Consider the following 144179-nt stretch of genomic DNA (forward strand, 5'->3'; position numbering starts at 1 on the left):
CAGGCACTCAGTCAAATCTGGTCACATATGTCGACCCCGCCCACTCACCTCCGCCCCACCCCCTCCTGGTGCTGCGGCCATCTTGGATCCTAAACACAATATAAACAACGTGACAGGGGTGGGGCCGAGAAAGGCCCTTATTTATTTATTTTAGTCTACGGGAATTCAGAATGGGGTGACAAAAAAAAAACCTCGCAAAACGGGTAGGATGTGAAATTACACCGGACTCCGGTGCTCTATAAGGAGGACCATGTATACAGTATGCACCCTAAAGGCTTTGCAATTGGTTCTGCAACACAGTGAGAGAGATCGTCACTATAGGCTCTTGTCGAGCGAAACGTTAGACTCTTGTGTTGTGTTGAGTGTATTAAAGAGCTGACAACAGCAGCGGTGCTGACTGTGTGCTCTTTCAGAGGACAGTGACCCCATTAACAGCCAGAACAGTGCTGTCCACACATCCATTATTCATAATATGGCTGCTTCCTGATACTCCTTATTGTCTCCATTGTTTATAACAGTGATTCCCAGACTTTTTCATATCCACTCCACATTGACACTAATTAGCCCCACGGACCCCCATTTGAGAAGATATGTCAGGGACCCCCCCATAAGAGGAGATTTTTTACGGCTCTAGCAGTGATTCTCAACCCGTTTAATTTCAAGGACCCCCAGTTTGACATGTATTAGTCTATACGGACCCCCATTTAAAGGCATTTCTATCTCTGGGACCCCCAATTTATATTGCAAAATCAATGTTATTTTAACTCTGAGAGTGTACAAATGGAAACAAATGGAACCGTTATAGGGTCCATTTGATTCCATTTGTACACTCTCAGAGTTACAGATCCATAAGGGTCCATATGGTTCCAAACTATCATTTAGCTGGGGACCCCCTGGAACTCCCTCAAGGGACCCTGGCGGTCCCCGGACCCCACTTTGGGAACCACTAAGACTAAGGGCCGATTCATACTCCTGTTTCGGCGCTGTAGTGCCGAAATGATTTCGGCTCGTCAGAAAATTTCAGTAGCACCGAAGAGCCGACTTTAGGACGGTACCCGCCCCCCCCGAACCTCAAATGACGTCAAATTGTAGGCTCTACAGCGCCGAACCGACTTTTATTCGGCTCTAAAATAGGAGTATGAATCGACCCTAAGACTATACTATAAGACTATTGCAATTATATGTTTAGATAACGTTTTGATGCACAGAGAAGTGCTTAATACGTCCATATATTTGTTGAATTGTTACAGAATCAGAATCATTACCCCTGATAGATTAAATTGTTACCTATCAGAATCATTACCCCTGATAGATTGAATTGTTACCCATCAGAATCATTACCCCCCCTCCCAGAATGAACTGAGGAGTAAGGATGCTATACTGTGTTCAGCATGTGTGATTCTTTCTTATAGATTTGCAGCATAATCTCCTATACTTGAAGTTATGCTTCCCAGTGATATATACTCTTTCGATGAGCTGCGCGAAGAGCCCATGGCAACCCCAAGTAGAAATAATAAAACAACACAACCATCGCGAATATAGAAAGATAATTATGCAGCATGTATGGGTGGTTTTTAAATGAGAGCTCAGCTTATACAGTACATAGTGTATTAAGGTGACAAATTCCCAGAACACCCTCTAGACACGGCGCACAGAGATGAAAGCTATACAGTGTGACAGAGAGGGTGGGAGGGAGAGAGAGAGAGAGAGAGAGAGAGAGAGAGAGATATTCAACAGTTTTTGGTGAGAGGCATGGATTAATATTCCATCTAAAATCACCCTAGTGACCACCGGGATACGGTGAGGTCAATGTAACCTTGTGTTGTTGTTTTTCTGCATAGTATAGTGCAGGATAGTTGCATTATAGGTCTATACTATGTTGTCTTGCCTTTGTACCGATATATTGTATATAGGACGGTGCTGTACAGAGTTGCAGGTAGGCCTACTACTGATCAATAAAGGTAATATGTGCTGTCTCTGTCTGTCTGTGCAGTATTAGCTGCAAAAGACTGCTGTCATATACTATAAGAGAAACAGGTTCTAAAGAGCATGTTGTCTAAGTGATTAAAATGTTCTTTAAAAAAAAAGGGGAAACAGGCTGTGCATGGATGGAGATGGTGCTTTTTCTTAAAAGTCTGCCTGCCTGCCTGCCTGTCTGCCTGCCTGGACTTGACATACAAACGTGGTATTAGGTCTTGTTTGTGCCTCGGCAGAGTGGGCCGTTAGAGTATCTGCTTTACAGTTGTGGTGGGCCGGTCTGGGTCAAATGTCAGGGCGAGCTTTTGAGCCAGTCCTGCCCCGCTGTCTGTTTGTCTGTCTGTCTGTCTAGGCCATCTTTAATCTATTGGGTGAAGTCTGCACAGTGAGGGCAGGATTACAGGGCCATGTCAAGAATGAATTTTTAATAATATATCACTATTGTCAGTGATGCTGACATCCTACCCCAAACCCTAACCCTATAACCTTACAGGGAAGCCACGGCTGTTTTTTAACCATGCAGAAGCGCATGTCGGAAGCATTACCGCGGCTGTTATGGGCTGTAAATTGCGGCGTCTCCTCCCGGCAGCGCCGCGTCTGATCGCCGGTGCCGGAGAATGCACTCGCTCCTTCTGGACCTGTTGCCCTCATGCCAAGGCTCTTCAAACACGCACGCACGCACGCACGCACGCACGCACGCACGCACGCACGCACGCACAGAGCTGTTTACAAATACGTGTTGTCTGAGGATTGTGGACTAAAGCTTGGCATTTCACACCGGATCAAGTATGCTGATAACACGGCGGTGACGGACCCGATAGCCAATTAACCATCGATGTAACCATAAGCTGATCAGAGACTGCAGGAAGACCTCAAGTTCCTCACAGCTGCCACACACGCACACGCACACACACACACACACACACACACACACACACACACACACACACAGTGAGCATCCTATACTGTACATCACAGAGCGCTATATTTGGTGCTGTTGTCAGAGGGCTTCCTTCCCTCCAGGACTTGAGATGTCAAGCTGTGTGTAGTGTGTACAGCCAAGGCTATAAGCGCATCTTCAAAGACACTTATCACCAGCCCAGCCACAATCTGTTCCCACGACATGCTGTCACCTTCAGGCAGGCCATATACCATATATATAGTATCAATTCACACACAAACAGACTCAAAAGAAAAGGTTCAAACACAGACTGCCATGCAGACCGCTGAACGGGGGCTGAACCCGTGGCTACACGTGTCTGTACATCTTCATCCATATAATGATCATAATCACCATAATCTGTTCTCTTTTTTTATCAGTGTGCTTTGACCTGTCTGCTGTAACAATGATATATATACCGGTACACATATTCTCTTACATTTCTATATATAGATTAGATAAGCACAGTACACTGAGGATCATAATACCAATATATATTTTATGCACATTATCTCCACCACAGGCAAGCAGAGATATTGTAATGACTTGTCTATTGTAATGGCTTGTCTGTCTGTGTGTGTGTGTGTGTGTGTGTGTGTGTGTGTGTGTGTGTGTGTGTGTGTGTGTGTGTGTGTGTACTGTGCATGTGTGCGGGCGTGCGTACGTACGTGCGTGCGTGCGTGTCTCCACAGCTAATCTAGCAGACCACTAGGCCATGTCATAATCCGTATGCCTGCTGCCAGCAGGCTAATGGACTCAATTCCCAAAAGATGATTCACATCAGCAAACAACTACTTTTCCTGACCAATCCAGAACAGTCGTTCCTATAGAGAGGCTATGGGACACATAGCTCCGGTCTGCTAATTGGAATAACTCATGTACTCTAGCCAATTACAACGCTCCTCCTGCGCCTCTGACTGCAGGCCAGAGGCATAGGAGCATCTATACCGGTGGTTCTTCAGGGGGTCCTTCAGGGGATCCAGGAGGTCCCCATGCAGATAATAGGAACCAAAGCCTCATGTAGCCGTAACTCTGATAGTGTACAGATGGAACCAAGGGGTCCATTTGGTTTCATTAGTACACTCTCAGAGTTATGGTGGTCTGTGGTCTAATGAAGAGGTTCTCAAAGTGGCCCAGGCCCATGGTCATATACATCAGCATATACCATACATTTTTAACACAAATCGTATGGGGTGCTCAGCAGAAGTTAATTGCCACAAACTCTTTTCAGACGGCACATTAATTATACACATTAATTCAGGGGTCCTTCACGCGAAAAGTTTGAGAATCACTGATCGTTCAGGTACAGGTGTCTTATTTACACCTGAACGCACACACACACACACACACACACACACACACGCGCACACACACACACACACACACACACACACACACACACACACACACACACACACACACACCCCCCATTGGGTCTTCAGGACAGACAGCAATCCAGATCTAGCCCAAGGATATGTTATCATTATGAAATATGGTTGATGCCACTAAATCACAAGGTATACATGAGAATTCTACTTGACCCCAAACATAATACGTACGCAGTGACAGACTGCTGGAAACTGAGAGAAATGTGTTGACAACAATGTACTGTACACACTGTACACACTGTACAATGTACACACTGTTTGCCCGGGTTTAGCGCATCTCAATGGGGACACAGGGGGCTTGGTGTGGTGACCGGGGGAGATTACGGAACTGCCACAACACAAGTTATCCTATAAACAATGTCAACTCGATCTCATTGTAACTAAGATATTCGATAGAAATCCATAATATTTTAATGCCAGCCAGTATGAGCATAAATGTCCCGTTTACTATACTACTGCTATGGCAGCATCCATCTTTATAGTGAAAAAAATAACGAATATCTTGCAATGTACGTCACAAAATAAAACAAACTTTGTTATCTTGAAACCTGGCCATGTCACGATACATTTTCATTTAAACATTTTAATCACCATCAATCCCACATCCTCACCATCTAATCCAACCCAGGGAACAGATCATCACATAAAGAATTCAGAGACGCCAGGCTTCGGTCAGCAGTGAATCTTACTTCTTTCCGTATACTGTGAGAAACACAGCATTGTCTTTGAAATGAAATATGTGATCTATCCCGAGTTTATCCTCCGCTCTGATGCTCAGACACTGTCCTATCTACTGTATAGTTATACCGGGGGAGAAACATCTATGTGTGGTATTAGCTGCGAAAGACTGCTGTCATATACTGTAAGAGAAACAGGCTCTAAAGAGCATTTTGTCTAAGTGATTAAAATGTTCTTTAAAAAAAAAAGACTGTCTGTCTGTCTGTCCGTCCCAACGAGGCCAGACAGACAGAGACAGACTTTTTGCGCTGTGTTGGATTGGGGTTCGTAGAGAACAGGCCAGCTTGTGTCAGGCATGCCCAAATGGACTACTTTTAATTACTTCTAAATGCCAGATCCCATCCAGCTACTGGTATTTGGTCAGTCTCTATCTCTACTTTAATATCATCAACAGATATTAACGATCAGTGATATTGATTATTTCTTTTAGAAGTTTCTGTCGAGTATCCTACTCAGACCACTGCCGCCAGTTTACCACTGGTTTGACAGCTAGCAGCCGACCGCTAACCTCGGCTAAACTCTGACAGCCTGTCACCTGTCACCGTTGCCACGATCACGTAAATTTTGATCGACTGCAACAACGTCATGTTTTTGCACACTCAATGTTTTCTGTCGACCTAAACCCACACGGATTGCTGCCACTAGTTCACTGACGCTAGTCGGATGCTAGCCTAAACAGCTGGTTACCGGTGCTAGCCCAGTGGCTAGTTTGACAGCTAGCATCTGCCAAGGGAGGATCACCGAAACATCGATCCTGGGTGCAAATACTACGAGTCTACTCTCCGCAACGGGCCACATTTGTGGCCCCCGCGTGTAAGTGCCCTTCCAAGCTGCTGTCCTTCTTGCTACACTATCCCCAAACAATTAGTCTGTTATCATCTTCTATGTTACTGGCCATAGCTTCTTTCTAACCCTCAGCCATCATCATCATCATCATCATCATCATCATCATGGTATCACCTACCTCATCGCCCGACTGCGAACGCTGCCTACGGCTGTCCCAAGAGGTCTCCAGACTTCACCAGATCAGAGCCGACGAAACCCTTATCGACAGCTTCTGTCTAGACGAGATCACTGCCGGTTCTGCTGCTGATGCCGCCGCCGCCAAGGAAAGGCTGGAGCCGCTGCATGGACGCAACCCTCCCGGCTGTCCCAGACCGCTGGACCTGCACCGGTGCCAGGCCCAAGGACACTCGTCCACCATTCAGGTCAGACCTTGACAAAACACTCCCCGCTCCCGGTTCCATTCCAATCCAGGCCAGCTCCACTCCAGTACGCTAGAAAACGGTATCCCGAGGCCTCAGGCCCCCCTCCCCGTCCGTTCACAGTCCAGGCCCCTCCAATCACCATAAGCAACTCATTTTCCGTACTTAATATGAGCGAATTTCCCCCACTCTCCAATGGCCCGAAAAGCAACCGCCGTCACCTCCTCAAGGCGGCTGTGAAACGTCGGGCGGGAGGTTACTCTCCCCGCGAGCAAATGGCCAAGCACCCCCCACACTCCCGAAACCTCCGCCACTGATGGAACTCATACTGGCACCACGTCCCCTACCACAGCTGCTCCCTCCCGGTATCAATGCTCCATCCACAGCGCCACCTCTCCAGACCCCCTCCCCTCCTGCTGCTGTCCGGCACTGTCCTCCTATAAACAAAGTGAATCAGCCCATTGATAACAATGCTCCATCCACCGCGCCACCCTCTACACTTCTGATTGTAGGTGACTCCATAGTGAAGGATATTTCTGCTTCCCTCTCTTTAATCCGCTGCTTTCCTGGCGCGACCGTCCCAATCCTCCTGGAGAAACTTCCACATTTAATTCACTTCCACCATCCATCACAAGAGTGATAGTCCACATTGGATCGAACGACACTGCTCGCTGTCACACTGAGCAGACAAAAACCGACTTTCTTCGCCTCTTTGATCTTTTAAATAGTAGTGGCCTTATATTTTTTGTCTCCGGTCCCATCCCAATCTTCACGGGCAGTGACGAGCGCTTCACGAGAATTGCCAGCCTCAACACCCTGTCGCGCCCACGACCTTAACTTTATAGATAATTTTAATCTGTTCTGGGGCCGTCCCGGCCGTGCACTTCTGTTCCGCAATGACTGTCTCCACCCGAACAGACTGGGAAGTAAAATGCTAGCGCATAGCATGGCCCGCGGTGTAAGCCACCACACAGCACTGACCACAGATAGGTCCGTCTACTATTGACGTCCCCCGACTCCCCCCGGTCTATCCCAGTATAGTTCCGCCCTGTTCCTCCGCCCCATCTCCACTGGGCTCGGACCAAAACACTTTAATTCATATCTACACCTCAATTCATATTTACATTTCAATTCATATTTACACGCTCACTCTATCCCTGTTAGAATTACTCCCAGGTCGAACAGTAATCATCTTAAACGTCCTGCACCTGCAGTACCATCACATCTATTAGCAAATCCTATTTTTTCCAATTTATTATCAATCACACCTTCCATCCAGCTTCCCCCGACAAAACACAAACCAGAGGTTCTACGAATGCCACTTTTAAATATAAGGTCCCTTAATAAAGATAAAACGTTTTTAGTTAGAGACCTAATTACAACACACAAGCTGGACTGCCTGTTTTTAACAGAAACATGGCTTATCACCGATGCCCCGGCTGTTCTTATTGAGACATCCCCCCCTAATTATGATTTATTCTACTGTAGCAGACAGGTACTAGCCTGGGTAAACCCCTCCCCCCTCCTGGCAAAATGAAATGTTGTCCAGCAGGGGGAGTGGGTTTACCCAAGCTAGACAGGTACAGAAGGGTGGAGGGACAGCCTCTATAATCACAAAGGGGTTAAACTCTACGAGCATCTCCTTTGATCAATTTATAGACCACCAAAGCTGCCCAACTTTTTAACAGATTTCTCAGAGTTTCTATCTATCATAACTACCAATTTTGATAAGATAATTATTACTGGTGACGTAAACCTGCATATTGACAATAAAACAGACAAAAAAGCCAGAGACTTTATTTCCCTATTAAATTATCTGGGCTTTGCTCAACACGTAAATGTGGTCACACACTAGACCTTGTCATTACACGTGGGCTCACTGCACATATTTCTTCAGCCACAGATGTTGTGTTCTCTGACCATTTCTTCATTGAGTTCACTGTATGTCTACCGGTACCACTGTACAATACTGACCGCCTTGTAAAAAAGCGCTACATTACCCCTGAAGTAGCTGAACAGTTTGCACACTGTCTAAATAGCATACCCACCCTCACCCTGCCCTCATCCGTTGATGAATTAGTTACGGCCTTTAATAATAAATTAAGGTCAACTCTTGACTCTGTAGCGCCTATAAAAATTAAAAAGCTCTCCTCCAAACAGAAGCCCCCATGGAAAAATGAGTCAGTAAACGAGCAAAAACGGCATTGTCGGAAAGCCGAACGTACATGGAGAAAAACTAAACTACAAGTTCATTTTGACATACTTAAGGAACAACAGAAAACATACAATACAATCCTCAGAGAGGCTAGGCAAGCACATTTTTCAGAACTCATCCTAAAAAATCAAAGCAACCCTAGAATACTTTTTTCCACCATTGATAGTTTAACAAACCCCCCCTTCCAATATCCCAGCGATTTCCTTACAACTAAAAAATGCAACGAATTTTCAGCCTACTTCAGAGACAAGGTCATTACAATCAGGTCAAACATAACTCCGAGACCAGCAAACACTGCTGACCTTAACCATGCACACAGTGATCACTCCCTAGTCCACTTTACCCCAGTGGATCTCGAAATGATCACCAAAGTGGTGACAGGATTAAAATCCTCCACCTGCTCCATTGACCCTATCCCCACCGCATTTTTTAAAACGGTTTTCAACTCACTATCCGAGGAGCTACTAGTTCTGGTCAACCAGTCCCTGCTCATAGGCACATTCCCCAAATCACTCAAAACTGCCATTGTAAAACCAATCCTCAAAAAGAATAACCTGGATAGCCTACTCCTCAGTAATTATCGGCCCATATCAAATCTTCCATTCTTAAGTAAGATTTTAGAAAAACTGGTATTTAATCAACTACATGAGTTTTTAAACAATAATAATATTCTTGAACTATTCCAGTCTGGATTCAGACCAAATCATAGCACAGAGACGGCCCTAGTCAAGGTCATAAATGACCTTAGAGTGAACGCTGACACTAAGCACCTGTCCGTCCTTGTCCTCCTGGACCTCAGTGCAGCGTTTGATACCATCGACCACAACACTCTCCTGAACAGACTTGAGCACCACGTTGGTCTCTCTGGCACTGTCCTCAAATGGTTCAGATCCTATCTGACAGGTCGAGAGTCCTTTGTAGCCCTGGGTGACCATACCTCTGAAAAGACGGAGATGACATGTGGGGTTCCCCAAGGCTCTATTCTAGGTCCTATGCTTTTTAATTTGTACATGCTGCCACTTGGCAATGTCATCAGGAGACACAAAATTGATTTCCATAGCTATGCGGACGACACACAGCTTTATATATCTGTATCCCCTAAGGACCTCAGCCCCATTGACACCCTAATAAACTGCATCTCGGACATCAATGTCTGGATGTCAGAAAACTTTCTCCAGCTAAATAAAGACAAAACGGAAATCTTAGTTATCGGAGATGGCCCCCACAAGGAACAAATATCTCACAAACTAAAATCCTGCTCATTAAGCACCAAGGATCAGGTAAAAAACCTTGGTGTCATACTTGACTCAAACCTAAATTTCAAGGCCCACATCAGCAACATCACCAAAGTATCCTTTTATCACGTGAGGAATATTGTCAGAGTCCGTGGGTTTCTCTCACAAGCTGACACAGAAAGACTGATGCACGCATTCATCACTATTAGGCTAGACTACTGCAATGCTCTCCTATCTGGTGTCCCCAAAAAAGAAGTTGCCCGGCTACAACTAGTCCAGAATGCAGCAGCACGCGTACTTACCAAGACCAGACGGAGAGCACACATCACACCCATTTTAAAATCCCTTCACTGGTTGCCTGTTTTATCTAGAATTGATTTTAAGGTCCTTCTGCTGGTTTTTAAATCTATCCATGGTAATGCACCTACATATTTGTCCGAAATGCTCCCTGGGTACGTGCCTGGAAGAGCTCTTAGATCCTCGGGAACTGCTCTCTTAGAGGTTCCTAAGACTAGACCCAAGACTAAAAGGCATGGAGAAGCAGCCTTTAGCCATTATGGTCCTGTAATGTGGAACAGCCTGCCAGTTAACCTGCGGCTCTCTGAATCCACGGACATTTTTAAAAGAAACCTTAAGACATACCTTTTTAACATTGCGTTTAATTAGCTCATACCATTATCCTTGTTTATGTTTATCTATAATGATTTTCCTAAATGTTTTCTTCTTTTTGTCTTCTTTGTTTTTCCATCTCCTTTGGTGTTTTTATATTTGTAAACTGTGAAGCACATTGAGTTGCACTTGCTGTATGAAATGTGCTATACAAATAAAGTTTTTATTGATTGATTGATTGACTTCAGCACCAAGGACAGCGCCTCAGCCTAGAACTCGGCATCAGGGGGTGGTACAGTACAGTACAGTACAGTACAGTACAGTACAGTACAGTACAGTACAGTACGTTGTGTTCCCTGGCTCTCTCCTCGTTGAACGGACGGTTGCTCAGGCTGTAAGCCAGAACTTTCGCCATATTATTCTAATGGTGAAATAGGCCTATATACCCTTCTGACATTGTGCCCTTGTTTCTATTATAGGCAACATAGGACTTGAACCACAGAAATGTGCATTGGACAAAACCCCGGAAGTCCCCATTCCCAACACTGTGCAATTACCCCCCAAATACATGCCCATATTTGGTTTGGTTTGGGTCAGTCGTTACAAGATCAATTTAATATTAGCATGCCGCCAGCTGGCCAGGTGCCTCAATTAATTGACAGCTGTATTGTTTAAAAAAAAATATATATATATATATATATATATATAAATATATTAATATTATATTATATAAAATTAATAAGAGCAATAGTTTTAAGCTCGTAGACTGGCTATTTAAACAAACAAAAAGTATATGACAAATATTGACAAAAGTTGACAAATCTTCTCTTATGGCACAAAATATTTTCAAATGGGGCTCTGCAATACAAATACCGGTAGATTTGGGTCCACAACATGAACATGTTTGAGAACCACTGATGTGAAGGCCTGGCCTACCCACAAGAACCGTGGTCTGAAAGGTTCTTCATTTTTCTTCCATGGCACCTTTATTATTCTAAATGCAGGGAAGCAGACAGTGGTGACAATGAATGTAGAACTGCTAATCATGTGTCACGCTAATTTCACAACTGCACATGGAAATTTGTAACCTGACGCTGCCAGATCCAAAAAGCTTGCTACACAAATTTGTTTCACAGCTTATTTGGATCTGGGATCGCGGAAGCAAATTCGATGACGGGGCTGTTCCTTTTTTTCAAGATACATGGTAGATGATTGGATGGGAGCGTCTGTCTATCACCGTGTGGGCGTGCAAACACAACTAATCATATCGACGTGTCTATATACCGTCACATCCGCATCCCGCCTTTAGCTCACGCTGATTGGTTCGGTACGAAGCAGATCTGACTCAGGGCTCAACTCCGTCAGAGATCCCATATGAGTGTTGTGTTGGGGAACATGTTTCCGCAATACCGCCCTCATCTGGCAGCGTCAGGTTAGGAAATTTGAGCTGCATTCTAGACTATAATTTTTATAACTTGCCTCCTGGCAGAGATTTGCGCTCTTGAGGGCACATTTTTGTTTTGAATGTAGGCTATAACAGCAGTGAGCAGCTTGCACACAATCATTTCACCCAACGCGTTACATGGTATGAACTATTTTGTTTGAGTTTAATGCTATAATTTCGCTATGAATCTCAGAGTGGCACATCACCATGAACATAACATACTCTCCGTGATAAGCTTTCAAATGGCATACGTAGCTTCACAGCTCTCATGTTGTGCCCATGTCGGAATCCTGAGCTGCATCCAAATCACTGTTAAACTGAGGAGACTTTTTTTTTTGCTCCCAAGAACAAATTACGGCACATTCACCCTCATAAATCATCAAAAGCAACTTGGCAAAGTTTCACATGCAGGACTGACATCGAATGTTAAAGGAGAATTCCATACTAAAAGGCTTTCTTACCTTTATTTGTAGTTGTTACGTCCCCACCAAAAAGGTCCAGGTGTTTATTTGTGCAAAAACTCCTTATTGGCTATTTCCCCTATAAGCCCTCAATTAATTGCATTGCATCAATGGGAATTTAATGGGGCTATGGGGTGTTGTGCTAAAGGGCAGTCCATACTCTCTCCGACCACCGAACTTTTCGTCTGAAAGATAAGACTTACATTTTTTCTCCGAAGTAGAGTTCGGAGAGTCACAACATCTGGGAGTGCAGCTTTCCAAAAAAATTCCGGAGGAATGCGTTTCAGAAGTTGCGAGTGACGTCATGTTGTAGTTGTACCGGAGATTTCCGACGAAAAGTTCGGTGGTCGGAGCGAGTATGGACGGCCCTTTATTCACTTATTTCCATCAAAATAAGTAGTAAAGTGTGCCGCTTGGGATATTATTTACATTATGAAGAGAGGATAATATATACAAAAAAATATATAATTTTGAGCGATGGAAATAAGCGAATTACTTATGGTAGGGGAAATAGCCAATTAGAAGCTTTTGCACAAAATAACACCTGGACCTCTTTGGTGGGGACGTAACAACTACAAAGAAAGGTAAGAAAGCCTTTTAGTATGGAATTCTCCTTTAAGTCTGGGAGTGTCTGATCAAGTCATCTTAACAACATTTAACATTCAGCCTCCTTCATAATGTAAGTAATAGATAGTACAATGTCAGCTCTTGCTCCCTAATGAACCATCTTCAATATAAATCATTTCTCATAAATAAAGAATGATGACTCACACACACTGGTGGATTTTCAATAAGGCCTATATTCTGCCTAATACGACCATATTGTCGTTGTCGGGCAAAAACCTTGTATGTCCATGAAGGACGGACATTTTTCAGGAATAACAATAAAAAGAACCTGTCTTTATTATTTAATCACAAGCTCTTGTTAATACTTTTCCTCAGTTAAAACGGTATAGACCCAACTAAAACATGTTTACCTAAATGCAGGGATGGATTAACCCCCACGGGGGCCCCTGTGCCAATAGTTTGTTGGGGCCCCCCATAGTGCGGTTGATATTTTCAGGTTTGTTCCTTTTTTATCATGTTTTTTTAGGGGCACTAGACCCTTATACACAGGTTTAATATTTGTCTTTAGTTCAATGTTTGTTTAGTAAACGCATTGACAATGAAGGGGAAATCTACATCATAATATGTTGTTTATGTCATATGGTCTCTTTGTTAATGGTGTTTAATGTTTGTGTTGGCACTGTTTGTTTTACATCACCATTACAGTACATCACCTAATCAACATGAGTTAGACTTTAATATATTAGCGCCCCTCACTTCACACGGGTATGATCTTTTTTAACTTAGATTTAACACAATCAACGGCCAATGACAAGGGCCCCAGGGGAGTGCCTCAAACTAAGTACCGCGCGGTCCAGTTTCCCTGACAGGGCCCAATTGCTAATTTGGCCCTGCCTAAATGTTTAAATAGCTAAAATATGTAGGCTACATTAAGCTCACAATTAATGCAGCACGATGAAATGAGCTTGAATCAGCTATTTTTGCTACTTCCGTGTGACACTCTTGAACGGCAAAGTTGATATACGGTATGTAAAAAGGTTTTCTGCCCCACAGCCAAAATATATATTCTTTATGGTTAGTAGGCTATACTAACCCCCCCAAGGTTCCTTTGGGGGGGGGGGGGGGTCAAGCTCAAATCCGCAATGTGTCACTTCATGCGTGCTGCGAAATTGTATAGTTGCTATATCTTTTGCTAATCACAAAGATTGGAGATAATAATAATTTAGAATTTTCTTAACACAAATCTACTCTCAAAAGTTTGCAAAAGTAGTTCCACTTAAAAAAGAAGAAAAAAGACAGGACTCATCCTAAGACGTGTGGACGGGCTTCAGACTTCTAGTAACGAGGCGATCAATAACGCTGCATAAGAAGTGTGGACTGCATGTTGAACGTCAGCAGCCTGAGTTGCTTTGGCAGTGATTGTAGAAGTACAGTACAAGTACCGGTAGTATACTCACATTTTTGGACTTAAGTAAAAGTATCAATACTACTATTGTAGAAATAGCCTGTTACAAGTTCGATATTCATCATTTACTGAGTGTAAGTTCAAAAGTATTTGCAACACAATATACTTTCAAATAGCTAAAGTATATACACATATAGGGCTATATAGGGCTGAAGTGGTTAATGTATTTTTTGTAATAATAATCAAAATCAACAAAGTATTGAAATATGGAGGTGCCTCAAAAAGTCAAAATTGTACTAGTACTGTACTTGAGTAAATGTAGTCTACTTAGTTACTCTCCACCACTGCGCTTTGGACATGCAGTCCAAGACTTTTGCAAAAGTCAATATGTCACGTCAAACATCTGTCAGTATTCAAAGTACAAAAATGAGTACAAAAATGCTGTTATAGGAAACAGATAATCAAATTTTGACCGTGCACATCTAAATGTGTTTTCAGCAACCGATAAGAGTATATTCACTTAGGCCTATACTTAGACTAGGTCATATAACATGAATTTCAATCTCATTGAAAGAATGAATAATATAATATACACTGTGTATATTACTTGTGACTAGTTGTGTTTGTGACTACTGAAGGCATTGCATCCTAAAACCATAAAGACTGTTGACTTGGTTTTCTTGTTGTAAAAGAAGCTACGAGCTGTAGAACTTTAAATTCCGACTCACTATACTGTAGATGATTGATGAAATATTCTGTCATGAACCTGATAGATAATGTAGCAGCTGGCAAATGCTGTAAATAAATACGTATAGACTAAACCACAAAAACCAAGGCCGATTCTAAAAAATGTGTTCTAAATCATAAATCTTAACAGTATTATGAAAGACCTGTTTCTATATCAGTGGTGCTCAAACCTTTTCATGGCAAGGACCCCCCAAATATGCATTTGGCCGCCAAGCCCCATCGCAAAATATTTGTGTTCCAGGAGCAGGGACCTACAGAAGCAAAGATTTGAGTTGCAAATGTTGCATGTTGGACCCCCTTGAAAACGAGATGATTCATCTCAAGGGGCTATTCCCAATAAATAATTTCCATACATTAAAAATATTTACTGTAGGCCTATATATTTTCTTTATTCATAAATTCATTTGGGAGGGACAGCGCATATACATGACACCACACATACAATGCTGTGTAACTACATTTAGCAAATACGCTAGTTTCCACCCGTAGTCCTTTAGCCTATACCTGCAATTTTTAATAGCCAACTAATGTGCTACTGTATATATCCAAAAATGGCACAGATGCTTTGGTCTTAAGGGGCTAAGCTGAATTAAAATCTATGTTTTCAAAGATCCTTTTCTATAATCCACAGGATGATCCAGGGATGCTGTGCGTGGTTATCTGGTCTGCCCACTAACCGGTCAATAATCCCTTTAAGTGACTACAGAACTCTGGGGCCATGGAATCCATTTTGTGATGAAATGCAGGTGATCGGTGAAGTGCTCCGAGCTCCTGACACATCCTGTAATTAAAACATGCAAGTCTGGCAGCCCAGCAGGGTAGAGAACAAGCCCATAGGTGAGGAAACAGACCCTGTCCTTTAAATGCTATGCTGACCTGCAGCTCTGTAATCAAAACCGACACGAATGCAAGTGCCAGGCAGGCATGGTGCACTGTAACCGTATTCTGTATATGTCAGTGGTTCCCGACCAGTGGTACAAATACCCCTTAGGGTACCCGAGCAGCTTGTGGTGTGTACATGGAAACATTGGGGATTTATTGCAATTTACTTCCAGAACGATCCAAAAAGATATTACATTAAGTCATTGCATATAAGCCTGTCGGCAAAATGGTACAGTATGTGTGTGCGCAGTGCGCTGCAACTACAGTTCTCTGGCAGGTGTCGCCTGTCACACTCAAACGTGACAAGGTCATAATCGATTTCGATGACTGAGAGGTTGCGATCGTCAGTGCGTGTCAAAACCAATACACCCATGGCCGAATGTGCACTCAAACCAAATAGCACCAGCAAACATGCATAAATGGCTCCGATTAAAGTCCAGGCAGTTGCTGTCACTCCGGGGAGTTCAGGGGAGACTCATGACTAAAAGGGAAAATGAGGCTAAGCCAAAACACAGGCCGTTTTATAAAATACATTTTGTATGGCTTTGCCCATGCGGCCACAGATCCACCACAACCACTGTGTTTTCTTTATGGTTATAAGTCAAAGAAGCTGCTTTCTATGCAAAGATCTCATTCTCCCTGCAGACATATAGTTTGGGCTGAAATAGTGATTGACAAGACAGAAGCACTCAAAATACTTAGGGCAAAATACAAGGAAGTTCTGAAGCAGCAGAGAGACTCAGACTCAGACTCAGGCAGACCGATGAAGAGGTGCAGGCAGGCAGTTCGGTTGTATTTGCAGAGTACACAGCGGAAGACAAGCAGGAGCCTGGATGGCTGACCACCATGCATGGCCAGCCCAACTGAACACCATCCTTACATTGAGTCAGAATGGTACATGCACAAAGCTGAGGGACAGGCAGTTATTTAGGGCACCCCCTGAAAGGACACCCACATGATTGACACCTTAACCTGGCTGCAGCTTTAGTTGGAAATAGCCTGACAGATCAACATTGGCCAGGTTCTCCTGGAAACCCTGCTGAGACGCCTAGGGTGTCATGATGACATAATGTTTAGGCAGATGGTCAACAACTGAAAATAACTATAGAAAGAACATGAAGCTTGCACTTAATTAAAACTGTCCCATGAATGCGAAATAGCAGAAAACATGGTCAGTGTGGTTCATCAAATATTCTTCAGTACAACAACAGCAACAACTACCCCAAAGGGGGTTCCCGTCTTGAAAGGTAAAAAGCCCAAAAGGAATAAAATTATATTTAAAAAAAGCATACAAAGTTTCCACCCGACATCAACGATATCCAAATGGAGTTTAATAACAAACACTCTTTGCCCCTCTCAGCTTTTAGTCTCCTGCTCCACTACGGCTCTCGGAAGTTATTTTTTTGTTGTTTGTTTACTGTTTACTGAAATTCAATATTTAGGAATAATGAGATGAGATGAGATATACTTTATTGTCCCATGAGGGACACAAGTGCAGTAGTACATCAACCATTTAAAAACACAGACAAACGATACACAATAGCAGCATTGTACAATACCCCATTGCGATAATAGTATCTCGTTTTCGAGAGGGTGCTTGTTTTCTGTTTAGGTGTCTTGTCTCCTCTTTTCTGTTTCTGCTCTCAGCCTTTCGTCATCCGTCAATCATCTCCGTCCGTCCTGCACAATATTTCTGATCTGCCCTACATAACCTCCATGCTCATCAATAATGTATAGCATTGGATCATGATGCACTGTGTGGGGGGGAAGAGACAGAGAGAGAGAGAGAGAGAGAGAGAGAGAGAGGTCCTTTCTGGCTACTAACTCTCAAGTAAAAAAGAAAGAAAACCAACATGCACGTGCAATAGATAATCAATCACCAGTTGTTGAATTAGAAGTTGCTTATTAGTAGCGTCTCTCCGGAGTGCTCGACACATTAGTTGCCACCACCCATATGAATGTGGGTATCCAGAATTAAGGAGATTTACACGAATACATCTCACAACCATATCACACGATACATGATCCTATTGCGACATCGTCACAAGGTGCACAAGATGCAGTCTTGACTTCAATCTCAATCTCTCTTCAGAGAGAGAGAGAGAGAGAGAGAGAGAGAGAGAGAGAGAGAGAGAGAGAGAGAGAGAGAGAGGCCAGTAGCCCATAAATGGAACAAACATGTTATCTTATCAAAGCCCTGAAGCTACGTTGGCATATTCAGGGCCACATGGCCCAGATATACAGTCATGTGTAGCCACAGTATGGACAGTAACAGTCACCTGACTGCAAAGTGCATGGTGTCTGTCGACAGCATGTTTTATTTAGAATAAAGCACTGTCTAGCTCCCAAACGTTTTAGTGTCAAGGACCCACAAACGGATATGGTATATGTATTTGTCCACAGGCCTCTCCTTTTAATATCAATGCATTGCTGTATTGAAAAATTGTCAAATTAATTTCGTTCACTCAAATAGCCAACCTGCAAGCTCACAATGCATCACATTGTGATAACCAGATAACCAGACAGATTGATGTGCTGCAAATGGTAAATGGTGCATTTCTATAGCGCCTTTAGATCCAAAGCAATTCATAATGTGCATTACACAACAAATGGCAGAGGAAACCATGGGTTCAGTGTCTTGCTCGAGGGAACTTTCACACTAAGTCAGAGGGAGACCGAGATCGAACTATATAATATAAACATTCTGTTTCCCATGAAGCAGCAAGAATTAACTTCTGGGAACTCAGTTTACCCTTGTGTGCTTTTCCTTGTGCTCTGAACTGGAGCTTTTGGAAGGAGCGTTCAAAGCAGATCGAGCTCTGTGTGGCAAGCAGATTGCGTGTCTAGCATTCGTATTGTAGATGTAATCATGTAAATGACCTGCTTTAGTCAAATCACACTTCTATATGAGTGGATTAAAGTTGCTTCAAGGCCAGAGGGTTGTTCTGGGCCGCCCTCCACACACACCGAGGCTGGAGCTGTCTCTGTTTGCCATACAAAGCCACACCATCCAGAGAGCATGTGTGTGATTATGTGTGTGAATTCTTAAAATATCTGATGTTACTAACATAAATATATAGACTGGCAGGCAGGCGGGCGGGCAGGCAGTTTCATGCCACAGTGGGCATGCACACATTATGGCAGAGTCACTGCCCGCTGTACATTATGACATGACTGCAGTGTATTATTGTATAAAACAAAACCAGCCACAAGATGTATTTATACTAGAAGCTTGCGCGCCGACAGCGCACTCAGTCACGTCTAACGCCTTGTTGTTATTTGTCTGTGAATATCGTGTGTCCACACACACACACACACACACACACACACACACACACACACACACACAAACCGTACATTTTGAATGAAGGCAGACAGTGATGTGTCTTTGGTCACTGACCACATTGTTTCCGTGTTGATATGAGAGAGAGAGAGAGAGAGAGAGAGAGAGAGAGAACAAATGGAACCCGTTTGGTTCCATTTCTACACTATGAGTTACAGACCCATAAGTGTCCATTTGGTTCCAAACTATCCTTTCGCTCCACTTTGGGAACCACTGCATTACAGGACTCTGGTCCACGACCCAAATAATGTGTCTGCAACCCAGCTATAGTGTTTGGGAAGAAGTGCTGAATTGGACAATGCATTAGCACCGAGGAAGGATCAACAGTGCAGTCGTCGTATAGGTCTGTGCTGTCTGTCCCTGCTGTTAACCCATTCTGACCTGAGATCAGATTCTAAAAATGTCTTCTACATCCTGACAGTTTTCTGAAAAAGCTATGTTTCTATGTCAGTCGTTCTTCGATTTTTCAAAAATAGCAGACCTACAAGCTCGTCTGCTATTTTTCAATAGCTAAAGCATAACATAATGAATGTTAACACCAAAAGGGGTTCCCGCCCAAAATCAGCCTTTTGTGGAGCTCTTCCCTACACCCTACACCCAACACCGCAACCCAGGACTGATCATCCAAATCAGCTCACAGGCTTTTGGAACTGGGTTTGCGGAGAAAATGAAAAACTAAATGAATGGGGCATTTCTCCAAAGGAGCGGAGAGAATCATATTTTATTTTTAATAGCTATCTGTGGCATCATAACTTCACAGAGAAGGAGGTGATGAATGGGAAAGACTAATGGTAGTGTGCTGCGGAGGAGGCGGCCCAAATTCTATTAGGATTCTAAATTTAAACTGAAAAGTATTTTGCTCACTTCATGCTCTCCCTCTCCTCTCCTCTCTTGCTCTGTTACTTACTAAGTATGAAAGCCTGGGTATCGAGGCTAAGCCACCAGTTCTCAAAGTGGGGACCCCCCTCAGTGGTCGTTGGGGGGGGGGGGGTTCTAGGGGGTCCCCAGCTTTAAAAACAGTTTACACATTGTGGCCTGTTTAATTTTTTTACATGCACACAACAACCTCACAATGTGTGCAGAGGTTGTTGTCGATCTGCTATTTTTGGGGGGCGCTGTATCCCCTCCGATGTCTGGCTTTCAGAAGAAAGAATATCACACTCGTGTGGCTGTGAAGTGAGGGGCTCAAAATGTAAACTCAATATGTATTTATATTGACCATATGACGTAAACAAACATTAAACAAACAAAAACAGGACCCCATGTGACGTCATGTGATGTTTTTGTCAAATGTTGACAAATCTGCTCTTGTGGGGGTCCGCGCCACTCAATCATTTTAAATGGAGGTTCAGACTACATGAATCAATTTGCAAGTACAATACTTGAGTAAATGTACTCGCTTATTTTCCACCACTGTATAGCTTGTGAGCTAGTTCAGGCAGATGCCCGATACCCTTGAGGTTTACACACGCGCACACACACGCGCACGCTGTGTCAGTCTGATCAATTTGGTGCTCCATTTACTAAGCTGCACCTCATTCACTCTTCTTCCTCTTGCTGTCAGTGCCACTGAAGGTTGAATGCTGCGCTTGTTTGCTGCACCACCACCACCACCACGCCCCCCAGAACCACCAGTGCACTATGCTTTCATTAGGGTTTTCCCCTGGGTGGTTGTCATAGATAAATATATGTACTCTGCCCTACAAAGCCAAAGTGCAGGAACGTGCAGTACATCTTTTGGACATCAAATTAGCCTTCATGAATTTGGGGGAATAAACAATTACCTCAAGAACATATATTTACAATGAGTGTAATATCTCTTATTTGCCGATTGTCCCTCCCTCCTCTCTGGTTGTGTCCCTGCCGCCCTGAAACACGCTGAAACATCCTAAAAAAGAAAAACCTCAATGCTTCTACCCTTTTTTAATTTCAGGGCCATGTCTCACCTTCCATTTCTTTCCAAAGTCCTGGAGAACGCTACTCACAGTTGTTCCTATTCACAAACAACCTACAGTAGGCTACACGAAATGTTTCGGTCTGGCTTCAGACCTGGCCACAGTACTGAATCTGCTCTCCTTAAAGTTTTTAATGATTTGCTTTTAACTGCTGATTCTGGTAGCTCCTCAGTCCTAGTCCTGACCTGGATCTTTTCATCGGCATGTGACACAGTTGATCTTGACATTTTAATATCACGACAAGAACATCATGTAGTTTTCTCTGGCATTGCCCTGGCCTGGTTTCAGTCATACCTCGCGGACGTACGTTTTTCTGTCCAACTAGGTGACTTTTCATCTCCCCTCACGTCTGGGTTCCCCCAATAAGGCTCTATCCTTGTCTCTGGGGTCCCCCAATAAGGCTCTATCTTGTCTCCATTCTGTTTCATCTCCCCTCACGTCTGGGGTCCCCCAGTAAGGCTCTATCCTTGTCTCCATTCTATTGCCACTAGGATCAAAACAAACACATCCAAACACAATCGTTTTCCATTGCTATACGCAGACGATGTCCAAATCTATCTACCCCTTACTACCCATAATGCCCATAACTCACTTCAACTCCTTTGACTTTGTTTGGACAAAGTCAAAGTTATAGCTTTTGGCCATATGACACTGCTCCATTCACAAATAATACCCTAGTTCCCACCTTCAATAAACATAATAATCTCCGTTGTTAAAAACAGTTTATTTCAATTACGACTGCTTAGTTAAACCCTATCTCCCAGCTAAACAGCTGGACATGGCAGTCCATGCTTTTTCATATTCCAGGCTGGACTAGCGTACTGCAACTCCGTCCTCTCCGGTATTGACCGGTCCTCACTCAAGATGCCTGCGGCTGGTGAAAAACGCGGCTGCTCGCCTCCGTCCTCACTGGCACAAAAACAGCGCGAGCACATAATAACCCCAGTTTTAGCTGCTCTGCCCTGTCAATTTCCCGAATTGATTTGAAGCTTATTTTTTATTTACTGTACTTACAAATCTTTGCACAGCCTGGGCCCTTCATACTTGTCTGGACTGTTGGAGAACTGCACAGAGCAGTGCACTGAGGTCAGCCAACCAGTTGCTCTTAGAGTTTCCCATGCAGAACCAGGCTGAGGAGTATAGAGGTGACCACACCGTTGCTGCTGCCATTCCTACAGTACGTAGGCTTTGGAACAGCCTGGCCTTCTACATTAGAAGTGCTAATTCTATCGAGACTTTTAAATCCCTTCTTAATGCACACTTTTATTCTTTTTCACTTTTTCTCATAAGATAGATCTGTTTGGTGTATGTCATTGTGTGAATGTGTTGTTGTTGCACAGGAATACTTTCTGGTTTATGTTTTTGTTTCATCCTGTACAGCCGAAACAGGACATGTTTATGCCTTCAGGAAAAGTACAACTACAGTTGTACTGCACCAAACCTATTATTATAATATTCTGGCTATTCTCAACGGCGTCACCACCAAATGTACCCTTATGGATCTGTAAAGAGAGTAGTACACTCTCAGAGATATAGTTTTTAAAACCCTACTGCCTTGCCTTGCCTTTTGCCTTCCCTTGCCTTCCCTTCCCGCTATAATCAAATCCTGCAGCTAGAACTCAACTGGTAAGTATATAGCACACACAAACGTGCATGTGAAAATGTGCGCACACGCACGCACGCACGCACGCACGCACACGCACACACACACACACACACACACACACACACACACACACACACACACACACACACACACACACACACACACACACACACACACCTTGGGAATAAAAGTTAAGTGTTAGATTCTATTACAGAAAAAAGGAAGCCAGGAAGCTCTATGGCAGCATTATATTACATGATTGTATTACAAGAAACCTAGACTGACCATAAGCAGTCTCTAATCAAGTAATATAGCGTACACTTAAATGATCTTATTTCAGCGTTTTCATTGTATTTTATCGTCACTAAGCTAAATCTGCCAAGCGACAGTTGGACGCAGATGTTGGTTTGTTCAGGTACCACATTAGAGAGAGCTGCATGCTTAAGTTAATCAACAACTATAACTCATACAACAGAATGTGATTTCAATATGCAGCAAAGTAGAATACAAATGGCCGTAACAAAGCTGTCACAGGCCAAGTGGCAACACAGGCACAGCCACACGAAGTCAGGACAGCTTGCCCATGAATTTATTATTTGGTCATCAATCACATTATGGTGGTTAAAACAAACCACTAGAAAATTGAGCAGAGGATGCAAATTTTAGTTGGGGCTGCAGGGCTATATGGACAAAAGCAAATACTACGCAGTTTTGACCAAAGGACGTTTCGCTACATTTTCAAAATGTGGCTCATAACGTGTCACATCGCAACATTGTGAGCTTGTATTTTGGCTATAGCTATATATGTTATGAGGGGCGCTCATGTCCAGCTTTGAGGGTTTGTGTAAAACACAAACATTAATGCTACCGTTTCCTATGACTAGTTTTGAGTGTTTGTGTGAAAAAAACTAGAGTGTAAAACTTCAAACATTGTTTTACTAGTTTTGAGTGTTTGTGCCAGAGAGACGGCACTGGATTTCTCCTCCTATCGACTTGCTTTAAGTTGCTCTAAAGCGCATGAGGCAATTTCACTCCTCTTTCCGGGTAGGAACAGTGCATTCTGGGATGGATTGGGCCAAACACATGAACGCACTGGCCGTTGACTATCATTGAACGCGTTCACGGATGAAACAGCATTCATGCGTCATCATGAATATGCACAAGCTTTGACCAGCTTTGGCCCAGCTTTGGCCCAGCTGCAATACCAAATCCGGCCACTATGTCCATTTCGCCTCAGGGTTTAATTCCTCCGGGTGCCGTCTCTATATACTAAGGTTTGTGCAAACATTGGAACTATCCCATTGAGATAGAAGGGGCACTTCTGCATTCCATTGTTACAATGGATGTCAACGCTAGTGTTGTCACTCTCATATTAGATCACTCTGCCAACCAGTGGTGGAAGGTTCCTATAACGGCAGTGGGTGCCGCGCAGCCACGCCCCCCAGCCACGCCCCCCCCCCCTTACTTTATTTACAGTTTGCTAATGAACACAGTGTTCCAAGCGCCCCCAACCCCCCGTAAAGGTATGTGACTACGTGCATGACAACATGACCACTGGGGAAGGGAAATTTCAGTGGACAGTGGGTGCATATACTGCATATTGATATTGGCGGCTTATTATTTAGCCAAAATGCCAGTGGGTGCTTTTGCGCCTCAGCACCCACGGAGTTGACGCCACTGCTGCCAACACCTGCATTGTGCAGAGGAGATGTAACCCCCTAGCTCTGTCTTGCTATTGGTTGATGTCACAGGGGGGCGGACTATAAAACGGGACTAAAGAGTGAATAAAGAGTGGCAATTGACCCACGGACATCACAGCCCATTAGCCAATGGAAACAGTGTAATCCCCCTCGTTGTGTCTTCTTATTGGTTGACCCACAAGGCGTCACATCCCAGAGACAACTGCATGGGTTTGAACTGTTGCCCTCAGGGTCGGCTGAGGGTGCCCACTACAAAGACTAATCGGTTCAAACTATCCTTTGTCCCGGCTGCTATTAAACTGCTGAACAGCAGATAGCACTTTATTCTTGCCTCTTTGCACATACTGCCCACTGGCAGTGCCCTGTTCATCAGTCCATCAGTCTTGTATTGAATGTTGTTTATTGTGTGTATTCTTTTACTATGATCTGGCTGCAAACCAATTTCCCGCAAGGGACATTGCCATTGGGACAATAAAGCTAACCTTGAACCCTAGCCCACAATACTAGCTTAATAACTACAAAGGTGCAATTCTGGGAAATTGCAATTGTGGTTGCACTGACATGAAGCCGAAATGAAGAAAGTTATTCTGTTCTTGATTAATTAATTATGTCTTGTCATTTATATTAGATAATTGAAATGTCACTCACATTAGCCTATGCCCTATGTTGACTTAATTGAACTCAACGAACAAAAAAAGGTTAACAAAAAAACAGGTCTAGCCTACTAATAAATTCAAATGTATTTAAATTTCCCGCACTAGACGATGCTACTTCCGTTCTAACAACATCATCCTCATCATCATCATTTTTCTATCCAGAGCTTTGTAACAGCAGCTTTCGGCGCGGAGGTAAAGTTTGTCCATATAGCCTATACAGTATATGGAAGAGAATAGAACGTTTACTTAATTGTACCTACAACAACAGTAGCTTCTCTGCATGCCTCTTTCTCTATTCGTGATGTGCATCACAGCACGTCGCGACCAGTGGCAGTGAAGCGAACGGAGACCTCCGGAGCAGAGGAGAAAGAGAGAGCGAGGGAGGGAGAGAGCAAGAGAGAGAGAGAGAGAGAGAGGGAGAGAGAGAGCACCAGAAAATAACGAGAAGAAATAAATATGCACAGAGACGACGGCGACGACTCGGTCAAGCTGATCTCTCGTTATCTATTATTTGGTTGCTGAGGCGGGATCATCCGCGAGAGAAATCCGAGTGACTGTGCGCTCTCTATATCAGCTAATAAGAAAGGCGCACCCGCGAGAGAGAGGCGAAGGACTGGGACTGCTGTGCGTGTGACAGCAGCCAGGCAGGCAGGCAGGCAGGCGGGGGGACAAGAAGAGAAGAGAAGAGAAGAGGAGAGAGAGGGGACTGGATCTGCATGTGAGAGACCGCGCTGGTCCAGCAGCATCCTCCGGAGGCAAGCGATGCAGCCTGCGAGCAAGCTCCCGGGTCTCATTCTCCTCATCTTGATGGGCACAGAACTCACCCAAGTAAGGCTTTGAATGAATACACGCCATTTTCCCCAATCCCCATATGCACCGCGACCCGACCCCGTCTGTATAATGTGATACAATAATGTAATGTAAGTAACCCGCAGTTAATTGGCGTGCTTCAGATCCGACATGAGATTAACCCGATACCAGCTACCTCGCTCGCCCGCTCCCCTCGCTGGAGTAGAAAACCCGGGCGAATTAGCCCCTCTGTCTACCCGGCGGTTAAACAGATTAACGTCTGGGATTACATGATGGGGAATCGGGGATATGCGAAGTGCTTGTGGGCGCGGAAACATCCAAGAGGCTATAATGTCCCTTATTCATGCAGTCTGTATCCTTATACTCACTGGGTCTTATAGACGAATAGAAAAAGGAAACACTATATTTTCTTTTAGCTATATTATTTATTAAACGTTTACACTAGTTTTAGAAGGATTGCTATTAACACCCGCTATCGTAATGCATTCTAAAATGACTCGTATCATCTTGGAGGGGAAACAGCTGTCATTCTCTATATTGAATTGTTGGATGGATGCTGGCTGCACTGAGGATGCCCTTTGGTGGTCGGAATCAAAGCAAAGCAGCGTCCACGTCCACCCACAATCAAAGGCTTTAACATTTCCAGTGCAGCTGGTGTTTTTTCCCTTTCCCTCTCTCTCTCTTTTGCATGCTCCAATAACCACAAAGTTACTTGATTTAACATGAGAGGACAACAGGGCATTCAGTCCAATAAAGCAATAAAGTATAAAATAAGCCACCCGCAGGTCAGCACAATATTATTGGCTGTATAGAAAAAGAACAGCATCACTGTGGTTTTATTTAGTTATTGGAAATGGAAATGATTGCCTGCATGCTTCTATAAACACATGCAGGACAAACGCAATTGCAGCGGTAAATAAATATAGCAGTTTTATCATTTAGTTTTCTTGGAATTGGAAGTGAAATGTGCCTCTCATGCCTTGTTGCTTTTTGGCAGCTTCTCAGAAACAAACACAGCATGCTTGCGTTCTCTCATTCCAAGCACGAGAGTGGGTGAATTCAACTTATTTTGCCAGCATCCGAACCTAATGCACTGAAGCATTTGATTCATGTACCTATAATTCAGTGGGTTTCAACCAGTGGTCCGGGGACCACCAGTGGTCCTTGAGGATGTTCCAGGTGGTCCCTGCAGCTAAATGATGGAGAGTTGGTATAACCAAATGGACCCTTATAGATCTTTAACTCTCAAGAGTTAATTTATTTTGTTTAACAGTTTTATTGCCGGGATTGTGGGGTATAGTGTTTCAGGCTTCCCTGCCTATATGTCTTAAGTCAGTGCATGATCCCAAACTTTTTCATGTCAAGGACCCCCAAATTGACACTAATTGGCCCACGGACCCCCATTTGAAAAGATATGCCAGGGACCCCCCCCCCCCCATAGGAGAAGGTTTCTACTGCTCTAGCAGACCTGAATTAGACCCCCATTTAATGGCATTTCTATGTCTGAGACCCCAATTTATTTTGTAAAATCACTGTTCATTTAACTCTGAGAGTGTACAAATGTGTACACTCTCAGAGTTACATGCAGACCCATATGGCATAAGGGTCCATTTGGTTCCTAACCATCATGCTGGGGACCCCCTGGAAATCCCTCAAGTACCCGGGTCCCCGGACCCCACTTTGGGAACCACTGTCTTAAGTTGAAAAGTATTCCAAAGTGGCGACTACAACACCGCAGCGGACGAGGGGGCGCACCGCTCGGCTCCGCCCCCTCCATTGTAATGAAGGGGGACTCAATTTACCATTTTTGCGATGACGTCATCAAAACGCGTCTCATATCCCACTCTGTCAGTGTCCATGCATGTGGATTTCCTGTATGACTTAAAACTGATTAAAATAAACGCAGATTAAACAATGAAAACACAAGTCGGGCTACTCGCGAACCGCATGGGAAAGTGTTCTATTAACTTGAGTAACTCGGGTTCTGGTATCTAAGTGTTAAACATCTGCATTACTTCATTTACAAGAAGTCTACACATTTAGATAATGTAGAGGAATCATTATTTTTTATCAACGTTTGCCAACAGCATGGAATTGTGGACAAAATCGTATCCAACGACAACAAAATATTCTTTATTCTTTATTTATTTGGGTCCGAGAGGCTAAATGTCATCAAATGGTGTTCCGTGGCTCAAATGTTGACTAAATAATGTTAACTAAAAAAAATCACACCCGTGTGAAGTGAGAGGCACTCTTATCATCGTACATCATCATACATCATCTCATTCCGGCCAATCACAATGTGCGTCCTCTCAGGGTCCGCAGCCAAATACAGATAATTCCGGGGTCCTTGACATGAAGACTCAACCTTCTTCATGTCAAGGACCCCCAGAATTATCTGACATATAAAAACATAGGTTTTTCCGAAAACTGTCAGACATTTTGTAGAATCTAGTGTCAGGTCTAAATGAGATAATAGGTGAAACTGAAGGCTGATGATGAACTCAGAGCAACAACAACATCGCCCTGCACTTCCTCTATTGTGTGAACGCTCGGTGAATCGGTGTCATTGAAATTGTGGAGTGCGCCACTTGGCTGTGTGTGTGTGTGTGTTTCAGCTTTTTATCTGCATCGTTAGGGTCCCTGTGTAGGTCAGGGCACATGCAGGCAGGCGGTGAACATTCTATCTCTTTCTCTGTCTGTGAGCCGTGTGTCAGCGCCTACAAGGTCAGCCCTAATTCCGCCCTCAGCTCTCTCCCTGAATACCCCCCCCCACACACACACACACACACACACACATACAGTATGCGCTCCATGGCTGACAGAAACTCTAGACACACTGCTCTATTTTTATGACTATACTAATAAAACCTACAACAGTATTGTACCACACAGCTGCTATAGGGCACAGGCAAGCAAGCGCCTTATCGTCGCTGTGGGGCAGACATCTTCTACCTCCATATTTCATCTTCTTCTTCTCATGTATGTCCTACTTTATACTTCGTATGACAGTGCCACTGAAAACAAAGTAGCGGGAAAAGCCGCCAAGTGATTTAAAAATTGGACAAATAAATACATAAAAACGTTTTATGTTCACCATAATGAAGTGCCCCAAATAGGGATGCCAGGTTGAAAGTATAAGTCTGTATTTATAAATATTTAAACAGCGCTTGGGACTAAATAATTACTACATCGAATGCATTAGCATTTCCCCACCGAACAACGAGACCTTACCTATTTTTCCCCAAAGATATTTTTGGGCCTTTTTCTGCCTTGTTAGATAGTGCACACAGTCAGTTGACAGGAAATGGAGTGAGAGAGATGGGGAGTGACACACATCAAGGGTGGGTCGGGATCGGGAGTCGAACCCGCGACACGCTGTCAGGCTGGATTAGCAGCCTATAGGTGCCCGAACTGCTAGGCCAGCCCGGGCCAGCGAGACCTCACTTTAACCCTGAATATAGCTAGACTGAGAAATGTAGAGTGGTTGGAAGAGAGAGAGAGAGAGAGAGAGAGAGAGAGAGAGAGATAGAGAGAGAGAACCTCAACACATCCAGAATGATGCAATGTGACCAGTGGCGTGCACAGATAGACACTAGGGGGTGCTAGAGCACCCCCTGCCCTTTTGACAATGTGCTCTTTAAAAAAAATAAAAACAAGTTTTTTATTTTTTTCTTAATTTGTAGTGTGTGGACCATGATGACATTGATAAATTCTTGATAAAAACTTCTACTATATTATTTATTTATTATTAATCTAAAGCTATGTTTCTATGTCCGTGGTTCTTCGATAAAAAAATAAATAGCAGACCTACTGTACACTATCCCAGGTTAGGGTCAGACTCACCTCAGCGGTGGACTGCAGGCTGCAGGGCGAACATGATCTGGTTGACTCCGTGGTGAACGGGCTTGCCGTAGGTGGCTCCCTTCGGTACGGGGCGTTCACGACCATCACGGCGCACACGGATACGCTAATGACGTAGCCTGTTGGAATAGAACACAGTGCTGCTGTTTTTGCTTGTAAAATGTGTTATATTGTTTTCGGCAACACAAAATCTTTCTCAAATGTCATCAATACATATACCTAACATCTAAAACAAGTACTGGTGCCTTAGTTTACTCATACGTTAATCTAGATCATGAAATGTAGCACATTTGTAAAAAAAACAAAACGCTTCAACTAACGTAAATGGCACCCAGCACATTGAAACATACACACAGTGCTGTGCCCTGAAATGGAGGGATCAGCTGACCACTGCATGTCTTGTAGTTGAAGCGGATGTCAGATGTTTATAGGGTGAGCAGGAAAGGTGACAGCACCTATCTACAAGCTATCATTTATCTACACCTATCTACAAGCTCATAGGAGCTTGTAGATCTGCTATTTTTCAATAGCTAAAGCACCAAAATGGGTTCCCGCCCCAAAATGCGCTGCACAAGGTGCCCTTTTTTCACTTGAGCACCTGCCCCTCTAAATGTCTGTGCACGCCACTGAATGTGACTGAAGTTTTGATGTTTTGAAGCCATTAAAACTGGGAAAGCATGTTGATGTTTGCGTTGGCTATTCAAAAATGGACGACATACAAGCTCACTTTGCGCTGCAAGCTTGTACATCTGCTATTTTTGAACATTTTTGATAAATCTTGAAAGTGTTAAACTTTGAAGGCATTTGTAGTATCGGCCTCCGGTCTCAACGAGTTAAATGTTATGATGCTCCCTCCACACTTTCTCTGATCAAGATAGCTTGAAGAGTTTAAGTTCAGTTTAAGTTCAAGTTTACTGAATGTAGATGAAGGCATCGTCAAATTGGGACATGACAATGGATGGCTGTCAGGAAACAGTAGGCAACGGTTACGGGGAAGTCAGCTTTGTTACGTCAATTAAAAGTTGAGTTGCGTTATTATTTCAAATCACAATACTTCAATCAGACACACAGACAGGACGCCCCCGTCGGCACTCACTCACACACACACACACACACACACACACACACACACACGCACACTCACACAACTTCTGAGGACATGAACATTTTAGGAGGACAGCCCAAAATTTCAGATCTACAAGCTCGTCGCAGCGTGACCCATTGTACTACCCAACCCAGTGCGTAACTATTGGAAGAATAAGTCAGATATAACTCTATAGCCCCTAAACCTAATTTCAAAATGCCTGACTCCTAACTGTAATAACCTAAAGGTTCTTTCAAATGGGCAGTGATTAACGCACCTATAGTAATATAGTAAGTCGAGGGGGCGACAACGCAAGCACATTTACGTGGACGCAGTCCCGTGAAATTGTCGCACGTGTGAGACATTTTATGTGCAGTCTTTTTTTGCGCTTGTGTTGTCGAGCCCCTCATGAGCAGACCTGGAGCAGACCTGTCATTGTACTTAAATACAGTACTTAAGCAAATGTACCTTACACCAATGATCACAAATATTGCGATACAAGTAGCCTACGTGCACGCACACGCACGCACAACAAACAGTGAGAATAGCAGCTGTTCCTTATACCTGGAAGCTCCCTTATGGCCCCACATCTTACCACACCTTAACGAGATCCCGAATCTTAACGAGGCCCTGAGAAACCAGATGGCAGCTCTGTGGCAGCCCTCTGATAACAGGCAACCTACATTTTTTTCTGCCCCGACAGCAAAGCATACATCACCGTTATGTCATGCAGAAACCTCTTATTTCCGTACTTTTGTGTTTTGTTCCACAAATGAATGCCCTACTTTGCGGCGTCAAAACGAAAGCATCAAAAGAAGCAGACGCAGCACCTCGAAACGCGTCGCTTCGCTTGAGCTTGTCGATCTGCTGCTTTAGCCGTTTTTGAATTTGAATCCTGGAAAGTAACAGTTTTGGACATAATGAGGTTTCCACCCCTCAGAGACAATATCCTACATCAATCCACTAGCACAGAAATACTATGAATTACATGATAAAAGCACATTGGTGACATTACACAAAGTACTCTTATGTATTCAGAATTAGGTCTTTATTTAACCACTTTAAAACAATATATAGTAAGTATAAGTAAATTGTATTTATGAAGCACCTTTCAAAACAACGTTACAAAGTGCTGTACAGTGACCAACATGATAAAACAATCAAGTTAAAACAGGCACACAGGAGCAATGACAACGAGAAATAAAAGTAAAACGCAAAAAAAGCAAAATGGTCAGATAAGCATTTTTGATCGACAAGGGTACGGGCATTCCACAGTGTGGGCGCAACCACTGCAAATGCCCCTTGGTTATGAGTTCAACCAGCAGCAGCCACCACCAGGCTAGGCCAAACTTTGTTCAACTCAGCTGTCATTGCATCTCTCTATAAATGTATTTATAATTCAATTTTACCGACTTCACGGATGGGCGGCCGTGTGCCCCCCTTGCCTCAGGGCCCCAACGCAGTTGTGTTGTCTGCGTAGCGCTAGTAACGCCCCTGGATCTTTGACTCCAGTAAGCCAGAGATATAAAGCGGGGCTAGGCCATGTAATGCCTTATAGGTTGTTAAAATAAATTTAAAATCAATTCTAGATTTGATGGGCTGCCAATGGAGTGCAGCCAGTAGGCCGCACTTCATTCAAGGAACAGCCTTACAGCCTGAATGGGAGGAGGTTGGTATATGCAGGGAATTTGAATGAGGTTTGATGGAGTAACTGTGCGAGAGATTAGATGATGTCCTGTAGGCAGACCAAAACTGCGCTACAAAGACATTTGCAAGCGAGACCTGAAGGCCTTGGACATCGATCTGGATACCTGGGAAGCTGCAGCATCCGATCGCACAGCTTGGAGAGACAGATCATCGAGGACGGTCTCTCCAGGTTTTAAGAAACGCTCGCCCAGCAGTCCAATTGCAAAGAGACTGAGGCGAAAGAATAAGGCCCAAAACCAACCAGACAGCATCAGTCTTTCCCTGTGTGAAGTGCGGAAGCCAAGGGAGTGCGAATCCCGCATTGGTCTACTCAGACACACTGAACACTGCACCAAAAGCAGAAGAACCCCTAACCAGAGCGCGACTCCATAGTCTCTCGAGACTGACGGATGCCAATGAGTGAGTGATGTGGAGGGAGCCTATAGTTCCAATGAAAACAGGGATGGACAGTGATCAGCATGACCCAAAGGGATATGCTTGTGATTATTGCAATGTGAAGCTATGGTGGGATCATGCTGTGGAGCATGTCACTTAAAGCTGAAACTAAGCAATGAGTGATTAATAGCTCGGTGCCTTTAGGATTAGGAAGAAGGCCATCTCGTTTATACAATTGATTACGAGTACAGACACTGATCTACCGTGCGTCTTCTCGTGAGCAGCTAATCTTGGGCACCACTGGGACGATCGGCCTGAAACTTTGCACACACTAGGCCAAGGAAGAACCTCTTTTTTGCTGTACTACTCTATACTACTATAAATGTACACAAATCGGGACATAATTATCACTGTCCTATGATTGGCCAGTTTAACAAATAGCCTACAATTGACAAATAATAATGAAACCCAGAAAATAAATGCACACTATTATAACGTAGCTTTCTTTGATTAAAGTTAGTGTTAAAAAACCCTCTATTTTCTGATAGTACTCATTTCTACAGAGTGTTTGTTCAGTATGTCTCTCCCGTCTCCTTTATTAAACCGAAAATGAATTGGCATACCAATTTTATCCAATCAGTATAGGGACCTCAAACAGCATACAGATTAAACGGGTGCAATTGGAAATAAACAGAAATAAATTAGCAGACAGAATTGGAACTGGAACATTATAAATAAGCTGATAAATGGGTACTCTATCTTGATTGACTGACATCTTTAATGGGTACTCTATCCTGATGTGGCTGACATTGTGTCACCTACCTGAAAATGTTATGTATTTTCTGTTTATTAATGTTCTGGAGAGACAGGGAGAGTCCAAACGCCAACAGCAATGATTACTATCTGAAAATAGTGCGTTAACCTTTTAACAAAAGAAACATTATGTTTTAACCAAAGCATATATCACTTACCCTACCATAAATCCAAATTTAAATTATTCTACAGACTCAAACAAGCCAGGCCCGGCGCCATGGGTGTGGCCAGAGGTGGCCTGGCACCCTCGGTTGCAAATTCTGCCCCTCTCCCTCTCTACGTCGTCCTCAGACCAGCCCTCCATCGGCGTCTCCAGTCCTCTCGGTTCTCCATACATCTGGCCAGCTCATTTGTGCTTTCTGCACCAGTATCTTTCTTTAGTACGTCCACGCAGGTATAGGTGTGGGACGTCCTCTCGATCGATGCCCGTGTGTTGGTTCCCGTCCCACAGTACAAGCTTTTAGGCCGGGTGTTCTTGGTGTCGGTGGCAGTGGCAGTGGCCATGCTATGTTCTCTGATACACTTGGTAATGCCCCGTACAGTGGCCATGCTATAGTCTCATCCTCCTCCTGACTGCTATGTTCTCTGATACACTTGGTAATGCCTCGTAGTACAGACGCTTGTTGGTGGTGTGCTCGTCCTGGTTGATGTTCAGTACCACACGTAACATTCTGGTGTTGTCTGGTGTTAATTGTGTTATATGTCCAGCATTCACAGGCATAGAGGAGAACTGACTCCACGGTCGCAAGAGAAGAAACACAGTTTAAGTTTTAGGTACATATTGTTTTACTATAAATGGTGTGTGCCCCCTCATCATTTTCAACTCCTCCCCCCTAAGTAATTTCATCCTGGAGCCGAGCCTGAAACGAGCAGAGGGCTTCATTACAATTCAGAATAATGAACATAATGTAGCTTTTCCATTTTAACCCATTTTGGACTAGGTTAAAATGTGCGTGAGGACGCACATTGTGATTGGCCAGAATGAGATGATGTATGATGATGTACGATGATAAGAGTGCCCCTCACTTCACACGGGTGTGATTTTTTTCACATCAAGGCCCATTATTTATTCAACATTTGAGCCACGGACCACCATTTGAAAAAAAGGCTTCTAAATCCTAATAGTTTTCTGAAAACCCCATGTTTCTATGTCAGTTGTGCTCAACATTTTTCATGTCAAGGACCCCCAGAATTATCTCTATTGGGCCACAGACACCCTATCTCAAAATATGTAGTTCCAGGGACCCCCCAGAAGCAAATATTTTAGTTAAAAATGTTCGCTCTGAAATAATATATTCAATGATTTGCGCCACATTTTAACGACTTTTCAAAAATAGCAGACCTACAAGCTCGTAGCGCGCCACTCGGCGGCGCACTATGAGCTTGTAGATCTGCTATTCTTCAATAGCTAAAGCATGACATAATGCTTAAAACACCAACAGGGGTTCCCGCACAAAAAGGGTTAATAATGAAAATGTATTTGGTCGGCTGCTGCACCTTGCCCCTCATTTCACAAGGTGTAATCAGCGGAACATTGTACATTCATCAGGCTCACGGTAGAGTCACAGAGGCCACTACATGCCATTTGACCAAAGATAATGGCTTCAATCAGCACAACGGGCATTAAGGATATTAGAAACAAATTTTCCTGTGAGAAATAATCAATTTCTTCAGCAGAAATTATAACCATGCAGCACTATAGTATAGGCTGGGCTATGTCCTGATGCTAATATTTTCTAGGCCTATATTGTGTAAGAGACTGTGATGTGTACCATTTTTGTAGATATAGCTTTACACTACAGTCCAATTGAAGATGTAGGCCTAATTGTTCTTAGATTCCTTCTATTGTTCTCTATCTCTCTCTCTTTTCATCCATCTCTATACACATGCACGCACAATCGCACATAAGGCTTTGGTGGTTTCGATGTATTGAAAGGTAATACAATGAATGTGGAAATTAGGTATAAGGGACACTTTAGTTATTTGAAAATGGACAATATACAAGCTCATAGTCATAACATGTTGTGAGCTTGTATGTAGATCTTCTACTTTCACCATCTTTTAGTGAAAGTACGGGGGCCATGGCAACCCCACACCTGCCATTTGATTACTTAAGCAGACCACTTTTCACAGTCGGCTGCACTCTTCAGACACAGGCAGACAGACAGATCACTCTTCAGACACAGGCAGACAGACAGATCACTCTTCAGACACAGGCAGACAGACAGATCACTCTTCAGACACAGGCAGGCAGACAGATGATCAGGCTACTTTCACCATGGATTACAAAACTACTTCAACTCTACTCTCACAACGTAGATCTGCTATTTTTTCAAAACAAATATTTTGTATACATTTTGAAAGGACCTATAACATAAAATTAAACTTTTTATAATTTGTTGTTATAGCTGCTTGAAATTGGAATTTTGAGGGACACAAGACAAACATTTTTTTATATTTAATATCATATTATGATATTAAATATCATAAATGTTTTAAAAGGCATGTTATAGCTGCTTGAACTTGAAGTACATGATTTTGAATACGGGACTTCTACTTGTAAAGTCATTAAATTGGCACTTTAGAAAATGTGCCATACTACGAGTCAATGTGGGCCAACTCACTGTGCGCGGGTTTGTTTTTGGCGCCCCCTGGCTCCCGGTGTGTCTGCGCGGGAGGCAGCGCCTCCAGGTCTTTGAGCTGCTGGACGAGCAGGGCCAGGTGCTGCAGCAGGTCCCGGTTCTGCAGCACCAGCTGGTGAACGCGGGCCTGGGCCTCCATGCGGGCAGCCACCTCCGCTGACATCTGGTCCTTCAGCAGCTGGACCTGCAGGCAGAGAGAGAGAGACCATGTGACCACAACACCAGTGTTGTTGACTTTGACAGCACATTTTTTATTTTAGTTTTAGTCATGGTCTCTTGAATGGTTTTCATTTAGTTTTAGTCACCTGGAATGTTTTAGTGTTTAGTCTAGTTTTATGAACAGTGTGGGTCCATTTGGTTCTATTCCACTCTTCAGACACAGGCAGGCAGACAGACAGATACAGAGATCTCCATATGCATGGGACACAGATAGACGGTTCTTCAGACACAGGCAGACAGACAGATACAGGCAGACAGACAGACACAGGCAGACAGACAGATACAGGCAGACAGACAGATCACTCTTCAGACACAGGCAGACAGACAGATACAGAGATCTCCATATGCATGGGACACAGATACTGTAGAGTGTAGACGGTTCTTCAGACACAGGCAGACAGACAGATCACTCTTCAGACACAGGCAGGCAGGCAGACAGACAGACAGACAGACACAGAGATCTCCATATGCACACAGATAGACGGTTAAAACGGGTGCTATGACAACGGGTATTGCATACTAGGCTCCCAACTTGCATCATTCCCAAGTAGGCCGGTGGCCGGCGGGCACAGGTCTAGTACATATCAATTTGGCATGGGGGACCTTGACGTGACAAGGTTAGAGAAGCAGGGTCCTGTCCTATCTATTCATTAGTCTATTGGTCATAACAGTAGCCTATTTAAAAGTACGTGTCTATTGAAGTAGGTTAATTGCATATTAGACACACAGCGCTGTAGGCTAGACGATGTCATACCTGCTACAATGACTTCTATTACCGCAGCAGCACAGATGTCCCTTTTTGTCAGGTGAAACCTAGCCTGGGGTCCATCTATGCTTTCTATGGCATAGGCAGCTCCCGGCAGGATCCGCCGGGAGAATCTAAACGCAGCTGTGCGACATGAGACTAATTAGTTGGAGCGACAGAGAGAGAGAGAGAGGAGTGTGTGCGTGTACGTGTGTGGGTCAATTTAACAAAGGTGCAGACGATCAGAAATCAGCAGAGAGTGATCGACGTTTGCGCTACTCTATGCCGAATTGAAGTGGACTCTCCCTGGAAATAAAAAGGTCTGGGTTTCCGAGGCTAGGTGAAACCTGAATAATGACAGCTCATGAAATGTAAGTGACCTAGTCATCAAATGGAGCGAGCTAGTCATCAATGGGAGTCCCACCTCATGAAACGCTGCCTAAGCCTAAGAGTCTGAACCCATACCCATACAAACGGCGCCAGAAATGCCGCCAGCCAATCGCGCAGTAGCGACTATAGTGATGCGTTAATACCGTGAGAGAGTTATCTGATGGTCCAATAAGCAAGCCGTACACCTAAGTCATGGAATCATAAGAACTGGCATATTTTATACTTTTATACTTATCCCAAAAGGAATGGTCATGTGATATGCATATGAACGGCAAAGACATAATGGAAGCAAATACGACCTGTTACATCACAAATCAGATTCGATCATATCATTCCGTTGGTTTCACTCTCCACACCTACAGTTTGAAGAATCATGTACTAAATCTAATCTTACATTAAATAAATCCTCTTATATGGGGGTCCGGCAGACCGGCACGTTCTTTTCAAATTGGGGGCCCCTTGAAGCACAGGCCAGAGGGGTTGTCTGTCCTGGAGAATTCTGACGTGTCTCTACTTTTTCAGACACTATATAGGAATCTTTCTGTCACTCTGTGACCTTGCGTGAGCACAGGCACAGCTAGGGTGCACACTCTATGAGTAATGGTAACTGCTTAAAAGGTCTACTTTATCCCAACACTAGCGACCTAGTCATGATTGCCTGCCTCCTAAGCTATGACACACGCACCGCGGAAGGTCTGATTTCACCCATATGCACACACACACACACAGCAGCGGAGCACAGCTAATATGAGCTAACTGGAGAGCAGGAAAGATGCACAACGTAATGACTATGTAATATGTGTTATTTTAATACCGTATACCCCGCGGTGAAATGTCAGGATGGTATGAAGTTTTGACAAAAATAGATGCCACCCAAGGCTAACACGCGTGCCCACGCACACGCACACATGCACTGTCTGTCTGTCTGTCTGTCTGTCTGTCTGTCTGTGCCTATTTCTCTGCTGACTTTGTCCCAGAATGTTTGCTGCGTTGACTCGTTACTTCCCTCCGTGCTCCATGTTTTAATTGCTTCATTTGTATGATGGCTGCATTGCTCACCGTAGCATGCCATATCTCTCTGTGTCCTGATGTTACCAACTAATGCTCCATTAAACTTTATCTCCCAGAGGTTTGCAGTGGTTTGCACTACGGAGCGGCTCTGGGATGAGGTTTTAGTTTATGTAGCACAATAACTGATGCGTGTCTGTGGTGTCTGTGTGTCTGTCTGTCTGTCTGTCTCTGTGTCTGTCTGTGTGGTGCTTGCGTGCGCATGTACAGTAGAAGCCTGAATCACTATCCATTGCAATATTTGTACTTTATACAACCCTTTTGTTTCAGAATGACTGTAGTAAACATTGGATGGGATTTGCACTCTTGAAACGCCACCATTAATCCCACTGTGACAATTAATGCCAGATGGATTCATTAGAACTGAAGTAATTAAATCCAGTGAAATAGGTCTTCGTGCCAGGTTAAAACTGGACAAGATTTGTCCTCGTTACGGAAATAAGATGATGAGCATCATAATCAATTAATCTGATGATTATCCTCTATGATTACTTGGTTAATTTGTATGAATAAATTGAATCATAATATTAAAGTGAAGGAGTAGGGAGAAATGATGGTTGACGCTCATCACAACAAGTTATTCCTGTTGATGTTAATATAATTTATAACAACCACAAGCACATTCTGGTGAAATTGCCAATATGTCACATAATATTAGAATTTTTTTCACGATACTGCAGTGCATCGCTAATCTGATTGTTTGATTACTAAAAGTTTATGTGATTACAATTACAGTAATTGTCAGTCAACCGTTTAATCAAGGGATTGTTTCCTCCCTACTTTTTGAACTTCATAGATTAGGCTGTGGTTCAGAAAGTGGGGTCAGTTTCTGTGTGGAGTTTGCATGTTAGGGTAGGTATACCCTCACAAAAACATGCCGTAATCCTGGTCTCTAAACTGCCTCCCCCTGGCCAGCCTGATGGAGGGGAAAGGAACTGGTCGGAATAACGGGTTCCTTCCACGCGCTACGTCCGGCCGGGGGAACTCCCCCCTGTCAGGTGAAAAGAAGCAGCTTGGACTCCTCATGTATAGAAGGAAGCATGAGGTCAGTCCGCTGCCACCCGCAGGGGTGTAGCGCCCAGGATTACATTAGATAATTGACACTGGGTGAAGAAATGGGTTACAAAATTGTGGGATAAAACATTTATAATAGAAAGTGGGGTCATGTGGACCCCTAGAGGTCCTTCAGGGGGTTCCATGGGGTCCCCATGCAAAATGAGGAACAGTTTGAGCCCAATGAGATAATGTATAATATGACTGATCAGATCATAGCGGTTTCACTCTCCACACTTACAGTTTGAAGAATCATGTACTAAATCTAATCTTACATTAAATAAATCCTCTTATATGGGGGTCCGGCAGACCGGCACGTTATTTTCAAATTGGGGGCCACGACCCAATATGTATCAAGTGGGGTTCTTGACATGAAAACGTTTGAGAAGTACCTACATTTTAATGTTGTTTACTAGTTTTTAGCCTATAATAGTTATTCTCTTAATACAGTCGTTTCTTTTATTTGTCCTGTTATGTAAAGTGACTTTTGCGTATACCAAAAAAAGCATTATATAATTGGATTATCTAACTCAGTGGTTTTCAACCTTTTCATGTGAATTATTTATCCAGCATTTGAGCCACGGACCACCATTTGATGAGCTTCAACCTCTCAGACCCAAAACTAAAGAATATTTTGTTGTCGTTGGATAGGATTTTGTCCATGTGGTACCATAGGAGAGACATCAGGCAAACATTGATCAAAATAACAATTCTTCTCCATTCTCTAATTGTGTAGACTTCTTGTCAATTCAGTAATGCAGATGTTTAACAATAATTTAACTCTAGAGAGTGTAAAATGAAAGATTTAAAGATACAAGAGTCCATTTGGTGGTCCTCGGACCACTGGACTGAAATCCACCGATCTAACTAATAATCGATTGCATCCTCAAAATTAGAGGGCGAAATGTGTGGACGTATTGTCAGATATTGCTCGCTGTGATTCGGCTGGAAGGTGTGTCATTCTGCACCGTGATTGGCTGAGCATCGCGTAACGGGTGTGCCACAGAGGGGAGAAAGAGGGAGAGAAGAGCACAAACTCAAGTAGGTTTTACCAAAGACAGGACAGATTCATGATGACTATTGTATATGATGTATTACCGCATTTTTGTTCTTGCTTACTGTAAACCGCTCTGCTAAGAGCGTCTGCTAAATTCCATTTCACCCTTTGTCAGCTTTCTGATTGGTCCCCGACTGACTAACCAGCAGGCTCTTCTGCCTTGTTCCGCCTAGTTTATGTTGAATTTGCTAAAACATCATATTTGGAAAAAACCAAACCAAACCGATGTTCCTTTTTACTGACACGAAGTTTAAAATAAGAATTGAATGCACAGAATATCAATACGAAGCAACTGAAAAACATGTTATTTCAATGGAGTGGAGAGAGAGAGAGAGAGAGGATTTTTGTCCAACCACAGAACAGCAACCAATGGGTGCGAAGAGGGGCACAACCATGTGCGGGACTTGACAAAGGCTGAATTAGTATTACACAGTAAAACGCATAACGTTAACTCAACTCTGAAGTGTGTGTGTGTGTGTGTGTGTGTGTGTGTGTGTGTGTGTGTGTGTGTGTGTACACTCTTCGGAGTGGACCCTTACAGACCCAAAATGGGTTCAATTTGTACACCGGAAACAGAATTGAACTAACACTGTGGAATTGACTGCGTATGCCTGTAGCCTAATAGGCTGGTATATAGGGTATTGAGCTGGACCGCATTGGACAGGGCTGAATATACTTGACATGAAATCTCAGCCTGGCACGGCGGCCAGCAGATGAATCCCACCTGGCAGCGTTCTCTCTCTCTCTCTCTCTCTCTCTCGCTCTCTCTCTCTCTCTCTCTCTCTACACAGCTATCAATACTGTATGCTTCTCCAATCTCCAGTCCACACACAGGGCTGGAAGGTTGCAGAGAGCCGAGAGGAGGAGGAGGAGGAGGAGGAGGAGGCGGCAGAGACAGTTGCTGCGGGATGTGGAGAGAGAGAGAGAGAGAGAGAGAGAGAGAGGTGTAGAAAATACTTAACACATTCTGAACGGGAACCCATTTTGGTGTTGACATCATGTCATGCTTTAGCTATTGAAAAATAGCAGATCTATACAAGCTCACAGCACGCCACCGAGTGGCGCGCTACGAGCTTGTAGGTCTGCTATTTTTTTTTTAATCGAAGAACGACTGACATTTTTAGAATCTGATCTCAGGTCAGAATGGGTTAATCAGACCAGTGTGTGTCCAGTGGAAACCTCGTATGAATCTGATCTCAGGTCAGAATGGGTTAATATAGAATTAGAGTGCACACCATGTATTTCACCTTACCTGGAAAGTGCATTAACAACCTAAGCCCCTATTTTATATACTTTATGTTTGACAGTGTCACGGCGAATAATAGCTGATCCGCAAGCTCACAACGTGTCGTGTTGTGTGAGCTTGTAGATCAGCAATATATGTTGGCAAATGTCCTTTAGTATTGAATCTCCCAAATAGGGGGCGCCAGGTTGAAAGAGGTTATAAAGAAACACATGGAAATTATTCTATAAACAATATTGCTGCACAATTAATCGAAGAAGAAATATCGAAATCTAGATTCAGACACCTATATGCTATCTCATTTCTACATTTGAACAAGAATCGTGCAGCACTAGTTGGCTGTCTAATTAATTTGAGTTACTCTCATGTTTTTGCTACAAGAGAGAGACTTTATAAGAGGCGGTTTAAGTCGAGCACTTTGATGTTGTCTGTTTGAACTGAAGCCACTGAAACTGGCTCCATGGGCTGCCACATTGTGAATGTAGTAATGTTCAGTTCAGCAACTCTACAGACTAAAGACAACTATACAGACTAAAGACAACTCTACAGACTAAAGACAACTATACAGACTAAAGACAACTATACAGACTAAAGACAACTATACAGACTAAAGACAAATTATGTTCATGGAAAAAATGAGAATCGTGAGAGAATCGTGATCTCAATTCTTGTGAGGAAAAAGAAAATTGAGATTCACATTTTGAGCAAGCATCGTGCAGCACTAGCCTACTATACTATAAACGAGATGGCAACATTATTTTGTTATTCTGGAGATCTATGGGTGAATCGTTGTTGCATGCAGTACCGCAGTTTAGCCCATAGGTTGGAGCATTACCTAAGTATAGACATCACTGAGCTACTGGGCAATCAGCTTTGAACAGGTTTTCTAGTGTTGATTTAGTCACATTTTAGTCACCTGGAATGTTTTAGTGTTAGTCTAGTTTTTGTTGACTAAATATCATAAGATTTTAGTCAATTAAAATCTGCAGATGATTTAGTCGACTAAAATGTATTTTGGCGGGCCTTGATTGCGTCGTAATGACTGATTTCACACGCCGATCTACAAGCTCACAACGTGTCGCACTGCGATGCGTTGTAGATCGGCTATCTTCAGCATGCAACCAAATGTAAAATGACTCCCTTCCAACATTTTAGTCTAGTTTTTATTTGTTGACAAAATTGTTAATATATTTAGTCTTACTTAGTCATCATATAGCTTAGTTTGAATTTAGTTTCCATTTAGTTTTCGTCAGTGAAAAAAGGTAGACTAAGACAAATTGTCTTAGTCAACTAAATCAACACTGTTTTCACGAACCCAAACCCTGTCAAATATGATCATGAAATCATTAGCGTTATAGAGCGTCAAACCCAAACCCTGTCAAATATGATCATGAAATCATTAGCGTTATAGAGCGTCAAACCCAAACCCTGTCATGATCATGAAATCATTAGCGTTATAGAGCCTTTCATGACCACGCCCTGCAGGCCCAGGAAATAATTCCCAATGCATTTTTCCCATAGACATTTTTAAAAGTATTTATTTAAAGACTTTTAAGCGCCGTACGAAGCCAACTCGAGTTGTGACAAATCATGACAACAATCATAATTTTTTGGGCCGAACAAATAATTAGAAAGAAGAAAAAAATGGCAGGTTACAACACTTTATTTGTTGTTTTTCTTCACGTCCAAAATATTGTGTTTGTTGTCGTGATTTGTATAGAGGACTGCGACTGTAGCTACTACTGAAAATAGAGCCATCAGTATTTGAAAAGCACCACGATATTAAATAACCCACACATTGAAGCTGCAGATTAGTAGGCTAATTAAATAATTTAGTATCCTGTGTGCCATGCAGTCCGCCAGCTGAGAAGAAAAGACCCCCAAAAGACAAAAGTAGAATAGAAAGATAAAGATACAATTATTTATTCAGTAGTTTAAAGTGTTACACATCACAGAAGGAAGTGTTTATTTTGCACATTAAAGGATTAACTGTGTGTGTGTGTGCGTGTGTGTGTGTGTGTGTGTGTGTGTGTGTGTGTGTGTGTGTGTGTGCTTGTGTGTGTGTGCGTCACCGTGTCACTCTTCTGGAGCTGAACAGATTGTTCAGAAATGAATAACTAAATTGAAGAATTGATGTGCGGCACTCCTTCTGATCTCAAATCCCCCACTCTACTCTGTATAGATCCTGTTGGAAATGTGATGAAGTATTTAGTATTGAATCTCCTCTGGTGTTGTGGTTCTCAAAGTGGGTTCCAGGGACCCCCAGGGGTCCTTGAGGGAGTTCCAGGGAGTCCCCAGCTAAATGATAGTTAGGATCCAAATGGACCCTTATGGGTCAGTAACTCAACATTGATTTTACAATATGAATGGGGGTCCCAGAGATAGAAATTACATTAAATGGGGGTCCATGAAATTAAACGTTGCGAATCTATGCTAGAGCCGTAAAAAAAAAGAGTATCTTATGCATGCAGGCATATCTCTTCAAATGGGGCTTTTTTATATATAGTATATCGTTTTTATAGTATAATTTATTTTGAAAGTATATTAAAAAGGTCTTAAATATCTTTCAATTATTTCATGGGGACCCCAAACTAAATAAAAATTAAAAACAGCATTTGATTTCCTGCAGTACCCAAACCAGCTACATGGTGGCGGCCGAGTCACACGAATCTGCTCAGATTAGACGTGCTGCTGTCAGCTGTGCTGTGCTGGATGGATACACAGTCACAGCAACATTTCACATGGATTCACTCGATAGCTTTTGTCTGCAATGACAATGTTGTCATCTGAGACTGCATGGGGAGGAAATCTGTATGTGAAATAATTAACCTCTTACACACACGCGACCTCTTCACGCGCGTATAACCTACTCTTTATTCAGTTTATTGTTAGGCATACTTCCCCTTGGAGAGAGTACGTGCATTGTCATCATCATCAATGAACGAATTACTAATCAACGGCCCAAGTCCGACTCCAAGTATATTATATTATTATCCCCATGATTTGAAACGAAGCCCCGACCGACAGGACACGACCTGACCGGACAGGCTGGCCAAGTGGCCGGGCACACACAGCCTGGTGCCCCGGGCTGTCGGGCTGACATCATTGCGCTTTTGGCTACGAGCCCCCGACATTATCATCATGGGTCTATATTTAGACCGGCGTCCGTATGACAGACAATATATTAAAACAATAGCTGATCTCCAAGCCCCCACAGCGCGTACGTCGCGTGGCTCGCGTCTACTATTATATACCCCCTGGAATAAATCAAGCATGTATAGATCCGTGGATGGATCCTCCCCCTCCTCGGTCCCTCTCTTCATCCATTTCGCTGTGGTGGTTGTTGAGATTTCAGTCACTTGTTCTCCATCACGTATAAGCGCGTGAAGGCGAGAGAGAGAGAGAGAGAGAGAGAGAGAGAGAGAGAGAGAGAGAGAGAGAGAGAGAGAGAGAGAGAGAGAGGAGGAGAGATCGAAGCGCGCACGAAACCGGGCTACTGTGAGAGTGGAGAGGAGCATATCCACCAGTGTGTGCGTGCGTGCGAGAGGGAGGATCAGATCAGAACAACGCGGAGCAAAGAGAGGAACAGGAGAGATAGAGAGAGGAGAACCATTGAGAGAGACACAATTCGCCTGCAGTCTGATCGGGTTTTTTTTTATCATTGTCTTTCATCGGTTTTAAGCGACCGTGCGTAATTGTTTTTTTGACCGACGGACTGGACGGTCATCGGGGTTAGGCTATAATCTATCTATCGCGACTCCCTCCTCCATCCATCCGACCTAGAGATGTCCAAGGAAAGATCCGACACCGAACCGGACTCGGTGGTGGCGATGATGATGAAACAACAGGATAAGAAGAGCGCGTCTTTTGTGGGGTTTTTCGGCAACATCAGAAACAACAACGGCCTCCTCAACATCGTCCCTGCTCGCTTCTTCTCCGCGCCGGAATGTGTGGAATGAAGACGGGATAGGAGGAGTGCATCAGGACGGAGGAGAAGGAAGGAAGGAATATACAGCAAACACAAGCCAGCCCAGCGCGTAACGATGTCGGTGCCTTTGCTAAAGATAGGCGTCGTGCTCAGCACCATGGCGATGATCACCAACTGGATGTCGCAGACGCTGCCCTCGCTGGTGGGGCTCAATGCCACCAAGCTGTCGGTGGCACAGGGAGGGTACCCCGACCGGAGCACCGGAGTAAGTTACATCCAGCACCCCCCCCGGTCTGGGCTAATGTAGTTTCATGGGTTTAATTGCCATTTAAAAATCGATCAGAACTTGATTTGATCAGAATCAATAGCACATCTGACTTTAGTTAAAGCTGTGTGCTCTTCTTGGGTGCCTTAACTGCAGTGATTGCGGACTATATTTTTTTCAAGGACCCCCCCCCCAACCCCCCACCCCCTCGACCCCCCATTTGATATGATTTGTAGGCTATCTGTCTGAGATGAGATCCCAATTGATAAGCATATAAGTCATTCTACTCTGAGAACTGAGAATGTACAATATGGAACCCAATGGCCCGTATATATAAAGGTCCATTTGGTTCCATGGATGGACCATTCCTACGTGCACTATCAAGAGTTACAGACCTGCATAACGGTGCATTTGGTTTGATATGATATGATGAGATAATGTATTTATTCCATCTGTGATACACTAAAAGCATCAGTGATATTATGGGTCCGTATGGTTCTATTTGCAATGCACACTCAGAGATAGGCTACAAATCTGTAAGGGTCCATCTGGTTCCTCCTCCTAACTATCAATCATATAGCAGCATGATAGCCCCCCCCCCCCCCTTTGGAACCCCCCCCCCCCCCTTTGGATAACCCCCCTCAAGGCCCCCTGGGGGTCCCTGGACCCCATGTTGAGACCCAGTGCCTCATTGTCTCCCAATTATTGGTCTAATCTGCTCCGTTTACCGGACGTTAGATGTGTACCGGCGGTGTGCTAATTGCTGGTCTCCCCGGGGTTTCATGTTACCCCCCCATCCATCTATTTCAGGACGAATTCAACAGCATCCGCAATCTCTCTCTCTCTCTCAAACAAAGGCCTCAAAGATTAAAAAAAAAAATCATACAGAAAAAAATGTATACTCCCACTTTTTCCTCTGCTGCTCTTTTCTCTGTTTTATTCATGAATACAGCAGAGAAAAGTGTGTGTGTGTGTGTGTGTGTGTGTGTGTGTGTGTGACTGTGCGCAGGAGGATACATCTTCTTTTTGTGTGTATGAAGGGGCGTGACACAGAGAGAGAGAGAGAGAGAGAGAGAGAGAGAGAGAGAGAAAGAGCTGTAGTGGGGAAAAAAAGGGCGCGCGCTGAAGAGGCGATGATGATAGGTTCTCTCTCTGTCATTGATAAAAAAAAGAACGTCCAAGGTGAAAATTATAGGGAGAGTGCAGTCAGTGCCAGACTCTTTGTTTGCCTCTCTGTGGAAGGTAATTTAACATGCCGTAGGCAGGCTGCTGTGTGATGGTGGAGTCTAAGCTCTTACTTGACTACTTAGTTGAATATGGGAGTCCCCCAGTGCTCTGTACTAGGCCCTCCTCCTTTTCCCCCTCAACACACAAATCTCTTCGCTGAAATGAGCAAAATCTATAAGACCACAATGCTGTATATGTACAAAGGGGGAAAAGGGGAAAAAATAAATGTCGGCAGTAGACTAAACAGTTTCGATCTTGCTCGAGAAAAAATAAATTGTTCAATGGATCAGCACTCACTGCTCACTATACTCGCATGGTGCTAAACAGTGACAAATGTTACAACCAACCAATATGTACTCAAGGGATTATCTCTCTCTCTCTGTGTGTGTGTGTGTGTGTGTGTGTGTGTGTGTGTGTGTGTGTGTGTGTGTGTGTGTGTGTGTGTGTGTGTGTGTGTGTGTGTGTGTGTGTGTGTGTGTGTGTGTGTGTGTGTGTGTGTGTGTGTGTGTGTGTGTGTGTGTTCATATTTACTCCTTGTTTGGACATTGTGATAATGGCTTCCAGTAGAGGAATGTCAGTAAGAGGGTAGGCAGGTGCCACAGAGCTCTCTAGTGTCCATAAGTGTCATCCTCAGGAGGTAGAAAACAGTGTGGTGTCATGGCAGCGTCTGTAATTACTCATCTTTGGAGAGTCACTGCTTGTCATTCAGTCAATCAGCAAGTCTGTCAGTTCATTAATTATCCAGGCTGATGCAGAACTACATCCCTCCCTCAGACTTGCAGCATTAGTATTCAGCTCAGCATCACCGTGGTGTATATCTTGATTGTTCAAAGTCAACCATTTGCATATTTCACTTCCTTCAATATAAAAAAAGCCTAAATATAGGTCATCAAGCTGGGGTTTTAACTTCGGAAATCTGCCATTGTCTAATCTCATGCCTCCCGCTTTCTATTGTTACTTAGCATCAAAACATTTTATTTTTTGCGTTGTGAGCGTTGTGAGCTTGTAGTTTCGCCGTTTTCACCAAAGACATTTGGTGTAGAGGGAAAAAGAAGAGGGCTAAGAACAGAGCCCTGCACGGGAGACCCTGGTCAAGTAGTGAATGGTAAAATGGTGCATTTCTATAGTGCCTTTATCCAAGGCGCTTTACATAGATTGTGCATTACATTCACCCCATTCACACACACAGTCATACACCGATGGCGGAGGACACCATGCAGGGCACCAACCTGCATAGGGGAGCAATTAGGGGTTCAGAGTCTTGCTCAAGCGCACTTGGACACTCATTCTGGGGAGCCTGGGATCGAACTGGGAACCTCGCCACTGTATAGAATAGCAGATCTACAAGCTCACCGTGTGCCTATAATTCCCCAAACTAGGGATGGCCGGTTGAAAGTGGTGAATGAACAGAATGTGAGCAATGGTCCCAATAGTAGTAGTAATGGTAGTAAAGCCTGGAACTGTTTGTTTCATTGGCTCCCGCTCCTCTTTGGCTGGCATCCACCGATTGGATGGTGTCAAATGGGGTGGAGCCTGGTGCTCTGTCGTGTCCAGATGGCAAGGTGTGTAGTCGTGAGTTAGCATTTAACACGCATTACGTAACAAGTGGTGCTGTGTGCGTGCGTGTGTGTGCGTGTGCGTGCGTGTGTGTGTGTGGCATCACAGATAGTACTGGTATACTGAGGGCTTCAATTGGTTCCTTATAGCTTAGTGGATCTCAAACATTGTCACGCCATGGACCCCCAAATTGATACAAGGCTGCGTCGTCGTCCCCATTTGGAAAGATGTTTTGCCAGGGACCCCCATAAGAGAAGATGCTTTTGTTAGATAATTTAGTACATAATTCTGTCTGTGTGCTGTAGGTGAGCTGGTGAGGAGATAACAGTGCAGAGAGTGAAATCTCTGAGTGTACACATTCTCTTATTGGGCTGAACTTCTAGCCAGGGAAATAATAGTGAAATTAAACTGTTCCTCAGTTTGCCCCGTGGAACCCTCATTGGGAACAAGCTGCCTGCCCTTAATTACCTGAAAGGTTTTCAAACTTTATTTTTTTGATGTCCCAGACCCCCAAATCGACCGGCTAATGCAAGTCAGTGTAGCACAGAATGATTAGAAATGGGGGACCTATGGTCCCCAATTCTAATCATTCCGTGCTAGGGACCCTGATATGAAATATCTTTTTATGCATAAGGCCTTATGATCTAAATTCCATACATTTACATGAGGAATAGATGATGCATAGTGTGGATAATGAAACATATTGTTAGAATAGTCACTTAAATGTTTTGTTCATACAATAATTTCGAAGTGAACCGAATTATAGTTAAATTGAACTACCGGTAAGTCTTTTAAGTGGGGACGCTTGAGTCTAAACCACTCCACTTTGAAAACCACGGCCATTATATCTAACTGGTCAGTGCGTGGTCTGCAGGCACTATACTGTGCTGAAACATGTGGGAGTCCTGGTTAGGGGTTTCAATGATCAATGCTGAATCTGGTGCAGCAAAACCCATAATGTCAATTTAACCTCGCTTACTGATCCTGCTCACCTCTTCAGATGAACATTATATCAAACACCTTCTGATTTCTACCTGTGTGTGTGTGTGTGTGTGTGTGTGTGTGTGTGTGTGTGTGTGTGTGTGTTTTTGTCTGCAGGTGCTGCCAGCGAACCCAGAGGAATCGTGGCAGGTGTACAGTTCAGCCCAGGACAGTGAGGGGAGGTGTGTGTGCACCGTGGTGGCCCCCCAGCAGTCCATGTGCTCACGGGACGCCCGCACCAAGCAACTGAGACAACTGCTAGAGAAGGCAATTATCAACACTTAATAATGCTCCACCGCACACCGTCGCTGTCGGAACGGAAACCTTGTGTTGTCCTGAAAATAACTATACTGGATCCATTGGAACAGACACGTTCTTGTTAACTGGCTATACTGCAATTGGCCCGGCCAGTTGGTTAAACATTATCAAACAGACAGACGTAACCAATTTTGACTTACATTTATGGACAAAATGCAGAGATACAAGCTCAGAACAATGTAAGCTTGTATATTTGCAATTCTCGCTACATTTGAAATGAATGATACTTGTCTTTTACAGGAAAAACCTAAAACGTTGAAAATATGGAGACATACAAGGTTTCTACCCGAGGGCAATGATATAATAGCTAACCCTTTCAAAGTTGTCGTTCTTGGCCCAGGCAGCAAGAACGCACGCACGCGCGTCCATGTTTGTATCCTCTCAATCTCTATGGCCATAAGAGAAGAATAGGAGTCAAGTTCTAATGAGCTCCCTGGGAACCTTGCGTCATGGGCAGCCTGCCTGCGTTCTCTCTCATACAGTGCCAGCCAACGCACACGATGATGCAATCCAGCACAATACACAGGGGCTGTTAGACGGAATACAACTGCTATTTTAAAAATCATTCTGGAGATCCATGGCTCTCAACCAGTCACTGGTGGGTATTGCAAGTGGGCCCCGGAATAATTAGCTAAACACTAAGAGCTTAATCGTAATCTTTCCTTGATAGCATTGAAAAATCACACCCGTGTGAACTGAGTGGTGCAACTCCCCCCCCCCCCCCCCCTCTCTCTCTCATTAGCAGGCAACAGTGCAGCACTATCCCTCTCTCTGTTTCTGGCACAACAGCGCCCCTACTGGTACTCATAGTCATATACTGGTGCTCATTAACCAACACAGGTGAACACGGTATAGGTGAACACGGACATTGCTGTTCCTTGGAGTGGTTGCACCACTCAAAAATGTGTTTTCCTATAGTGATACCAATAAGAACTTACATTCTTACAGTATACTACATTAGTTCCATTGATCCAAATCAGGACACAATCAATTGGTTGATAGATACTTACAATAAACATCTCTGACAGTGACACAGCCCACCTACTGTATCTGACTACTAAATTATACAAAAAATAATTGGGTCATTCAATTATGTTCATGAAACGTTATATTAAAAAATGTGGTTCAAGATTATTCAATGAATCAAAAAAGTAGGTAATAGCTGCCGCACTACAAGCCCTAGATCATCTAAATAAATCTAGAATTATTATTTTTGTTTGTTAAGGGATAATCTCAAAACAAGCTAGAGTAGATGAGCTGGCTTGTTGCCCTGTCGTCACACAAGCAGCCAGGAAACACAACACCGATCAACTGATCGCTCCTTGAGAAAAAAGGAGACCTGCCAAGTTTACACCACAAAATATCTGGCTTCACGATAGAGCTTTCAGAAATTTCTCAACGGTCTTTCACAGCATGCATGCTTACGATGTGTGTTTAGGGCTCTTGACCAGCAGTTGGCTCTGTGTCAGATTGAGTTTTCTGCACGGATGAGTAAGTCGCTCACAACACTTCTTGCAGCCAATGCTTCATAATGTAAACAACAATGCCAGCCGGGAAGCCAAGCCAAAAGAACAAAATGCTGCCATGCAGCCTTTTGTTCTCACATTTGATGCTCAGTTAAGTTTAATTTAATTATAAGCCGTGTTGAGTCTGGTGCACCCAGTCCAATGAGTCCATTCAATGTGTCGGTTCCCCCCGGCCCGTACAGGTGCAGAACATGACCCAGTCCATCCAGGTGCTGGACCAGCGGACCCAGAGGGACCTGCAGTACGTGGAGAAGATGGAGGTCCAGCTCCGCGGCCTGGAGACCAAGTTCAGGCAGGTGGAGGAGAACCACAAGGCCAACATGGCCAAGCAATACAAGGTACGAGAGAGAGAAAGCCATGCATGATCCGTCTGAGCTCCATTCATTCCACCGTGCTGCGTAGCTTAGGGCTGGGCCATATTATGGATAAAACCCACTATGACAATATGTTTGACCTCGATTTTGATATTGTGATGTAATACCACATTGTGAATCAGAATTGGCTTTATTGTCACATCAACGTTTTACAGGTGTTAAACCGTGGGTGAAATTTGTTTTTGTGCACGCTCCATTTTTGTTATTTCCAGAAAGTGAGAGAAAGGAAAAAAGAGGAGGGTGGGCGGGGAGCAAGGACTATAATATCATTTCAAAAACATCTATAAGCTTATATAACGCATTGCCTTGAAGATGTTTGACACGTATTAAGAATAAATCAGGAAAATACAACACTTACAACACCCACTTTTTAAATATAAACAGCACGTGGTACAATAAGATGTTACCGTTTGACCACCAGGATTAATTAATCTATTTATTGCGCATTGCCAAGGTTTTTCCCCTTTCAACCCTTATTTTGAAGAGACAAAATTAATATCCGTAACCGGATGTTACGATGACGTAATGTGGTGTCTTGACCGGTTGTTGATCTCTCGCTCGGTGCAGAAAAAACCTGACCGTGAGTATCACAGCGCCTGCTGTCGGCCGTTGAAAAACCTTGTTTTCACCAGAAACGATTTGCAGAGACAGGCCATTGAAAGCAGCACAATAGAGTGCAAGTGGATGTGTGCGCATCTTCAAAATGTCCACTGTCACACTTTACATTGGGATGCTAACGGGAGAGAGCTATCGATGCGATCCGATCAAAAGTTTCAAAACATGGATTAAAGAATATAAAGCCTAAAAAACGTAGGCTACGCTGTTGGCGGGCTGCCAGACTAAAGTTAATCTGTTGGCGGGCTGCCAGACTAAAGTGAATCTGTTGGCGGACTGCCAGACTAAAGTTAATCTACGCTTTATACGCTTCTGGCGGGCTCCGTGTTAAAGCTAAAAGGATAACAGAAAAAGTCCTGGGGACTTGTTTCCATTGTCATCCTTTATATTCAATTCATCAATAGAATACAATATAATATTACATATGTACATACCACAATATTACGGTGCACAAAATCACAGACAATGTCTCATATCACGATATCGATATATTGCCCAGCCCTACTCTAGGTGTATCATAGCCATATGCACAGCCCCACCGTGTGTGTGTGTGTGTGTGTGTGTGTGTGTGTGTGTGTGTGTGTGTGTGTGTGTGTGTGTGCATGTACGCCTGCTGCATGTACACTTAAACCAAACTCACATGCCAAGTAACCTGTAGTTTATTCAAGGCAGGAGAGTCTTAACTTTAAAGAATCATTATCCCCTTTTGTATTTCTGTACCAGTTCTCCAATTAACCTCCACTATACTATGGGAAGTGAAACTGGTGATGCTGGACAAGCATGCATTATTTTTCATCAACTTAATAATAATATTACCTAGTAGCCTAAGTAATGCTAAAACCACCATACCACAATATTGCTTCAGAAGATTAGCACATCCTTCCTTACATGTCATTTGGTTGAACAATTAAGCCCATGTGAGTGAGTGAGTGAGTGAGTGAGTGAGTGAGTGAGTGAATGAATGAATTAATTAATGAATGAATGAACACAATGAACACTTAAATAAATTGTTACTTTCAACATATGTAATTTTACAAAGCCCTCAATTATAGTTTGACTAAACATTGGACAGCAATAGACCGCTCACCCTGTAGCTGCGCACATCAACAGCAATCTCAGCTCCATTCATTGTCATCCTTTGTGCATGCTATTGCCTGCATATTAAACTCATATGCCTGAACTATATACTTTGTAATCTATAGGGGTCTTCAACAGGGGACTCAGAGATACTGCAGGGGGGCCGCCAAATCTTTGTGTGATAGGGATAGGGTTACCTTTTTTTAATTACATTAACCACTCCCTATTCTGGGGGGGAACAATAGCCGAAAATAGCCAATCTACAAGCTTTTGGTCGTCGGCAAAGAGGTTAGGCGAACATACAAAGAGCAGACCAAGTAACAAGCCGAAGGTCAGGTTTACAAAGTATTGAGGGTTAAGTGGTTAACTGTCTGAAAACACACATTAACATTAATCCAATACGTAGTGGGCGTCCCTGCTTCATCTCTCTCTCTCTCTCAGTTAAGAATGAAAAATGTTGAAGACCGCTGATCGATACTATACAACAAGCTCACAACACTTTCTATGACATGCATGCCTACAATTTCATGTATTCAATTGTATGTGTAATATGTGTGTACATGCGTGTGTATGTGCGTCTGTGCGTGCGTGCGTGTGTCTGCGTGCGTCTCTGTTAGACAGGTTAGTGAGATAGCCCCTGTCCAACAGTGTGTCGTATCTTCTTGCTTGCAGGGCTAACTTTAAGACATGTAAAGAGAGAGCCACAGGGAAGAAGAGGCCCCCTGACCCGGGGCCACAGTACTGATGAGAGCATTTTGGGTGTCATACACTTTATTTACCTTTAGCACCATTACTTAAGAATAAGAAACCCCGCCCCCTTTTTCCCCCCAAACCAACCAACCACTGATCTCTTCCTGCATGTTACTGCTGTCAAAGTTTTCCATCTAAAAGCTTTTTTCAAAACGTAAATAGATTTAATTCTTTATTATTATTATTATTATTACTATTATTATGATTATTATTGACTAATTGTTGTAATTCTTTTTTATTTTACGTTTGCTTTTGTCTATGCATATTTGGTTACTAAACAATCTACGTTAAAAAGAAAATACAGACGTAGTAAAAAAGAAAAAAAAGAATTGGAGACACTTTGTTGTGTGTGACATGTACAAGCATGTAACCCTTATAATAAGATGTTGCATTTTAAACGATGATGACCAATAAAGAAGCTTTCCCAATTCTTGTCGGTGTGCCGAGTGGCTTGCTTTAAAAATGGCCGGTCAACACCTTGACGAACGGAGCCAGCCTGCTCTCTCTTCTCGCCCCAGCAGCGAGTGGAGAATGTTTACCCAGGGGTTTGTTTGCGCCGACACACATGCACTGTCCACACACACAGAACACACACACGCGCGCACACACAAACACACACACACACACACACAGACTGACAGGGGTCTTCATGTACAGTAAGAGTGAGGATAGAGCAGTGTAGTCAGGGCCAGACAGGTGTTTATTTTATTTTTTATTATTATTTTTTGTTTCTGGACAGGGAGGGGGGGTCTCTCTCTTTGTCGCGCTTGACACTGAACCGAGCCTTATTCTAATCCTTTCAGGCCATAAAGGCGAAAATGGAGGAGCTTAGACCGTTGATACCAGTGTTGGAGGAGTACAAGGCCGATGCCAAATTGGTATTGCAGTTTAAGGAGGAGGTCCAGAACTTGACGTCAGTTCTGGGTGAACTTCAGGAGGAGATGGGGGCCTATGACTACGAGGAGCTGCACAACAGAGTGAATAATCTTGAAGACAGACTCCGAGCGTGCATGCAAAAATTAGGTAGGCACAGAAAGTTTTGCCGGCACACACTTTGAAAACACAAACGCACGCACAAAGATGTACACTCCCCACACATTCACATGAATGGAGGATAAGTCAGAACAGAAGTAGACCCTCAGGTATTTTCACTAGGCCACACCGTGAAACATTTAAGGAACATTAGATGTGAGTGACTGCTTCACTAAAGCAGTGGTTCTCAACCTTGAGAGGCTGTGACCCTCCAAAATAATCATATTTGAACTGGGGACCCCCCAAAAATAATCATATTTGAACTGGGACCCCCCAAAATAATCATATTTGAACTGGGGACCTCCCACTCTGACTAGCTCTGGTCCGTAGTGTTAGAAGGAGTTCTGATGCTATTGATCAGAGCTAACTCTGACAAGCACTAAACTAAACCAGCATTTGAAATCGTACTAAGAGTTGAGGCATTACATTTGGTTTGACTCGGTTTCACACATAAATGTCTATAGGCGTTGTGAAGATCGTCTATTTAAAAAATATATATCCTCTTTCTAATACCATTTGATAATTTGGCCAATGTTTGACCAGTTTTTATAGTAGGCTATAGTTTGTTGATTACTTTGTAAAGTTGTGATGCAGTAATGGTCCTTTTATTTTATTTATATATATATATATATATATATATATATATATATATATATATATATATATATGGCCTTAAAGTCCTTAAAGAAGTCTTAAGTCATAAAAACCACCCAAACATCTCCCCAGGCCGATCCACAGGTTGAGAACCACTGTAGGCTACTAGAGCACAAGACTATACTAGACTAGAATCTAGACTCTGGGACACAGTATACTTTAGTGAACTATACTCCATTGCATGATGGTGTCCCACGCCATATACTGTATATAGCCTGATCTACAAGCTCACAACAAGTCACGATGAAATGGGTTGTGAGCTTGTAGGTCGGCTATAGGCTATAGAGAAAAAAAAGACAGTGATAGTAGGGGTTTGGGTTGCCATGACGTAACACCAAATATTCAATAGTTGGTCCGTTGATTAGAAAATAGAAATCATCCAACATTTGAATATGCACCCTAATGATTTAAAAATATTATTTGGACTGGATCCGCAGATTCGGTACCTCAAATAGTAAAATCTAAAAGAATTTGACCTTAAAAAAGAAGAAGAGTTTTAACTAAATCTAAATCTGCTTTGCTTGTGTTCATTATGTGATATAACCAACGTTGAGACCCGCTTCACTGTGCAGTAAGTCAAAAGCACAATAGTTGACTGGTCAAACTTCTCTCTCTGGTCAAGTTCGAATCATCTATTGGAAATATTTGGAGTTACATCATGGCATGCTAACTACACTACCCAAACCTCTAGCAAAGTGTCACTGTACTTTATGCCTATACTTAATTAACAGCTGTTCTGTTGGCAAATCCATTGACATGCATTTCATGAAATGCATCGAGGGGAGAACGCCTGTTAGCCTGTCATTGCACATCTCTTTCACACATCATTATTCTGTGAAAGCTTGTGAATCCAAATTTACACGTTGAAGTGATTTCCTGTAATGGAACAGAAGGAGTGGTGATTACAGTATGTGGTGGCATCACCACCATGTCTGACACACGGACACGCATGCACACATGCACGCACACAGTCAGATATATGCGTAGGTGCATGTGTGATGGATTCTCAGGTCCGTTTTTAGCCTCTGTCAGATAATCCTCACACCTCAGCCCAATGGTGTTATGCCTGAGCTATACTTAGTAGCGATGTGGTGTCGCGCAGTGAAAATAACTGATCTACAAGCTCAAGCGGGCGTCAAGCTGAGGTACATTGTGAGCTTATAGATTTATAGATAGCTATTTTTTGGTGCACGACAACCGGAACACTGTCACAGCTAATGCGCCACCTTCACACTAAGCAGTGACAAAGCGACAAGGCTTCAAGCCCTTTGAAGACGCTTGTCGATTGACGAGTTACAAAAGCGGGGGGGGAAAGTTTTTTAGAAGAAAACAAAAGTTGAGCTGGCTTCAACTTGTTTCAGGGCTCCAATGACACGGCAAAGCGTCAATCATAACATAATAATAATAATAATCATAACCTTCTAGAGATTGTGGGTAAAACGAATAGTTGCCCACTTGCTGCTCTCAGACATGCACGGAGACACCCTTTAACCCATTTTGGGCGGGAACCCCTTTTGGTGTTTTAAACATTGTTATAATTTAGCTATTGAAAAATAGCAGATCTACAAGCTCATAGCGCGCCACCGAGTGGAGTGCTACGAGCTTGTAGGTCTGCTATTTTTTGAAAAATCGTTAAAATGTGCTTGAAATCTTTCAGAAAATTGTCATGATTTAGAAAACTTATTTTTTTAAATTTCGACGGCAGGTCTGAATGGGTAATGACGTGTGAGCAACACTTCAACGGCGACTCTGTGACTAGTGTAGCGGACGACGCTTGGTCGTTTTGTAGCTATGGTCTCTTCCAGCGTGAGGAACGCAGCATAAGGACTCAGTCTTCACACATGCACACACAACCCCTTTCACAGTGACTAAGATCAATAACAAGGCATGAGTATTTTATCACTGTTGCAAATTGTTCCCCGATGTACCGGAGGCAAGCGTAAAGAAAGACAGTGGAAAAGGGTTTGGTTACAATTATTCTCCCCTGTACCAATTATCCCTTTCTGACCTGAGATCAGATTCTAAAAATGTCTTCTGCATCCTGACAGTTTTCATTCTGACCTGAGATCAGATTAAAAAAATGTCTTCTATGTCAGTTGCTCTTCGATTTTTCAAAAATAGCAGACCTACAAGCTCGTAGTGTGCCACTCGGTATTTTTAAATAGCTAAAGCATAACGTAATGCTAACACCAAAATGGGTTCCCGCCCAAAATTGGGTTATTCTCCCTTGTACCAATTATTCTCCCCTGTACCAATTATTCTCCCCGGTACCACGGCGTCTCGCCAGTCTTTTGAACCAGAGAACGTCACACACCACACAGGCGAGCACGTGCGTACCCATGAGAGTGTGTCTATTGCGTATCGATCAAAAACAACCATTCACACCTCTTACCAAAGAGAGTTTATAAAAGCTGTCTAGCGTCAACAGCGTGAATTGACATAGGAATGACCCTGGCTATAGAAAGATGCTTGGGTGACTTGCTAAGTATTGTAGTGGTATAGGCATAGGCATACTGTCAGATGTTCTGAAGCAGTCCAAAGTGGAACATTATTTTGGATAATACAACAGTGGCTGATGAAGTCATGAACTAAATTACAGAGTTGGTGTCTCCAAGGTAAAAACTAGCCATTTGAAATGTATTGAAGTACTGAGCTGATGCCTGTTAGTAACACTGCTTGCATAGGTTATGAGGAATGGGAATGCATGCCCTTCTGATCATATATACCCATTGTACCCGAGTAGCTAGTGCAGTTACCCATTATCATTTATTATCACCCATTATACTTGAAGGACAATCTATGACAATGACATCATCTTGATCACATCAGGGATTTCCACATATTGGCATACAGTAAAAGCGAACAGCAAAACAGACACAGAGATTTGGAGATTTTCAGATATCTCTGGACAACCACCGATCCGAGCTGACTACCCACTCAGTATATCACTCCATCTGGCCTTTTGAAGTCGATCGTCGATCTTAATGGTTCTCGAGATTTGTTGGGGAGATAGCCAGATCGATCCGTCCAATATCAGATTGACCCCTAAATACAATATTGTCTCTAGTGTCGGCTGGAAACCTCATTATGTCCGAAGCTGTTACTTTTCAGGATTCAAAATTCAAAAACTGCAAAAGTAACTTTTACTACTTTTGTGTGACACTGTATGGTCAAGCAAGTTGATTTATGAAAAAAAAGGAGTGTGGAAATAAGAGGTTTCTGCCCGAACAGAACCTGGTATATTCTCCATACTGGTCCACTTGTGACTGGACTTTGAACACAAATCCTTGTTCGTTCGTCCGTGCCTTGCCTTCAATCATAGATCAATGCACACGCCATCCCTTCAATCATAGATCAATGCACACGCCATCCCTTCAATCATAGATCAATGCACACGCCATCCCTCTTATCTGGACGCGCTCCTCTGAGGATAAGCGAGAGCCGAGAAGCTGCAGGGAGTCCATCCAGAGTGGGTGAGATCAGATGGCACAAAGCAGAGGTCACCCACTGTGAGAGGCCGGCAGCCGTTGCCTTTCATCCTCACACCGTTCTGTAGATGCTGCATAAAACTCCCCCCATTCTCACTGGTGTACAAACATGCCCTGGCATAGTAACTCCTGTCATTGAAACGGCCCCCTGGCTGGCATAGTAACTCCTGTCATTGAAACGGCCCCCTGGCTGGCATAGTAACTCCTGTCATTGAAACGGCCCCCTGGCTGGCATAGTAACTCCTGTCATTGAAACGTACAAACATGCCCTGGCTGGCATAGTAACTCCTGTCATTGAAACGTACAAACATGCCCTGGCTGGCATAGTAACTCCTGTCATTGAAACGGCCCCTTGTGAAAGTGACAGCGACGACCAGGTCTTCATTGACGGGGCGATAGGATAAAAGAATGCATCAAAGTGTTTTCCAAAGTGGCCCGGCTAGTGAAACAGAGTGCGGACTAGTGGCCCGGCTAGTGAAACAGAGTGCGGACTAGTGGCCCGGCTAGTGAAACAGAGTGCGGACTAGTGGCCCGGCTAGTGAAACAGAGTGCGGACTAGTGGCCCGGCTAGTGAAACAGAGTGCGGACTAGTGGCCCGGCTAGTGAAACAGAGTGCGGACTAGTGGCCCGGCTAGTGAAACAGAGTGCGGACTAGTGGCCCGGCTAGTGAAACAGAGTGCGGACTAGTGCAGTGGTTCTCAAAGTGAGGTCCAGGGGGTCCCCAGCAAAAGTACTTAATATAGCATCACAATAAAAACCACTTCATTAGAGTAGATTTGCCTATTCAAAAACAGCAAATCCACAAGCTCACAGCACGCCATTTTGTGCCGTGCTGCAAGCTCGTGCTGCAAGCTTGTACATCTGCTATTTTAGAATTTTTTTTTTTTAAACATTTTCAGATGGGGTCCAACGCCAAATATACCGTACTCGTACTGTATATCGATTTGGGGGTCATTGGCATGGAAAACAGTTTGAGAACCACTGCACTAGACTAGACACTAGAACAATGAATAATACATTCTGTGTGCAGGTGAAGGAACAGATAAGAGGAAGGTACGTAAACAAAGTGGTCCAAATGGTTTACACAGCACAGCACTCCCTACCCCACTGACAACCAATCACAAGCCCAGTTTGGAAATGGTCTCTTATGAATACAATATTAGACCACAGGCGCAGCATTGCTCCGCCCCCTCTATGTTCCTATATAACCCCAGCATGCTAAATGCCCAAAACGTGGTAGGTGTTCTTAGATGGCCAATAGGGACAAGCTGTAATTGCTTGAGCCCCACCCACACTGTGTTCCTATTGGCTTTAAACAGCCATAACTCCAGCTCCCAGCATTCTAAACACCCTAAACTTGGTGGGTGCTCATAGACAGTGACCATTGCTCTTATCAGCGCAACATAGGACTAGTTTTGAAGGCTGCATAGCTGCCTGAAAATCCAGCATTTTAAAATCAGCTTAAAGGATAATTCCATACTAAAAGGCTTTCTTACCTTTCTTTGTAGTTGTTAGTTTGTTACGTCCCCACCAAAGAGGTCCAGGTGTTATTTTGTGCAAAAGCTCCTTATTGGCTATTTCCCCTACCATAAGCCCTCAATGAATTGCATTGAATGGGAATTGAATGGGGCTATGGGGTGTTGTGCTAATTTCCATCGCTCAAAATTATATATTTTTTGTATATATCCTCTCTTCATAATGTAAATAATATCCCAAGCGGCACACTTTACTACTTATTTCGATGGAAATAAGCAAATTAGCACAACACCCCATAGCCCCATTCAATTCCCATTCAATTCAATGCAATTCATTGAGGGCTTATGGTAGGGGAAATAGCCAAAAAGGAGTCTTTGCACAAAAAAACACCTGGACCTCTTTGGTGGGGACGTAACAACTACAAAGAAAGGTAAGAAAGCCTTCTAGTATGGAATTCTCCTTTAAGGGAGGACCTCTAGATGGTTATATAATCAAATACAAATATCAAACATATCAGACACTTCCACAAGGAAATTCATATATATTTAACATAGCCTATAGTATATCCCCATAATAATGAATGACCGGAAGGGGGATGTCAAAAGCAGAGGCATGGATCCCCCCACAATCTTTTGAAAATAGCCGATCTGCAGGCTCATTGCGGCACGTTGTGAGCTTGTATGATGTACGCCCTCAATTTTCAATTAGACAAGGGCTTAATTGGTTAATAGTGTATGTTTTGTTGTAATAATCTCAAATCTACAATGTAACTTGTAATTGTAGTGGAGTAAAAAGAAAAGAAAAAAGCACAACATTTGGAGTTGTCGTGTGGAGTAGAAGCATAAAGAAGTGCTGGAAAATGGACAGAAAAGTGAAGTAAAGTAAAAGTCTGCAGAGAGATGCAGACACATCTAGCGGTCCGGTACACTAAACTACTGACGGATGGGACAGCAGGGACACGAGTCACACCACATGCCCACCGCCGCCACACACTGTCACATGGCCAATGACACGCTTCTCGCTGCCAAGCACTATTTTAAAACTCCTGCCGCATCGTCCACCCAACAGACAGCACGGTTTTGATCCGTATATATATATAAAAAACACACACACACACAGGGTAGGCTGGGGGTGTACATTTTTCTTCTTAACCACCTAAAACAACAGGCACTGAGCAGTGTGAGCACAGCCTTCAGACAACTTCAGCCTCTGCTCTACAATACAAAGCAGAGACGTGCCTCCTCAGGACTCAGGAGACTTGGCTCAGATCTGAAACCATTTGATTTGGAGTTAGGAACCCGTTGCGACCGCATGCCCTTGCTGACACCGACCCCAGGCGGGGTCCGAACCCACAACCTTCTGCATGAAAGGCATATGCTCTAACTAACCACTACACTATAGGGCGGAATACAAAGTACTACCCAGAATACAAAGTACTATATACGATATGAATAATCATCTCATTGTCCCTCAATTTATATCATATCGTACACATAACGAGCAGCAAATGTCTAAACAGTGTATTTTTATTATTATTATTAACATAATTGGCCCTGCATGGCAGGCCGTGGGGCTTAATTAAAGGGACACTTCACCCTTTTTGCAAAAAACATACAGTAAATGTTAATGATGTTTAGAAGATTTAGAACACTTTCCTGGGGGTATTTGTGTGTGTAATGTGGTTTTAGATATTTTAGATCTTAGCAGTGAGCCCGTGTCTCTGATGTCATGGACGCACGATTATGAATCCTACCAACGTTCATGGATAGACCCAGGGCCGGTTGGGCACTAGGTGGCGCTGCAAGCGAGATCCGTATATTAGAGGACATCTGGCACGGTTTTGGCACGGTTCTAACCATTCTAGAGGATTTAATACATTTTATTACTTACATTTTTTTGTTGAGTGGCATGGTTTTGGCAGAGTTATAAATCTAACCGCTCTATACCCATCTATCCTCGTGGAGGATTTAATACATTTTATTTTTAACTTAACATTTTTTGTTGAGTGATGCTTGGAGTTGAGACGCCTTATGCTTGCACTTTGCAGGCAGTCTGCAGAATTAAAAAGTAGAAGCCACGCTGGATCGCCGGACGCACTTTAATTTAATTAATTCCACCCTGAAAACACTTTGTGTAAAGATTCCTGGACGTCTGGTCCTATACCGTCCTGCCAACCAAGTAAAAGTATAGACCTCTTCTCCTCTGCTTCACCACACAGCCGTGGCGGCATCATCATCCCCTCATTATTATTATTAGTCCTTTTCCATCTGCAAACAACTCGAACAAAGTGTGTCCATCTTTGTCTGAGAGTATAGTTCAAACGTCTTCAAATGTCCACACTAATCCTTGTGTGCCTAACTTATAACTTCTTAGTCAGTGCAACCTGCATTGAGTCATACACGAAGCTTGTCTTTTCATTCATCTATTAAGTAAGCCACACTAGTCCGTCCTCTCACCAGCCGGTCTCATAAACATAACATTAAAATACATGACATTGTGTGTCTCTACATAATTATGTTACCTGTTACCTTCCTGTTACCTGTTTCTGGTCATGTGACCCAAGCAACCAATACATGATAGTTATCACAGGCATTTTTGGGGGTTGCCAGTTTGGTGTGTGACAATATCCCCCACTTCAAGCAAATTAAGTTTGACTTTATTCCATTTATTTTTATTTTATTTTATTATTCCAGGCGGCTGCTTGCCGTTTGGGCCGCCCCTGGATAGACCCGCCTTACCATGTGTCTGATTGGCATAGTTTTACTGAGGTATAGGGTTAGGTTAGGTTTAGGCATAGTTTTACTGCTGTTAGGTTTAGGGTTAGTGTTAGGTTTAGGCATAGTTTTACTACGGTTAGGTTGAGGCATAGTTGCAAAAACAAGAACTGTCAATCACAGCGACTTCTGGCCAATCACAGCGGGGCTTTCCTAGAACTGCGATGGGATCCATAATGACCTGTCATGGACACTGGGCTCACTTACTTCCTCGACTATAATTCCCATAATGATTTGGGGGAGGCATACTATGATCCGACGGAGCATTGGTTCGAAGGAGCATTGGTCCGAGGTGCGCTGGGGGTCGGGAGAGGGTTGGGGTTAGGTTTAGGTGTGCTGCCCCGGGGGAGGTTAGGGTTAGGGTGAGGGTTGGGGTTAGGTTTAGGTGTGCTGCCCCGGGGGAGGTTAGGGTTAGGGTGAGGGTTGGGCTTAGGTTTAGGTGTCTGCCCCGGAGGAGGTTAGGGTTAGGGTGAGGGTTTGAGGTAGGTTGTTGTTCGGACCAATGCTCCGTCAGACCAAACACATGAACCTATGATTTGGTGCATTGCTCCTTCTTGTGGATAGGGGAGGGCTGTAGTAGCCTAGGAAGTAAGTGAGCCCTGCAGTGTCCATCAGAGACACTGGTTCTCACTGCTAAAATCTAAAATATGTAAAACCACATATTCAACACAAAGACCCCCAGGAAAGTGTTCTGAATCTTCTAAACATCATTAACATATATTATATTTGTTAATGATGTGCCTGGCTACTTTTGAATTTGAATCGTGTTAAAGTCACAGTTTTGGACATACAAGGTTTCCACCCGACAGACGATATCCCATAAACATGAATGAACAGAGATGGGGATATCAAAAGCAGATGTACAGACAGACAGACAGACAGACAGACAGACAGACAGACAGCAAAACCAACCATGTACATATGCTGAAAATAAAGGCTTCTACTCTTCATTCACAGTGGGACGTGGCTGCCATGGTGAAACAGATGTGGGGCGCATCCACTTTAAATATTTATATAAATATAAAATAATATTTTTTTCATGTACAGACTGTCGTTGAACTTTGGAACATTATGAATAATAATCACATTTCGTATATGACCAATAACTTTATACTTAAAGAAGAAGAAAAAAAACCCATTAGTAGTGGAAATAGACGATCTCCAGCTCCTTCAAATAGTTCGGAAAATGTCTTAAATACATGAACATTTTTCAACATGGAAATTATTATGACGATTACGTAATAGTTGTGATAGGCCAACAGACTGGTTTTGGTTTAGGGTGGAAGCATTAGACAAATTGTCTCAAGAGACTACAGTATGTAGTATACTGTACATTAGGCCAGCAGGGAAGGGCTGATGGTGAGTTTCATTCATTACATTTCAACCGGAGTATACATTAGACCATTTGCCATGCATTCTGGACTCGACCCAGCCATATTCAGGCCAATAGGGGATTAGAGTAGACCACCAACCCAACCCATGGGGGGGGGGGGGTCTCGTCTAAAGATAGAGCGCGTGATTAAGAGGGCAGGAAAAAATAAATAAATCAATGGCCATGTGGATTACTACTAGTGTGTAATCCCACCGAGGGTTACGTAAGGGTCTCTCAACCCCCCACTAGAGATATAGCCAAAATATATACACGTGACGGGATGTTTGTCTCTCTGCCGCAGCCGAGGTGTGATATGCACGTGCGCACACACGCACACACACACACACACACACACACACACACAAACACATGGAACATATGATGCACATGGGAGTTTACATGCATAGTGCACACATGCTGTCAGGGCCGGCCGGTATACAGTATATAGGCCACATAGGCAATGGCCTAGGGGGGGCAGATTGCCTAGGGAGGCAGTTAGAAGAGGGGGTACAAACGTAGCCTCGGTACCATGGCTTTTTCGTTTGAGGAGCTGGACTTATTGATTAAGATATAGCCTAATAATGTTTGGATCTATATGGTATGGACATCATTGCTGGTTCGTTTTATGTCCCGTTTCTGTTAAAACGAAAAGTGTGCGAGTCGAGTCGGGAAGGGCTGTACGCGTCGCTCACACAGTGTATTTCTCATCAATGAACGCCGACCCGTTTATTATCACTCTTATTACAAGGCTACTTAATGAATACATTAATAAATTGACCCACAAGTAACAACAATACAACGAGGTATTTCCTTGGTGTAAAGATAATTTGTCATCAGCGAGCCAGGAGCAGATTTTTTCAACCTGCAGTTTGTCCGAGACCAGCAGTGCTGAGTCATCTGCGAACAGTAACAAGTTGCAGTCACAAGCTCGTACACTCTTATTTGTGGCAAGATACTTTTTAACCTGTTCATAGACAATTTTTCCATGACTTTCGAGATGGAGCTTAGAATATAAATAGGGCGGTAGTTGCCGGGGTCTAATTTACTCCCTTTCTTGTGTAGGGGGGTTACTTTGGCCAGTTTGAAATCTTGGGGGGTCTGTCCCTGTTTGATGGAGAGGTTTTGTGGGTGATGATTGGAGCTATAGAGATGGCTGGACGGAATATTGTCTTGGCCAGTGGCCTTGTGGGGTTGGAGGGCACTCAGTTTATTAAGTACCTTCTCAGTTGTTACCATTGCCATTTTAAAATTATCTTTACAAACAGGTTTTTGTAGAAGGCATTGATGTGTGATTGATGTAAAGAAGGCAATCTGCCGCCCTAGGCCAACTATGTGGCCTATATATATACACAAGGACCCCGGTGGTTCCCCAGACCCCACTTTGACTACCAGTGAAATAAATAAGCTACAGCTGCCCTCCCCCCACCCACCCCCGTTATTTGGCGAAGAATAAACAGGCTTTAGTGCGAGAATAGAGGACGAAAAACAAAACAAAGAGAACAAAATATTTTGGTGACGATAAATCAAGGGTGTAATGGATCTGGATACGTTAACTGTGGACATGATTGAAAATGGTGGCCATTATCAGATCCCTCTGTGTGAATGAGCACGCCCGAAAACTAATTACTTTCTCTGGATGATGTACATACACTAATCAGGGGCCATCTAATTGATCTTTGCCCAAACAGTGAACAATGGAGACAGTGGCTCGCATCCAGATGAATGGCAGCGCTTGGAGCAGTCGGTACAAAGTGTTGTTGCACAGTGAAAAATCTAACAAGAGCGATGTTATTGTCTGTGTGCTTTTTAATAAATGTGTCTCACCAGCTCTCAGCCATGGGAGATAACGAGATTAGTTTTGTCAAATTCACATTAACACCTCCAATTAACAGTAATTAAGACTATTCCAGCTTAGACTGAGCACAGAGGAGCAGTTTATCTCTCTCTCTCTCTCCCTCTCACATGCACACTAAGATTAGAAAGCATGCTAAGGTGTCAAACAGGTCAATTACCCATGTTGTCTTGTGGATTGTGGTTAACCTTAACCTCACAAATACGATGCCTAACCCTAACCTTAACCCTAACCTCACAGAATAATGAATGAATGAATAGTTTATTTCGATCTTTCTCCTTTTTCAGAGAGACATTACAAATTAAGCGGGTGAAATTATTTTCCGTTCAAGCACCAAAACTTTGCAGTCATAAAATACAGTCACAAGAATCAAGAGGAGAACAAAAGAAAAACAGAGTCGGATAACAGCGCATGTCAAAACGTACACACAGAGAGTACCGGTCATCGCAGTCTCTTGCAGAGGATGGTGAAGGACCCTAGGGTAGAGACACCCCTTAGTAGCAGATATAGAATCACTGTCTCTTCTGCAAGCCAGCATTGTTGGGCTGCACAACGTACTTTTAATATATTACTGTAATAGTATTATTTACCCACTAGTAGTGTAAGGCAATACTTGAACAAAAACAGAACTATTTTATTACATATTGTACGTATTACATATTACTCAGGATTTGTTGGCTGCCTTCTGAAAACATTTTGTTTAAAAGGTCAAGAGAGATTGCTGCTTTATTGTATAGCCTTTTTAGCTGATTGGTGACTCTTTCAAAAATAAATTATTCAGTTCTAAAAGGAGCTTAACAGGTTGTGTTGTTGTACACAATCTGTTGTACACAATCTGGGTTAATAACAAGTAATAACAAACTACAAAATGCTTTAATGTACCGGTAAGTTCATTAATACACATACTGTAGTTATAGTCAGACTTCATTGTACAACGAAGTTGCATGGCGAAAAATAAATCTAGTAGCTCACAGTTCGGCGTCATGTGACATGTTACGAGCTTGTAGATGTGTAATTTCCGGCACACGACACACACTGGTTGTACAACAAAGTAAATCAGGCTTAAAAAGGAAATGTGTTTGATCGAGTTCAAGAAAGAGAGAGAGAGAGAGAGAGAGAGAGAGAGAGAGAGAGAGAGAGAGAGAGAGAGAGAGAGAGAGAGAGTCAGCGGCAGTGAGAGGAATGCGCCGGTGAAACGTTACGTTAGTCCATTATTTATTTTATCCCCTTTATTCTGACCTTGTTTATGGTGAGAAGCCTACTTGTTGTATTTCACACAACAAGTAGGCTTAATAGGCCTAATAGGCTTAATAAATCCCATTTTGGCGAACCGAAAGAGCTCTAGCACTGTGCACTAAACACTCAAACACCAACTTTATACACTTATACATGTGACAGCCTACCGTGACGTCAGCCTTGCAATCCCTATTCTGGTATTATCGTGTTTGTTTCTGTATATTCTGGTATTATCGTGTTTGTTTCTGTATATTCTGGTATTATCGTGTTTGTTTCTGTATATTCTGGTATTATCGTGTTTGTTTCTGTATCTCTCTTTTCCTTACAGCATGTGGCAAACTTACGGGTATAAGTGAACCCATCACCATCAAGACCTCTGGATCTCGATTTGGTTCCTGGATGACGGACCCCCTGGCCCCCGAGGGAGATACGAGGGTGAGTAGTACCCCCATGATTCACCTCTGCATGCCGTCTGATTTTGTTTAGAAGGTCCAAGCATCTGCTGCCTCGGCGAATGACCCTGCTTTCATTACTGAACACATTAAAATGCTAATGCACAATAATAAATCTGTATGGCCAGCCTTGGCCCAGTGAGTAATACAAGGAAGGCTGCCACCAGCAGAGAGGGCTTTGGACGTTAAACACCCGGAACATGACCGCATTTATATGGTCAACGCATGTTGTACACGCCTCACATTCCTTAGGTCTAGGCAATCAAATCTATTAAACTTCCAATTGGTATCATACTTTTTCTTTCTTTTTTTACTAAAGAGCTGGAGAGAGACCCTTGTCACGGAATAAGGCTTGAATAGCGATTACTATAAGACTAAAGAACTATTTCTTGTGTGTGTGTTTTTACATGGCTCTCATGGTGGAAACAGCAGTAAATCATCGGGGCGCAGCAGGTGCTCTGAGGCTTTGATTAGGCATCGGTCTGTCATAGAGCGGAGCGGCCATTATCCAGAAATAACAGACGGCTGAATTTGGCGATTGACCAATCAGAATCAAGCATTCAACAAAGCCGTGCAATAATCACCTTTAATCAACCCATCCTCTGTGACGCGGTCGGTCCATATGAAGTGAGATGGAGGAAATAGCTGAACCTGCAACAGTTTGGCTGCTGGCAGTGAGATGTCAGCCCCATCACTGCAGGGTGCCAGAAGGGGGTGGAGTGGGGGGGCATTAGGTTGGTGTTTCGAGGGAAGCTCAGCCAGCTAGGCCTTTTATCTGGAATGATGGGCATTGCCCCTGTGGGGCGAGACCCATCCCACCCTGCAGGCTGTCATCCTGTGGCGCTCTGCAGTCATAAACAGCCCAGATCTCAGTTTGAGGCTGCTCCTCCCGGAGATGCCAGCTCTGACTTAATTAGGTAACTTGTTGACAGCCTGATTTGATTTAGATTGCAGGGTTACGGGTGATCTGCATACATAATTTAGATTTTCGGAAAGGTATGCTGAGGACAGATTTTTATACTCTGCGGTATACTGTAGCTATATATGTTGCTGTTTTTACAGTTAAACTGTGGTTCTCAAACATGTTGTTCGTGTCAAATTGCTGTTGTATTTGAAAAGATTCCGACCCCCATAAAACTTTATGTTAAAATTTACATTTTATTTACATTTCGTCAAATAGATTGTCCCACAAAACGTTGTGAGCTTGTAAATACAATATTTTCGAACAGCCGAAATGTACGGATTGGGGACCCACGGAACCCCACAAGGACCACTGTGGGTCCCTGGACCGCATTTTTGAGTATCACTGCAGCGAAAACACCCTGCTTGATTCTCTCTCTCTCTCTCTCTCTCTCTCTCTCTCCCTCCTTGTTCCTCGTTCCTCCAGGTGTGGTACATGGACGGTTACCACAACAACCGCTTCGTGCGCGAGTACAAGTCCATGCAGGACTTCATGGCGACGGACAACTTCACGTCGCACCGTCTGCCCCACCCGTGGTCCGGCACGGGCCAGGTGGTCTACAACGGCTCCATCTACTTCAACAAGTTCCAGAGCCACGTCATCATCAAGTTCGACTTCCGCACCTCCTCCATCAGCAAGTCGCGGCAGCTCGACTACGCCGGCTACAACAACGCCTACCACTACGCGTGGGGCGGCCACTCCGACATCGACCTGATGGCGGACGAGGGCGGCCTGTGGGCCGTGTACGCCACCAACCAGAATGCCGGCAACATCGTCATCAGCAAGCTGAACCCCGGCTCGCTGCAGATCGTCAAGAGCTGGACCACCAACCACCCGAAGAGGAGCGCCGGCGAGTCCTTCATGATCTGCGGGACGCTCTACGTCACCAACGGCTACTCCGGCGGCACCAAGGTCTACTACGCCTACTCCACCAACTCCTCCACCTACGAGTACATCGACATCGCCTTCCAGAACAAGTACTCGCACATCTCCATGCTGGACTACAACCCGCGCGACCGCGCCCTCTACGCCTGGAACAACGGCCACCAGGTGCTCTACAATGTCACGCTGTTCCACGTCATCCGCTCCGAGGAACTGTAACCCTGCACGGGGCCGAGCGGAGGAGTAGACGCGAATACACTGTACGCACATATCGTTTGTGTGTAGAGAGCTCCCTATATACGAAAAATATAACTGGAATAAAACAAAAAAATACTTTGTAACCAAGACCATCCTATTTACTATATCATATGACTTCTTACGGAGAGACTGCATTCAAAATGAATGCAAAGTGGACTGAATGTGCATAGAGTTTACTTTATATCAATGATTTAATGTTTATTTAAGAAAAATAAAGCTTACGTTGTTTGCGGTATAGAAGATGATTGTAATACAAATAGGTAGGCCGTATTGGACATAAGAAAGATAGATGCCAAAAAAAGAAACATCACGCCTTTTTTATATTGGGGAAAAAAAGAAAAAAAAAACTAGAAGAGTGTTCCTGTGGATCTGGGTCTCTGGGCAAGTAATCCTTCCACCTCACCTTTCTTTTGACCACGGGGGGGGGGGGGTCCTGTACTACTGGACAAAGACTGTGTTAGTGATGATGAACTGTTTGCCAATGCGAACCCCCTCTCCCCTCCCCCAGGCCCCCCATGGGACAAACATGAGGTGAGGGGTAGTGGGAGCTCCGGACCCCCTCTCCCCTTCCCCAAGGCCCCCATGGGACAGACATGAGGTGAGGGGTAGTGGGAGCTCCGGACCCCCTCTCCCCTCCCCCAAGGCCCCCATGGGGCAGACATGATGTGAGGGGTGGTGGGAGCTCCGGATCCCCTCTCCCCTCCCTCAAGGCCCCCCAAGGGACAGACATGAGGTGAGGGCTGGTGGGAGCTCCAGCCAGACATCCTGAGAACCTATATGACGGGGCAGTCTGTCTCACCTATCCTTTTTATCAGTACAGTAGCAAAAAATCAAATATCTACAGTATGAAGAGAAGAACAATAACAAGAATGTCCACAAAAGAAAAGAAAAAAAGACCTGAAGGCACTTGACTGTTGGCAAGCACTCTTGTTTGAGATGATTTATCCCGTGTTTGTGACTTTGTGTGAAAACAGGCTTTCGTTGCATGAGTGTTCCTTTTTTTATCACTCTGGTCTGCTCTTCTGAATGTCTTTTTTGCTGTATGACGCCGTAACTATTTAAAATAAAAGAATATATCGAAGAGAGGCGGGGTGGACGCGGACAGAACTGAATACCATGTGGGATTATAGAAGATTTGCAACAATATTTGCTTTTTTCACTCGTTTGCATTCGGTTTTAGTTTGTTGAGTTGTTTTTCATTCAGATTTTTTACGTTTTATTTTTTAATGTTCTTGTATCACTGTAACTGTTGGCACTGGCTTTGCTTCTTTGTATTCGTTTACTTGGACCGCGTGGGAGGACTTTTATCTAGTTCATATCTCTCTGAAGAACAAAAAAAATAATAATATAGAATGTATTAAGCAATGTATTCCAGAAACCTATTCCTCTACTCAAACCATCTGCCTGTAGTTGAGAGCGTTCCTTTAGGGCACTGTTTCCCAAACTCTGGGTCGGGAACACATTTTTATGGGTCCTTTTATTATTTTATTCCCTACATTTTGTTTTTAATTATTATTTCAAAACATTTAAAAAAAAAACATTTTTGAATGAATTTAAAAACAAAATTCAATGATTTTTTTTCAGTAATTTCATGAAAAAAATCAAACAAAAATCTATTAAATTCCAGAAATTAGAAAACAAAAATGTTATAAGAAGTACTGAAAATAGCCGATCTACAAGCACATAAAACCCGAAGCGACGCATTGTGAGCTTGTAGATCTGCTATACTTTGAACTTTGGGTGCCAGGCAAAATATATTTTGGGGGTCTTGAGTTAAAGAGTTTGGGGAACACTGCTTTTTAGAGGATGATGCTTTTTCATGTCATGTACACCCCCCCCCCCTTCCCCAACCTACTGCTAGTGAAGGATAATGCTGTGTCAATGTACAACCCCCCCCCCTCCCCCTCCCCAACCTACTGCTAGTGAAGGATAATGCTGTGTCAATGTACACCTCCCCCCCTCCCCCTCCCCAACCTACTGCTAGTGAAGGATAATGCTGTGTCAATGTACACCCCCCCCTCCCCCTCCCCAACCTACCGCTAGTGAAGGTCGGATAATGCTGTTTCAATGTACACCCCCCCCCCCCCCCCCCCTCCGCAGAGGACAATGGCACTTCACTCTTTCGCGCTTTGCTGGAAATGTGTTGTATCTGAGATGAGATAGTTAATGATTCGTGTCAATAAACATGCAGATAAACCTGATTCAGAGGTTATTGTAATGTTGTTATAATCAACCTTCCATAGCCCCGTCCCCCAGTGGTTCGGGTCCGTGGGGGTCCACCAGGGGTTCCAAACAGACAGGTCTGTAACTGAAGTGGGTTCCATTTGTACACTCAGATTTAAATGCAACACTGATGACTTTGCGAGTACAGGCTTTAGTTTCCGACATACTATTGGTCCGACCGACACCCGGCCTATACCCAAGACCCTAACCTAACCTTAACCGCAAGCATGTCGGACCAACGCATTGTCGGGAGCGACGGGTGATTTCAGCATGTCGGACCTTTGGTATGTCGGATAAACATCTGCATCCCGGCTTTGCAGTGTATAGACACAAACTCTAAATCCATAGGTCACTGTGTGACCTTGACTTAATAAAGGGCTGAGAATCAGTACCCGACATCACTGTCTGTTACTACTAGAGGTTCTGCTGCTCCCTCACACCTGCTCTACGTGCACTGCAGATCGCACCGTGGACTCCTTATATGGTTATAGCCGAGTCATGGTGCCATGAGGTGACATACTGTAGGATGACATCATTGTTATCAGAGGGCAGAGGCTTGCAGAGCCATAGAGTAAAGGTGCGTTCAGACTTGGATGGTTAGAGCGGCGCGGTTACATACAAAGTCAATTGTAAAGACGAGAATTGCACAAACGGGCTCATTTTGGGCGGGAACCCCTTTTGGTGTTAGCATGATGTTATGCTTTAGCTATTGAAAAATAGCAGATCTACAAGCTCATAGCGCGCCACCGAGTGACGCGCTACGAGCTTGTAGGTCTGCAAAAAAAATAAAAATGGAAGAACGACTGGCATAGAAACATAGCTTTTTCAGAATACTGTCAGGATGTAGAAGACATTTTTAGAATCTGATCTCAGGTAAAAATGGGTTATGACAGAGTTACGACAACTCCGTTCACTTCATGGGGCCAGGCTCTTCTACATAGACTTCTATTGGTTTGTCCCTTTGGAAAGGGACGACCGGAAGTTTACGGAATGCATTAGAGTCTATGGGATCACGCGAGTACATGAACCACGTGACCAGGCTGTTTTCTGCCCCCTCAATGTCGTAACTCTGTCTTACTCTATGGCTCTGGAGGCTACCATGTAACGTGACATCATAAGTATAGGCCTACTTGATGTCAGCGGATGTAATAATACTCGGGATGGTTCTCACGACTGGGTGGACACGCATACACACTCACTGTTTGTGGAATTTATAGATGTAAGAAAATAATTAATAATTAACAACTTTAAACAATATCTATAAAACACTGGCAGTTTTCAGACTGCTGCCTGCATCAGTAGACACTAATTCTGTGTTGTCAGACTAATACCATGCATTATTTATTCACTAATAAAGGCAAGTTTCACAATAGTGAATATGAGTTTGAATTGTATAGCTTTATCTCTTCATATTTCTATTTTTATGTTTCTATTTTTCATCATGCCCTGCATCGCTGTACAGTACAAGAGTACAGAACAAAGCCGATCTACAAGCTCACGGCTGTGAGTTTATTAAATGTTTTTGTTATTTTTAAAAGAAAAGAAAAAACACTGAAAGTGTGTGTGTGTGTGTGTGTGTGTGTTTTAGGGCTGACCTCGATTAGTCGATTAGTCGACTAATCAATCAGAATGAGTCTTAGTCGACTACCAATCTACCAATTAGTCAATGTTCTTTTTTCTTCTTTTTTTTCATGATTCGACTTAGAGATTGGCCCAATTTGTTATACTAATTAACAAATATTCGGGCGAAACCAAGCAAGTACAGTAGCACAATCGGCCTAGCACAATCGGCCTAGCACAATCTGTCTATCGCACTTCGGTCTCGCACAATCGGTCTCGCACAATCGGTCTATCGCACTTCGGTCTCGCACAATCGGTCTATCGCACTTCGGTCTCGCACAATCGGTCTATCGCACTTCGGTATCGCACAATCGGTCTATTGCACTTCGGTCTCACACAATCGTTCTCTCGCACTACTGTCTCGCACAATCGGTTTCTCACACATCGGTCTCGCACAATCGGTCTCTCGCACTTCGGTCTCACACAATCGGTCTATCGCACTTCGGTCTCGGTCTCTCGCACTTCGGTCTCGCACAATCGGTCTCTCGCACTTCGGTCTCGCACAATCGGTCTATCGCACTTCGGTATCGGTCTATCGCACTTCGGTCTCACACAATCGGTCTATCGCACTTCGGTCTCGGTCTCTCGCACTTCGGTCTCGCACAATCGGTCTCTCGCACTTCGGTCTCGCACAATCGGTCTATCGCACTTCGGTATCGGTCTATCGCACTTCGGTCTCACACAATCGGTCTACCGCACTTCGGTCTCGCACAATCGGTCTCTCGCACTTCGGTCTATCACAATCAGTCTATCGCACTTCGGTCTCGCACAATCGGTCTCTCGCACTTCGGTCTCGCACAATCGGTCTCGCACAATCGGTCTCGCACAAATTTCTCGCACAATTGGTCTCGCACAATCGGTCTTGCAGAATCAGTCTCGCACAATCGGTCTCGCACAATCGGTCTCGCACAATCGAGGAAACGGCACAATCGAGAAAACGGCACAATCGAGAAAACGGCACAATCGAGAAAACGGAAAAACGGCACAATCGGTGAAGCACAATCGGTCTCGCACAATCGGTCTATCGCACTTCGGTCTCGCACAATCAGTCTATCGCACAATCGGTCTATCGCACAATCGGTCTATCGATGATAGAAGTGCAAGATTGTGCGAGACCGAAGTGCGAGAGACCTATAGCACAATCAGTCTAGCACAATCGGTCTAGCACAATCGGTCTATCGCACTTCGGTCTCGCACAATCGGTCTATCGCACTTCGGTCTCGCACAATCGGTCAATCGCACTTCGGTCTCGCACAATCGGTCTATCGCACAATCGGTCTATCACAATCGGCCTATCGCACTTCGGTCTCGCACAATCGGTCTATCGCACAATCGGTCTATCACAATCGGCCTATAGCACTTCGGTCTCGCACAATCGGTCTATCGCACAATCGGTCTATCACAATCGGTCTATCGCACTTCGGTCTCGCACAATTGGTCTATCGCACTTCGGTCTCGCACAATCGGTCTCTCGCACTTCAGTCTCGCACAATCGGTCTCCCGCACTTTGGTCTTGCACAATCGGTCTAGCACAATTTGCTCTGCCTCTTCTCTCCTTAAAATAAATTGTTATTTGCTCTGCCTGCTGTCTCTTCTCTCCTTGTTTAACCTCCACTCTGTTCTTTATTTCATGTCACCTCTCTCTCCCTTTTCTTCTCCATTGTTCACTTCAGCCCTTCTGTGTTTTCCCGCTCTTTGTTTCATGCTACTCCCTCATTCCCTCTACTACTACAGCTCTGATGTTTCAATCGATGAATAAATGATTGCTTCTATTTTCGCTCAGAGCGCCTCGCCACCTGGCCTTGCCAATACGAGCATCCCTTCTCCCCGTGGAAGACAGAGACAGATAGTAGAGGAGAGAGACAGAGGAGAGAAGAGAAGAGAGGGGGGTCTGAACAAGGTCGCTGTGCATGTTATATAGTGGTCTGTCAATCACAGTGAGTGAATATACAATAATTTGCATGTTTACGGCCTGACGGGTGCTTTAGCAGACACAGCAGTCCACCCAACACCCCCCCCCGCCCTCTTTCTATACACCCCCCAACCACCCACCCACCCCTGAACACCAGGCCGCGCACGCACGCACACTCACACACGCCTGATGTTTGTTTGACATTGCGATTCGCTTCATGTTTTGCACGTCAGCATTCTGTTCTCCGTCTCGTTTACCTTTTGCGCGAGTATAGCTTATTTGCGTTGGCGCTCACTAATTACTTTTAAATCTCGTGCGTTGCCCTCTAGATGCCAGAACTATACAGTACTTATATCGCTGCTACTCGCTCTCCTGGGAGTATCGAGGATAGACGCAGTGAGAGCTCCTCCATAGCGCGAGAAAAACTTGCGCTTCCTCGTTAGCGCGAGAAAAACTTGCGCTTCCTCGATAGCGCGAGAAAAACTTGCGCTTCCTCGATAGCGCGAGAAAAACTTGCGCGAGAAAAACTTGCGCGAGAAAAACTTGCACGAGAAAAACTTGCACGAGAAAAACTTGCACGAGAAAAACTTGCACGAGAAAAACTTGCACGAGAAAAACTTGCGCCAGAAAAACTTGCGTTCTCGAGAAAAACTTGCGCTCTCGAGAAAGTGCGAGAAAAACTTGCACGAGAAAAACTTGCACGAGAAAAACTTGCACGAGAAAAACTTGCGCGAGAAAAACTTGCGCGAGAAAAACTTGCGCGAGAAAAACTTGCGCTCTCGAGAAAAACTCTGGGGTACTGTTACTATCAATCATTTAGGTAGTTAAGCTATAGGCCTATAGAGATCCCCTGGGGGTCCCTGGAGCCCAGGTTGAGAACCACTGATTTAAGCAATTACTATGAATTATTTCAGATTTAACAAGACATCTCTCTCACAAACACTTTATTTTTGTTTGTGTTTTCGGTGCATACGGTATTTGTTCCCTCCCATTAACCCGCGCTACGAGCTTGTAGGTCTGCTATTTTTGAAAAATCTGATCTCAGGTCTAAATAGGTTAAGATTCATCAATATGAGAGGTGACACCCAAAAACACAAAATAAAGCCTGGGTCTCACTTTTTCATGGCAGGCCTGCAGCGATCCCCCAGCTAGAAGCCATTACTACCCCTGGGCGGGTGTGGGAATAACAGCCAATAATAAATCAATATGGCCATAAAGAAAATAAGGACGGGAGGGGGAAGTACTCGACAGCCTCCATAAAGACAATTAATTTTAATTATGGTGCCATAAAGAGGCAAAGGAAGGAGAAGTCAGATGTCTCCGTTTGTTACGATATCCTCCACTGGTTCCATTTAAAAATGCCTCCCTGTCAACTCAGCACTTACTTCATACACCTGGCGCTCTCGCTCTCTCTCTCTCTCTCTCTCTCTCTCTCTCTCTCTCTCTCTACTCTACATGTTGTAACGGGAGTTGCCGACAGATTCAGCTGCGGAACTCTGAATCTGTCTTGAGAGATTAGCGAAACTTGCAGATTCACAGCACGACACGAATAGCAGCTATCTTTGAACATTTGTCCCCGAACGGCTGAACCCGATGTTGAGCACCAGAGCGCTATACCGTCTGCACTGTCGAATTAGCTGTTGTTCACAGGCTGACCCAAACAAGCCTCTATGCACACTATAGCGGGTTTTGGCGTCTATTCCTGACCCAGAAAATGCATGTGCATTGTGCTTTGAAGAACGCTCGAGCGCTGGCTGTCCCTGGGCAACTGTGAACACTAATGAGGAATCCTCTGTTCCCGTCTCCCTCCATCTCTCTCACTCATAGTCCAAGAAGAGCTCTGGTCAAGACCATGTGTAAGAGAGAGAGAGAGAGAGAGAGAGAGAGAGAGAGTCAGTCAGTGTCTTTCAGTATTTGTGTCTGTCTGTCTGATCTACAAGCTCATCAACTGTGAAGCTCGTGGATGTTTAGATCTGGAACTATTCGTTATGTATTTGCGACACCCAGAAAGTCTAGTCCATGACGCAAAAATGGGTCTGCATACAACCATATGTGCCCAGATTATTATTTTATCTAAAATGAGTTAATAGCACAGGCAGTCGACTCTTCACATACAAAAAAAAAAGTCAAAATCGACATAAATGCTTAAACATGTATACCGTAGCTAGGTGAAATTAGTTAGTCCACAGAAGTGAACCTTTCAAGTCTGTTTTCTCGACTCGTTCTGAAATACATAAGCCATCTCTAAAACTGGTGGGTCAAACTGAACAACCAATATGTCAGTTTGAATCTACAGGTATACAATTCCCTGCTTTCATATGACATGGAAAAAAACGAAAATGAACAATAATCCAATGACTGTCTCCCATTCACGGTTGGTCACATTATATTTTGGGGAAAAAAATAAACTGGCATAGGCTATGGAAGCGTGAGTGTATTATGCTTATCCTGCTCCCACGAGCATACACTGCTGCTGTGAATGACTGTGCTTCATCAAGCATACAGTACACATACTTTCACACTGAATGGTCGCATGTGGTGGTGATGATGACACCGTCAACATACTAGATGCTGCTGCACTTGGGAGGGTCAAGCAGTGTGTTAAGTGTGTGTGTGTGTGTGTGTGTGTGTGTGTGTGTGTGTGTGTGTGTGTGTGTGTGTGTGTGTGTGTGTGTGTGTGTGTGTGTGTGCGAGCGAGCGCGTGTGCGTGCGCGCGTGCATGATATATTCCTAACAAGCTGTGGTGACAAAATGCATGCCATCTGTGCATCTCATCCATTTGAGCTGTGCCAGCCGATGAGACTCATCGGTCACTCTGGCACCAACTAGAATCCAAAGAGCAACAAGCTCCCAGTCTACAGTGTGTTCCTGTGTTAAATGAACACTGGCAATTTGATTAAAATAAAACTATATTACACTAGAAACTCCTGCTTTTAGTTATTATATTACACTAGAAACACCTGCTTTTATGGATGTTGTACATAATAACGTGTGTTTTTAGTTTTTTTATTAACTTGTGTATACAGTGAACTAAAGGAAGAATTGGTCCTGTCGGCTCCTCAAATAATTGAATCATTACCAAATTATTCTGGGAGCATTTAAGACCTTTGTTCACAGTTTATCTTATTCAATGGAGCACCCGTCGAAATGTTTGCATGTGTGTGCACCTCCTTGACTGCTACAATTTTTACACAGCAATGCATGATACTAAAAATAAAATGTAGGCTACTTTGAACTTTTGAATACTTCATACTAATACTTCATACTAAAATCATGTACTTTGGAACATTGACTGACCGATTGAGCACTTTATTGAAAATTAATTAAAAAAGGATACATAACAAATACACAAGGAAGCCCAAAGTGTATTGTGATCCTTCAATACCACTTAAGTAAAGAAAGTACTGCAGTACTTTAACTCAAGTACAAATTTGACAGAGCAACTTTCAGTTGTAGTTGTAGTTGAGTAATATTTGTATCTTTGACTCATGTACTGGGATTGAGTACTCGGTACTTAGTCCACCACTGGCTGCGGTCACCCGTTTGATACTGAATATTGACCGCTTTACCAGACAACCTATGAATAACCTGATCTATAAAATATGTTAATTGTTCTTGGGAAATATATTACTTTTCATCAACGTACCTAAAATAACCCACGGTTCAATATGCTGTGTAAGTAGATATGGCACAAATGTACAAAATAAAGATCTGGTCTGTGGATTGAAATTTTGTCAATTGTGACCTTCAAAAAGATAATGGTGATGGATATATGTACATCACAGTGGCAGATTAATGGGGAGTTCTTTCCCAACCGTTTCCAACATCTCTTTTTGCATCATTTGAAGACAGCGTGCGGTGGAGAAAAGAATGATTCATCGCTGTCTGACTGGAATTAGAACCAAGAGAAAGACATCAACATGATTTGGATGATCAAAACTGAAATGTTTCGCTGACAAATTCCTCTTTCATAGCTTGGCACAAAGATTTGTATCCCCACAAAATCACCACCTGCCTCTGGCAGAGGACTTCAAACGGAACAGAGCCACACAGAGTCCTCCACCTGTGGAGAGACTCATTAGAATGGCACACTCTTTCTTCATGCTACAATCTGTGGGACGCACACACCCATCTTTTAGTCTACTCACTACCATTCTCCATCAATAGAGCACCGAAGTCTGACGTCAATATCGGTAGAGGGCGCAAATCCACGGGTTCATGTACTTTTTATTTGCATTGTAATCCCCATAGGGGGATTTTAGATAGCCTCGTATAATAACTGTGATTGTCATCCAGGCCGTTTCACTCATATGGATATGTAGAATCAACTGACTGAGAGAAAACGCTATTGTTACTGCTACTGAATTAGTTTACATTTTCGCTAGAAACAGACTATCATATAATGAGTAGGGATGGAGCTTGATAACAGATACCCGAAAAATTCAGATAAGCAGCTTATTGAGTACCCGTTATCAATAAGCTTTTGGCTTATCAAGCTTGTTATTCAATCAATCAAGACAAGAGGCGATCAATAAATAAATGCCAACCAGATCTGTCCGGGTAAACACAATTAGAGGGTGGTGAAAACTGCCTAACGCATCATCGGAACATCTCTCCCTGTCATTAAGACTATCTATGACAGTCGGTGCCTGAGGAAGGCTCATATAAAATCATAAAGGACCCCTCTCACCCCAACCACAGTCCGTTTGCCCTCCTCCCCTCTGGGAGACGTTTTAGGAACCTTGCCTCCAAGTCCAGCAGACATAGGAACAGCTTCTTACCCTCCACTGTCATCTACCTAAACTCCTCATCCACTCCTTTCCCTCCTCCAGTGCCAGCCCCCCCCTCCCCCCAACCCAGACACATCCTAGTCTATAACACTATGTGGACTCATGCGATATGGCCACTGGACTAGTGGAATATGGTCTCTGTACCTTAGTTTAGCACTCTGTGCATTGGGCCACGTGCAATAAGGGCTACGTGCAATATGGACAGATCATATTTTTATTCTTCCTCTCTTATCTTATTTATTACTTATTTAAATGACTACTGCTCAGTTCATTACTACTGTACTACTGTAATTAATGTATCCTCCATGTTTGCACCATTGGTGAGATGCGAAAATACTTTTCGCTGTGCTGTACTTGTACTGTACATTGACAATAAATTGAATCTCATCTCATTACGCTTTTAAAGTGGCGGTACATAATATTATCCAGTTAACAGTTTCTTTAACATTATTTTATTGGTAAAAAGGTCAATTGCCTTCTGTCTGTTAGAACAGTATCTGTATTTGAAGGCCCTAGTAAAATATACTGGTTCTGTTCAGAATGTATTGTCTCCCGTCTTTCCACAAAATACCAAAACATCAACAACAATATACAACAGACCCGGTACGGTACCTGCACTGTGCATAACCAATGACAAAAATTGCGGGTGGCGGTGGCTCAGGGGTGGCTGGAGTTCGTGTCGAAGTGTCCTTGAGCAAGAACCCTGAACCCCTAATTGCTCCCAATGAGCAGGTTGGTGCCTTGCGTGGTTTCCGCCGCCATCAGTGTATGAATGTGTGCGTGAATGGGTGAATGTAATGCACAATCTATGTAAAGCGACTTGAATAAAGGCGCTACATACCTTTTTTCAAGCTACAGTATAATGACTATGACTAAATATACTGACAATTTCAGCAACAAATAAAAACTAGACTAAAATGTTAGTTAGGTGGAGAAGAGATCCAGTAGAACTAAAGTACAAGTCATTTTGTATGGTTGCGAAAATAGCAGATCTACAAGCTCACAACGCGTCACAAGATCGGCTAAGTTCAGCATGCAACCAAGTGTAAAATCTGCCATTATGCCATCAAAGCCCGGCGAAACACATTTTAGTCGACTAAATCAACTGTAGATTTAGTCGACTATACTATTATATTTAGTCAACTAGACTAAAAGTTTAACTTTTTCAGATGACAAAAATATGCCTGCACACATACTGAGTCGATGCAGTAATAGCCTGATCAGTCCGTGTGGAAAAGCAATACAAACACGTTCCGACATGCAGTTTAAGTGACACCGAACCCACAAATTATAGCTTCTCACTTTAGACTCGTCTTCTCTACTCCTCAAATCTTAATAATTAACTTTTCTCTGTCCTCTCGCACCGTCTCTGTTCTTCACTAATCCGGGATGGTAATTGGAAGTGACAGAACAAATTGTGAATCCCATCGCAGAGGTGGAGCCAAGCAACTTTGCATGGATCGGTGGGGAGGAGGTCTGCCACATAGTAATTGAACTCTTCGGCCGTGTGTGTGCGTGTGCGTGTGCGTGTGCATGTGCATGTGCATGTGTGCGCGCGTGTGTGTGTGTGTGCTATGAATGCTATTCCCTCTGACAAAATCGATGATAGAAATACTGATACTGAAAATGTCTAAATCTACAAGCTCAGTATGTGTCACAATTCAACGTGTTATAAGCTTGTAGATCAGCTATATTCCCCCCCGACACTGTTGTACGACAAATTATAAAACAGGGCTTAAGTGGTTAATCAACCATGGCCAACCATAAAAATCAATTACAATTATTGTGTTTATTCATTGATAAACATTTATTTTTTTATTATCTAAAACAAATTGGTTCTCGAGGCTATCGATAATAATCGGCAATTAATTCATTGAGCAAGACTCTGAACCCCTAATTGCTCCCGATGAGCTGGTTGGTGCCCTCCATGGTTTCCGCCGCCATCGGTGTATGAATGTCATGTGGGTGAATTTAATGCACAATCTATGTAAAGCGCCTTGGATGAAGGCGCTGTATAAATGCAACATTTACCATTTACAAAATCAACACAATCACTACGGTATATCAATATGGTATCACTACAGACTACAGTATATCAACAATGTACAACGGTACACATATACCACAATGTACCAGTGTTGTTTTCGTCGACTAAAACTGACGAATTTCATCAACAAATGAAAACTAGGGAGGGACTGGTGGAGAAGAGATCCAGTAGAACTAAACTAAAAGTAATTCTATATGGTTGCGAAAATAAAAGATCTACAAGATCACAACGCTTCGCAAGATCGGCTATTTTCAGCATGCAACCAAGTGTAAAATCTGCCATTATGACGCCATCAAGGCCCGCCGAAACCCATTTTAGTCGACTAAATCAACTGTAGATTTATTTCAACTCTGGACTGCATTGTCCATTCACTTTTAGCATACATATCATTTCAGCAACATCCAACTTATTTTGTAGAGCCGATGACGAAATGAGCTCATTTACTGTGCCATGTGAAATTCAAAACTCAACAATGCACATCTCCTCTGTGATGGATGTGCTGTACAGTACTAGTGGTACTGGCTGTAGTGTATACTGTGATCTAATGTAATTCTGTTGCTTCTCCTCATAGGACCGATAAGGACCACTCAAGTGTGCGTGCGTTCGTGTGCCTGTGGGAATGGAATGGAGGGGTCGTTTCTTCAGTGGATGAATGGAAATAGAATCCCTCTGATTCTTGTTCAGAATGAAATGAACAGAGGGGCAGGGTCCAGGGATTATCTTGTGTGTGTGTGTGTGTGTGTGTGTGTGTGTGCATCCGTACATACGTGCGTGCGTGCCTCTGTGGATAGGGATTATGCATGGAGGAGGTGTGCGTGTGCGCAGGGATTATACATGAGTATGTGTGTGCAATGCATGAACGAATCCGGATTCTGGACATGTCTGCAATTTGTCCGTGCATAATGGCTTTCAGAGATACTTCTGATGATGCCATTTAAAAACCTGCAACTGACGTCTCCCCCCCCCCCCCCCCCCCCCCCCCCCCCTGCCTCCTCCACCTTCCGGCAGGAATCTATAGCTCCCTCCCACGACCGACCCTGTGCGTTCTCCTCTCCTCCATCCACCCCCTGCTACGTCCACACTGCAGAGAGAGAGAGAGAGAGAGAGAGAGAGAGAGAGAGAGGTGAGCAGAGTAGAGCTGTGCGCGCTGACAGTGACATCCATCGCATGCAATGAATAATCAATGAACACCATCTGGAGCATACGGGGGAGCACAGCTCCAATCGTTTACTCCCAGATAGCTTCTCTGTCTCTCTCCCTCCTTCTCTCCCTCCCTCTCTCCTTCTCTCCCTCTCTCTCTCCCTACCCCCTCTCTCTCTCTCTCTCTCTCTCTCCCTCCCTCCCAGCTGCCATAATATATGTACACTTACTCAAGTATACCGTACAATTTTGAGGTACTTTTAGTTTGCATGGGTATTTCCATCTTTCTTTATATACCCCACTACGTCTCAGAGGCCAATGCCGCCTTTTTTTATTCCACTACATTTATTATTTGACGGCTTTAGTTTGTAGGTTTATAATACAAAACCTGCAATAACAGCCCTACTTTGCACTATAGCCGATTCGCTTGTGTAACAGAGCAGTTTTATATTGCAATATTGCAATCCCTGCAAGTACGTCTTCCACCCTATATAGTGCTCTCTCCCAGTTTCCATTTCACCTGTCTTCTCTCCTCCTCCCCCCCTCGCTCCGCATTCTCTCACCACAATCTCTCCCTCCCTGGCCTCTGTGCCGCGGGGAGGTCACGGGATGATGGGCTCTCTCATTTTTAATTCACTGGTAGAATTCCCCCAGCAGTTAATAAGGTGACCCAGGCCCTACAAGCCCCGTTAAAGGACATCCACGTCGATGGTTTCATTTTGTAACCGCGAGTTGCTCATGAGCGACGGTCGAAACGTATAATGGGCTCTGATTGCATATTCGACAGAGACAAATTTTGTTCTCAACTCTTCTCCCAGTGTGACCTTCCCATCCTCAGACAGGACAGAATAGTCATTCCCTGTCTTGACTTGAGTAAGTAAGTATAGCTAGCCATGGGAACCCATAGGTCAGGAGCCTATCTCCTGAATCTAGCACGGCTTGATGTACATGTACACCCCCTGGGCATGATGCTAGTACAGTATGTCACATGATGTACAAGTATACTGCCAAGATGCTATATAGTAATGTATGTCACATGTTGTACAGTATAGGCCTACACCCCCCTGGACATGATGCTACAGTATAGTAGTATGTCGCAGGGATTTACCCACCTGTCCAGCCGTTGATGCCGAGTGCCAAGCAGCGAGGCAATGGGTAACATTGTTATAGTCTTTGGTATGACTCAACCAGTTAAACATTTAAGCCCTGTTTTCATTTGATCTGTAAAATTATTTTCAGAATGTTGACAAATCTTGACACATCTTCTCTTACGGGGTCCCTGCCAAAGAAAATCCTTTCAGAACCTTTCAATTTGGCCGTGGCCCAGGGCCAAATTCGGGGGCTCCTTGACATGAAAATGTCAGAGAAACGCTCTACTATATGACTACTCTTGATATAAAATTCGCCTGAGATCTATCTACCGGTATGTATTGTTTATTCCTTCAAGTTAAAACCATCCAAGATCAGCGATTGCCGACCTGTGGGCTCGGGGCCCACTGGTGGGTCATGACGATATTGTAAGTGGGCCCCCACATAATTGTCAAAGCACTGAAATGAATAGTATAAGATTTATTTTTTAAAGCAAGTACTCCAGTACTTTAACTCAAGTACAAATTTGACAGGGCGACGTTCACTAGTTGAGTAGTAGCAGCTACTCATTTGAGTAATATTTGACCGGGAGTATCTACACTTTGACTCATGCTCTGGGGTTGAGTTCTTTGTCCATTACTAAAAGCACCCCCTGCCCAGCCCCAATTTGATTACAGTGAATGCTATCAATCACTCAGATATATAAACACGGGCACGTACAGGTCTAGTGAAGCCATAATAAAACAACACTTACTTTTAATTATAGTAGGACTTGCCAAGGATACTATCATCATTACTAGCCTCAGTACTCATGTGCAAGCGAGCGAGACTAATCATAATTACAATAACTTTATCTCCACTATGCAGGACAACTTGCAAATTAACTTCAGACACAGAAGACTATAGCTTTGGTACTGTAGATGAATTTGGTGGATTAATCCTTTTTCCTTACAGCAAGCTTTCTAAACCCTTAAATCACAGCTATAGGTTTCAATCAATCAATCAAACAATGTTAATTGGGGAAATAAGAAGGAACATGAACACTGCTAGAAGCTGCAAATATACCTGTGAGCAGTGAATTGTAAAACACGGGTGCAGTACTAAGTTCCGACCAGTCATTGGTCCGACAACAACAACCTACTTTACCTCAAACCATAACCGCAAGCACGGAGCAGCACATGTTCGCCAACCTTAGCGCATATGTTCGCCAACCTTAACGCATGTTCGCCCAGTATTGTACGGACCCCGTAAAACACAATTATATTTATAATATTTGGTTAAACGTTACATTTTTAAATTGTCCCCTCCACAAAATCGTATGTTTCGTATTCAAATACCCCCCCCCCCCCTTCTTATTGTGATGCAGTTGATTATACGAAGTTCAAGTGGATAAAAAGCCTGAGCTGGCCCGGCCATGCAGTGTTTCCGTTTCTTGGCGGGTTTCATCTAACTGGCACCAGTTGACTTGAGGAGACTTGGAGAGCATGTTGCCATCTGCAATCCGGAGAGACTATATAGCAACATAATTAAAAGACTTGCAAGCTATTGCTATAGCACGTCGTCTTCTGTCATTTGAGAGAGAACATTTCCTTCATCACTCCAATTTAATGAAATCATTACACACCTCAACAGTAAACCTAGCCACCTCCTTATGGAGCCACTTCATCCTTGTATAGGCTGACAGGCAAACTGAGACTTCATCAGGAAATAGCTTAGTAAAACTGCAAGTATTCTGTATTTGTTTAGTTTCTTGAAGGTGTGATTATAGGCTCTATATATGCACAGCAAGTCAGCAACCATATTGGAAAGAAATTACTTCCTTCACAGGTCTTTCCAATTAGCCCTTCTCTAAGCCCCACCCACTCCACTCTGTGATATTGCGATGCATGTTAAATTACGGGATTTCTCCATATAAATAATCGATCATTTCAGTAGCAAGAGCTTCAAAATGTATTCTAAATCTAGTCAACAAGGCCTGCATTAGGCTACTGGACAAATGTGGATGACATTATTTCAATAATTAGTTCAAGAACTAGAAATACTAGGAAATGAGGGACAACAGTATCTAACTCAATCACCTTTAACGACGGTCTGACAGGAGTTTATGTAATGCACGGTACGGTAACTAGTATTATTGCCATCACCTGCGGGTAAGTCGTGTAACTTTCCAGAAGTTAGTGAATGGGTAATCATAAGGGGAATAATGATATTAAATCATGATGTGAATAAGTCTTACACGTTCTCACATAATGTAGAATCATTAAACTAGTAAACAGTTAGTAGATAATACACAAACACAAAATCTTCTCTCAAACCAGGGCAACATATCGCACGCACACACACACACACACACGCACGCCACACTATATCTCTCTGCCTGTCTCTCTCCCTGGGAAAGGAGAGGTCACACTCGGCCTTCCACCCTCTATCATCCTCTCCCCTGTAAAGCAGACACAAACAGGACACCAAAACAAATAGCACTCTAAAAAGTATACAATGATTTGATTAGGCATTTAATGGAAATGCACATACACACACACACATGAAAGAGCAAAGTCCGGGAGAAGCAGATGACCAGACGCTGGACTCAGATCCTCAAAGAGGGGAGGGGGCCTGCAAGCACGCCTCCCCTGAAGTAACCACGGCTATTGGACCAAAGTCATCACCGGAGAGAAGTAAATATCTCTGGAAGTACATGTAGTAGTTACTATTTTTGCTACGATTTGGCTTGCACGTCAATGACCTAGCCAATTGAGTCCAGAGCACTGCCGGTGACCGTATAATCTGTTGGTAAAATCCATTTTGTTCACTCTATTCTGTTGTAGATTAGGTTCACAAATAATTGTTAAACTAGTTATAGGGTATAAAACGAATTGACATAAAATTGTAAATCTCTCCTGTGTATTATTTCCTGGTGGGTGCATTTCTGAGAAATAATCATAACGAACGCGTGCTGATTCAATGTCGTTTTATCTATACCTCTTTGGAGGTTAAAGGTGAGAGGCCTAGTGGTGAAATCAGCTCCATAATGTATGTGTTCGACAACACAGCCATGCAAAATAACAGCTACGAGGTGTCAAAAGCTTGCCGTCCTATAGCAACGGTTGCTAAACTATTTGGATTTGAACAACGATTAGGTTGTGACCAGGCCTTTCTCCTATTATGAGCAAAGGCTGGGATCGGGTTACATTAATGTAACTTGTTGCCATCTCCACAGCGGGAGAAACTAATCAAACAAACACAAACCTGCATCTCCACAGCGGGAGTGCCAGCAAATTAACGCCACAATTCAACACTGTCGACGGACAGAGCTACAACAAAAACACCACCAGCACATCAAACAGGCTAATCATGCATTTTGCCCAATATAACTTGAACACATCAGAACCGGGCGTATGTTTTATAAATTAATTTCACGTACTCACCACAGTAGAGCTGAAGGTGGATTATGAGATGCCTGGAACTTCCTGAGAACTGCAGTCCTTTGATCCATTCATTTTGGCACATTACACTTGCTGAAGCAACCGACCAAAACATATTAAAATCCGTGCAGGCCTGTATCAGTCAGTGTGTATGAATTAATTTGGAAATGGATATATTTATGAATAAAGTGTGTATGCCTATCTATCTTGGCCAATCTTGATGGGGGACACCAATGTTTCATGTTAGCCTACTGTGTTTAACTTCCCTTACTGTAAATCTCTGGATTCTAGAGCGTATGCTAAATGGTAAATTGTAGGCTACAGTCTAATCTAGGGCTGGGCTGTTCCACGTATTCTGTACACATGCACCAGAAACCTGCATTCACCTGATTTTAGTGTAATCAAATCACTTTGTCTCCACAGAGAAATAAGATCCAAACAAAGCAGAGAAGACAACCTGTGGACGGCTGATGTATCCTGCACAACAGGTGTGTAATCACACCCACCCATGCAGGTCAGAGTCCAGGTGTGACCATCACCCACCCTAGACTGTGACTGGTGTAACAGTGTCAAATGATGTGTTAGTTGGCTGTGTTGAGTGATGGTCGACTTCTTTTGTTGAGACTTGGGAAGTTGGGACCATAGACTGTAAAAGGTTGGGACACACACACGGATATGCCTTGCGTGGTTGCAAAATACATTTTACAAACAGTGGGAAGTACGGGTGCTGCGGGTGCTATAGCACCCCCAGTGGTCTGTAGGGGAATTTTTCCATTTCTTTATTTATTTTATTTTAATGGAAAAGAATTATCTCATAACCATTTTAACTCAAATAATTAAAAACAATGTTTTGCATAAAGTGTATGTTGTTGTTGGTTATTTTGTGGGGGATTTAGTGCAATATTTACAAACATATACACATATGAAATCACAATGAAATCACGTCATCACGGGCCACCGCGGTGCACGCTGGACAGGTGTATTTCCTGTTTACATCCGGCATCAATGGAATGCGCGCACGTCGGCACTAGTAGTACGAGACGAGTTAGTATCATGTCTCAAAAACGGATTTCAGATTGGTTTCGAAAACCGGCTCCAAAGCCGAAGAGAAGAGAACAGAAGGAGAAGCTACTATATTAGCAGCAGCGCCAGCACAGCTGTTATATTGATTTTGGGACAGAAACACACAAGCGTTCTTTTCAACCAGCTTGAACTCGACCCGCAGCTGCTCACGCTCACCTCACGGTATGTAAAAAAAAAAGTTATAAGAATAAGATGCCATGCTGCCGCCGAGCAGAATCTCCACCTTTTCTGTTATGTGTTGTGTGTTGAACTTGAGTTGTCGGTGTGCGAAAATAAATTGGGACCCAAAGTGAGAATTAAGTTACTATAACTAATATGTCATTCTTATGTCTTTCATCCTCCTAAAGTTGCCTACAGTGTCCTCAAATAGGAAATATAAGAGAATGTATAGAGCTCCTAAAATATTCGGCAGAAGGCGCACACGGTATGTTACATGTTGTTGGTTTCTTTGTTTGTAAATAGTGTAGTACTATAGTTCCGTCGATTGTTTGTGTACGTTTCATTGTGTTTGTTTACCCATAATCCGGAAGTCATGATTGACCGACAGTTACAACAAGGACATTCACATTGCATATTTCATGGTGTTTAAGAGACCTGTGTTACAGTTTTCACGGTGTCCAATGGGAAAATAAAACTACCTTAACAATAGCCTTAATAGCTTCCCGAGGGCCGTGTCATACGGCCTTTAAAGACATCAGTTGGAGCGTTGTCATCAGTGTTGCCAACTCTCCAGTAACGGAAGTAGCTAGTGGCTCCTCGAAAAGTAGCTAAAAGTCGCCAGGGGTGGGATATGCGCGCGCGCCGCCCATAGCGACTTTTTTGCGTCCCTAGCGACTTTTAGGCGCCCCTTAGTGCACTTAGTTTGTATCATCTCTTCATTTGATAACACATCGTTTAAACTCATTGTAATATTTTAAAAAAACATACCTCAATTCAACTAATGTTTAGAACGCTATTTTGTTCCGATCCATACAGGAATTAGAAGGTTAATACTTTATGCATCCGAGTGTGTATTTTATTTTTACTAGCAGACTAAACTGAGCTGCCAGTGCTTCCTCCTTTCTTGCTCTGTCGAGCTCGAGGGGCGCGTTCGGAAATACCGCACCGGAGCGCACTCGCCTAGGCAGAGCAAGAAAGGAGGAAGCACTGGTAGACACTACAGTCTGTGCAGTGTGCACATAACCGAGCCGAGGAAGCCACTGAGCCTGCTGTGACCTGTGAGCCAGACCAGACGCGCCGACCACTTTTAGTTTTGCCAATTTCGCGGATTTGAGGCTGAGAAAAAAAAATTTTTTTATCTCTGGCGCATATCTGGCGCCTGTCAACACGATTTGTCCCCAATTCACCAGGGGAAAAAAGCTAGATTTCTCGCCAGAAGCTTTTCACTAATTCAGTCGCTAGGGGGGTCTGGAAAGAAGCTAAATATGACGACAAATCCGCTAAGTTGGCAACACTGGTTGTCATATTTCTGCTGGCTAGGAGGCGCTACAATATTGTCATGCGGCCCGCCGGCGCCGTTGTGGGAGAAAAAAGGTAATTATTTGGGAACGCAGCTGGATTGTTCAGGCAAAAGATTTAAAAAATATATCAAATTTGAACACAAAGTAATAATTATGATAGCCTGAACTGGGTGCTCAATTCATTAATAATATTACTATAAACTTCGTCAGGAAATGATTGATCGAGCACAGTTTAATATTGGTTTCCTTGTTTGGTAACAATAACAGTAATGGTTATTTCTGGTCAAACTTTCCGTTATGCGTCCATGCACGAACCAATTGCCTAAGTGTTTGTAAACAGCAATGTGTAAAGATGAGAAAGTATAAGCATATAGTCTTTTTATAGTCTTTCCAATCATTCAAAGAGCTTTACAGTGTACTCCACATTCACTCATTCAGACAAAGTGCAGTTTTGCCAAGTACTTGGGCAATATCCTCACGGCCCACCAGGAGGCCCCGACCCACAGGTTGGGCATCGCTGGTAGGTAATGGCCATGTAATGGGCTCAATTATCTTTATTCAGACCGCAGCCATCTTGCCAGCAAGGTGATACCTACAGTAGGTGACACTTCCCATAGACAGCCCATTCATCCAAACAGAAAAGTCCTCTCTAATTATATTAAACAACATCAAAATCACCAACATTGCACCTGTAGGGAAAGCTTGAATTAGACTCTTTCAATCTGTAAAGTTTCATAAAAATCCACCATAGACATTTTATGAGCTACTTCCTGTCAAGAAATTCCTTGCAGATTTTTTCTAAGTGCTGGAGTTTGGAAGTGCTCGTTGACTATCGCTGAACGGCCCATGCGTACCCACCTGTTTTGAATGTGCACATAATGCAGCAGGAGGTTGCTTTACTGATAACGAGCTTAAGTTTTTGTTTCATAAAAATCCACCGTAGGCAATTAGGCATGTTATGAGTTACTTCTTGACAATAAATTATGTCCAGGTTATTTTTTTCTAAGTGTCAGAGTTTGGGAGTGCTTGTTGGATAATGACTCAACTGCGAAGCACCGCGGCTTGTGATTGGGTGAGAGGCCCGTCTCACCCAATCAGTAGGGTAGGGAGCGCTCTCGAGGATTTACTATTCCGTGCCTATCCCTGTCGGGTCTCACCTCGGACAGGGCTGAGTCGGCTCAAGTGACTTCGCAATGTCGCCCCTCCGTTGCGGGCAGAAAGCTATAGTTCATGGCTGAGGCAGGCTAATTGAGAACTGGAGACAGGTGAGCTGGGTGGGAATGTGCTTTGGAGCCCTCTTGTGGCGCTGAGGGGTACAGAGAGGCCACAGCACAGGGATGTGGAGACGACGGGGAGCGAGACGTAACAAAACATTTAGCAATAAATGTCCCTTTTGTACCACTCACTCTCTGATTCGGAAATTGAATTGCTGTGAGGAAAATACTGTTTGGCAGCCGAGTAGCATTGGTTTTCATGATGCTCTTGTATCCTTTTTTTAAGTTGAGTTTTTGGGGCTTTTCTGCCTTTTATTGATAGTATCAAGTGAAGATAGACAGAGAGAGAAGGGGAGAGACATGCAGCTACGTTCATCATGGGACTCGAACACGCGGCGCGCTGTCAGGCCAGAGCTATTATGTGGCATGTGCCTGGACCACTTTGCCAGCGTGGGCACCCTGCTCTTGTATCTTTTCCCCTGATGGCATGAAGGCCATATGGGACGGGTGAGTTGAGTCCTTTAAGGATGTCAGCTGCTCTGCTATCTGTGCACACAGCGCTCCGTGCAGATGTCCTGCTGCAGATGTGGCAGTGAGACAGACACTAATGGTCTCCTCCACTGTTCTCACTATCCTGTTACAGAGTGCATCTCTCCTCAGTTGTGATGTTACCAAACCGTCGTCAAACCGCCGTCTCTGGAGGTCAACTCGTCCTTTGGATTTTGGTGCTGTGGACCCTCTCCACCTCGGAACCATTAACCCATTTTAGGCGGGAACCCCTTTTGGTGTTGGCATTACGTTATGCTTTAGCTATTTTAAAATAGCAGATCTACAAGCTCATAGCACGCCACCGAGTGGCACGCTACAAGCCTGACATAGAAACATAGCTTTTTCAGAAAACTGTCATTTTCAAACTGACATTTTTATAATCTGATCTCAGGTCAGAATGGGTTCAATCTGAGAATCCCATCGTCAAATATTCGGGAAAACAGCGCCTCCGCTGTTGTTCCTCGAAATTAGACTCTGGGGGCAAGCTCTGTTTAGAATTTCGATCAACCGGAAAAGGCCCTTGCTTTTCCGCCGAGTTCCACTACTACCGCTGTGCCGCACTGTTTTCATTCCTACTTTCAACCATTCCTTTGCGGAACAAAACATGGATGTAACGGAGGAGGACATTTTTGCTAGTGTGCTAAGGAGAGTTGCTGTTCTACACAATGTTGAACATATCAAACCGCTTCAGCACATTTGTTTGAAATATTTAATCGATCGACGAGATGTTTTATTATGTTTACCTACTGGTTTTGGAAAAAGCCTCGTATATCAAGTAGGGATGTCAGTAACGGATAGTTTCCCAACCGGTTAGCCGACAGGATTAACCGGGTCATTAACGGATAGTGGTTGATTTTTTTCTTTTTTTTAATAGGCTACCCCAAATGTAATATGCATGTATAGGCTACATAATTAAAGTTGGTAGACGAATGGTATACATTTATTTATGCTCCTTTTTTAAAAGACAAACAAAAAAGCAACATTTAACAATATAAATAAATTGTTGTAGGCTTAATCATCAATAAACATCGCATCTGCGCGTCTACAGTAGTCCTACAGAGGTCCGCCGGTTCTAGTCCAAAACATAAATAAATCCAGTCCAGATCTGAGCAACTTATACCTATAAAGCCACTGGACGCATGGGCTAAGCCTTTTTTTATTATTAAGGAAGATCAGCAAGCATGTCACCGTGTTCCGTTTGTTGACTTTTCGCTGACGAGAAAACCCTCAAACATCGATAGCACATGGCTAACTTGATAGCCGTAAGCCGTGCCAGTGTGGGGAGACGGATAAGAGGAGGAAGCGGCAGCGGCTGTAAACGTTCTCCCTCCAGGCCAAATGGCCAATAATGGAATTAATAATGCCAAGTAGGTCTCTGCATTTATACGGTTGACATGTGTTCATCTCGTCTCGCTGTCACTCGCTTACATTTCGACTACCGCAAGTCCGCAAAGCTACCCTTGTAGCCAACTAGCCAGAAGTACAACAGAGAACTTTGGGACATTGAGGGGGCAGAAAACCGAGCCAGAGCGCTGTTCATGCAGCCTGGAGTGTGACAAGCTGGGCGGCGCAAATAAGAACAATTTTAGGCATGTGTGCAACATGACAACTGTTTTAAAGTATTGTACAGTGACAAGTACAGTCTCTGTAATGTTTATGTTGTACTATTACTAAAAACGATCTAAAATAAAGGGATTTAAGATCAGAACACGTATTTATTATTATGCAAATTAATCGTTAAAGCTGATAAAAATATCCGGATGTTTCTTAACGGTCGGTTAGCCGGTTGTTTGGTGTTGTTTGTTGACCAGAGGAAGCCATGTTCAATAATAAGAAGCGTGTATAGGTTTGCTTCCAGTGGGACGAAATGTCCTAGCCGCACACACATGTAAATCCCGCCCACTAAATGTGATTGGGTGATTGCGCGGCTGACTTCCTGAACTACAGCGTCCATACTTGTAGGCCAGTGATACGTTTCTTTCTACTGCTTGCCGACAGACTAGTTGACGCGAGGCAACAGTCTGTCTTGAGAGACTAGAATGGGTTAAACAAACATTAAAAACCAATATAGTATAGTATAATGTATAATTCTTCCTCAGTGATCCTGTACTTGTTTGTGATCGTGTCTGATGTTATTCTGCCCACTCTTGACTGCCTGCCGCCTCTCTGTCAGAAAGTCCACCTGCACATCCTTGCATCCACACACCTAGCTTTTTGTGCGGAGCTGTTTTGGCAAGATTGTATTAAATGCCAAGCTGAAGTAAATCAGCAACAGATCCTGGCATAACGTGTTCTATTTCTCCGGTCAGTGTGAGGTGGGCACAGCGAAGAGATGCCACCCTCAGCGGACCAATTCTCCCTATTATGCAGGCCCAGATTAGTCGGAATTAAGGCATGATTTGACGTGTGTCATAATCACCAGCTGCTCAACACACTTCTGTGTCAGCCAGGGCTCACAAACACATACTGGGTGGTAATCGTTCATGGATGGATGTGTTTTGGCTTCTTGGGCAGAGGTATAATGATGGTGGCACTTTTTTAGACATGCAGCGGTCTCTGGGCTTGGTAGAGAGAGGTGTTAAATATTTCTGTGAAGACATCTTCCAATGCCTCAGCAGCACACACTATAGTAACCTACATTCACCTGCTTGGCCATGATGTCTTATAGATTATAGATGTCACAACACAGAGATAAGATCCAAACGAGCACATAAAACAGTGTACTACAAACTGTAATTTGTCCATTTGTTTTTGCCCGCCACCCCACCCCAATTGCCAAGATGTGTCTCCACTGTTCACTTAAGAATAAATAATCTGCCTGGGCCATGGCTCAGTGGTCCAGGCACCTTGGATGGCAATCCAGTCTGGCAGTGTGCCGCGGGTTCGACTCCCAATCCCGACGGCCTTTACTGCATGTTACCCCCCCATCTCTCTACCCATTTCCTGTCGGCCTACTATCTGTCCCTCCATAAAAATAAATAAAATAAAGGCCAAAGCCACAAACAAATACATTTAAAAATAATACATGATCTGGCATATACATTCCCTCAAAGCCTGAGCACTGCACGCACGCACACCAAATATGCAGGAGACAGAGTGAATGAAACAGCCCTCTGCATTTAGTTTACAAGAGCCCTATTTTGGCCACGCCAACCAAGTTAAGCCATAAGACTTATTTTGGTATACTTAAATAGGGCCCTTATGCCTTATTGGTTTGAAAATATTGTTTTGCTCATAGTTCTTGCATTGAGCTTTGTGTGATGTGTTTGCAATATTTCCAGCTTCCACGCTATATAAGAAACTCTCGACCAAGACGAAACCATTCATTGCAGTGATATATTGCACTGTATTTGGTGGTGTGTGGCTCTGCCTTCGCGATGCTTCAGAACAATCTGTGCAAGCATGACAGACTCTGAGATCACAAACCCCCTGAAGCAAAGCCTAAAAACAGTCTCTGCCATGATAATAGTGGGCTGCAGTGGCTCAGGGGTAGAGTGGCTGGTCGAGAGGCCAGATGCAGTGGCTCTGGCTCAGGGGTAGAGTGGCCGGTCGAGAGGCCAGATGGGAACCATAAGGTTTCCAGTTCAAATCGTGGGTTCCTCCGGCCCACATGTCGAAGTGTCCTTTGGCAAGACACTGAACCCAACATTGCCTCCAATGAGTCGGTCGTTGCTAGCTTGTCACAATTGATGTGTGAATGTGGGAAGTGAGGACATCGACTACCTCGCCTCTTCACCTCCCAATGTATGAATTAATGCGCCATTGTAGGCACTTTGAGTAAGCAGTAAGCACGTAGTGCTATAAAATGCAGTTCACTGTTATAAATATGAATGACTCCATAGAGCGCTCTCTCTCTCTCTACATTCAAGTTTTCAATTCAAAGAGGCTTTTTTGGCATGGGAAACATACGTTCTGTTTGCCTGCAAAGAGATCGTCATACCTGCCTGTCATTGCCTGCAAGTGTGAGGGGAAAAAAAGCAAAACAAAGAAAGGTATATGTACAATTCAAGATAGGACTATGGAGGCCTTCTAGAATAAATAAATGTGTAAACAAGGCTGTGAAATATTGCAACATTGCAATTTGCAAGTATAATAGGCAAGCTAACAAAACTTAAAACTAAACTAAAAACAGGTAACGGTGTGTCTGCTGTAGGAAAACACTTTTAAACAAAGAAAACAGGATATAAAAGTAAAATAAATAAATACATAGCAGCGATTGTTATCAAATGTATTTGAGTGTACAGTCTGTGTGTATTATGTACAGAGACGGAGAGCAGCACAGTGCAGAGTAGAGAATAGTAGAGAATTGCAGATGATTGACAGTGGGTCTGCATGGTGGTTGTGTTTCATTGGATGTCGTCACAACAGCATCTTGCTGCTGTGTTTGCACATGCTGCTGTATTTCACTCATATGGGATTTGTTTTATTTTGTATTTCTTTTTCTGTTATCAGTCATGTTTTCAAACTATTTCTGGGTGTAATCTGTAGGAAAGAATGTGTCTCTGATGTCTAGTTGCCAGTTGGTGTTGGCAGGTTGTTAGAAAAAGTAGCTCAGTATCCATCTCTCTCTCTCACACACACACACACACACACACACACACACACACACACACACACACACTCTCTGATTTAAGGGGTGTCTGTCCCATGTCGTGTGCTGTCAGTGTCTATCTGTTTATGTTGTGCGTCTCTCACACGCTATCACAGCATATGCACACGTCAAAATGAGTGTGTATGTGTATGTACTGTACAGTATGTGCGTTGTGCTGGTCGAGGTGTGGGCCATTACTCCTCCTTGTTCTACTCCCCACAGGGAGGTTTGCGGTAATACATTCACAAAAATACGAAGTGACAGAGTTGCTGTTGACAGATTGGAAAATATATATTAATATTCAGATTCGTATCGAGTATCTACCCTGGCCTTCAGCATGCACAGAAAGTTTGCTACGGATTGGTGCAGTGGTTTGCGAGATTAGAAAACTACTTAATTTATACAAGAAATTGAAAGATGTTCTGATTGTCTGTCACATCCATATCATCACACATTCCCTGATAACTTTTAGTTGGTATAATTCGTTCTATTCCCTAGCTGTTTTCTTGGTCGCTCTATGGATTTGACATCCTGGAAAATCAGATATGTCAACTATGTTGGCAAATTATTATCAGTCTTGTCATGGATAGGATCAGGTATTTAAATGATGTTGTATATTTGTATTTTTATACGGCTGGCATCATGGTATTTGTAAATTATATTATTTTCAAATCATGTTCTATTAATATTTGCATTATACATAGGCCTACAGTAGGCCTCGTATGAACCCTTTGGGGTGGACACCAACATTTCTGCAAGCTTTCACAGACGCGTGAAGGTGGTACTGTAGACCGGCTATTTCTGGGCACCGGCGGACACGGTCACGCACAGCTACTAAATGAGGCGTTAACCTTTCCGTGTCTCTCTGGAAACTAAAACATTCACTTTCCTGTTCTACGGTTTGCTCTCTCTCTCGCACGGTGCTACTTAAAGCCCTGATTAATTAAGGGAAGTGACGGGACGACCTCCCGTCGCTCCTCTGGGCTGAGCGCTGCCACGGTGGCAGACCCCCTCTGGTAGCGAGCAGGAGGAGACAGGACAGGCACGGAGGAGGGAGGTCGCCTTTAATTACCCGGTGGGTCACCGTCCACCGCAAACAGCAGAGAGAGGAGAGATGAGAGGAGGTGCAGTGCCTGACTAAATGTTGTCAAAAGACAGGGAAACACCCCCTGAGGCACAGAGGACACATTTTCAGTGTGATATTTTCTGCAGTGCACATACCGCAAAAACAATCCCTGATCTTCCCCAGTTTATAGCAACCAAACTTATAATTTTTCTTTTGAAGTCTGGTCACCACTTTTCATCCTCAACCTTCCAGAGACCGCATGTCCTGGCTATATTTCTCCCCACCTTTCCGCTTACCGGCTCATATGGCGCGAAGGCCCCGAGCATACCTCACTTCAGACAGAAGGCTGCCGTGTCCAAGCTTAGCTTAAGGCCAAGTCCTCCGCTGAGATTTCCATCCACAGTCACCCCAGCCCAGACACAAATCAATCCCTTCACTCTGCTGCAAGCTTTACCGTGGCTACAGCAGGTTTTGAAACGAGGCAATATACCAACAGAGTTAAATGCTTTTTTCCAGTTGGTCCTCTGCAAAATGTGACTTTGGACACCGCGCTGCCCTACTTGATCATACTATACAGAAAAGTAGCAGATCAACAAGCTCAAAACGTGTCTCTTTGCGCCACGTTTTGAGTTTTGTGTAATGCTGTATAGTATACAGCATTACACAAAACTCCAGCTTGAGTTTTGTGTAATGCTGTATAGTATACAGCATTACACAAAACTCCAGCTTGAGTTTTGTGTAATGCTGTATAGTATACAGCATTACACAAAACTCCAGCTTGTTGATCTGCTATGCTTTTGCAATTTGGGAATTTGAATCCTGGATTTGGACATACAAGGTTTCCACGCGACAAAGACGATATGCTTGTGCTACTTTATTTCTCACCGTTACTGAAACGCAAACAATTGGATCAGATTACTTGGAATGGGATCAAATGGCAACATAATTATGCAGCCTATATATGCAAAAGAGAAAGATCATTAATTTCCTCTCTCGCACCTTAATTAGCTCCTCTCTTATCAGTCACGACGCGGAGAAATCAAAATCCTACAATCGAAAATTTCATCTTTGTATAATACTGACATCAACCGCAGCTCTTGCATGCAATCTTTTTCCAAAGAGCCGTGGATTATCTAAATGTACCCATTTTAATGAGATTCCTAAGATGATAGCGAGCAGTAAGCCGGGCCACATTGTTAAATGATAACGCCAGATTTAAATATAAATTATAGTTCCATTTTTATAGCGGCGCCCTGCGCTGGGTATTCCCATGTGAGCTCTTAAAAGGTTTTTTTTTTTTTGCTATAGATTTTGTGACAAGCAAAGGTTTGATGTCTGTTTTCAGCTACACAGTAAAATCCTCTGTGTTCATTTATCTCAGAGTGTACACATGTCCATGTGTTTGTATGTTGTGTACACACTCGAGAGTTAAATTAACGGGAACCCATTTTTGTGTTAGCACTATGTTATGCTTTAGCTATTGAAAAATAGCAGATCTACAAGCTCATAGCGCGCCACCGAGTGGCGCGCTACGAGCTTGTAGGTCTGCTATTTTTTTAATTCTGATCTCGGGTCAGAATTCGTTAATCAGACCAGTGTGTGTCCAGTGGAAACCTCGTATGAATCTGATCTCAGGTCAGAATGGGTTAATGGGTCTATTGAGGATTTTAGTGTGTAGTGCCCTAAAACAATGAGACAGGTATACTGTATACTCATAGGGAATATACTGTGCACAGAGACAACACAATAGAATGTATAGGACCACAATGGAAACAAGCCCTCAAGGATTTTTGTGTTATCCTTTTAGCATTTTTGTATAACTGTACCAATGTACTTTATTTGCAAACTGTTAAAGTATTGAATCAATCAATCAATCAAAGCACTGGTCTGAAGTAAGAACGTTTACTGTACTGTACTTTTACTTTACCTGATTATAGGCCTATTTCCATTTCTTGAAGCGTCTACTACAGACTATAATTGAAGTCACTATACATCTAGAGGAAAAGAGTTTTACTCCACTAGAATTATTTGACAGCTTTAGTTACCAGTTACTTTGCAGATTTAGATTTGAACTATTAATCAAATTAATAATAATTAAAAACAAATCTATTTGAAAATTATGCAAATATTGCATCTTCACAGCCGAGTGGTTAGTGCACATACCACATAATGTAGCCTTGCGTGGCCAAACTATATCACGGCTAGCCTAGGCCCCTGGTTCAGTTCCCAGCCGGCCGGACCATTTACTGCATGTCTCTCCTGTAGTCTGTGACTGTCTGTCCAAATGTCATGTCTCTGTCTTCACTGTACAGCAGGGTTTCTCAAGTCCAGGGGTGCCACATCATATAGTTATTAGAATATTTGGAATCACTTAAGTTTAACCACTTAAACCCTCAATACGTATTACGGTAATTGCACTGCGCTTGCACTGCTCTTTTTCAATCTACATCAAATATCTTGCCAAATAGCAGATCAGCGTATGTTCCCTCAAGAATAGGGATACTGGTGTTCAAGTTATTTTCAATCTGTCATAATGAACACATGGATATTCTCTCCAGTTTTCCACGCGACAAGCTGTATTTTAAGGGAAAATGTTTACATATTTACGTAATATGAAATAAATGTAAGGTGCTGTAAAGTAACAATGTAATTCAGGGGTGCCATGGATGAAAACGTAAGTTCTAGGGGTGCCCCACTGCTGTAACAAAGTACACAGAACAGAGTCGACATTCTTTGTCTATGTGAAGCTAAAGGGGTTCAGACTTCGTAGGTGACTTTGACGTTTAATACAACCAAGGACAAAGTTAAGTACTTAGGCTGTGTATTAGCTAATAAACTATCTGGAAAGAGTCTGGCCCTGAAGGCTATCTCAGAGGTCAATGGAAAACTAAAAGGTCTAGCTATAGAATATTGACTTTTATGGATAAAAGTGCTCTTGAGATAGTGGCAGGGGCACTGCATCAATGTAATTTTCATTACGACTGCAGTAACTGCACACTGCGGTACAGTAGCACAGTGGTTCCCAAACCTTTTTATGTCAATGACCCCTAAATTGATTCTCAACCTGTTTAATTTCAGGGACCCTCCGTTTGACATGCATTAGTCTACAGTCAGACACCCATTTAATGGCATTTCTATCTCTGTCTCTGACCCCCAATTTACATTTACAAAAAAAATCAATGTTAATCTCTGTTAAACCCTCAGAGTTACAGACCTATAAGCGTCCATTTGGTTCCTAACTATCATTTAGCTGGGGATCACCTGGAACTCCCTCAACTCCCACTTTGGGAACCACTGCAGTATAGCATACCAAAAATCCTTGCTACCGACAATCACAAAAATGCTACAGACAATTTAGACTTTTATTATTCTGACAAACTTCTATTCTAAAACTTCGACACCGGCCGTAAAAAATGAATGTCTAGAGGGGTATAGGAGGGCGAGGTGGATGGTATCAGAAGCAGAAGCCTGGGTTTCTCCCCGTCCGCCTGCTGCAAATATTCCAACCCTCGCCATACCGTTCCTCTGGGACAAACATAACAATAATGTATTGGAGGCTTTCATTTCGAGTCATGATTTCTTTTGTGGCTGAACATAGATTGGTTTCCATTGTGGTTCATATCGCCGTGCCTGATTGAACATATGCATAATAATGACGGAGGTCTACAAATGACTATCCTGGTACCTTTTGTAGCGTATCATATGTTCGGGTTGTACTTTCATTCATTGGTACAATTTCATTTAAATTATGAAGGCTTCCTGGGACTGATTCCATTTCGTCAGTGTTGGGGCGGAAACCTCCTATGTCCCAAAGACGAGCAATGCATGGAAATGATGGTGGGTTTGGGTAAATGGTCCCTCCCGCGGCCCCCCTCCTGCTAGTAGTACAAGGGATAAAGTAGTTTTAGGGCCCAGACGGTTAACAGTCACCTATAGCCTATAGGCTGCTGAGCCAGCTGGACAGCGTGCCGCGGGTTCGACTCCTGATCCCGACGGCCTTTTCCCCGTGTCTTCCCCCCCATCTCTCTCCCCTTTTCCTGTCAGTACTTTCACCTATCAATAAAGGCCCCCCAAAAAATATCTTTGAAAGTATAGATTTAGACCGCGACGGAGGGGCGCCGTCTCAAGCAAACTTGTGCCGTGAGAGTCGCCAGCGAGTTGCCGCGTCAAACGTTGTGAAGTTCGCTTAGACGACTCAGCACAGGGCTTGACGCGGCAACTTGCACAGGCTGTGCGAGTTGCAATCCGGTAGGCACAGAATAGTAAATCATGTTCTGGCAGGAGCGTTTTCCCCCCGACTGCCACTCAAAGTGGCTACTGTCCAATCACAGCTCGTCCTTGCACAAGTGCACTGGCCAATCACAGCGCATCCTTAAGCAAACCCACCACCATTTCCACATGGTCGCGTCCCAGAGCATTAGTTTTCAGGAAATGGGGGGGAGGAGATTGTCTATGTTCCAATGTAGTGATCTCTTAAGTCACAAGCTCTTGTTAATACTTTTCATTGGTTCAATAATTATAAAATCCACAGACCCGGCAAAAATATAGGCAAAAATACATATTTTGTTCTCTTCTGACTCCTTTTTGTGTGGAACTCATTGTAAAATAATTTAAAAACAGAACCAGCTGGTATATTATTTTTGTGAGTTTAAACCGATTATAAAGGATCTTGTACATGTTCAGTAAAGCTTTGCTTGCTTTGCCAACCCCAGATCCTGCTAATCTCTTATTAGAACGACACATTTAGCTTGGATCTTTGAGTTAATGATATTAGTGGGATATTTATCATGAATCACTGTCACATAAGATGTGGTGAAGCACACACTAATGTATGACCATGATGAATGCCCCCCCCCCCCCTCCCCCCCCATTGCTATAAACTGAACAATTTGCACAAAACATAGTTAAAAAACGCTTCACGCAACATATAAAATATAAAAAGGATGTGAGTGCAGGAAATAAAAAAACATGATACACAATGAGCATAATAAAAATACAATATTTCCCCAAACCATGGTGTAGGCCTATATTAATTATTTGTTTGTTTATTTGCTTTAATATTCATCATTACATCATATAACATTAATATATTCATATAAAACGGACTGACGGCCATATGGTGGCGTGACAGAGCGACTGACAGGTTTTGCAGGTTTTCATAGTAATCTGCGAATAAAGCATCAACAAGTATTGCTATCAAAATGTACTCTGAGATGTGTTGGAGTAGTAGAAGTATTGAATATTGGAAATGCCCCCAGTAAAGTAAAATAAATCACACCTGTGTGAAGTGAGGGGCGCTCTAATCATTGTACATCAGCATCAAGAATGGTGGTCCCTTATTGGCCAAGGGTTCCCACCGACCTACAGTACATATGCTGATTTGCTCAGACGGGAGGCATACTTTGGTTAGACATAGCATTCGTTAAGACGACCGGATTAAGGTTGGTGAGGGGTGCGTTAAATTGACCGAATTAAGGTTTGTGAGGGGTGCGTTAAGGGTTGGAAGAGGGTTAAAGGAGAACACCACACCAAAACACACTGGCCATGCATCTACCTTCATCCCTGTGCCATCATCCATAGTGCCCTTGATTTTTCTCATAGATGCCCCCTCCTCTACATCTCCCTCTGACTCCCCCCTCCCCTCCCACAGCTTGCATTTGCGCATGTTGTCCTCCTTCTAATGTGGGTATTTAGATAGCTCCAAACTTTTTTTTTTTTTCACGTATCGTATTATTATAGTATACTGAGACTCACGCATGCGCAGTTTTCACTCTAGGCCAGCCGTTACATGTAATCCCAGACGTAGTCGATTCCAGACGAGATTCTCGCGAGACGCGCGAGACTTCAAGCTGGAGCGCTCCTTTCAACTGTGATCCACTATCTCTCCCAGTCTCCCTCTTGTTTGTTTACATGCAATCTGATGACTGATCGCGTCGCATCATTATAGTCCTTATCTTTCTGTATTATTAACAAACTAGACTAGTTTCATAATGGCCGAAGTTGAAGAAGATGTTGAGTATATGTCTGAAGATTTTGAATATGGCGAGGAGCCCTACTTATACGAGCCAGAGTATACCGACGAAGATATGCGTCTAATGGAGGAGGCACGGATGAACGAGGCAGCTGGTGGTTCTACTGTTCCCCTTCCAGGCGTACGGCAGAGAACCGAGGATTTATTTTGGTGTTCATGTGGAAACTGCGATTTAAAGCCATTGGAAGTGGAATGTAAATGCTGCAGAGAATGGGAAGAGTGGAGGTCGAAGCCTGTATAGTGATGATGAAAACACAGAGACAGTAGGTGTTTCTCGTCGTCGCTCATGCATCACAGACAATGAAGATCTACCTCTACCCCATCTACTCGACAGAGGAGTATTGGAATTATTTTTTCTGACCAAGAAAATAAACTGGGACAAACAACAAAAACCAGAAGGAGAAGACGGGCACCTATCCGTTGAGTAAGTATAGTCTACAACAACGTAGCCTACTATTATAATTACTAATACCTACAATGATTATACATAAGTGAATAACGGATCTAAATCTAATCATTCACCATTACATGACTTGTATTTATGAACGTTGACATTCTGGAAAATAAATAAATGCATGCAAGCAGGGAGGCTATTCACCCCCTCCCCCTGAATATTATACCTCAGATAGAGGCCTATATCTACCAAGCATACACATTGTTGTAAATTGTAATCCTATTGTAATCCTTTTCTAAAACTTTTCTCTTCGAACACAGGCAATGCAGACTAGCCTCCTATAGGATTGTGTTGGAGTTCGTCCTCCGTGGAGAAACGCTTGGGAAAGGCAACAGAATTGTTTTGCCATCATGTTTGGTTTCCAAAATAAGAAGCATCTACCCCTCACCATCCGGGCTGTATCGTGGATTCTTAGAGGAAGCAGGAGGAATCAGTGTTGTTTTTTCCTAGAGATGAATAGCCTAATTTCTACAATGTTTCTCTCCCTTGTTCATTTCAATCCATTTTCAAATTGAAAGTAAATTACAATATAACGACTGGCTTTTATAATGTTGTCATTATAATTAATAAATGTCACTGTTATAAAAACCTATTTGTATTATTTATAATTTCCTTCCATGTGACTATAACAGTTGCCATAGAAATTCATGCTGTTGGCTCATTATTTATCTAATCTAAATGCCAGTGTTATTTCAAATATAATTCATTATATTGTATTTCTATTGATACTATATATATTAATATTTTAACATTGTACTATTGACAAACCTTTAAAATAATGTCAATCATACATACTATTTTGGGGTGCATTTTTTAAATGAGTCACAGAATGACACGCTTCAGCCAATATGCTCAATTCTTATTGGAAGTAACAACAATATAGTGTTACACAGATTCAATACAGGAAAATGAATGAAAAAAATATATATATATAATTTGTATGTAGATAAGTAACATAAGTCTGGAGTAGGTAGTTATAAATTGACGCAGCACCATTTTAGCAGTAGTAATTCCCACTAGTTTGGCATTTACATTTTTTATTCAAAGTGTTCAATGTGCAGTGTGAAGTCAATAGTATTTATCGGCACGGTGGCACATTCAGTAGTGCTGTTGCCTCACAGCTACAAGGTCCTGGGTCAGACCGTGACCCTTCTTTTTATGTAGCGAGGCAGTAGTTTCTTCTTCTTGTTGTTTTGGACGAAAATCATCTGCCTTGAAGTGATCGCTGCAAATAATGCGTCCTTGAGTCTGCTCATCTGAGCTATTGAGATCCATCTGTAGTGCTAGAAGCCAACGTCTCCTCAAAGTAGGTATCGCATGAAAACTTATCGCATGAAAACTTTTTCTCTTTAGAGTTGACCTAGTCTTTGCGGTTGAACAGCCTGGATATATACAACGAGGCATGTTGTTGCTCAAATAAATGAAACTAGACAACTAGTAGGAATGCTTGACACGCGTGCGAATGTAATTAAACCATGTAAACACAAGTGGTAGGCGGCGGCGTGGAAGAGCGAGCACAGAGTTGAGTTGACAGGAGCTTGAAGTCTCGCGCGTCTCGCGAGAATCTCGTCTGGAATCGACTACGTCTGAGATTACATGTAACGGCTGGCCTAGAGTGAAAACTGCGCATGCGTGAGTCTCAGTATACTATAATAATACGATACGTGAAAAAAAAATAAAGTTTGGAGCTATCTAAATACCCACATTAGAAGGAGGACAACATGCGCAAATGCAAGCTGTGGGAGGGGAGGGGGGAGTCAGAGGGAGATGTAGAGGAGGGGGCATCTATGAGAAAAATCAAGGGCACTATGGATGATGGCACAGGGATGAAGGTAGATGCATGGCCAGTGTGTTTTGGTGTGGTGTTCTCCTTTAAGGTTAGGTTTAGGTGTGCTGCCCCGTGGGAGGTTAGGGTGAGGGTTTGAGATAGGTTGTAGGACTAATGACTGGTCTAACCAATGACTAGTCTAAACTAAGTAGTGCAGTAAATTCTCCGTTGATTGTCAATGGCACTTTTTAATGTTTGTTCAGACAAATATTAAAGCTGTATATAGGCCCTCATAAATTGTACATGAGTACATGTACTGTACTTGTAGTTACTTTAAACCACTGGGTTCTCTTGATTCCCCTACACGTGTGCACACAGCCACACACACATAAACACACCTTCCCCCATAATCACACACACACACTGTAGTCATCATAATCTGACAATGCGTTGGATTGTAATGTGTGGAGGAGGTGTATTTCCCATGCAACCTCATATTACGAGGTGCCAGTGACAGGATGCTGCATCATGGTGAAAATGGCTCCTATTATTAGTTCTCAAACATGTCCATGATCACTGATCAAGGACCCTGCATTTAATAGAGGAGATTTTGTGTAAAAAGAAAATATATCAAAATCTTTGAAGATGTTTAAAAAACAATAGCAAGCAAGATCTACAAGATACAAATGCGTTGCCTATTTTTGCCAAATTACTATTTTTGATGAATGCTAGGGATTCATGTGGTCAAACCAACATGAACGATTTTATAGTGTACACAGTGCATACCCTTCACTTGATAATTTAAGCACCCTCCTTTCATATGCCATTTTCTTTCCCCTTATTGCTTTCCTATTACGCAATTGATACAGGGAGGAAACGTGTCGGCCTAAAAATGAAATGGAACAAATAAATGAGATTGGATGTGGTGACCTCGCCTTGTAATCCCCTGTGAAATGTGCCTTTCTGAAGCATATCCGCCACTATTCTAAATGCAGAATGCTTTGCTCAGCCTCACACTCACGCAATATGCATTCATGAATTCAGAGTGCGAAAAAGAGCATGTTTGTTTTGATGCAAAAAAAGTGTGTGTGTGTGTGTGTGTGTGTGTGTGAGAGAGAGAGAGAGAGGCAGAAATTAATTATTTATGATTCCCGGACAAATGGAAGAACTGATTAATGTGAGGATATGGTGAGAGCCCGGTGAGGAGGGGAGGAGGGGGAGGGAGTTGGGTATATAGGCTATAATAATAGAGAGGAGATGGATGACCCTTGTGTCTGTATGGTAGAGGAAAGAACAAAGACCCGTTTATTTTGTCATTTATGTATGTATGTATGCCTGTTTTGTTTGTGGTGCGTGCGTGCATGCGTCATGCGTGTGCGCGTGCATGTGTGCGCGCGCGCGTGTGTGTGTGTACTCCAGGGGAACTAAAGTTTACTTTGCGCTCTGTCATACGACAGTGTCGCAGGCTCACAATCAGATGCAGAATCAGGCCTCACATCAACCATTCTCGCAGTGTGTGTGTGTCTATGTGTGTGTGTGTGGGGGGGGGGGGGGCTGAGGTAGAGAGCTATGGAAGTTATGAGACTACAGTATATATTACCCTGCCTGCATACTTGGTGCATACAGTCACAAGTGTGCCATGCTCTCTCTATATTATCATTTGACCTAGTTCTGATTCTGTTTCAGCAGAAGGAACCAGCTATGCCTCTGAGTCTCGTCAAGACTCCCAACACGTACAGTAAGGGCCGTGTCGTACCTCCATAATTGAGCTGCGGTAGCCGCCTGAACTCCTCCACGAAACAGCGCAACATCCAGTAACTCGGCCCTAACCGTATCCATAATTTAATTATTATTTATATAAATTACTACTTTAACTCGCCGTTGCCTCCTCTCTAGTCTCTACTCGAATTTACCTCTTTCCTGGGTGGTGAGTTCAGCTATAGCTCTAATACAGGCAGTAGGAATCGTTGTAAGTCCCTTGGTCTTTAGTCATGCTTGCGGTGTGGTTCTAACAATGCGGATGTCTGTTGCGATCCATTGGTCTGTCCGTTATAGTTCCAAACAATATATTAGGAAAATGACTCACTGGATTGTCATGGAATCAAGATTTATCTTAATCTAATGAGAAGATTGGCATGAAACTTGCGGGGTGCATTCATGCTCCATATAGGATGAACCCATAACCATTTGAGTGACCAGACCTTGTGTTTAGACTGTCCGGCCTGAAACTGGGAGGTCAGGGTCATACCAAAGACTGTAAAAATGGGCCCCTAATGCGTCCCTGCTTGGCACTCAGCATCAAAGGGTTGGATTGGGGGGTCAAATCAACTAATCAAATGGTTCCCGATCGCGACACGCCTGCAGCTCACCGCTCCTTGGCTGCGGCTCACCGCACCACTCAAGTTTGTTCTCCGCATCTGACCAGATGCGGAGAACAAACTTCACTGCGGTAACCTTTGTGACAAATCGTACGACTTTGATTTTGAACTTGACCTTTCCTCTAGCTCCATGCCAAAATATCAAATTCTTTAAATTTTCAGTGCCACTATAGTGTGACAGCACAGGGCGTAAGAATTTAAGGGACACCGGCGAAAAGACCTTTCCGCTGTGGAAAGGTGTGACACGAGTTTTATCTGTTCGATAAATTGAAGAGACAGCATATCCATACTGACTTTTTGACAACCTTGCGAACACTGTGAAAAGTTTGACACAACTTCACCAAGTTTCAATAAGTTAAATTAAAGATGCAGCAATGAGCTAAAAAGTGTTAACTAGTTCTATATTCTGATAGCAATCATTGTGTCTGTCCTCGGGGTCTCCGTGTCTCTACCGATCCTCAGTAAAGAGAAAATACATGTTCAGGTCGGAATCGATACAAATCCTATCCGACCAGGAGAGAGAACTCATACAGGATAAACAAGTGAAATTGGATTAAACCAATAAATGAGCAAAAATAATTGAACTGGAACGCTATAAAATTGAAGCTGACATTGTCGACATGCCTAAAAAAATAATTTAGAGCTTTGACTTTTACTCTACTCTCTTTAAATTACTTTTTTTTTACCCATATAGTAGACTATATACATAATGCTCAGCAGGTTAATATTATAACGTCCATACCCTGTTGTGGTGGGGTGAATGTGCAGCTCGATGGTTCACTGTAGATTTATACGACTTATAGGTCACATGCAGACTTGCAAAGTATGGATGTAACGTTCTGTGTGTGTGTGTGTGTGTGTGTGTGTGTGTATGTGTGGTGTGTGTGTGTGCGCGAGAGAGAACTGAGGAGGGTGTGACAGAAACAAATTGAGGACAATCAAGGACAATCTGCAAAGGCGTCTGTGCAAATTGGCGTTGTTGGGCATGCATGGCAACGCAACGGTTTGTGGTGTGAGCGACGTCTGGTCAACCTAAAGGTGTGAGAATTCTGAAGGATACTGAGAAATAAAGAGGGATTAAATTGTCACAAGCAGTGAAATAATATTGGTGAGAGGGTTAGAGAGTGTCAGTATTTAGGACGTTTCTTCCCACAATTTGTCCCCCTCAAAGTCCATCCATGGCCATGCCCCAATCTTCCCAGTCACATCTTCTTCTGTTCCGTGTGTGTATACTCCTTCTCCTCTGCGGTCTACCTCCATAAACACATGAAGCACAGCCACAACGAACACTATACTTCCAAATGTTGAAGAATGGACGGATCCCATCAGCAGCCGTTCAGCAAATAACCAGGCCTGTAACCAGCGAGAAACAAGCCAGACACAGATGAAGCCGGAACTTGCAGTTGTCAACGTCTTACCAAGACATTAACTCGGCCAGATGAAGTAAACATCTATCAACTGACTTCAGCAGGAAAGAAAAAGCACGTCTGTAAACAGTGTGACAAGAGTTTCAAGTATTTTAGTTCTCTGAAGCGTCCACACTGGGGAGAAACCCTTCCACTGTAATCATTGTGATAAGAGTTTCAGTCGGTAGATAAGCTGAGGAAACACCAGCATGTCCACACTGGGGAAAAGCCTTTCCACTCTGACCTTTCCACTGTAAATACTTTATATAGTTCACGGTGATGTTAATGCTTGAACCTGAGAAACATTGGCCGGGTTTCCCAAGGCGATTTCAGTGTCGTGCAAAGATCATGGAATAGCTTACCCAGCTGCCTCCTAAGTTCTAAGCCTCCTAACGTACTTTGTAGCAGCAAACTCGTTTCCCGAAAGCCTTCTGAGCTCGCACAGTATATCTTCATTAGCATCAGCTTTTTCTTAATTGCACCCCACGGCCACAATGGTGAGACCAGAGAACTCCCCTGACTGTCAGCTTGCGCACTTCTCATTTCTCCTGACTGAGTCAGACTGACACCTGTCATCTGTGAACGCAACTACCCTTTCCAGCGTCGTCAAGAGTACTATTGATAACGAGCACCATATTGATCAGGACTATCGCGTATCGATCGAGCAGGTATCAATACACTTAGACCGATATGTTTGTGCCAGCATGGATGATTACATTTATTCCTTGTCTTGATTGTTTAAACATGACATCATGGGCTGTTATGCTCGATAACAAGCTTGATAAGCCTAACGCTTTTTTATTCCGGGTACTCAATAAGCTTGTCATCAGATTTGTTATCGTTAATTGTTATCGAGCTCCATCCCTATAGTCAAGAGGTGGGTTCATATAGCCTATAGCTGTAGCAGGCTAATATAAGTACCTGCTAAGCCCTTATATTGTCACCTCCCTGCAGACCCACAGGTTGAGAACCACTGTCCTATTGCAATAGCATGAGCGTTTGACTTATGTGAAGTCGGCATCAACCAGACCAAGGACACTAGACTGGTAGTCTGGCAGTGAGCTGTCACCAGGGCACCTCTAAGAGACTCAGCAAGAGCCTTTCTTTCTTGTTTTCCTTTCCCTGAGGCTAGGAGAGCCCTGGACGAGGACAAGAAGAAACCAAACAAAACTGCCATCCATCTGCAAACACCCTGTTTTGTTTTGTTTTTGTTTAAACAATGTCTCATTCTCGTCCGACAAAAGCCCCTGCACAATATTGTACGTGCTGCAGTATAGGCCTACGTATAATACTTTATCCAGTTGCAAAATTATTCTCCCATACATTCTGTACAATCCCCATTTGGGCTAAGCTGTTGTACCTTTGTGTCTTTCCCCTATATTATGTTAAGTTATTGAAAACAACAATATGCTAATATGTGTAGGCTATATATTGCTATTGTGTGCAGAGCATGCCATAGGTCTACTAACATGTTTTGCTTAAAACGTCTGCATGTGTGATTAACAAATATAAACCCTTGATTCTTGGCATGCTCCACCCGTTGACTATGACTCACACTTTATCTTACAATCAACCTGTATGTGTGTACTTACGTGTATACAGTAGGTCTGTAATCCACGTAACGCGAGAACCGTTCGCCCCACTGACTTCAAAGAGCCACCCGCATTCCACACCACCACAAGGAGTGCGGTGGTGCACAGTGTCGGTTGCCAGAGTCTGTTGGATCGCCGGTTGTCCAGAACCAGCACAAAAGGCTCTGGACAGAGCCCAGATTAGCCAATTGATCACACCTGTCCAGCCAATGTCCAGGCTCTGCCATGAGACAATGAATTGCAACGGCAACCACAGCCTTATTCCCCACACCTGCCATTTGATTACTTATAGTCAGTCCACCTTTCACAGTCAGTTTGCACTCTGTAGATAGTCTCCACCTTGTCTGTCTGTCAGACAGACAGACAGACAAAACAGGTGCCATGACAACGTATATAACGGTAAAGTACAGTCATTCTTTTACAGTATTTCTAATTTGACCTTTGGCACGATCTAAATGTCTCATTAGAAGAGTAGGGAGACAAAATACAACCCCCCCCCAATTGTATAAGTTATATTGCATTAACATACTCTACCATACAGATTTGACAAAAATATGTTTTATTCGTTCAAAAAGGTACACGGTGAGGCTTTAAATATGCTCAAAAAGCAACACAAGCAAGAACACTGTAACATAAAATCTACCTACATTGGTATAAACATTGCAAATGAGCCAGAAAATGTCAGAAGAGCCAAAAGATTACGTGTTAATAGGGCCTCAAGAAAAAGGTATTTCAAAGCAAGTCTTCGCCGGTGATGTAATCAATGAACGCATTCATTGATCACAAGGACATATACTGTAATCACTGTTGATTCACTATGATGTCCAATCAACAGCGTTGTCCACAGATCAAAGTCACGAGGCCGGGAAGGATTAGCATCTCAAACAGCGAGAGGGCTTTGAAAAAATTGACTATCCATAATAAGAAAGGCTATTTTCAGGGCAACAAAAAAGGAGGGGGGTGAAAATCTGAGATTCCTCCCCCAGTTATTGAATAATTTACAAGCCTTGCCAGGCAACTCATTAAAGCACTACAGTAGGCACTAGGCAGACAGCGAGGAAAAAGGGGGAGAGAGGGAAAGGGGGGGGGTAGTGCTGTCAAATCCTTGCTGTCGGTTGTTAAACCTTGTATGTCCAATTGTCCAAAACTGTTACTTGTCAAATAAATGGGGGGAAATATAGCCTGTGTTCCAATGGAGCCGAGGTATCTGATTTAGTCACAACAAGGACTTGTTAATAATTTTCACCGGTTAAATGTTTATAAAAACCCACACAGACTTAAAGGACAACTTCCCACTGTGGGTGGGTTTCTGAACTCCTCTGAAACACAGACCGAGTAGAGAGAAAAATGGTTACCATATTATTATAAGCATCAGTGAGGACCAATGGTATGAAGATAGGTTGAAAATGGATTAAGTTGTCCTTTTACATTGGCTATTTTCGCTTTTGCGAGACACTATTGTACGATAAACTATATTTATATGTATTTGTTCACAGGGGTGAAAAACAGAACGAAGTTAAAATGGAGATACGAGGTTTCCCGCCCCCGACAGCGACGACATGGAGAGAGTGGAGGGTTAGGACATTCAGACAGAAGATGGGTGAGTGGGGAAATAGAAAGTGGGGTTGTGGCGGGCGGGGGGGGTCTGCGAGACTGCGAGACTGCGATGCTAGGTCAGGTGTATAAGATGCCAGGGAAGGAGAAAATAAAGGCATATCAAGGGAGAAAGAGAAAGAGGGGGGGAAAATGCTCTGTGTCAGTGTCATGATTAAAAGATTCAAAGGGGGGTTGCAGGGATGGAAGAGGGGGGCCGCGGGGGTGGTGGCGGTGCTAGTGCAGAACCCAACCCCCCTTCCCCCCATTTTGTCTCCTTTGAACTTGCGATGTGTCGACAGGCTATGGGAGTTTCGTTAAACTTGAGTGATCGCAGCATATATGAGGTGCGGCTCGGTCTTTGAATTAGTGCGGTCCCTGCCGCTCTCAAGAGGGGAAGAGAGCAGAACAGAGCTCAGCGATATGAGGGAGGAGATGGGGGGGGGGTTGTGTGGGAAAGAATGGAAATGAGAGCAGACAATAAAGGAGATGCTCACTATATAGCAGGCAGTCGGATACATGTAGATAGATACATGTAGAATCTGTAGAATGGTGCCCAGGTCTCGTGACATCATGTGACATCATCTACATTGTAGATGATGTCACATGATGTCACGAGACCTGGGCACCATTTATGGTGCCTGACACACTAACTGACGGGAAATACTCGATTCCATAGTTAACAGTATTGATATAATTTCAATATGTCCCAGTCCTTAGTTTATTTTAAGTAGATAGCTACTCTATAGATACAAATGTGCATTCAAGCCATGCAGTACATACATACATACATATGTACGTACGTATATACATAAATACATACATACCTGTACATACATTATGCGGTCTAGTCTAACTTGGACTCAGGGGGGTGGACGCCTCTGCCTTGCATAGTCCCCAGTGAATAGGCATGTTGCCCTTCACTGGTAACCTTACTTTGAATTATTTTTAAATATATGAAGGTATTGTAGGCTGGGATTTTGCAAAAAAGCACCCCTTTTAAATATACATACTGTACATGCATACATACATACATCTCAGAAGTTTAAGCAGTTTTTAAGGACCCACTTTTAGGCCAGTGCAACAGAGCATGCTTTTGCCTTTTTTAAACCTTACCCATTTTAACCAAATACATACATACATACAAATTACAAGGGGGGAAATTTACCTACTCAAGTAAAGTACAAGTACCTCAGAATTGTACTTAGATTTGTTTTTAGATAGACAGTAGGCTGACATGAAATGGGGAGAGAGATGGGGGGTGACATGCAGTAAAGGCCGTCGGGATCGGGAGTCGAACCCGCGGCACACTGCCAGACTGGATTACCAGCCAAGGTGCCTGGACCGCTGAGCCACGTACGGCCCAAGCCTCAGAGCTGGAATAAATGCACTTCTAGATGTTTTGTCAGCTATAGCCTTACGTTCATGCACATGAGCTGTGCATTGTGAACATGCAGATAAAATGGCTCACACCCATCCATGTCCTAAAGCAGTCTTGAGAGTGCACTGTGTGCAATGCATGCAGTGGAGGGATTTTTGCCATGTACGTATCCTCTCTCTCTCTCCTCCCTCCTCCCATGCACCCTACATGCTGCATTCATTGTATCGCTGCTGTCGGGCAGAAACCTCTCATCTCCATATTCTATAACATTTTGTTATTTCGTAAATTAATGCCCGACTTGATCATAATACCATCTCAACTCAACCTCCCCTCCCTGGTAGAACACAGCGGAGAACAGAACACTGACGTCACCACATTTGGAGCGACGCCCCTCTGCACAATCCCACTGCTATACCAGATTTCCTTTTTTCTTTTGAAAACAAAACGCCTGTGGTCCCCCGAGGCTAACACTGAAAATGACAGTGACACGCAACTACAAATGTGGCTTTAAGATCATTCCCGTTAAATATTAATTCAAATAATAACGGTGTTCTGACTTCTTGTATAATACATGGTGAATATCTCTGCTGTCGGGAAGGTGGGGGTAGAGTGGCTGGATGGCAACCGCAAGGTTGCCTGCTCGAACCCGGGCTCTCCCAGAGTTGGCGTCGAAGTGTCCTTGAGCAAGACGCTGAACCCCAAATTGCTCCTGATGTGCTGGTTGGTGCCTTGCATGGTTTGCGACGCCATTGGTGTATGAATGTGTGTGTGTGAGTGGGAGTTGATGCACAATGTATGTAAAGCGCCTTGGATAAAGGCGCTATATAAATGCACCATTTACCAAAATGTAAATTTTTCAGGAAATGAGAGAACCTTTTTTCCAGAAAATGTTGAAAATCTTATATATTTTTTAAACAAAGCAATACTGCCTCATCAAAGTTGGCATTCTGACTTTATTTTCAGTTATACTCACCACTTTACCCGAATCCAGCTCAAGTGGAGATAGATTTTCATCACTAACAGCTGACAATGTGGATCTCCGATGCTTCATGACATTGCTAAGTTATAGGCCTACAAATATTAAGCAAAACTTTACATACCGTTATTACAATAACTTCTGCAAAGAGTGATTTGCAGGAAGACAGAGTTACAGTTTAAGTAAACTAGCGAGAGAAATGCTGTATGTATGAACTCATTTCTTGTCACATTGCTCTCCTCAGAAAACGCTACATAGATTTTTTTAATAGATTTAATTGTTTTCATAACGCCAGTGCTGTTTCATAAACGGGTACACTGCATTGTTACTTTTAACAGACTACAGGGGGGAAAACACCCTGCCTTGCTAAAGTGTATATATTTATCTTCCTCTTCGAGAGTCTGACTGCAGCAGCCCTGCAGGGCAGAGGAGCTCGGCGTTAGTTGCTTTTACTGTCACAGTTTGCAGGTGTTAGGACCCAAATGCAGGAACTCAAACAAAGGCAGGACAAGAAGATCACATAAACATGACATTACTTGGGAAATGCCATGTAGGATAACAGAAGTACACTGAACATAAATCCAGCACTGAACACACACAAGGCAGAGTTTAAATCAGGGTTCCCCAATAGGCGTCCCGCAGGGTTTTTTTTGGGGGGGTCCCCCAGATATAAATGGCATTAAATGGGGGGTCAGTAGCCTATGCATGTCAAAACTGGGCATCCTTTTCAAATGGGGTCTTGCCCTGAAAATAAATTTTCAGGGCAAGACCTCGCACGTGCAGACTCGGCCCCCAGCCTGGTACCCTAGTCAAAATATGGCCCTTGAGGAAAATGAATTGGGGAACCCTGGTTTAAATAGTCACTGGAGCTCATCACCCAACCTGGCTCAGCTGGTCCCCCACAGGTGATGGCACTCAGGTCAATCAGAGTCAGAGGAACAGGACTTGGGAGAGGCAGAGGAAATCATGGGCAAACAGGGAGGGGCTCAGTCAGGACGTGACCATGACATTTACACACAGCTTAGGGATGCAATGAAGTTGAGAGGTTCTTTCCAGTGCGGTTTTTGATACTTTTCATTGGTTAATTATTTTCTTAACAACACGTCGTAAAAGGTGTTTAATAGCGTTGATTTATGGAAAAATAATAATCAAAAAGCTAGAAATTTGAGTTAAGTGGTACCCTCCCGACAGCGACTATATATTGTTGGAGGGGGGTCATCCTATATATTGTTGGAAGGGGGTCATCCTGAAATATGTGACTCTTTTTGATACAGATAGTCATGCGGCAACTGTTCAGGAGAGTAGAAAAACTGTGTTTTTTAGTTTTTTATCCAAAATGAGTTAATAGCACAGGCAGACTCTTCACATACTAGCTGAGCATGTCTGAAATGAATGTCCGAGCTGAAATCGTAAATGTAAATATGAAATAAATGCTTAAACATGCAGCTATAGGTGTAACGTTAGAGACCACAGAAGTGAATCTTTCAAGCCTGCTTTCTCAACTCGCTGTTTTCCATAAGACATTGCTCTACAAGCCATATCTCCAAAACGGTTAACTGGTGGGTCAAACAATATGTCAATTTGAACCTGCTTTCATATGACATGAAAAGAATGTTGAGTTTGGTCACATAATGCTAGTGGACCTGAGCTCAAACAAGGGTTGAAAAGCACTGGCCTGATCTTATATAGTTCTCCACGTCCCTCCCGAGTCACACCCTAATTGCTGCCTTAATTTGATACTGTACAGTATATCCCACATCTGCTGTGCAGTATGGAACAGCCAGACCATGATAAACCGCATCTCTCCCAGCCATGTGGTGTATATCTCTGAATATTTCATAAACAGAGTGGAGCAGCTGCCGCGCCGTAAAGCGCATCAATATTTGATGCGCTCTCTCTCTCTCTCTCTTTCTGATAGTTTGTATTCCGGTGACATTGGGCGATGGCATTCATGTCTTATAAACAGACATTGCTTTTGTGCTTGTTATGAGGCATTATATTTGAACAGCGTTGCTCATGTTTAATAAAGTAAACAGGTCGTACTGTAACAATGTCTGGAATCATAGCAGGATGATCTGCATGCGTATTATTCGCAGGTGGCTAATTAGTTATGCTTATAGCGTTTTTTTGTTTGGTTTTTTTGCACCCGGCGGATGACAGGCCACAGACCGGAGACATTATGTGATGTGTTTGGGGCAGGGGCTCTTGTCCGTGGTGAATGTTTGATTTTTTTTACACACCATTATAATGTTCTTATTTTGATAAGACCCAATTACTGAATGTCAGTCTCCAGGTTTTCTTCAGAATATGTATGGCATGCACTCATGTATTACTATGTATGGCACATTAGGAGTCCAACTGGTACTAGTAATGGTTCTCAGATGTTTTATTTGCAAGGACCCCTTACAGTACTTAACTCTGAGAGTGTACAAATAATTTTTTATTTGGTACACTCTCAGAGTTACAGACCTGTTATTCCGGTCATTCAGGGCTAGCTCTTTGTGTTCACGGTGATATTTTTGTCTACTGTCTTTGTATGTTCGTGGCAATAATGGAACAAAAAAATTCCACCACAAGCCAGCATGGTGATGAGCCCTCCCCCGTCTGTCCCCTTCCCGTGAATGCAACATCTCAGCAACGCCTTGAGGGAACTGATTTAGAATCTGTTGGTCACAAAGGTCAAAGTCCTATAGGTCACTGTCCCCTCACAAAACGCGTTGCTTTTGGCCATAATTGAAGAATAAGCAAATTATGGGATCATTTCACAGTTTCACACTCACGTCTAATGGGATTAGAATGATTGAGTGAAGATTTGATCGGGGGGTCACATGTCAAAGGGATCAAGGGATCAATGCATCCGTCACAATTCTCATGTGTGCGATATGTCTCACTCAGGAACGCCTGGAGGGCATTTCATTGCGTCGGGCACAAACGTCCACTCCGTCAAAATCCCACACAAATCGGAATGCTCTGCAAAATCACTTTTGTGGCTATTATTTGGTGACATTAATCTCGGGTGCCCACCTTGGAACGTGGTGAATGTATAGATATTTTGTGCTGATGGGTTCGAGTGTGTGTGTGTGTGAGAAACAGTCACAGCCGAAAAAGGTTGAGGACCACTGCAGTAGATCACCAACATACTTTTCTTTTTATTTTCTTCTTATCCCACCATTTTTGTAACCCATTTTTCTCACCCAGTGTCAATTGTCTAGTAATCCTGGGCGCTACGCTCCCTCTGCCAACCCGGGGAGAGCAACGGACTGACCTCATGTTAACTGCAATGCATGAGGAGTCCAAGCCACTTGTTTTCACCAGTTCACCCAGTTGGACGTACTTGTTTTTGAGCCCCCTGGGGTCTGGATTTTCCAGGGACCGGAGCAGAGCACAGTACACTACAATACAGTACAGAGCACAGTACAGTACAGTAACTATAACAATAATAGTATAGTATAGTTGCACCGCTCAGTTCACACAGGTGTGATTGTTTAATTGATTGATTAATTTAGGTAGGGAAAACATTATAATCTGGAGCTTCATCCTCTCTGGCTATATGGTAATTCCTTGGAGAGCCCAAACGGCAAGCATGCAGTGGTGGTATTGCGGAATTAAATATGGAGTATGAATAAGTGTCTTGTCTCCCATAAAAGCCTCCATTAGTGATCACTTAAGGGGCCCCGGCTGTTCCATTAGAGAGAGGTTGGGTGGGTGGAGAGAGGAGGTCTAGTGGGTGTCAAAGTACAAAGGAACACTTTAGAGAAGATACGGCCCCTTAACATCATTACATGGCCTACACACACATGCGTGTGAGCACGCATGCACGCTCGCATACTCGCACGCATGCACTTATTGCACTAGCACGCTCGCTCCCATACTCACACGCATGCACGCGCATGCACACTTTCTCCCATACACGCACGCACACACACACACACAGTGGTGGAAAGTAGCTCTACTCAGGAAGTGTAACTTACCCGGATTTGCAACTGGTTTCCTGCGCAAGTGCTGACATTTTTTTTTTACCAATTGGGCTAAATAGAGCCTGCCTGCTTGCTCACTTAAGTCCAATGTACTTTGGCTATATTTAAAATATTGTTATACATTTTATACCTGTGAAATGGGACATTCTTTGTAATGAGTAGCCTACTTTGAATACTTTTGTACTTTTACTCAAGTAAAATTGAAATACCAGTATTTATACATTCCACTCCAGGCCACACACACACACAGACAAAAAGTAAGTTATCTCTTGTGACAAATGGTTGCTGTCATGTACGACCATGTTTATTTGAAATATTTTTTTTCTTTCCAAGTGAAAGTGTTTCTGTTGGTTTTATAAATATTGAACTGATGAAAGTCATTCTTCGTGTACGACCATCCTCTATATCACGTCTTTCCAGTGGTTGGCGCAGGCGAGTGCAGCGACATTTGCTTCGGCCACGTCATCTCCAGTACATTGTGGAGCAGAGATAAAGTACATCTCATCATGTGGTCCATGTTAGTTTCCATTTTTTCATGGATGCCTTGCAGTGTCCTTTGCCAACCCGCAGCTGGACGGTAGAAGGTTTTCCAGATGGTCCAAGGTTGGTCATGGCCAGTCGCAAGACATGGAGTGACATCTGGAGTGATGCCTCTCTCTGTCCATTGGGTTGTCTGGCTGCCCAGATTGTTCCACTGGTTGTGCCACTCCGTATAGTCCTGGCAACAGATGGTGTGGTCTCCAGTTCTGCAGTGGTATCCAAGAAGCTGCTTCTGGACCTGAGCCGTTTCTGGGGAGCAAAGTGTTCATGCAGCTTTGCCGGTGCCAGGGGGGGTGTTGACTGGGCGATGCCAGAGAGGGCGTAGAGGGCAGGGTATGGGGGTTGTTTTGACGCACCCAGTCACTGTCCTGCAAGTCTCGTTGAGGATATAGGGTCTAACTTGATTTGTACCATGCTGGACAGGCATAGCCTGATTATCAGACTGTAGCTTTCTTGAAGCTTCAGTCTGACATTGTCTCCTGTCTGAGCGATTTCAAGGGGGAGGGAATTAGAATTTCCCTCAACCAATAGCCATTGTTGTTGTTTTTCCCTCCTTCCTCATGTGTGTTGCGCTGCGTGATGACGCTGAAAACGGGCCTCGGCGCTGATTGGTTGTTCGTTAGACCCACCCCCACCACCGATTCTCATTGGATAATACATTTTTGTACAGAATAAATTATAGGTTCACAGCACAACACCAGACCAAGAGATGCAGTTCACTCAGAGAGTGGACAGGGTCTTTGGGCTGGATCCAGGCTAGGACAGGCAAGCGTGCTTGGGTGAGCTCCCCACTTTGATTTTGTTAGTTGACGCAGGTGGTTTTCCAGTATGTGGACATATCTGTCAGTACTTGTTCCTGGGTTCACTCCACTTCTGGGAAGGTATGCTGCTGCGTTGTCATGGCTAGGTCATCTAGGTCAGAACCTGCTGCATCCTTCTGGTAGGGGCTGGTCGTTGGTGTGTAGATGTTGAAGAGGAGAGATGCCAGGACACTGGCCTGCGGCAGCCCGTTGTTCTGGTGGAACTAAGAACAACACAATACAGTATAGGCACGTTATATGATTGATTATTTCATGTGAGATGGATTTCACACTGTACTGGTAGCCTACTGTACATTACAGGAAGAGTTTAGAATCGATTACAATGAAATTCATAAAAATGATAAACAAAGTGTGTGTGTGTGTGTGTGTGTGTGTGTGTGTGTGTGTGTGTGTGTGTGTGTGTGTGTGTGTGCGCGCGCGTGTATTCCAGCCTACGCCTTTGCTTCTGCAATAATCCACACCTACACACTCCATCACAATGTTAGAGTGCACATGCATTGTTATCTTATCATGCAAATCAAATAGAGAACACTATCTGAAATATAAATTATTAACTATTTTAATGAGAAGGCAGCATTGTTTCAATATCATCACTCGGTAATAGCCTATAGCTTCATGAACAACACAACAAGTCCTCCAGTGTTCATTTATCCATTTGTATGTACAGTAACTCATAGATGTAAACATGTTGTGTGGTTATCATTCCTCTTTCCCTGTGAAGACAGACATATGGTACCAACAGGCTCCTATGCACAGCAGCCATAGCTATATTGGAAAGAAATTGGCCCTCTTCCTTACCTCTTTCCAGTCATATAATGAAGGCTCTGTTCCATTCTGGTCAAACAGAGTCAGGGTGCTTATATTGTGCATGTTGGCTCACTGTAAACACTGCTACACCAGTGGGTCTCATGGGCTAGCTGGCCCCTTTTCCACCGGGGTTGGACCGGTTCTGTTGAATTGGAATTGGTTCAGAACCATGCATAAATGTTGGTTCAGAACTGGAACCAACAAATATACTTGATTTCTCTTGCCCTGAACTGATATTTTACAGGTTGGAAGACGCAGATGTGATATAAACATTAACAATGGCAAAAGCAAGCGAATCAATCATTTAATTAAAGAAAAGAAAAGTGAAACTGTAACATGAGAACTTTAACAAATGGACACTTTGAGCTCCTGCCACTAATAACAGTGGTGCTTTAAACTGGTGGAAACGCAAGCCGGTCGGACCGATTCTGGTTCCGTTAAAGCACCGAGGTTCCAAGGATCTATTTAGGTGGAAAAGGGTCCTATAGTGTGGTTCAGGTGTGGTTCCTCCTTGAGGAGGTTCTAAATGGACCCTTAAACTCGGTTCACTTCATGGAGCCAGTCCAATGGCGGCTCTCCTACATAGACTTCTTTTGAGAATGGGGACAACAAATAAGTCCTGGACCGGAAGTAGGCAGAAATGCATTGGACCCAGGCAACAGCCCAGCTTTAATGATTTTAAATCCCTTTATTTTAGATTGTTTTGTAGTAATCGTACAACATAAACATTACAGAGACTTTAGTTGTTACTGTACAATACTTTAAAACAGTTGGCATGTTGCACACATGACTAAAATTGCTCTTATTCGCGCCACCCTCGTTGAAAACAATATATTTCCAACTCCAGCTTGTCCCTCTCCAGGCTGCATGAACAGCGCTCGAACAGCGCTCTTAGTTGGCTCTGCTCTGGGGGTCCTTCCTTGAAATTAAACGGTTCGACAACCACTGTGCTACACTAAATGCAGAGCATTCATTAGAATCATTGGTAACATTGGCCCAATTTCTTTACAAAATAACAGCTGTGCATAGAACCTACAGTATTCTACTATTCATGATTGTCAAAGTAAAGAAAGGTAATATTTGCAGTATTACACACATCCATATACCTCTACTTTCTTGCATTTCTTTGGGAAATGAAGATTGTCTGATTTGTTTGATAATATCACAATCTATCATCCCCACCCAGTAAGGCATTAATTCATGGGGGAAAAACATTGAATTGAAAGCACTTTCAGCTGCATTTATGTACAGTATGAAAGGTGCTATGTATAAAATAAATATTATTACTTTTCAGGAGATAAATAACCACAAAAAAGAAGGCACTGGAGAAGCTCAGACAATTTAGGCCCTTAATTTAATAACGGGGTACAAATAAAAGTGACAACGTTTCGATGTTTCACCTTCGTCAGGTCATGTTAGAGAAGATATGCATGGCAGTTGCAACGAGGACTGTGGCAGTCACAAACGTGACTGCGGTAGAACAAAATGTTCATCTGAAGGATAGCGTCTCTGATTGTGCTTCAGTGTTGGCACTGATCGATTGGAATGAAGGCCGCTCTCCCATGTTGAATGCGGCGAGTGACGACGGAGGAGAAGTGGCCGTCCGAACGGCCACAGAGTGATTAATGTAGATGGGAGTTCCAACCGCGCCTCTAGCCTATGGCAGGCCAGTCTGGTGCATCTCAGAAGCAGGACAGGTTACATGTGAAAGGCACTGGATAAGCTCAGACAATTCAGGCCCTTAATTTAATAATAGGGTGCAAATAAAAGTGACAACGTTTCGATGTTTAAGTTACATCTTCGTCAGGTCAGGTCATGGAAAAATATCCTATTGTATGTTCCATTGGATCCAGTGTAGTTATTGTGACTAAATATGAGTCTCTGTTTAGAGGATGCCTTCGCCCATGTTCAACCTATCTTCATATTGGTCCTCACTAATGCTCATAATAATATGGTACCATTTTTGTCTACTCGGTCTGTGTCTCAGAAAACAGGCTGTGGACTGTTCAGAATCCCGCCTACCAGTGAGTGACATCATCGATGGCGAATCCAAGCTAATAGAAACCGCAGGCTTTTTATTCCTAGAGAGTTGGCATGCTATAATGGAAACCAGTGTTCTCGTGTTTAAAATAAAAAGATGGATGAACAATGAACATTGATGTCACTAGTAGGCGGGTTTCTGAACTGTCCACGGGTACGGCACGGCTAGTCCAGCTGTTGTTACCGCATGGCGACCTAATGCTCCGTCGGAATTACCACCGGATCCTCTGTCCACAGCCCTCCTCTCAGACACAGACGGAGTATAGAAAAGAATTGTACCTATCACGAGCTTTCTCAGTTTTGCACATACTGTACAAGCTTTCAGCAACAACATGGTAGATGCACATAGGGCAAGCGCATATTGAGTTGTAGTGTGTGTACGTTTAGGTACAGTATGCTGATCCTTGTTGGATCATGGGTAGCTGTGAACACTTCTGTTGGCTTTCCGTTCCCTGTAGGCCTTCCGAGGCCGGTTATTAGTATGGAAGTCGACTCCCACTCATCCTTCAATGTGCTTAGGTTCACTCGTCTTAGAATCATAAGGGGGTCAAGTTCAGCTACAGTAGAAGCTCGAATTCCTATTCTGTTCTGTGCTACACAGTGGCTTAATTTATTTGGATTATACAGTCCCTCCAGGGAGAGCAGGTACAGTAGGTGTACAGTTGGTGTTTCACAGGTATGTCTTTGTTCCGCTGGTGCAAAACTTCAACTATAGGCCTCTTCTGTGGGGATGTCCTTGCACCAGACTGCAGGAGCTCTGGTTTTGACAGGTAAACTCCCATGTTTTTTTTTGTCTTGTTTCCATATACTGCAGGTGTGGGGAGCTCTCCTCATGGGAATCAGTGGTGTACCTGCGTTGCGACTTCTAGTCAACAAACCTTGTTTGTTTCTTTTCCTTTAGTATATTTTAACCACATGACCCCTAGCGTCGCTATTCTGTGGTAAACGCTCAGAATGTGTCTCAATGCAACGTGTTGTGAGCTTGTAGATCGCATAACTGGTTGATGCCTGGAGGCATATAACTGCAATGCAGTATTCTTATGGTTTTTTTAAGTTCAGGGTATGTCCAAGTGTGTTAGGCTGCAAAAATCCAGTTAATAGCTTTAACCCATTCTGAACGGGAACCCATTTTGGTGTTAGCATCATGTTATGCTTTATCTATTGAAAAATAGCAGATCTACAAGCTCATAGCGCGCCACTGAGTGGCGCGCTACGAGCTTGTTGGTCTGCTATTTTTGAAAAATCGAAGAACGACTGACATTTTTAGAATTTGATCTCGGGTCAGAATGGGTTAATCAGACCAGTGTGTGTCCAGTGGAAACCTCGTATGAATCTGATCTCGGGTCAGAATGGGTTAATAGAGTTAAGAGCTTTCTTCCCGACAGCAGAGATATCTTTAACAGAGAGAGAGACTGCATGCATCCAGACAGTCGAGTCACGAAGATGCCAGTTGCCGCGAGCGGCAGGAGTTTCTTCCTGTTTTTTAAGACAGCTGGTGGATGGAAATGAAGCTCCACCCACGCTGCAAATTGTAGCGGGGGAAAAGCGCTTCCGGTTTTCTGGCCGACGGTGCAAGATGCAGCGTGGGTGGAGCTTCATTTCCATCCACCAGCTGTCTTAACCAATTCTGACCTGAGATCAGATTCTAAAAAAAATTCTATGTCAGTCGTTCTTCGATAAAAAAAATAAATAGCAGACCTACAAGCTCGTAGCTTGTAGATCTGCTATTTTTCAATAGCTAAAGCGTAACGTAATGCTAACACCAAAAGGGGTTCCCGCCCAAAATGGGTTAAAAACCAGGAAGAGACAGATCCTAGCTGCCGCTCGCGGCATCTGGCATCTTCGTGACTCTACTGTGTTAATTGTCACAGCTGGTGACAATTAACCTCTCCCCACATGGCACCCTATACTCTCAACTGAACGATTTCCCCATTGACTACCAACTCCACCCCTGGTCACAGTCTACTAGCAATCCACCAAAATGCTCCCCATAATGCAATCTCTTCAGGCACCACAATCAAGGCAGCTTCCCCAATAACAGCATCTGCATAGATAAACACACGCATTTCAGATTCATATGTCACAGCAGAATGTGCACACCTTCTTTTGTACTGATAATCTACATGTTACAAATACAATAGAGCATACATGTATATTGTTGAACATTAATACAATGAATGTGTATTGTTGCTCTATCACACTAATCACAGTAGTGTTTTCTTTTAAAATTAACATCAAATAAATACAATGAAAACAAATAGGATGTAGGCCCACTAGTCATACCCACATCGACTGGTATGTTGGTATAGTCATTGCATAAGTCTAGATCAGGACTCTTCAACTTTGTATAAAACTAAAAACTGTGACCGTAAACAATTGTCAGACATTTAACCACTGTAACCATCAATTAGTAAACTTGACCTTTATAACCCTTAGTAGACCAGACCTTTCCATCTTTGCAAGACATTATTAAACTATCTGCTCTTTTGGGATAAAGTTCTGCTCTAACCACTTTTGGTGTTGGCATTATGTTATGCTTTAGCTATTGAAAAATAGCAGATCTACAAGCTCATAGCGCGCCACCGAGTGGCACGCTACGAGCTTGTAGGTCTGCTATTTTAGAAAAACGACGAAACATAGCTTTTTCAGAAAACTGTCAGGATGTAGAAGACATTTTTAGAATTTGATCTCAGGTCAGAATGCTCTAGAGGGAACTGGATTTAATTCAACAACTGTGCCATGCAGCCCCATATATGAATGGCATGATGTTCCTATTGTTGAATCTCTCTCTCGTGATATTCTCTTTCTGTCTAGTAGTCATAGTCATAGAACTGCCAAACTGAGCATTTCAACGGATGTCAGCCTGTGCTGAGCAGGATATGCACAGTTTGTGGAAGAGCACTGAGAAATTGTCACAAATTGTAATACAGGGTACATCCAGATATACGCGACAAGGGGCGACAGACCACTGCCTAACTTATTACTTGAGTTAGTGCAACCTGAATTAAATCAGACGTAAAGCTTATTATTTTGTCTCATAGTTCCTTTATTAAATCGACTGTGCCGGTTTCAATCATCACAGATGCTTACACGACAAAGTGTGTCCTATACATTTCGGGGGCAATTGTACCCGTTCCTGGTCATGTGACCCGAATAACCAATACACGGCATCTCCTTTTCCTCTGAAATAATGAAACTTAAAATACAACAAACAACCAATACATGACAGACAGGTGAGACAGGTTTCTGCCCTGCAGCAACATGTGCGGATGGAGCAAGAGATGGCGTGAGCATTCCTGTTCTTTCCATAGTAGACGGTACTTGATATTGAATCTGAAGAGTGCAGGTCTCCCCCTCAGGCTATGGGCGATAGTGGACGAACACATCAATGTCAAGTCTGATACAGATCATAAACTCTTGTTTACCACACAACTACTGTACTGTGCAACTACTGTACTGTGCTCTGTACTGTACTTGTGATTATTTTTGGAAAAAAACGTGTGGGGGTCCCCGGAGGGTCCCCCGAACATCCAGACCCCCAGGAACCCGCCCAGGGGACCTGCCCTGTTCCGGCGAGCCATCCCGTGTCCGAAACGGTCGAGAAATGACAGAGTTACCGTGTTGCAACTTTCCGTGGTCGGACGGACAGACACGTACGGTACATACAGGGACATGCATACATAAGGACACACATACAGTAGCTGCGTAATGGAGCGGAGGCACCGCTTAACAAGAATAAGAAAACCATACATTTATACTTGGGTATGCATACTGCCAGTGTTGTGCTCTTAAAATAGCAGATCTACAAGCTCACAGTGAAGGACACCAATGGAAACAAACCGTCGGCTTTCTTGGGTTATATAAATCCTCTTAACAGACCTTTTGAACCTATTGAACTGTACTTTCCTGGGCTTTGTCTGCAAACTGTTAAAAAGGCAATTAATCAATCAATCGAATGAGTTGTGAGCTTATATATGTGCTATTTTGAGAGTGCCACACTGAAACTATATTAAGCCCTTAACAGTCCATATTTCATTTCAAGAGTTTTCCCCATGCTCACTATGCCTATTACACAATTTTCATTCTTAAATGTGATGAGCGCTGTCACGTCGCAGTGTGAGTGTGTCTATGTAGAAAGATAGTGCACGTCTTCCCCCTCCTAGCTGTGCCTGGGGTTGGCAGCTCCCACAGTGTCGGTTTGCTCACTATTCGCTAAATACCAGCACCGGATGCGTGATGCCCAGCCAGCCTCATCCTTCTCTCCCTGACCTTGCGAGTTGTGGGAGGCCTCGGTAGAGGCTACAAGCTCCTTGACCTGAGCACTACATTGTTAAATATGTGACTGTTGTCTGCTGGTGATTGGTGGTGTGTTACAGTTGGTCCCATTAATCCGTCATACAGTATGTGGCCGGTAAAGACACAGCCGTGGCAGCGATTAGGGTTACAGGGTTAGGGTTAGTAATGTCGGATTAGTGGGACGTCGGACGAACGCTACGCACCCATGGCTGACGTTTTGACAGGGTGTTTATCCGTTCTGGCAGATGACCATAAAGGACATTATAGAAATGTTCTCCCTTCCAGTACATTTGCTGGGATGGCAAAATTGTCATAGACCTTGGAAATGTTTGAAAAATATATGATTATTTTTGCCTAAAATAGGGACACCAGGGTAAAAGGGTTTAAAGTGTGATGCTGTAGAGTGGAAACTCTTAACGTACACTTCATACTGTATGCTAAATTGTTCCCAAACTTACCTTCATTATCAATTATTAGTATTTAAGGTTCAAGGTTGTTTATTAGTGTCCCCGAAGGGCAAAAGTTTTTACAGCAGGTCATAAGGCTTGAAACACATATAAATACATCAGTCAGACCAAAGTTATTGCTGCTGGTCGCAAGCGTGCGCTGCGCCCGGCCTACTTGCATCTTCAGAAAAGAAAAGAAAGAAGACTATTAGTTATTAGTTCATTACAGACTAAGAGAGTGGTGCTAAGAGACACCCCATGCATATAAGATAGTAGTGATGCAGTATGGCGATATGGTTAATACAATAACAACTTGGGGGAGGTTTTGTCCATGTGTGGATTTGTCCAAAGTCCTCCTTGATTGATTATGTTTGAATTAAGGAAGAACATTCTATTTGAGAGTTCGAAGTAGTTATGTCCTTGCAGAGCATAAGAATGTTAATAACCAGCAGGTATAATTTAATTGCCCGGCAGTGCAGTTCCCTTTTTAGAGCAATGCCAAGGACTCCTTGTTCAGCTCCCAGGGGCACGGCTAGACTGCCTGGGTCCTGACACCTGGCTCCTGGGCTCCCTATAATATATATATATATACTTATATACTTTACCACTTTTAATGACCAAGAAGTATGAGAAGTTTCAATAAGCCACTATACTTTCAATAAAATGCAGCATTTATAACCCATAAAAACCAGGAAAGTATCTGCACTGCAGTGTCATTTTAGAGTTTTGCATTGGCTATTCAAAGACTGCAAATTATACAAGCTCTAGCTTGTTCATTTTTCGCATCGATTTCATTAAGTGATTCGATTCAAATTAGGAGAAGTCGAAAGTCGAAATAAAAAAAAATCCCCCCATATCATTATTTTTATATACATTTTATATATCTATGTGTGCGTGTATAGCTCTGACCAGAGCTAGCGTGTGACGTGTGTACAGAATCCAAACTGTATAGGATTGGTTATTGTCACGAACGTCGAAGGTAATAGCAATTACTATTATTGTGTTTTGATGATGTGCCGGCTGCTGGCTGCTTATGTTAATATTATAGACCTACTGTCTTAGTGTCTTCTATTGTGCTGTGCAGCTGTGCCACTGTACTGACTGTAGTGTTAATATTACATTTTGTATGGCTGGCCAGGCCCGGCGGGCTGCCATTTATGCCTCCTCTCTGCTGTGTGCTCTTTTCTGGGCCCTAGCTGTGCCAGTGTGCGTGTGTGCCAGTGGCTGCACTGTTTAGTGTTTACTATTATATCTTTATGGTTTGATAATCAGCCCCTTGCCATATAGATACATAGCCTACAGTGTGTGTAGCCTAGCTATGTCTTATTATTATATGCGATTGTGTGTGTGTGTGTGTGTGTGTGTGTGTGTGTGTGTGTGTGTGTGTGTGTGTGTGTGTGTGTGTGTGTGTGTGTGTGTGTGTGTGTGTGTGTGTGTGTGTGTGTGTGTGTGTGTGTGTGTGTGTGTGTGTGTGTGTGAAAATAGCCAATCTACAAGCTCACAATGTTTTGGCAATTGGCTTATATGTCTATTTTCTGCCAGATGTTTGCCTGTTTTTGCCTATATTTTAGCCAGAATAGGGGGTGCTCTATAGGGTTCATGTGGGCACACAGCCAATTACAGTGTGTAGCTGTCCAGACATGTCACTCCCAGTTATGGGAACAATGTGGCTTAGTCACAGACGGCTGTCCCTTCGGGTTATGGGAACAATATCCCTATAGTAGTCGTAAACACAGCTCTTTGTGAATTGTTCTTTACTGTTGACAAGCAGCAAAACGCTATGCGGTGCACTTTTAAAATACTCCAAGATGTGTGCATTTTACCTTCGTGTTTATACTGTCACATCACAGACTAATACAGTTGTAAAGAAGTGGGTTTTTGTGCCAGCTCCTGAAAAGTGCGAATGATGAAAAAACACATTTCACCCAAGAACAAAAAGAAGAAAAAAGTCCTTATGCACACCTACAGTACAGCGGACAGGTGTGTCGGATAATTGGAACTGGAGAAGTATAGAGAAAAAAGTACACTTGTCTTCACTAACACTTGCAGAATTAGATTTATTGAGCAACGTTTCGGTCGTTCAGAGTTCAGACCGAAACGCAAGTGAAGACGGTGTGCGGAACCCATTTATTTACACCTGTAAAGCTGTGATACGCGTTTTTCGGAAAACCGATGGAGAAACGCAGCTAAACGCGCTCTGTGTGCAGGGACCTTTAATCCTCAGATTTGGTGACATGAGAAAAAGTATGCTCTTAGGATGCCAACAGAAGGCTGGTGCTTCGCTCCGGTTAGCATATTGTCTTGCATGCTAGTTTGGGACCCGACGGGCAGGATGCGACTCTTACTTCTGGTTTCAGATGGCCGGTCACGGGTCCCACGATTTGTAGTTTTTTGTAGTTGGGGCTACTGAGGTGCCTGAAAACAGGCCGGCAGTTAAGTAGCCTATAGTGGTTGTCCCGAAAAATCGTGAAAGTGTTTGAATCTTGAACACATTAGTATTTGTTTGAGAACTACTGATTTAGAAGGCATTTGTAGAATTGGCCTCATGTCTTAATGGGTTAATACAACCTTCCTCATCACAACATGGGACTTTTCTATTCTAAGGATGTAGTCTGCAGCCTGTCCCAGGACCCCCTGTCCCTGAATCATTCAGGGCCCCCCACCCCCCTCCCTGATGGCGCCCCTGTCAGTTCCTCTCCTTCCCCCAGCACTCAATCCACTCCATTGAACCTGCATGTGAATGCAGGACCAGAATCCCAGATGAGGCCCACAGAATGTGTAACAGGCCTCTGGAGGGACAGCACAGCCACATCATGAATCCTGTTAAAACAGAGGCATTAAGTACTCAGATTTTGTATTGTTAACTTAAGCCTATAAAGTTATGGTTCTCAAAGTCACAGAATACAGTAAATTACCTATATTCATTTGAACACAAGCTTTGAATATTGGTTTTGAAAAGTACTTGATTACACAGAATGTCGCACTTCAAAATGTGTCCATTATTTTTGAGGGACACTATCCCCTCCAATGCATGGCTTTCTGAACTTACGTCATATAGGCCAGCCAAGTCTATGGCCTTTTAATGTTTGTTTTTGAGCCTTATAAATTCCCCGTCCCCAGCAACGTCTATGGACTTACTGTTTGTTTAGGGTAGTTATGATGTAATTTTATGCAGGCCAAGTCTATGGACTTTAATGTTTGTTTAGGGCCGTAAATGAAGTAGATTTATAGCCTACCACTTTGATTCCATATACTAATTTACACCAATAATTAATTAAGAGTGTCCATTCTTCTCAACAGTGAGACATACGGTACAGTACTGTACCAGTCCCAGATCTCTGGAGAATTTAAACGGTCTCTACATGACCATAATTGATGCTGACTTGCTTGTCACAATAGTATTTCAATGTTGAGTCAATACTAGGACTGGAAAGAAATTAAATACCAACATGCCATGAATAAGGCAAAATGACAGAAACAAATACTATAACATGGTAAAACTACACATAAAGGAACGCAAACCATTTTTAACCAAATGTAGCTATTGTTATTAGGAAGGCACTGCCGATCTATATCTGGATATTTAAATTGTAAAATTACAAAAATGTTTTATTAAAAACAAATGGAACCGCAAAATACATGCAGAACCGTAGTTTTGAGATAATGTATATATTGGCAGAATCAGCTTTGTTTGCATTTGTTTAGCCCATTCTGACCGGGAACCCGTTTTGGTGTTGGCATCATGTTATGCTTTATCTATTGAAAAACAGCAGATCTACAAGCTCATAGCGCGCCACCGAGTGGCGCGCTATGAGCTTGTAGGTCTGCTATTTTTGAAAAATCAAAGAATGACTGACATTTTTTAGAATCTGATCTCAGGTCAGAATGGGTTCATCAGACCAGTGTGTGTCCAGTGGAAACCTCGTATGAATCTGATCTCAGGTCAGAATGGGTTAGGTTTTTGATATATGAGGTTTCCACCCGACCACCCGATATCCTTGTAAAAGTTGTGCACACGCACTCATGGCAGAGGACACCAGTGCTCTTTGGTATCAGTTTAGGGGTTAAGTCAGTGTCTTGCTCAAGGACACTGTTATAATCTGATCGCCCATGGCTGTGCAGTGTGTACTTGAGTACACAGTGTACTTGATATGTATTGTGTACTGCCTGAACTGTAGCATACTTTATAGTTAGGCTACGAGAGACACCACCCAAGCGGCACACACTACCTGTCTGTCAAACCAGACGAGGGTCCAGTACTTAGAGTTTACAGCAGACACTTCGACAGTAACAGGGGGGGAGGGGGGGATAGAACAGGGAACCTTCTGAGTCACTGCGGCCCTGTTTGAAAAAAATATTTTTGTCTAACTCTCTCTGATTGATGTTCGCATGCAGTGGTCTTTTTTGTTTTATTTCTTTATTCCTGTTTTTCATATAAAACACCACACAGTTGAATACATACAGCAGGCAAAACCGGCGACTGATTAATGTGTTTTTGCCTGCCAGCAAGACTGCCCTTTCTGTGCGGTGCAACAAGGTCATCGTTATATCACAGTACTGAAAGTAAAAGGGAGAATGCAGTATTGGATAGACTATATGCGACATTACGCCACAGTGGCCTTGACTGACGGATCAAGGTTGCGTTCGGTATGAGGCGAGCTAGCGCGTAATTAAATTTTGAACACTCGTTAGAAATGGTCCTGCATTGTCTGACTTTGGGAGAATAGAAGAGTGCTTTTGACTGACTGCTGCTTGAAGTGTAGAGGTAGCCCTAACATCATTAACACAAAAAAGTTGCATTTCATCATCATTTCTATCTTTAAAACACTTTCCGGGCCTAAGAAGAAGCTATCGGTTTTGAACACACAAATTTCAACACTTTTACTTCTACTCCACTACTATTACTCCTACTCCTATCTCAAAAGCAAATTTGAAAATGTTAATTACAAGTTATTTTGTAGATTTAGATTATTATTACAAAACATACTAACCACTTCAGCCTATATACTTTGGTTATTTAAAAAATGTTTACAAGCTCAATGCGGAGTGAGCTTGTAGGTCTGCTATTTTCAAAGGATTTCATAAGTTTGAAAACTTGCGAAATGGGACATTCTGCATAGCGAGCTACTGTAGTACTTTTGGTAGCTTTTGGTACTCAATACTTAAGTATATGTTGATGCCAATACTTTTACTCCAGTCAATGTTTTAATACTGGACTTTCACTTGTCTTGTACTTCTTCTGCCACTGGCCAAGAATCTAAGCTGCACATTATTTGTCTTTTACACACCACTGTAAATGGAGGTGGCTGATGGGAGGGAGCTGCTGCCAGAACCAAGGTCATTCATTCACTCAAATATTTAGGTTTCATCTCCCAGGGAGAATCGATGCACTCAGAAAGTTTCATGGCAATGTGTCCACTAGATGTTAAGATATTTTGTGTGCAAGTACCGTAGAAACCTTGGTCTAATGGTTTGTAATTTATTTGCTGTTTTGATGTAATGTGATCTTCGACTTTAATATTAAGCAAGGTTTTATTCACTCATTCAAGAGTTTAACCTGTCTGCAAAAGACTCAGGCAGGTAGCCTTATGTAAACTGATGCCATTTTAAATCTGGCTGAACGCTTGCTGTGATTGAATAATTTATGCAGTCTGTCAGAAAGCTGCACATAGATAATTCTAAAAGGTTGGTTAGGAAAGTACAAATGGCAAGTGGGTACTGGGTATAATGTTTTACTTTAGTTTTTTTTTAGAGTTTTTTTTATTGAATTTAAAATGTAAAACTTTACTTTATTTTCCACATGTGGCATGTGACGTGAGCTTTGCAGATCAGCTATTTTTTGGCTAGTATTAATTCAGGCGTGCCTTGACATTTTGACTTTCCCTATTGGTGTGCCTTGGGCACAAAAAGTTTGTGAACCACTGATCTAGATCTGTTAGATTAAAAAACAAACTTCTAATGTGTTCAGGGATTCAGGAAGAGCCAGACAATGTTATTAACCCATTAAGACCTGTGGCCGAAAACAACATTTTGCCTGCCCCCCAAAATGATATGTATTTGGCCGTGGACCCCCATCTGAAAATGTTTTGTGCCAGGGACCACCCGGAAGAACCAGACAGTGGCCTTGTGGTTAGAGTGCCCGCCCTGAAACTGGGAGGTCGGGGTTCGATCCCCGGCCGGGTCATACCAAAGAGTGTAAAAATGGGACCCAATGCCTCCCTGCTTGACACTCGGCATCAAAGGGTTGGATTGGGCGTCAAATCTACTAATCAAATGATTCCCGAGTGCGGCACGGCTGCAGCTCATTGCATGTTGCTATATATGGTGTGTATATATATATATATATATATATATATATGACTAAAATAGAAAAGGACACATGCTTTCCCTGTTTTAAGGGAGAAAGTAGAAAACGGCACACAGACAGAGAGAGAGAGAGAGAGAGATTTGAGAGGAATTCAAATGAGGTAATTGGCAAAAGAAAGAATTAGACAAACTTCAACTGACACAAGCTGCACCACATGCCCTTATTTGCAGGAATTGCATCACTGCGTTCACGGCTAACTTAAAAACAGGCTCAGTCTAGACTGTCGGCAACCAGGTTATTGGCGATTCATTATTGAACACGTTCATCAGTGTCAAGCTATTATTTTCTATATATTGTGAAAATCATGCAATTGAAGTGACAAACAGCCTGGGAATGAGTGTGACACCGCCGAACACCGAGTGTAATTGGAAAGCTGTGTGTGTGTGTGTGTGTGTGTGTGTGTGTGTGTGTGCGCTCAATTTATCCCCCTGTTTCATAACCTTTAATCAGTGGGGGACATTGATTTCTCTGTCAATACTCTGGAACATAGCACCTGTACATAATTTAATTGACAGTGTTCTGCTATGACATCTGTTGGAGCAAACTTTGTTTGACCAAGAATTGCTAAACCATGCAGTGAGCCAGTGTGCATTCGGCACGTTTTGGAATTGGTTTCAACTTTCACGGTGCTTTGAAAAGTTGAAAGGGGCACGCACGCACACACACACACACACACACACACACACACACACACACGCATGCACACACAGAATCAGGTTCATTTATCTGTTTGTCCCTGAGGGGCGATTTGTTGTACAGCAAAGCATCATAACAGGCAGACAACATAAATCACATAAAATAAAGTAAAGACACATGGTACTGTACACTGTACTGTACAAAACAATATAACAGGACAATAACTGTTTACTAGTGTGTGTAATCATCATGTATGTTGGCCAATTAGAGCCAGTGTCGGTGTGTAACTGTGTACACTGTACATGCACTGTAGATCAAGAGTTCCCAAACTTTCCAGGCCATGACCCCCCCCCCCCCCCCCCCCCCTTGGAATGTTGGAATTACATTTAGTTTTTTTTTAAATGCTTTATCCCACAATTTTGTACGTTTTGGGTCTGAGAGGCTAAATCTCATGAAAATGGTGGTCCGTCGGTGGCTCAAATGCCAAGAAAATAATGGGCCTTCATATGAGAAGGGTTGAAAACCCCTGAATCAGACCATTTATGGCAACCTTCGCATTGCAGCGTCTGCTGAATTCCAACACACAAGCGCATCTCATTCTACTTAACGAGGTACTGATTATGTTATCACCTGCACCAAACCTTACTTAACGAGAATAGAGTAGCCTATAAAAGCCCACTGCTGTGGCGTGGTGTTCAGTCTTCACTTTACTATCACTATCCTATCGCATAAGAACCAGTTAGATCAGCAGTTCCCAAACTTTTTAGCTCAAGTGAGATGAGAAACTAGTAAAAATAGCAGATCTACAAGCTTACAAACTACTAATGAGATGAGAAACTAGTGAAAATAGCAGATCTACGAGCTCACAAGGTGCCACTTTGCGTCACTTTGTGAGCTTTTAGATCTGGAATTTTAACTATTTCTTAATCGTTTTTTATTTATAAGTTATTTAAATGTTTTATATTAATTATGAAATACTGAAAGTATTTTTTTTTATGTAGGAAGCAAATAAAAAATAAGAGATATTGGTGTGTGACCCAAAGATGGGTCCTGACCCACTGTGTGGGAACAGTGAGCTAGATGGCAAAAAAACAGAGGAAACCAAAAATAGCTAGTATTGACCTAATGCCCAAAGAGTTGAAAAGATTATTTGTTTTGAGCGAGGAAAAGACTGATTCAATTCAGGCTTCACTGGCAGAGGGATACAGTCAGTGAGTGTCCGCAGTTACATTTAACCCATTTTGGACTGAGGTTGATGGAAAAAGGCTTCTAAATCCTAAAATGTTTCTGAATAACCCATGTTTCTATATGTCAGTGGGTGCTCAACCTTTTTCATGTCAAGGACCCCCAGAATTATCTCTTTTGGGCCACGGACCCCCATCTCAAAATATGTAGTTCCAGGGACCCCCCCCAGAAGCCAATATTTTAGTTAAAAATATTCGCTCTGAAATATTATATTCAAAGATTTGCGACTTTTTTTCACGACTTTTCCAAAATAGCAGACCTACAAGCTCGTAGCGCGCTATGAGCTTTGTAGATCTGCTATTTTTCAATAGCTAAAGCATAACATAATGCTTAAAACACCAAAAATTGGTTAAAATGAGCACAAGGTTCGAGCAGCAGACATGGTGGACAACAAAAGGTGCAGACGGACATGCAGGGTCTGTCAGGGAATGAGAACGGTTCTCCACTGACTGGGATGACCGCCAAAGCTCATTCAAAATGTCACTCGGCAACTGTGAGATGACATCAAGTGACCTATACACAAAAAAAAAAGAATGGCAAATGGCAGCTGGGGGTAAAGAAGAAGAAGTGCACAGCGAGGATATATTTGGAAACAGGCTCCTGTTGTGGGCAGGGCTATATAGTTGTATACAAAGCCAGAGAAAAGGTGCTTTATCGATGAGAAGCCATTGAGCCAGACACTCTTGTGAAAGACCATAAGGTTTGACCATATTGGACTAGATTAAGGTAATGTGTCCTCTGATGAGTTCAATGTTCCCAAACACCTGGCTGGAGTGTCTCGCAGACTCACACCCACTGTGAAAAGATTGATGATGATGTGGGGGTGTGCTTCAGCAAGTCTGGAATTAGACAGATATGTCTTGTCTGAAGGACAAACATGTGACGGTATCCCGGAAGGAAACTTCTCACCTTCTCAAGGATGACAAGGCTCCATAGACCATAGAGTTGTGAAGGATAGAGTCCATAGACCATAGAGTTGTGAAGGATAGAGTGCAGACCGGGAGCGACAGCCCCGTCCCCTGCTATTCATTTCAATGGAAGTTGCTCAGTGGCATGATTTTGAAGCGACATTTTGAATTCGGAAGACTGGCAGAAGTACCATTATATAACTAGGGATGTCCCGATCACTTTTTTTCCCTCCCGATCCGATTCTGATCATTTGATTTTAAGCATCTGCCGATACCGATTTTTCCCGATCCAATATTTATATTTTATAGAACACGTTTATGCCATATCACAATAGTACAATATGCAAAATCACACACTATCATGATATGGATATAATATTGATACTAGGGATCACGTTCTTTGGCTCCCGATCCGATTCCGATCATTTGAAAATGACATGATCGGCCCCGATTTTTTTCGATCATCCGATCCTATCGGGACAACCCTAATTATAACCAAATTCCAATACCCCAAATCTCGCCCACTCGCTCACTCACACTCGAGTGACAACCTGCCGAAATATGTGACCATCTTGTGGATTTCACACAACTTGCATGGATGTCTTTAAATAGTTGGCTTAAATACCATTAGGTTGAAATCTTATGGGTTTGTCTAGACGACTGTCACATATTTCAGCAGGTCACCAATTTCACCGTAACACCACGGTGTTGGAGAGACCGAGTGTGAGTGAGCGAGTGGCTGAGATTTTGGGTATTGGAATTTGGCGGAAGTTGAAAGTGGTCTCAAATTTGATTACGCTACGCACATGACGTCACTGAGCGTCCGTCCATCTCCATGAACGTGCTGCCAGTGTTGGCCAGTAGGTAGTGGCAGCTTCAATGTTGGACAGCCATTTCGGGGGCTTGGGATAGACAGACAAATAGAGAGAAGGGCGCAGGGGTGGGTGGACGGATGTGGACGAAAAGTGTCACAAAAGGGCTATGACTGTCTTTCATCATTGTTGCCAGCCAATGGTGAGTATGGATTTCAGAATGCGTCTCACAGACTCCCACACCTAGTCAACCAGAGAAACTCATTTTGCAGCATTGGTTTCAGAACTGCAGGGCATATATACAGTATATATCAGGAGTGGCATTCAATGGGTGCGTGCGTGGTGTGTGTGTGTGTGTGTGTGTGTGTGTGTGTGTGTGTGCGCACACAGGCATGCACACGTGTCGGGGTGAGAGTGAATGAATGAAACGGAGGAATTTGCCATGTTGATGAAACATCCATTTTCGTGGTCCGCGCTCCGTGGAGTGTGTGCTCATCGGAACAGACGAGAGGCTCGCTCAGCACCGCAGGGTACCCGCTCCTCACGCTCTCTCTCTCTCTCTCTCTGTCTCTCTCTCTCTCTCTCTCTCTCTCTCTCTCTCTCTGCCAGCGCCTCTCCCTCCTGCCCGGCAGACAGACTGACACCCAAAGTGGCACTAATTGGCATGGGCTCTGACAGCTATCCGATGTGCCTCCGAAACTTTTAATGGCACGCCTTATACCCGGCAGCATCCACAGCTCTCTCTCTCTCCTTACACAGCCTTTCTCTCCCTCCCCTGTTAAGGAAGGGACTGCAGGAACGCACGCAAGCTGCCTGTCTATATACGCTTCGCCTCCAGTGCAGCCTAGCTCACTCACTACTGCCTAGGACTACTGAATCTGTCGGCAGGGGCTTTAAGAACGTCTGTGCATTGGGCATTAGTGGAATGATGCATTGTGCATTGTAATTCCGACACGCATTACTAATCCTGTCCCTAACACTATACCCTCCCTAACCCTAACCGCACGCGAAAGCCACATAGTCGGAATGGTGGTGTGTTGGATTGCCACTCTGTTCCCAGACCAAGTAGACAAAGATACAAAATGGTACCATAATTATCATGAGCATTAGAGGGACCAATTGTATTAAGATAGGTTGAAAATGGGCAAAGTCGTCTGCTGCGTATACTTTTGATGCCGATACTTTTGTACTTTCTACTACTAATTTCTACTTTCTAATGTCTGCTCTGATGGTGTCACATTCTCTGTTCTCTGTTGTGCAACAAAGCATACATCAGGCTCTCACGTACAGACACACAAATCGACCACACTACCTACTGTACCGTCCACTATACCTAAACATATTCTCACTGATTGAACAAAGCACAGATGGAGGCTGTCTTGCGTGGCTGACATGTTAGGCCTGATCATCAAATCAAAGTCCTGGACCTGCTGTGCATTATGCATGTATATGAGAGGTATTAACAAAAAGGAATCGTGATAATATCTCTCTTTTCAGTGCAGCATATTTCTACATTGCTATGAGATCCATCTTTAAAAACAAATCTGTCTGTACAGTATATACTGTTGATTCTTAATACATTTTTTATTCAAACATCAAAATCACCTCCTTGAATATGCAAAACAAGGAGGAGCCCAGCACGTATACATAATGTATGAATAATGTCCACACTTGTGTTCACATATAGCGTCACATACCAAACTTTCAGTAGGCACCAAAAAACACTTAGAGACACAAATAGACAAAGGGTCTTGCAAGTTGCACGCCCGCACACACAAACGCACACACACACGGACGAGACACACCGAACAGATGGGATGAAAGAGAAATAGAATTTAATTAGCTATTTCTCACTGTGTTCCTGCTCTGGGTTTCCTCCAGAATCACAAGAAGGAAATCTCTAAGGCCTTTAACCCATTTTGGGAGGGAACCCCTTTTGATGTTAGTATTATGTTATGCTTCAGCTATTGAAAAATAGCAGATCTACAAGCTCATAGTGTGCCACCGAGTGGCGCGCTACGAGCTTGTACGTCTGCAATTTTTTTGATAAATCGACATTTTTATAATCTGATCTCAGGTCAAAATGGGTTAATCTATGTTTCATATAGCCGTATACTTTCTGAATTTCATCCTCAAAGTGTCAGTGGCACTCAAAGTCACGCCCCTTTCTCTGCCATGCAATGCATGCAGCATGACACTTATGTCTGATTTACGCTCGCTTCTCGGACGGTGCCGATCGGCTATTTTCAGCACGCGGCACCATCCGTGAGGCGAAGGGTAAATCAGCATTCTAATCGCATTGCAGAGACGAAGGTTTCTGGCTATACAGTATAGCTTCAGGCTGTCGGTGCAAGGCTATAAGAATGCTATTTCAAACACTTTCTTCAGTTTTGTTTTATCAATGAAGAAGTTGGATGGATAATTTACTTACGTTCTCAAATGGTTTTATTCAGTGGTTGTGGCACACAACCATCCATGTCAAGGACGCGCAAATTGATATGCTTTTGGCTGCACTTTCTGTTCCAGGGACCCCCATAAGAGAAAATTGGTGAAATCTCCCTCCCCCCACCCATTTCTTTCAAGATTTTATATTTATTTATTTTTGTTGAAAATAGCATATCTACAAGCTCACAATGCGTTGCGATATGATGCTAAAAATATACATTTTGTTGGGGACCTCCTGCAACCGCCCCCACGTTGTCAACCACTGGTTTGAATTCAATCAGCCTCCGGACATGAACCGTTCTAATATGCTCACCTTCTCCAGGGTTAATCATACTGTAGCAGGGCAGACTCACCTTCTCCAGGGTTAATCATACTGTAGCAGGGCAGACTCACCTTCTCCAGGGTTAATCATACTGTAGCAGGGCAGACTCACCTTCTCCAGGGTTAATCATACTGTAGCAGGGCAGTCTCACCTTCTCCAGGGTTAATCATACTGTAGCAGGGCAGACTCACCTTCTCCAGGGTTAATCATACTGTAGCAGGGCAGACTCACCTTCTCCAGGGTTAATCATACTGTAGCAGGGCAGACTCACCTTCTCCAGGGTTAATCATACTGTAGCAGGGCAGACTCACCTTCTCCAGGGTTAATCATACTGTAGCAGGGCAGACTCACCTTCTCCAGGGTTAATCATACTGTAGCAGGGCAGACTCACCTTCTCCAGGGTTAATCATACTGTAGCAGGGCAGACTCACCTTCTCCAGGGTTAATCATACTGTAGCAGGGCAGACTCACCTTCTCCAGGGTTAATCATACTGTAGCAGGGCAGACTCACCTTCTCCAGGGTTAATCATACTGTAGCAGGGCAGACTCACCTTCTCCAGGGTTAATCATACTGTAGCAGGGCAGACTCACCTTCTCCAGGGTTAATCATACTGTAGCAGGGCAGACTCACCTTCTCCAGGGTTAATCTAACTGTAGCAGGGCAGACTCACCTTCTCCAGGGTTAATCATACTGTAGCAGGGCAGACTCACCTTCTCCAGGGTTAATCATACTGTAGCAGGGCAGACTCACCTTCTCCAGGGTTAATCATACTGTAGCAGGGCAGTCTGTCATCACAAGAGAGGTTAATCAAGGGCCAGGGTCACGGCTGGGCTGACCTCATTGTCCCCTCCCAACAGCGGTGATAAACTAAAGCCACATCAATAAATCAGTCGATCAATTTTCATTCATATATAGTGGCAAATCACAAGAGTTATCTCGTGACACTTCAGAGCAGGTCAACTACCATCGGATTTATTCATTTCTTACCTGTACATTTACAGACACACAACAATTCCGGCCATCTGCCTTGAGTGGGTGGGCTGGGTGTTTTCCTTGTATTTTCTTGTTCCTTTCATTTTTCGTTTGTTACTTTTGTACTTATGTTGTAGTATCGTCCCTAGTGTTTCCTGTGTGCCTATTGTTACTGTGTGCCTGCCTTGTCTAACCTGTCATGTGAGTTGTCAGTCAGTGTTTCCACCTGTGTCCTCTTAGTTCCCCAGCCTATCCCAGTGTTGATTATCAGTTGTGTCCACCTGTACCCTGTTATCCCTGTGTCTATATATACTGTATATACGCCCCTGTTTTGTCAGTTTCTTTTTTGTCATATCGTTGTTGTAAGTCACCAGTGTTCAGTTCCTAGTGTGATTTCAAGTATTTGATGTTCCTAGTATTCTCCTTGTGTTACTTCCTCTTGTTTGGTCCTGGTTCTTTATGAGTTTTGTTGTGGTAATACACTCTGTTGCGTATTGCATTTGACGTGCTCCTCTGCCTCCGCCGGTCTGTCTGCATTTGGGTCCTAATACTCCTGGCTCG

The 144179-nt window shown here is 43.3% G+C and overlaps 1 protein-coding gene across 2 annotated transcripts; it reads left to right on the forward strand.

Annotated features, from left to right (window-relative positions):
• Positions 1-25267: 25267 nt before the first annotated feature.
• Positions 25268-73027, forward strand: olfm1b (olfactomedin 1b). Of its 2 annotated transcripts, none has more exons than XM_080755461.1 (6): positions 25268-25901; positions 50219-50368; positions 52128-52283; positions 55565-55784; positions 68974-69080; positions 70485-73027. In XM_080755461.1, exons 1-6 carry the CDS (start codon positions 25836-25838, stop codon positions 71157-71159), a joined length of 1374 nt encoding a protein of 457 aa, XP_080611587.1. In that variant the 5' UTR covers positions 25268-25835; the 3' UTR covers positions 71160-73027. The 2 variants fall into 2 exon arrangements, with proteins under 2 accessions (XP_080611587.1, XP_080611586.1); XM_080755460.1 differs by lacking the exon at positions 25268-25901 and adding an exon at positions 45643-46336.
• The last annotated feature ends 71152 nt before the right edge of the window (positions 73028-144179 follow it).

The sequence above is a fragment of the Protomyctophum bolini genome, assembly GCF_963924005.1.
Source record: "Protomyctophum bolini genome assembly, chromosome: 22".
Classification (NCBI taxonomy): domain Eukaryota; kingdom Metazoa; phylum Chordata; class Actinopteri; order Myctophiformes; family Myctophidae; genus Protomyctophum; species Protomyctophum bolini.

Coding starts and splice junctions, on each gene's coding strand:
- olfm1b (XM_080755460.1), top strand. CDS start 46,187: ATGTCGGTGCCTTTGCTAAAGATAGGCGTCGTGCTCAGCACCATGGCG. Junction 46,337..50,218: donor ACCCCGACCGGAGCACCGGA/GTAAGTTACATC, acceptor TTTTGTCTGCAG/GTGCTGCCAGCGAACCCAGA. Junction 50,369..52,127: donor TGAGACAACTGCTAGAGAAG/GCAATTATCAAC, acceptor CGGCCCGTACAG/GTGCAGAACATGACCCAGTC.